General features: G+C 38.6%; 3 protein-coding genes and 1 pseudogene across 8 annotated transcripts; 1 reads left to right on the top strand and 3 right to left on the bottom strand.

Moving 5' to 3' along the window:
- The first annotated feature begins 18,140 nt into the window (after nucleotides 1–18,140).
- On the top strand, nucleotides 18,141–28,191 carry ANKRD34B (ankyrin repeat domain 34B). 5 transcript variants are annotated; one of them, XR_008549394.1, is made up of 5 exons: nucleotides 18,141–18,209; nucleotides 20,012–20,094; nucleotides 22,429–22,516; nucleotides 24,874–26,904; nucleotides 28,177–28,191. XR_008549394.1 is itself a non-coding variant. In XM_037529800.2 (4 exons), the coding sequence occupies exon 4, from the start codon at nucleotides 24,910–24,912 to the stop codon at nucleotides 26,452–26,454; it is 1,545 nt and encodes a 514-aa protein (XP_037385697.1). In that variant the 5' UTR covers nucleotides 18,141–18,209; nucleotides 20,012–20,094; nucleotides 22,429–22,516; nucleotides 24,874–24,909; the 3' UTR covers nucleotides 26,455–27,994. The 5 variants fall into 5 exon arrangements, 2 of the variants coding, with proteins under 2 accessions (XP_037385697.1, XP_054544473.1); XR_008549395.1 differs by lacking the exon at nucleotides 28,177–28,191 and adding an exon at nucleotides 28,088–28,097; XR_008549396.1 differs by lacking the exon at nucleotides 28,177–28,191 and having other exon boundaries at nucleotides 26,777–27,994.
- A 3,616-nt stretch (nucleotides 28,192–31,807) lies between these two features.
- On the bottom strand, nucleotides 31,808–59,619 carry FAM151B (family with sequence similarity 151 member B). Its single transcript, XM_037530125.2, has 6 exons — nucleotides 59,454–59,619; nucleotides 55,626–55,751; nucleotides 52,888–53,053; nucleotides 47,111–47,328; nucleotides 46,324–46,459; nucleotides 31,808–36,591 (listed from the first exon to the last, which is right to left on the bottom strand). Exons 1-6 carry the CDS (start codon nucleotides 59,476–59,478, stop codon nucleotides 36,432–36,434), a joined length of 831 nt encoding a protein of 276 aa, XP_037386022.1. The 5' UTR covers nucleotides 59,479–59,619; the 3' UTR covers nucleotides 31,808–36,431.
- Nucleotides 59,620–62,323: 2,704 nt separating this feature from the next.
- Nucleotides 62,324–63,189, bottom strand: LOC119260819 (nucleophosmin-like; annotated as a pseudogene).
- A 4,082-nt stretch (nucleotides 63,190–67,271) lies between these two features.
- On the bottom strand, nucleotides 67,272–112,274 carry ZFYVE16 (zinc finger FYVE-type containing 16). Of its 2 annotated transcripts, XM_037530814.2 has the most exons (19): nucleotides 112,119–112,274; nucleotides 108,145–108,272; nucleotides 102,088–102,196; nucleotides 99,159–101,404; nucleotides 97,826–97,922; nucleotides 95,140–95,301; nucleotides 92,559–92,707; nucleotides 91,611–91,989; nucleotides 88,748–88,870; nucleotides 87,861–88,016; nucleotides 87,064–87,288; nucleotides 83,117–83,199; nucleotides 81,101–81,205; nucleotides 80,604–80,751; nucleotides 78,922–79,002; nucleotides 75,699–75,861; nucleotides 74,758–74,863; nucleotides 73,691–73,858; nucleotides 67,272–69,934 (listed from the first exon to the last, which is right to left on the bottom strand). In XM_037530814.2, exons 3-19 carry the CDS (start codon nucleotides 102,155–102,157, stop codon nucleotides 69,773–69,775), a joined length of 4,623 nt encoding a protein of 1,540 aa, XP_037386711.1. In that variant the 5' UTR covers nucleotides 102,158–102,196; nucleotides 108,145–108,272; nucleotides 112,119–112,274; the 3' UTR covers nucleotides 67,272–69,772. The 2 variants fall into 2 exon arrangements, with proteins under 2 accessions (XP_037386711.1, XP_037386710.1); XM_037530813.2 differs by lacking the exon at nucleotides 108,145–108,272.
- Between the last annotated feature and the right edge of the window lie 19,676 nt (nucleotides 112,275–131,950).

Below are 131,950 nucleotides of genomic sequence, written 5' to 3'. Positions count from 1 at the left end.
TAGCCCTCAGGGAAAAACTATGATCCACTCTTAACCAACTGGAAAACTGCGGTCTCCTACACAGTGACTGGTTCAAAAATGAGCAAATAATTTGAGTTGAGTCAATCAGAGCCCATGAGATTAAACTCTGGGATTTTGCTTACATTTTAAATTGTGAGAACATGGCATGGAAAATATGAATTCAGAGATAATGAAAAGAAGAGAAGAAAATGTCAAAGTGATCTTTAATCAGAGAAATTAAAGAAGGTAAATGTAACTATGAAACCAGAGAACGATGCTTTAGAAAAAAGAATATTTAAATACCAGAAAGAGTTTTGGAAATTAAAAAAAATAGCATAGCTCTCACCACCCCCCAAAAAAATCAGTGATCAATATATATCATACAACACAGCCACATGTCTAAGTATTCTCAGCAACCTAGTCCATTTAATAGACTACTTGAGAAATCACCTTTTATTACACTTCTGAGCTGCCTAGTAGATGCTGCTGACAATTGTGTATTCGAAATACTTTTAATGCAGCCAATTATAAAATTCCATAAAGTGAAAATAACACATTTTGATGGTATGTTTCTATTGGTGTTTTTCCTCACTAAAAATTTTCTTTATATTATTATATTAACTTTGCAATTAAAAAATTAAGTTTCTTTTCTTTTTTTTTCTTGAAATAATTGGCCCCAAGTACAAAATGATAACTTTAATTCATTTTGTTTACTCTGAAGAAATGTTCCAAGATAATTTTGTGAAGACCTAACTGTTCCATTTAGTATTAGGAGAAGCAAAATGTTAAGGGATGTTTAAGCTCTGTGAGGTTGAATAGAAAAGCATTTGAATGACAGGATATAATTACAGATCACTAAGGATATGGTACAAAATGTACCCAATCCCACCTCTTCATACTTAGCTGAGAACAGAGTGCTTCAGTGAGATATGAGATTAATAAAATATCGAAAGAAAAAATTCTGGAAGAACCAAATCTTTCTAGTTAGAGTTATCAGAGCTGGAAGAATTAGCACTAAAATTTAATAAAGTCTATACTAACCAATAGACTAGAATCTGTACTACTCTGTATTATTCAATTTAAATTTCACTTTTGTTTTCATTTCACTGTTGTCCATGAATTTATGTCCAAATGCTCCATGAAGTTTAAAACACCCCAATAAGCAAAGATCATATCTTATATATCTCTTGGTTTTACCTCAAGTTCCCTTTTGAACAGAACCTAGAAAGGTCAGTGAACCAATAGTTTATATGGGATATTATCCTATGAGGGAGTAAAGTAGAAAAGGAGGAAAGTTTTTAGAGGGTATATTCTCAAGTTTATTATTAGGTAATGTGGGCCCAGCTAAATTAAAGGTGTCCAAGGGAATATTACATGAGGCACCAAAAGTAGCTGCTATCCTCACAAACCTAGAATTTTTTCCTATGCTCAAAAGACTCTCAGTAAAAGTTCTCAGAGTTATTAAATGCATTTCAGTGGTCCCCACAGTTCACTGCCTCAGTCATATCATAAAGGCTCATCTGAGACATTGCACATTTCCTTACACAACTACATTCCAGCTCACTTCATTTTGTCAGGTCCACATGTCTTTGTAACAAGTCACAGAAACCTGCTCATGTTAGCTTAACCTGGGATATCTCTAGAATCCCATCATGAGCCTTAAGCTGAATCTGGACATGGAAATCTGGAAGCAGTCCTCTTCTCTGCATTCTGATTTCCTCTCTCTACAGAGTTTTAAAATGAGTCACCACACTGTGTGGGGCTGTCAATCAGTAATTCAGTGCCTTAACTGGTACTGAGGTGTTGCTGTCATCAATTCAAAGATGGGTGTCACAACCCTGGACCTCAAAGAACTGCTAATTTTGCCAAGAGGGCAAAATATAAAGAATAATCTACAGGGCCTCCCTGGTGGCATAGGGGTTAAGTCTCAGCACTATCACATTATCACCGCTGCGGCCTGAGTTCGATCCCCAACCAGGAAGCTAACCCAAATAGCTCTCATAAAGGACTGCACAGCAGCCCTCTCCTGTTTTGCCCACTGCTCTCCTTAGTAGTGTATTTCAGTTGATCTGCCTGTTCTGCTCCCGACTTTGTCTCTGGTGAATCCTCTCATCCCCCGCACCTCTGAGTAAATAAATAAATAAATAAATTAATAAATAAATAAATAAATAAATTTTTAAAAAGAATAATCTACATATATATTAAGACAAAATGGCTTCTACCAATATACATTATAGGAGCTCACAAAAGATCAACATGTCGTAGTAGTGAACAAAGGCTAGCTTTCTTGGGGAGATGTAAGATTTAGAAAAGCAGAGAGGAGAAAGGGCTGCAAAGTATAAAGTGTACAAAAAAAGGATCAGAAGAAGTAATGAGCCTGGCTCAATTGCAAGAAATTACTTGACCAGAGGGTCACACAGTGACTTCAGCTACATCGATTAACTCCAAACAGCATGCTAGTCAGGATGCTCTGCCAGGATCTATTAGGAAGCTGGAAATGTCTTCCTGTTTTTTTGTTTTAAGCTACAATTCAGTCAGATAAGGACCTTGTATAAGATCTTGAAAACTCTCTGCCCAGAATACCCTGAATAAACTCTCTTACCCTATTGCAAGCACGGTCAATCATAATCATTCACTCTTAAACAATCAAGGAACACTTAAAATTTGACCACTAAAAATGTGACCCTCCCAAAAGTCAGTTTTTCTTTTCCAAGAAGCCTTGACACGCAGGAATTTTTCCATAGGCATTTAAAAGATACAGATTACATTATATCTGTATGAACATCTAATAAACCATTTTAATATTCATCCTTAAAATGATTTCTTTTGAGTTGGAAGCAAAACTGAAAGTGTTATTGTTAGGGGGAAAGGATGTCTTGAGTGAATTCCATAGAGGCTTTGTGGTTGCCACGCCCTCTCCATCAAGACAGCTGGGAACTACAAATACCATGATCCCTAAAGGGAAGTTGCAAGACCCTAAGGGCGGAGTTAAGCAGCCATTTTCTCAGTTTGTAAATAAAAACCAGCCATGCTGGTAGGGTCGGGGCTCACTTGGCTCTTACTCTTGGCCAGGCAGGTTTGGTCTCGGCAGGCCACTTGGGATTCCAGGTTGGTGGAACGGGTAGGATGCATTTAAGAATTTATCTCCCACCTTACTCCCTGAGTTGTACATTTCCTCATTCCCCTTCCCTTGTAAATAAAACTTTGTTAACCTTTTGTGTGTGCCTGCAGTGTATGTCCCTGTTAAGCATGTGGGTGAGGACCCATAGGCAACCCGTTTTAGAATGGGGTTGCCCTGTAACATTATTGCTTGTTAATTTTTTTTTTTATATCTTAAGCTCCCTGTTCTCTAAGAAATAATGTAAGGTTGACATAAATCCACAAGTGATCAAGTCATCCTATTTTACAATGATTAGTTGTCATCACCTAACTATTACTTTAACACAAAATATAACAATTAGTTACATCATGGTGTTTGTAAAAACAATCACTGCACATTTTCAAAACTTTAAATATACATTATTTAAAATTGTTTCTTAACCTTGTGATGGTTTCTTAGTTTTTTTTTCTTTCTTCTATATATTGGTTAAGTAGGAGCTACAACTTCAGTCTTGAAGTAGTGGTTCTTGTTTGAACACTCCTTTTTCATAGAAATAAGTTCATATTCTGGACTTTTTTTTCCACAAAGGGTGGTCCCAGTTTTTCCTGGATTGACCAGTCTTTTCTTTCCTGGGACATCCCCATTCCCTACATTGTCACCAACTGGGACCGGAAACAGTTTTCTTCCCCAGTAGTTCCTGTACTCATCCAGCAATGATATTTTAAAAAATAGTATGAAGATCTATATTGGGCACAAACCAAATGATAAACAAAAAGCAACTCTAAGTGGCAGTAATAATGCAGAAGAGATGAGTTATCCTGAAGCACATCAGCGCTTTCAACAAATCCCATCTGTCAATAATATTAAAACATAGTGCGTGGTAGGGATGCCTGAGAAAGCAGTATTATTTTAACTATCTATTTTTAAGCCTAATGAGTCAATTTTCATTCTTTCAAATGACTTATTGGGAGGATCCAGGTAGTGCCAGGAAGGGCACAGAGCAGGATATCTATGATTGGCGCAGACCAGACAAGTAAAGGAGGAGTCCTGGAGACCTTGGTGGCTTTCTCAGGCTTTTATTGAGCTTTTACATGTAGTGCAGCAACCAGGTACACAGCAGGCAGGGGGTCCTGGGGGCCAGCAGGCCAGTAGGCCTCCAAGCCTCTGGCTAGTCTTCACTCTGGGTTTCTCTGGCCTTCTTTCTCCCCTTCTCTCTCCTGCCTCTCTCCTGCTTCTCTCTTGCCTCTTTCTCTCTTGCTTCTCTTCCAGAATAGCTCAACACTGCAGTCATGGCCCACAGAAGTAAACAATACAACTTATAACAATGTAACAAATGTAGGTACCCTATCAGGCATACAATCCTAATGGCAGAGGGCAGAAAAGCCTGAAAACCAGTTACCCTACAGTCCATTTAACTGATATCTGCCCAACATATAAATCAAATACCTCAAAATCAAGGAATAGTTCTACCTAATGACCAGAAAGTGTCACTGACCTGCAGCAGCAAATCTAATTCCACTAAGTATGTCAATATCCAGACCAAAAGAGGGAACCTAAGTTTCAGAAGTTCAGAAGTTATAGTCAGATTCATAGGAGTTTTAAAAAGGTGACAAGTTCCTGCAGGGGAGAAGTACTGAGATAGTCACCAAGAGAAGCAGAAGCAGAAGAGGCAGGAGAGAGAGAAGGGGAGAAAGAAACCCAGAGTGAAGACTTGCCAGAAGCTTGGAGGCTGCTGCTGGCCTCCTGGCCCCCCGGAACCCCTTCCTACTATGTACCTGGTTGCTGCACTACATGTAAAAGCTCAATAAAAGCCTGAGAAAGCCACCGAGGGCTCCAGGACTCTCCTTCACCCCCGTCTGCTCAGATCATAGAAAACCTGCTCAATGGCCCATCCTGGCATTACATAGATACTTGTCTTTGACAATCCCCTCCTCACACTGTCTGTCTTTCCTGCCAATTGACACAATTCTCCATTAGTTGTGTGTGACTATAAACCCTCCTCTTCCACTAATGCAATTTGGGGTAAATCACTTAGTCTGCCTGAGACTTGATCTTCTTATTCGTAAGATGAGGGGTTTGTAGGAGATGGTTTCAAAGATCTGTGGCCTGTCCCTGATTAGACTTTGAGCCATTCAAAAGATGAGTAGCAAGTAAGCACACTGAGCAAGCAAGTTATAGCACAACATTCTTTGCAAAAGATATACTTTCCTGTCAGTTGGATCCTTAATGTAATAGTAGTTTTAAAATTAATTCTTCCTGGTCTAGAATTGGACCAGGTACAGAATAATACCATGCGACTTATTCTCACATAGAATATGAAACAGCTAATGCTTTTGTGATTAGTAAAGCAACACTAGCTAAGTTGTACAGAAAAAAAACAACCTATTGGAAAAACATTGATTATCTCAAAAAAAGTTCAGAAAATTGGAAAATTAGCCTCGGAATAGGAACACAGGACACATGGCATAGGGGTCAGTCAGCACAGGATGCGCCATCAGTCCAATATGCTTGTCGCCATCTACTGAACTTTCAATTCAATCCAATCACTGAATGATCTCTGACTGTCTTTGACCTTGTTCTCACTCCATGAAAATCAACACTCCTTGCAAATGCAAAGTCTCAGGAAAGAGCCTCTAATTGTCTGAGCCCTGGTTAAAAGTCCACACAGAGGCCCAAGGTGTTACAGGACAAACCCTGATATAAAACGGGTTGCCTGACTGTGGGTCTTCACCCGCGTGCTTTAAGGGGACTTATTAATGCTAAACTGAAGACATACACAAAAGGTTGATAAAAGGTTTATTTACAAAGGAAGGGGAAATGGGGAAATGAATAACTCAGGGAGAAAAAGAGGGAGATAAGTTCATAAATGCGTCCTACCCATTCCACTGACCTGGAATCCCAATGAATCTTCAGATTTCTTTCATCAAAAACAAGTACTAATGTAGGTACTAAGTGGCATAACAAAGATTTTTGAAAAGCAGGGAATGTCTGGTATTCATCCTGATCTAAAGTTCTTCATAGACCGGGTATTAATTCCCCCAAGACATTGTGTTGTCCTGGTTTTATAGATAGGCAGGGACGTCTGAGGTACCTGTAATTAGGTAATGGATGTCAGAAGAGAAACTAAAGCTAAATCCTCTCAGCCTCTTTCTAGAAGAAAACCAAGAGTCAAGGGCCTCCCTGGTGGCACAGGCGGTTGAGCGCCATGCTGTGAAACTGTCTGCAGCCTCTACAGAGCCGGTTTGATCCCGGCCAGCTGGCGAGGGTCCCACATGCTGCGGCAGACCTCTCCTGTCTCGCCCGCTGCTCCCCTCAGCAGTGTATTTCATCAGTGTATTTCCCCTGCTCTGTCTCTGGTGAATCCTCTCACCCTCCTGCGCATCTGGCCTGCACCCCAGTTCTTGTATAAATAAATAAAAATAAATCTTTAAAAAAAAAAAAGAAAACCAAGACTCAAACAATTCTTCCCCTCAGAAAGCAAAAGTACAAGAAGGCTCCCATGGGATTGCTGCCAGTAGGTGCTTCCCAAGATGAAGGTAGTAGATAGAAGAGTGAAAAGAAGTCAAGAACTGAGACAGACTTCCAGAATAAACAGCCCACGAGAGGAACTTGTCTGAGGAACTGCAGGGATATCATCAGCAAGAGAGACTTTTCGGTTTTTGTTGTTTTTAAGATATTCAGGGCCCAATCACAGAAAACCTCCAAGAGAAATTAGCAGCAGCAACCCAGAGTCCTCTGCCCTGGAACACAAAGCTCCTCTCCACACAGGTACCAGTCTGCCAGAGAAGCATGTCCTGCCATCTGCTTAAGGAAGTGTCAGTTCTGACACAGTGAATATAGTCATGATGATATAGGTTTGGACACATGTAGCAGAGATCTTCATAGACAATGACTTAAATAAGACGAAGCCTGATTGTCTCTGAGCAAAAGTCCCCTGATTCTTCATTGACATGACACCTATTGTCCTTCAGGTCTAACTGGAAATGACACCTCGTTTTATTACTTTTTTTTTTTAAATCTACAGGTTTAGAAAGTTTTGTTTTTTTTTTTTAAGCTTTATTTATTTATTTATTTATACAAGCACTGGGTACAGTCAGAAGCGTGGGAGGGTGAGAGAATTCACCAGAGCCAGAGCGGGGAACAGAGCAGGCAGAAAGACGGAAGTACACTGCTGAGGGGAGCAGCGGGCGGCAGGAGAGATCTGCGCGCCATGTGGGACCTTCCTCCAGTGGCAGGGGAGCAGCCGGGGATCGAACCAGCGCTGCAGAGGCTGCTGGCAGCTTTGCAACCCAGTGCTCAACTGCTGCGCCACCGGGGAGGCCCTGACACCTCATTTTAGAAGCTTTCCCTGATGCCACCTAGACAAGTTAATGTACTCTTACTCTATCCTCTGCACACCTTCTAACTTCTAATCTAAATAATTATCATACCTTGTGTTATGGATTGTTTAATTTCCCCCCAATAGAATAAGCAACACAAGGGTAGGGACTGTGTTGTTCTAAGTCATCATGGTATCTCTAAAAAACCTCCTCCCATCTGCACATCACAGGTACTTTTTGATATACAAACTTAAATTTGCATGTTCTTGAGTGTGGCAATAAATGGAATTCTTCTGGTTGATAGCATAAAGGGATGTTGCAGAAGATTTCAAAACAATAAATAGTATAAAATACCTGCACAGTGACAAAGGAGCCATTTATGTCCCTACAAAAACGCAAATTTGGAAGTGTATCAGAACAAACATTTCCATTTGAAAAAAACCTTAGCTTATAGAGCAGGGGTTGGCAAACTTTTTCTGAAAAGTGACGGTAAATATTTTAGGCTCTGTGGGCCATATGATCACTGTTGTAACTACTCAACTCTGCCGTGGGAGTGGAAGAGCAGCAACAGACAATATGTAAACTAATGGGTATGGCTGGGTTCCACTAAAACTTTACTTATGAATACTGAAATTTGAATTTCATATCCATTTTATGTGTCTTGAAATAGTCTTCTTTTGATTGTTTTCAACCATTTAAAAATGCGAAAGCATTTGTAGCTCATAAGTTTTGCAAAAGAAGGCAGTAGCCGAACTTAGCCAATAGTCTGTAGTTGGCCAATCTGTCGGAAGAGCAAATTTTTGACAGAAAGGAATCTCCAGATTTGGTTTGTTTCTTTAGCCCCTCTACACATGCGCTGCAATTCACATTCACTATGTGCCCAGCACTCAGAGAGGCAATGACATGGACCCAAAAAATGTGACATAAGGCTGGTAACATTAAGTGCCCCCAGAGAATCACAAACTGAATTTGCTGCCTTTGAGGGGGGCAGTACCTCATGACAAGGTGGCATCTGAAAGGTGAATCAGGGGCCACCAGGGCACAGCAGCATTCAGTCTGACTGTGGTCCCAGATGAATCTCACAAGGAATCCTGCATCAAGATGTGCGAGGAACCCTCTGGGCCAGCATAAAGTGCAGGCTGGGAAGCAACAAGGAACCAGTGGGGAGGATGACACTGAAATCGCTAAGCTGGTACCAACAATGCAGCGATGTTTTTTAATATTCTAACTCTCAAACTATTGAAAAGTGATTTTTTTCTGAGGCCCTTTGAATTGTTTTCTATTACTATTTTACCAAATATTTCACTGACAAGCTCTTCTGGGAAAATACAAGAAGTTCAAAGAAGTCTAGAAGAGGAAAATGCCACCAGCGCACCCCAGCAAAGAGAGTCAGGGCCAGGGGCCAGGGTTTGTCCAAGAAACCATTGGATGGCAAAAGAAAATGTGAAGCAAGAATAAAATGATAATTTTCAATACCCATTAGATTTTAGGAAGACTCTGGCCAATCAGTAACACAATGTCCTCTCTTTCTCCATATTAGATAAGAAACCCCTATGTTGTCTTTGAGGAGAAAATTACTCAACATCACCCTCTGCCTTTCCTTTTGACTTTGAAATGTGAGTGTTGCTGGTAATCAAGAATAGGGAAATAACAAATTATTCTTTCATAAGGATATAAAATACAGGAAGCAGGAAAAATCAACTTAAGTTGCAAAGATGGAAATGGAATTCTCCTTCAATTGGTTATAAAATGCCACGTTGCTCACCCAGCCAAAAATTCAGGTGAGTCTTCTGGAGTGCCTGCTATTAAAAGATACCATCTCAGGACCCAGAATGCTCAGGAAATGGAACTGACATTAATCTGCATGCAGTGATCTCCTCCTTCATGCTGACTGCACAATCTGACGAGAGATGAGGCCATTGCTGGTGCCCAAATAATTTGTCTTGGGCAGATACTTCCATTCAGGAACTCACCCTTCTGCTCCTTTTTGCCAGCTTGAGCCGTCACCTTTTCCCTCCTTTCCCTGGACATGGGATTAGTGGATTCAAGCGCGGGCTGAGTGCCAATCAGTAATGAATTTGTCCAAACTACAGTGGTGTAACGTCAACATTTCTAACGTTGATTTTTATTTTAATATTTTGAGAATTACATTTTTAATTTCAAAAATTATAAAAAGATATGGATAAAAACAAAACAAAGCTCTGTCACCTCTACCACTATTCCTCAACCTTTCAGTTCCCCTCTCTCCAGGTAGCCTACAAGTTATAAATTCCTAAGTATCCTTCCAGACAGAATTGGACTTACAGTGATGAATGTAAATTGGTATATACAGATGTTGATTCATAATGATGCCCACATGAAACTAAATGTTCCAATGTTATGTTACATCAATAAAAATAAACAAATCTGATCAACAAACTCTTTGAATATTCTAAAAAATAAAAAAATTCTTTCCTTTCCATCTGGCAAGCAGCCAGTTCCTAAAGATACCTCTGGCATCATAGTGTTGGCCAGCTCAAGTTTGCACTAAATCTTGCTGGGAAGTGAGCTGGAAACCACCTGAGGCTGTGAGAGTCCTGAATTCTTACTGGGTCAGTGAAGAATCCTCAAACAATTCTTTAAGGTTATCCTCATTGACCCATGCCATTAAGCTATCAGAAGAAACCCTGATACCCAATCCAGTCCACAAGTACAGGGAAAAGGAGGCTGACAGCTACAGGCCAAAACCCAAGATCTTGGAAAGGGCCACAAACTCTACCACACTAGCAGGGTTCTCAAAGCACGGGAGAGAGAAAGCACAAGTATCTTCATCTCCACTGTTATTCCTAATAATGTTTGTAAAATTCTTACTTAACAAACAATTTAGGACAATCAAAAAATTAAAAAATTAAATAAATATCCTTCCAGAAATACTTTTATAAGCAAATGTTTTTAAATGATAGTGGTTTAAATTATACAAGTGGTTGTATTGATTAAGATAAAAGGCTGGAATGTGTTAAGTTCCAAAATGGAGTGACTCAAACAAATGGAAATTTCTTTCTTTGTCATATAATGCAGTACAGGGGCAAGAGTCTTATGTCAGTGGATGGCTCTGTACCATACAGTCATTCAGGGATCCAGGCTTCCTGGGAGCTCTGTCTTCTTTACAGATGTCAGATGACTCTAGTCATTGCCATTTTTGCCATCAGATGGGATAGGTGCAAAAGGCTGGGGATTTTCTCTTAAGTATACTTCACTTCTGCGCTCTCTATAGGCAAAAGTTTGGCCATGTGTTTAGATTAGGTGCAGGGAAACTGGGAAATATAGCTGTATGTTAACTTCAGCTGTGCTACCACTCTTGTTCTTGTGCTTGTGCCTTGTGTTTTTAAGGAGCTAGCCCCTGGCCCTCTAGAGATAACTTTACAACACTTTTGGGGGCTGCTGCCAGTGCCCCTGCCATGTGAGGGCAGCAGACATTCCATTAGCACCCTGAAGAAAGCTAAAATCTGTTCATAATGTTTAATAGATTGTTACTGCAGAAAAGAATTACCCTGCAAAATTGCCAGACTTAGTGGTAGCATCTAACTGCCCAGCCAGTGAATACTTTCCCTTTTATTAATCTATTTAACAAACACTGTTATAGTATTATGTTGTGAGTTTCATAAAAAATTAACTAATTTAAATATCATAATTACCCTTTGAGATAAGCATGGTTATGATCCAGTGCCCTGTTTACAGAGGAGGAAACAAGGCACAAAGAAATTAAGTAATTGCCCAGGGTCACAGCTACTACGATCTTTTTTTTTTTTTTTTAAATCAGCAAGAACCCTGATTTTATTTTAATTTCCATGAACTCGGTAAAAAAAAATTTAGAAAAACATTCTTGGTCTCCTTACAGATAGGGGTAGCCATGTGGCCCAAATCAGATCAAGAATTTAAGTGGAAATCATTAGGTTAGGCACCAAGGAAAATAAGTTTTACTTAAAATAAAAACATGAGAGGCACAGATGACCTCTTTTGCTCTTTGATCTTTACCCTTCTTCTGGTCTAGAATGTGGACATGAAGCCTGGAAGCTACGTAGCCATTTTGTGACCATGAGATGAAAGTTAAGGATGGATGAACAGGAAGAGAGAATGAACCAGCCCTAGACTTCTTTGGAAAAAAATATGCACATCGTCCCTTTTGGTTAAGACACTAGAATGGAACCCAAAGCTCTTCACTGATATTTAAATCTAGATCCTGGTCCTGACTGCCCCAAAGTTCATAGGCCTATTAGCCTATTTTAGGGCTACTGTTATTGATTCTGAAGGGTCCTTTTTTTGGTTTTCACCAATTAATCTCACACATATTTTGAAAGAGTCAATAACTGGTTTCAAGCAAGGACATTTATTTTAGATCACACAATAGGGGAGGGGTGGCAACTGCCATGAGCCACACTCCCTGGATGAGAGCAAGGGAGGTCCTGGTTTTATGGGGTTGATCTCCAGGGCTGGGTATCCAGGGAACAGGGTATTGTCTGGCCAGGGATTTTTAAGCAGGGTACTGGCTGGACTTAAAGGTTTTCTAGCTTGTGTTTCAGAACCTTTAAGCACCCACAGGTGCTTTACCTGGTTTCACATTCACCACCCTCCCACCAGCTCCTCACTGTGAAGGAAAGCATATCCCAGTCGATTAGCTTTTTAACAAGAAGGTAACAAACAAACATCAGGTTGACCCAATAATAAAAACAAGGACCAGTTCCAGGGGCCCTGTAACAGTACCACGATGGGCCTCTCCTTCGTTGGGCCTGTGCCTTCTTTTGAGTCCAATTCTCATTCTCTCTGCATCAGGCCCCAGGGCCAACTCTAGCCCTAATGAAGTCTACCTTTCCTGCCATTAATGCAGAGCAGCCTAATGCCTCCTGGTCTTGAACTACTGAATTCCAGAACAGGATTTTGGATCTACCCATTTATTTTCTGAGAAAGGAGACCTGAAATTGGCTAACCCGATTTCATCGCTACCCTTGCAATTAGATTTGTTAAGCCATTCACAAAGACCAAGAGAAGAATCACAGAAATCTTAAGTTTCGTTAAAATATCAGCCTTTTCATAATGTCACAGAAGTTAAACAAGCAGAGGTTCCTCTTAGCTATGAAAGACTCAGTTTTCAACCTAAAGAGCTTTATTAAATATTCATCTGCTCTGATAGGGAGCATATACAGAAGCCCAGCTCCTACCTCCAGGGAAGGCATGTTGGCTTAAGGACCATTGGTTGGAAATAAAGTATATTTTATTGTCCTGTGATAATCTTCAAAGGCTATCATGAAGCTTCTTTCATGGCAACTTTTCTTGCTTCCTTTCAGGAAGGGCATGGTGTGTGGGGACCTGTGTGTGGACAGCTGGGGTTTTGAAGAGACTGAGTGTACCTATGTCTAAGGCTCAATGATTTCAAGCATGGACTCTAGAGGTGTTAGCCCTCACTTTCCATCTTCCTAGCACATTAAAAACATTTGTTTTCCTTCCCAGAACGGAAAAGCAATCTTTCTCCTAAAGCTGAATCAGAAAACTGCTGGCAACTTGAAACCAGCAGCTGATCACCACTCCATGCTGTTAAGGGGTCAGAAAATACGGGAGAACAGCTCAGCCTTTCCTTACACTGGGACGTGGAGAATGAGAGACATGAAGTGAGTGGAAAGAATGGAACCAGGAGGAAGAAATTTACCCATACAGGAAGCAAAACACACTGTTTTGCTGAACATGCAAGATGCTTACCATCGAATGTTTTCCTATAGCCTTTCCTGTCCTAAAAATAACCCTCCCACCCAAAAAAGATAATACTATCCTCTAAAGCCTTAAAATACCTATTTGCATCCCAAGAGCTGAAAGCAGTATTGTCCTATTTTTGAAAGATAACAAAGAACTAAGGACAGTGAGGCCTGCAGGCAAGGGCCCCTGCAGCCCACCAGGAATAGAGAGCCCCGTAGCTCAGTGGTCCCAGGCTGGGAGGGGTCAGAGCTGCCAAGCCAGAGGTCCCTGGATCCCAGGCTTTCAGAACCTACCTCATCATGTCACCTGTGCACCATAGCTGCTCTGGGATAAATCGTTGTAATTTTGAAGAGAACTGGAGAGGTACCATCAGCAGACCAGCTTTCAGCTTATTTCTAAAAGGCATAAAGTAGATGGAGGGATTGCTCATCAAGATGCTTATAAACACATGCATTTACTTTTACTTGTTCCTTAAACTCCTCTAAAATGTATTTTTAATGGCATAAAATCATGAAGACAGGAAGTTTCATGTTCTAGATAAGCTCACTTTATCACCCAAAAGGTGTGATGTGTCCATTTGATTTGCCCCTTTGGGATAGTTCTGCCTCTTCAGTCCCATAACCTCAGGAATCAGTGAATTCTACCCACGGGGAGGGGAGCAGCACAAAGACAGCAGGAGGAGCTGGGAGGTTCATTCTGTTCCTGGTTCCATTCCTGAGGTCATGTGAGTAAATTACAGAGCCTCTTAGAGCCCTGACCTCACAGGTAAATGGGGGCAATTACCATATATCCTTTCCCCTATAAGGGTGTGGTTGCTGCACTAAAATGAGACCAAAGGGAGTAGAAACTCGACGTCCTCATACACAAGCCTTGAATTATCCTTTAACCTTCAAGTTACAATGAAGGCCTGGGCATGCCTGCCTAGATTAGCCTGTCATATCCTCTCCTACCCTCATTGCATCTCATCATCTTCACCATACCTTTGCTACTGTAGGGAGTCAGTCCCCACAATTCTACTACCAACCCTGAAACAGGTCAGTGCTCAAAGCCTGGGGAATGGACAGAGTCTTGGCATGGGGCAGAGGCACTGTCCACTGACCACCACACCTTGCTCCCAGTACAAAATGTGAGCTGTTACCTTGTTTCCTTGCTGTCCCCAAGCTCCACAAAGGGTGGTGCACCTTCACTGACCTTTAACTCAGCAGGCCCAAATCAGCTCATTTGCTACACAAAACCCTTGGCCCTAGACATGATGATGTTGCTAGGAAAGTGAAGGCCAGAGGAGATGCCCCAGCCCTAGCCTCCCTCTCTTGCCTACTGGCCCTGGCATAACACTCAGGTCAACAGTCTCCAGGGGAACTGAAACTGTCACCCACGCCCAATTATTTTTGTTTGCTTTTAACTCCAGCCTCTATGTCAAGTAGGTTAAATAAAGTCTCCCGGAAGAGGTTTATGCCCCAATCTCTGAAATCTTTGAACATTTTACATGGCAAAAGGAACTTTGCAGATGTGATTAAAGGATCTGCAAAATCTCAAGATCTTGAGATGGGAGATTATTTTGGGTTATCTGAGTGGATCCACTATAATCACAAAGGTCTAAGTGTGAGGCAGAAAAGTCAGTAGGAGAAAGGAAGCAGAGGAAGAGAAAGCCAAGTGACAAAAGAAGTAAGGGAGAGGAGGAGAAGAGAGGGAATGTAATGGGAGAGGAGAGGAGGGAAGAGGAAAGAGATTTATTGAGATTTAATGATGGAGTGAGGGACCACACCAGGTAAGGAATGCAGTACAGTCTCCAGAATCTGGAAAATTCAAGGAAATTGATTCTCCCCTAGAGCTTCTGAAAGTAATGTAGTCCTAATAGCACTTTGATTTTAGTCATGTAAAACCCAATGTGGTTTTCTGACCTCCAGAGCTGTAAGAGAATAAATCTGTGCTGTTTTAAGCCACTTAATTTGTGGTAATTTGTTATAATCAGCAATAGAAAACTATTTCTAAAATAGAGGAAATGTAAAATAGGGGTGAAATTAGATCATCTACTATAAAAAACTCTGGCAAAATCCACAGGAGTTGAACATTACCTGATTCATGACTTACAGTTACACTTTTAGGTATGTCCCTGGTGGAAAAGTGTACACATGTTCACCAAAGCACTAACTAATATGTTCACAGGAGCATTATTTGTAATGCCCCAAATGTGAGAATTACCCAAAATGTCTGAGATACAATCACATGAAAAATATTTCACAGCTAGAGCATAAATGACACAGACAGTACACATGTCTTAAATATAAGGTCAAGTGAAAGGGGTCAGACAAAAGCATATTCTGTATGATCCAATAGTAAAGTGCAAAAACAAGCAAAATCAATCCATGATCTTTGAAGCCACTCCCTCCCACCCAAAGGGCAGATATAAGGAAGTCTTCTGGGGGAGCTAGTATTGTTCTGTCTTTTAATAAGTTTGTACGAAAATCATTAAACTTCTATATACTATACAGCAATAAATCTTTTTTATTAAATGGGGGAAAGATCTGCGCTTTCATTCAAATTTGATAAATCTCTCCCTGGGAACCTCCAAACTCCCTCAAACAAGTGTGTGGACAACCCAGATCCAGGAAGCCAGTTGCCTGGAGCCTCATTCTGGGTTAAAGTGTCCTGTGATCTTACTTTCTATCTGTTTACTAAAAAGACCAATAAAAAAAAGTTTATCCAGAGATAAGTCTATTTTCTGAACCCTCCCAGGACTCAAAACTACAAACTAGTTTTGATTGACATCTGAAAAACTGGTCACTCTTTTCTCCCCCAGATGGTCCCGATAATTAGTAGACCAAGAGTTAAAACCACTGCGTCTGCTTAATTCATCTCTGTCCATCCCTCGGTGGAATTTAACTCATGACATATATTTTGTGAGATTTTTGTGAAAGAATATTAACAATACACTATTTAATATTAGTATAATAGGGGCTCTCTGGTGGCGCAAGGGGTTAAGCACCGCACTATGAAGCAATCCGAAGCCACTGCAGCACCAGTTCGATCCCCAGCCCGCCAGGGAGCAACCCACACGGCGCAGCAGACCTCTCCTGTCTCGCCCGCTGCTCCCCTCAGCAGTGTATTTCAGTCAATCTGTCATTTTTGTTTCCCCCCCTGTCTGTGGTGAATCCTCTCAGCCCTCACACCTCTGGCCTGTACCCCAGCTCTTGTATGCATAAAAAAATAAATATTTGGAAAAAAATAGTGTAATAAAGTTATTAACTTTTAAAGAACAGCGGTTACTCCCACTAACACCCCTAAAGGGAGTACAGGGGCGGGAAGTGGGAAGGGGACCCTTGAGGGACACTTGCGCGAGGCGATGGGTGTGAGCTGGGGGAGAAGGCGCGCAGACAAGCGCAGGGGGACCCGGGGCTGTGAAGCAGGGGCGGCCCTCTCCCTGCTAGAGGAAGACCCTGCCCCCCTCGCTGTGGGCCAAGTCGCCGCGGGGGGCGGGGGCGCGGGGCGGGGGGCGGGGGGTTGCACTTACGGGGGCCGAAGGCAGAGCGTCGAGGACCGGACCGTGGCCCCCCGCCCCGCCCCCACCCGCAGCGCCGCGGGGAGCCGGCGCGTCACTCCTAACGGAAACGCCGCGCCGCCGGGCGTCTGGCGAGGTGCGCGCCTCTCGGCCCCCGCGCCCGCGCTCGAGGCTGGGAGCCGCCGCCGCCTCTCTGACGAGCAGGGGCGGGGACCGGGTGGCACCTACCGGCTTCGGCTACTGGAGCCACGGAGCGGCGGCCGAAGATCACCACCCCGCCCGGACGGCGCCCCTGCTCCGGCGCCGCGGAGGGTCGGATCCGAGCCGGGGAGGCGAGGGGCGCCGCCTTCGCCTCGACAGCGCGTCCCAGGTCAGTGTGCGCGCCGCCCGGCCCGTGCACTTTGGGAAACTTTGGTTTGCTCTGCCAGCTGCCGCGAGGAGGGCACCGGGGGCGCAGCGCGGGGCCCCGCGGCCTCCCGCGCGCCCTGCCAGGTGCACGCAGCCCCGGGGAGCCCGCGCCGCCGGCGCACCCTGACACCGCAGTGCCCCGACGAGCGGGCCGGCGCCCGCGGGGAACGGCGGGCAGTAGGGGCCTGACGGAGACTCTGCCCCGCTCCGCCGGGCCGCGCCGCCCGCGCCCGCTGTCGCGCCGCCCGCAGTCCCTCAGCGCTCGTTCGGGCTTTGCGGCCGCTGAGGCGTGGACCCCGCGGGGATGTGGGGCTCGCCCCTCTCCGGGCCCCGCCGAGCCGAGGGACCGCGAGGGCCGCCGGCGACGTGGGGTCTGCGAGGCTCGGGGCAGGGGCCTCGCGGGCGCGGGTCGGCGCCGCAGCGGAGCGGCGCGCGCACGGCCGCAGGGCGCGCGGGTCGGGGGTCCGGCTCCCGCGCGTCTCCGCAGGCGCCTGGGCTGGGAAGCGGCGGGCGGTGCGGGCTGGGGGCTGCCGAGCCATTGCAGACCCTGACTGGGCACGGCAGTCACGCCAGGCGGATAGCCGGGTCCGGAGCCTCTTCGGCGCGCCAGCCCGGGCACCAGGACCCCCGGCCCCTTCTCGGAGACCCGGGGTCCAGAAGTGCACCTGCCCCAGGAAGGGGCGATGGTTGCCCCCCTCTGGCGCGCCATTTCCCAAGGAAGGGCCGCGTCCTCCCAGCGCGGGGACCGCTCCGCAGCTGCTTTGGGCAGAACCCTTTTTCGTGGATGGCGATGGCCTCAGCCCTCCAGCCGCCAGCCTGGTCTCAGAGACGTGGCGACAAAACATGCACCCCGCCCCCATCGGTGCCCCGGCGCCGTCGCCCCAGTCACCTTCCTTTGCCCTTCTCCGACAGCACCTCGGGCTCTCTCCCTCCCGCTCTCGGAAAAGACGGAGGAAACAGCAGATTCCCGGAGCCGGAGCGGACTGCCAGAATCCTCAAGAGCCTGGAAATCCCATCACCTTGGTTCCCTGACACTTGGAGGTAGAGGTGTGTGTGTGTGTGTGTGTGTGTGTAAATCCCATCACCTTGGTTCCCTGACACTTGGAGGTAGAGGGGTGTGTGTGTAAATCCCATCACCTTGGTTCCCTGACACTTGGAGGTAGAGGGGTGTGTGTGTGTGTGTGTGTGTGTGTGTGTGTGTGTGTGTTGGAGAGAGGATGGGCGTCTGAGAGAGGTGGGGGTGTAACTGCCCCAGTGCCCATCGCTGGAGGCCTGGGGGACCGCTGAAATAACTAGAAGACACCAACCGTTTTGGGGTATGGATGGGGAAATGCAACAAACCTTATCAGCACCCTTCCCCTTGGGCAGCTTCTAAATATTTCTTACAAGTCAGTGCCTGAGAGCAACACTTTTCTGGGACAATCGCATATACATCTTTTGTTCTGACTGCCCCTTCCCTTACTGGGGAGGGGGCAGGCAGACTGGCTTCATTCCATCTACAGCTGCTTCCACATCCTCACCTTGGGCTGTTCCCTATCACTGTTTTTTCAGACCTTTCTGGAAAGGGCAGGGCAAGAAACGTCCAGTCCCTGGCCCATTCTGACTCAAGTCTATGGGGTCCCCCCCTTTCCTCTCTCTAAGCCTGGCAGCCATCTCTAGCCTTTCAGGCAGGGGAGTTGAGCATCAGCCCACCTGAAGGTGATGACGGAGACAGCCTGGTAGGAGTCTAGACAGGGCTTCCTCGCATACAGAAAGTGCAACTATAAGGAGGAATGAAGAGTTTGCTGCAAATTTTCTTCAACTATACAGAGGATAACACCTCCTGGGAGTGTTCTGGAAGTAGAACCTAGAATCTTATTTTTAACAAGGTCTGCATATGATTCTTTTGCCCATGGAAGGTGGAGAATCCATTGATAATAGGGAACTTGGCTACCCATTGTCAGACTCCAGCAGCCCAGACCTGGACAATACCTCGTTTGGTGATGCATGTTTAGAAAATGACATTTGTTGAATTCCTAAATGGCAAATGTATTAGGATCTTCTTAAATCCTCACAATTATCTACTATAAAGTAGCTATTATCTCCATTTTAGGGATGGAGAAACAGGCTCTGGGGAACAGGTTCCCAGAGGGTTGGTAAGTCTGGAGGAGACAGAACACAGGTCTCTGATACTGACGCTGCTGCCTCCTATGAACCACTCTGATCCCATTGTGGGCTGCACAAGGGCAAGGACTAGGGTAAGGTGGAGAGACTGAATTTCAAGTTGAAACTCATTTGTCAATTTCTAGTTCCCCTAGCTGCCCTTCCCCACCATGGCCATACAATTAATTTTAAGGGATGATGCATGGACCCTATTAAGAAGTAGTAAAAGCAGCTCAAAGGAAAGTAACATTTATCTCCAAGAGAAAAGAGAGCTACTGGGGTAGGCACAGGGAGAAGTCACAGAAAAGGCCAAGCCTGTCTTCTCTAGATGGCTTTTAAAGCATCTCAGCCTGCTGTGCTAGACACCACATGAGTTTGGTACTCAAAAGAGAACCCTATTCTGCAGGTACCTCTATCTAAGTAGCAAGGCAATATTAAAACAAAGGACACAGGAATAGCTAATTAAGTTCTAGCGAACAGGCTGGTAAGAGTTCTCCCAACGTCCCTGCTTCCTCAGCCTTCTGGTCTGCACAGTATGGGAGCCAGAGCAGGGAGTGCTGCACCTTTCCCCCGCCCCCAGCATTATTTACAGGGCAGGCTGTGCCCTGCACACACACACACACACACACACACAGGTTTACATAGGTTCCTCTCCAGACACTTTTACAGACTCATAATCAGTGAAATATAATTAACTGAACAAAAACTGTAGGAATGTCTTAACAGGGAATTAAAAATCTAGACTCCAAATCAGAGCAATGTGTAGAGCAAATTATTGATATTTATGTAAGTTTGAATAGCTTTGATTTTCTTCACTAGGAACTGACAGCTGGCTGACAGAAAACTCATCCAGGGAGAGAAAAGACTTAAGTGAAGTATGAAATTTGGAATAGTGTTTTCAGGTAACTTTCTATTTCCACTTAGAGTGGGTGTCTGGAAGGGTGAATATAGTTATGGCTTGAAATGCTGCATTTATCAACATGTATTTTGAATAGGGCTTGTAATTCTAACATTTAGCGTTTTTTACTTCTTTTCCCTGGCTTCCAGTCCTGTGGAAGCAGGGCAGAGAGTTAGGGATTCCACCACTCATTCTGTAGATTCTCATTTTATCCCTGTTTTCAGCACACTGCCTACCAGTTTGGAGACTGTCTGATCAATTTGTCAGAGAATAAATCTTCGTTTTCCTGCCTAGGAATGTGGCTGTCTGCTGCTTGGGGTGGGGTAAAGTACCTGGGGCTCCAGGTGTTCTGTCCAGACTTTCTGCCATCCTCTCCTTGTCAGACCTGTGCTTCACTGCTGTTTTCTGTGTCCCTTGGGTCCTCCAAGTCCTAATAACCCTTATGGGTCTTTCGGGTAAGTCATCTCCCTTGGCGCCCAGTCCCCTGTCTGGGGCGCTCTGTGTTCCGGCCTCTGCTGTGCTGAAGCAGTTTGCCACACCACCATTCCCATTTCCAGTGCCTGATGGAAATTACTCATCTGCTATCTCTCCTCCACTTTTTGTTCTTCAGTATAGGTATCTTTTACAAATATCTTAATAACTAAACTGTAATTTTAGTGAGGCCTTGGGAATAAAGAGACACACTAATAGAGTATATAGTAAATATGCCCTAGGATGTTAAAGACATTCTAAAGATAAAATAATTTTTTAATTCTTGAAAAAAATTTAAAAATTTATCCCATTATTTAACAATTAATATCTTATAATAATGTTGAAATTATTATATTTGGAAATTATAAGGAAATGCACTTAAAGGACATCTTCTTACCATATTTCACTTATTAGATTCCATTTATGTTTACAAAACATTGTTACAGATCTTAAAAAAAATTTTCAAATATTTGACGTTATTTAAATAGACTGTGGATTAAAGGCATGATTAAAATTAAAGCAGATTGAATTCTGAGATAAAATTATTGAAAAAAAGAATGCAGTGAGTGAGTGTCTGATTTCATTACCTCACCTTCAGGGCATGAATGTCCTGTGATTCTTCTTCCACAGACAAGGAGACTGAGACTAAGAGATTTGACCAGGGCATTCAACTAGTAAGTAGGGAGTCAGGATGAATAAATCTGGGTCTGTCTGATCCCCAACCTTCTTCACTGTTAGCTATTTGGGAGGTGCACTGAACTTTGGGATCGTTTATGAACTAAACTATAACCAAGGGCCTGACTAATGTTAATTTGGGGTCAGCCCTGGATCCTCAGGGGGAAGTTTCACGGGAGAAAACTGGAGGAAAGAATATTTGGGGATTAGGATACCTGTAGGCAGGTGAAGTGTCTTCATCACAGGTAGGGCTCACGACTGTGAAGTCCAACTTCAACATCAACATTGTTGTAGTGCAACAGGATGAGGCAAGGTAAAAGAACCAATTAAAAGAGGAGCAAGGTACAAAGACAAGAGGATTATTCTGTTAAGGTACAGATTGCAAGACGAGATCCTTGGAAAGCAAAACATGTATACATGTAGAGAATAAAGTAACTGACATTTTTCTCTAGAAAAGTTATTTACACAATTCAAAATTACTCTAATAAATGTGACCAGTTTGAAAATTGAGCAATACCATGGTCTTGCATGGCTTTACAATGAAAAGAGTAAACTTCATGGAGTTGTCTTTGTTAGACCATCCTCTAGTACTGGGACTGAGGGCTCTGCTACATCCACAACGCAGATGGATTTGCTAGTTACCACAACCTAGTGGGGCCACCCAGCTTCTCAGAGACTCTGGAGCACACAACTTCCCTTTCCCCAGCCCCTCTTCAGATATCCTGAAGTACACTGTCATTGTTCCTTCTTATAGAACATTCTGATACCAACCACGATGAGAGAAGGTTATCACAGGAAGTGGTCAGGTTTAGTGTTGTGGAAAAAGGCCTTTATGTGAAGGTAGATAAAAAGGTTTAAAAGTCTTTCCAGACAATTCTTACAAGATTACAAAAAACAAAAAAACAAGATGACCTCAATACTAGAAACTATCTAAGAATATAATATTGAAATCTGGTATCTGGCATTTTGTTCTCATCTGCCTCTTTCTCAGATGCTTCTTTTGCTCAAAAGTGTTTTTACATGATGGACATTGTATCTCTTCTGGAATTGCAGTTACTAAGTGGTTTCTATATTTGATATTGTATTCCAGCTTATTTCTCAAAACCTCTTTGCATTATTAAATCTATTTATATATGAAAAATGCTAATAGAAAATTCATTTATAATCACTGTCTCGCATGATCTCTTTTCAGATGCTCTGTTTTCACAATAGACCTCTGAGTTAGGACCCAACTGTCACCCATTTCTTAATTCCTAAATTTCTGAGTTGCTGAGTTGCAGGTATGTATGCTGACTCTGAAATGAATAGCTTTTGTAGAATGTTGCTTGAGTGGAGGGATGGAGAGAGGGGAACAGAAAGCATGGCATTCACTTCTGTTGTATTCATATATGTATATTTGGAGATAGATCTAGTTAGAATGTTGGCTCTAATTCATCTGGGGTGGAGCCTGAAATTCTACATTTCTAACAAGCTTCAGGTAATGCTGTTACTCCTGGTGCAATGAAGGATCACACTTGGAGTAGCAAGGTCTTAGGGATCTAACTACCCTCTAAAAGCCTTTTACCTAGTCCTCTTTCTTTTAGCTGTACTACACACACACACACACACACACACACACACACATCTTTCTTTCTCTCTCTCCCGCTCTCTCTCCCTCTCTCTCTTTTCCTCTTGCTGCCATGTTCAAGGATTCTGAAGTGTAGATGACTGGGTTGAGGTCTCAGCTCTACCACCAGCTTTTCCAGTTTGGCTAAATCAGCTACCATTGCACCCTCTGCTTTCTAGCTTCTATAGTATGTTGCTATAGCCTTCTCTCCTCTTCCAGCTATCTTTGAGAGTTTGTCTTTAAAAAAAAATTCTTTAGTAATAAGAAGTTTTTACCTGCTAAAATATTTTCCTGAGGTTTGATTATATCAGCCTAGGTAGGGCCTGATTTGTGATAAATAACGGCTATTTTAAGCTCTAGGTCTTTGCACAAGAGGTGTTCTGTCTTCTCTCTTCCTTCTTTGACTGCTTACCGAGTGCATGCAGTCTTCAAGACTCAGTTCAATGGCTCGCCTCTATGAAACCCCCTTGAGTCCCTAGGCCATTAAAGCCTGTGGAGTCTCATGACTTTAACTTATAATCAGCCACTTATACAGTATCTCTTCCAAACAACTGCGTGAGTGTCCCAGAGCTGATGCTTATACCTTTGTAGCCAGTGTCCCAGCACATATTAGGGACTTATAGTTGTTTAACGATTGGATTTATTTCATGTGCATATCTGTCTTTCCTTTTTTCATATAATTTCTTTGTACTCTCTTCTTTCTGTTAAGAGGTCATTATATTTGTTATTGATTCTATTTCCAGTAGAAATTCATGTACCATCTTCTTAATTTTAAAAGTGAGTAGAATAAATAATAATTCTTGCTTTCTAAAAACTACCCAATAAAATGTACTAAATTTAAACATTATATAAACTTCCATTTGATTCTTCTACCCAGCATAACTACTGTTAAAAGAGATCCACTTCCTCAGCTCTGGATAAAGATACAATTTTTATCACCTAATGGTACTGACTGTAGGAAGAGATTGAATCAAACTATTTTAAAAATTACATAGATAATTTTCAGCTTATATAATAAAAAATAAAATGCTTATAAAGGTTACATGTCTTCATTCAAGTTTCAAGCCTGGAAAACTCCTTTTTCAGAGCAAATGTACGGCTGTCAAAATTAACCTAACATTATCTGTTAACCCCATAATCTAGTTGTTGTATGATCTAAGCAATGGAATCAAGAAAAATGCATAATCACATGCTCACCATTTCCTATCTCAGTGTGAATTCCAGGAACTGTGTTAGTTATTTTAATATCTTGTGGTCCAATAATTTTTCATCCTTTAAAATGAACAGAATGCCCCTCAAATTGAGAATCTAAATATTATTGTATTATTAATTGAAAAGCACATTAAGAATTTTTTACATCAAGTTACCATAAACATGTTCTATTTTAATTGATTTAATTGCATTAACACAGAATTTTGGCTTTTGGACTTAAATTTGTATTTCAGCATTTATTTATTTTTTTAAAGATTTATTTATTTGTGAATACAAGAACTGGGGTACAGGCCAGAGATTCAGGGAATGAGAGGATTCACCAGAGGCAGAGTGGGGAACTGACTGAAATACACTGCCGAGGGGAGCAGCGGGCAAGACAGGAGAGGTCTGCTGCGCCATGTGTGTTTCTCCCTGGCCGGCTAGGGATTGAACTCATGCTGCAGAGGCTGTGGATCGCCTCATAGTGCGGTGCTTACCTCTTGCACCACCAGGGAGGCCCTGTATTTTAGCATTTAAACGTATTTTCACAAGTAGAAAACAAGCAGGTTATTCTTTAATTAATGTAAGATTTAGGGAAATGCTATGTTGTTATTATATCATAAATATTCCATGAAGATTTTGATAGTAAATTTTAGTTTGTAATTCTCTAAAGGTTGTTGATATTCTAAAATTTCTTTGATTTTAATGCACTTGTTTGCTCTGTTGTTATTAATACTATAATCTCATTTAGATCTTTACATATTTCAGAAATTAATTGTGACTAACAAAATGTATGTAAATTAGTATATTGATTCTGGCTAATCAGTTGGTCTTCATTAGCTTTGATAACCAGGTATTGATTTCTGACTTTTGAAGATGGATGAAGGTCTAGAAATTTCAAGTGATGGAAACTCCCTGATCAAAGCAGTCCATCAGAGCCGGCTGCGCCTCACAAGACTCTTGCTAGAAGGGGGCGCCTACATTAACGAGAGCAATGACCGTGGGGAAACACCTTTAATGATTGCTTGTAAGACCAAACACGTCGATCACCAGAGTGTCAGTAAGGCCAAAATGGTTAAATACCTGTTGGAGAACAATGCTGATCCCAACATACAGGACAAATCTGGGAAAACCGCTCTGATGCATGCTTGCTTAGAAAAAGCTGGTCCTGAAGTTGTTTCTTTGCTCCTACAGAGTGGAGCTGACCTCAGCTTGCAAGACCATTCTAGTTACTCAGCCCTCGTTTATGCTATAAATTCAGAAGATAGCGAGACCTTGAAAGTTCTACTTAGTGCTTGCAAGGCCAAAGGGAAAGAAGTCATTATCATAACCACAGCAAAATCACCCTCTGGCAGGCACACTACCAAACAGTATTTAAATATGCCTCCTGTGGATCCAGATGGGTGTCGCTCCCCAGCCACCTGTGCTACTCCTTCAGAAATAGACATAAAAACAGCCACATCGCCCCTTTCACATTCTTCTGAAACGGATATGACACTTTTTAGCTTTAAAGATCTGGAACCTTCAGGAAGCAGTGATGATACATGGGACCCAGATTCCCCTGTGAGGAAACCGTCTATGGCTCCTACTGGACCCAAGCTACCCCAGGCTGCATCCTGGATCAAGAGTCCCCCCTTATTAATGCACCAGAACAGAGTGGCCTCCTTGCAAGAGGAGCTCCAGGATATTACTCCAGAGGAAGAATTATCCTATAAAACCAATGGGCTGGCACTTTCCAAGCGATTCATCACTAGACACCAAAGCATTGATGTAAAAGACACTGCACATTTGCTAAGAGCCTTTGATCAGGCCAGCTCAAGAAAGATGTCATATGATGAAATAAATTTTCAATCTCTTTTTTCAGAAGGAAGTCAGCAATGTATTGATATCCCTGTTGACCAGGACCCAGACTCTAATCAGACCATATTTGTTTCCACCTTAAAAAGTATCATTCAAAAAAGAAACTCAGGAGCAAATCACTACAGCTCTGATTCCCAGCTCTCAGCTGGCCTTACCCCCACAACTTTAGAAGATGGCAAAGCAGTTATAGGAAAGAAAAAGATCCTCTCACCAGCATCTTCTTTGTTGTCAGGGTCCAAAGACGTGTTGGAGAATATTCCCCCAGGTCCCCTGAGCAGGAGAAATCATGCAATTTTAGAAAGACGTGGTTCTGGAGCTTTCTCTTTAGATCACAATATCATGCAAACCAGACCAGGATTTCTGCCACCCTTAAATGTGAATCCTCACCCTCCCTTCTCAGATATCAATGCCAACAACAAGATTTCCAACCTTCTTTCTTGTGGTCAAAAAGTGCTTATGCCAACAGTTCCTATTTTCCCTAAAGAATTCAAAAGTAAAAAAATGTTGTTAAGGAGACAGTCATTGCAAACAGAACAAATTAAGCAATTAGTCAATTTTTAAGACATGGTAGAAAATACATTTTGTTCAAATCTCTATATCAGAGAAATCTAGAACTAGAGAAGAAATCACAAATGTTGTACTGTGTATTGTACTAAATACTGTGGACATAAAAATAATATATAGTTTCTGCTAAGGAATTCTGTCAAAATTAAGGCAGCTTTTCTCAAAACCTCCAATATTTAACCATCTGTTTTTAATTTAAGTAAAATCCAAGAAAGAATCTCACATAAGCAGAGATAAATTTCAATTTTTTTTCAGATTTGCCATATATTTTATTAAGAAACATTGAGTACAAGTCATTAAATTTATTTTGGCATTCCAGGTCAATAAATAATTGTAATTTTCCATGATGTCAAAACATAAGACACCGACAGCTATAAAATATTCTATGATCAATAAACCTAAGCTTCAAGAAAGAATGGACTAATTCTTAAAAAATGTTGACTGCAGGTATGTGAAAATCTAATTAAAATTTCAAAAAGACAACCATTATAGTTGGCTGAGCAGCTAATATTAGTAGTTTAATCAGTGTCTAAATGGCAGATCAGAATTTTACAAGTAATAATCTATGGCCAAGTGTTTGTATGCTATTTTTTGTCTTGATTGTTTATTTTAAACAAACTTTATAATGTCATATGTAATTCTTTTTTTTCCATATCTTTTAATTCCTGATTTTTGAACCCTATAGGTTCCCTGTACGAAGATAATGAAAAAGTTATAAAGCATTCCTCTTTACTTATATCAAATTATTCTTGCCTTTGTAAGGACATTTAAAAAAAGTTTGAGATTTATCACAAATAGAATCTAAGTGCTTGCTTCATTTTAAAAAAGAAAAAGTATCATTAGATTATTTTAGGTTAGCTAAAATTAAGAAAACCAGTAGAAACTTAATTATAAAATATACTAAATATTTGGTCAATATGAAATGTCTTTTTATTTCTGATATAATTATTAGACACTGATATAATATATAAAAGGATAAGTTCCTTAGGTGACATTCAAATCATCTAGTATTTTAGGACCTGTGAATAAATCCTAGCAAAATAAATGAATACCACACTACTATCATAAGAGATTATAAAATGACTATATTATCTACATGATTTCAAAATATGGTGTTTATACAATGAATCCTTATTTCAATCTAGCAGTTTAAAACAAAGAATAAATTAAACTATACAAAACCTGAGTGAGCTGATGATTGTCACATGAAAACTGCCTTTGCTTTCTGTCATAAAAGAGATCCTAGTAATTGGCATGATGCTTTTCTTGGTAATTTGATATAAGCAAATTGTAATGTACATAGTAATTATTTAACTTCTTGTGACTTTGATTTGAAAAAATAATTGGAGGTTTTTCATTTAATGTTTTGAATAACAATAATATTAACTACATTAGAAATATTCTTTGACTCAAATTAGAATTGTATGTGATGCTAATAGGTAATTAAACCCCTTTTGCAAGATTTAATTTTGAGAAAAGTGTTTGGCTTTAAGTTGTAAGGATTCAGTTTGAAGAATATGTAAATACATATATGTAAATAGACATCAATAAAGATTTTAAATGTCATTTTGATTTTCACTGATTTTTATTTATCTCAAATACTAATGATAATATTTCATATAATTTCAAGAGAAATCGTGCAACGTGGAAAAAAAGTTAATGGGATTAAAATTTTGTTGACCATATTTGGATGAATTTTAATCCTCTTTCAATCCTAAGGACACTAGAGAGCAGAAGCTGTCTGAGCCTGGTTGAATGCCATCCAGTGCAGCTTTTCACTTCATGAAGTAGAATATATCACTGGGATTCCAATGGTAAGTCAGAGATATTTGTAACAGGAATCTAATATGTGCATCTATGTTATATTTTAACTGTATAAAAATATTATTCAACTTAAAGGTCTGATGACACTTAATTCATTACTTTCACAGATGACGTTCTTAGTTATTATGGCCAGGAATTCCAAAGAGCTAATACTGAGTCATGGCAAGGATGATTTTGTGGAGGACATAGAACAAGTCCATTTAGGCAAATGTAAACAGGGCTCATCCAAGCAGTGTTGGAAAGGTGAACACCTACTTGGCACGTACTTCCTCACTGAAAATGCACCCATTAGGCATCTACTACCTGAACATTTTTAAATCTCAGATGATAACTACCCTTATTAACTACTCACTGCATCACTTTCTGCTAATTTGATTCCCAAAAAGAAAAAAACAAACTTGTCAGGATGATGATAATTGTATTGATGATGTTTTTTATCTTTTTATATTTTCTGATGCTTTCATATCTTGGGGACTTACATTAGAGGGACCGAACCTCCCAGAGTTTGCTAGTTCCTAGAGATAGAAAACAGCTTCCATATGCAAATCAACCACTCCTGGTCCATTTTCCATCTACTTCCTTTATCAGACACTCCCAGGACTTTTCATTTAGGGCCACTTCACCCTAGCCCTAATCACTCCAGGGTGGGGTACCGGAAAACTAGAGACAGCTCCTACACCCGAGTCCACTGAAATTCAAACTAGTCAATCTTAAACCTCTTTACCCCACCTTCCTATTTTGGGATTTCAATCATCTGAATGACTTCTAAGCTTTATTTTCACATTCATTAAATGGTGGTCATAGTGGCACGAAATTGTCAGAACATTTCAAAACCTATCTTCTCATCAATTAAAAAAATTGTTATTGTATGCCTGCAACTTTGGGTCCTTTAATGTGAAGAATTTGACATCTAAGTGAAGAAAACTTCCACCACAGGATACAAAAGTAATTCCATAGGAGTGGAAACAGCCATCTGGTCATTCCAGGCTCCTTCATAGGAGAAAAGGGTGTCATGACATTGGTTGAAGTGATTCTCAGAACTACAAAAAGAAACTAGAAGGAACATGGGTGGATTCTGAGGAACTCATCAGAGTACCCTATTGTTTTATCATAGCCAGTGGTAAATGTAGGCTATCACAATACCACACGGACAGGACCATTGAGAGTCCTGAAACCCTACAAATAAAGGATTAGGGCACACCACCAGATACTTCCTTGACTATTTCTGCCCATTGCTATTGGAAGGGGAAGCCTAAGGTATCAACAGTGATTCGACCCAAAATGGACAACTGACTTGGGGAGATAAGGCACAAACTGGGATGAGTCGACAGGACTTGCTGTCAATAATCTGAATTTGTTCAGTGGAGCTCTGGTGTGCATGACCTTCCTTCCTGATGCTTAGATGTTCATCTTTTCCCTAACTTTGCTGGATATGTCTCCTTATGATAACATCTTCCCTAATCTCCTATGAGACATTTGAGTAGGAGTCTATCATAGCATCAGAAAAGTTTCTGACAAAGACTACCTAAAGGAGTGTCAGTTGGATCAAAACGAAAAATATGGTACAGAAATAATTATTACCAGAACAAGGACAGCATGGCCCACACACAGAGTTCCAACTCATAAGGGTAGCTTTGGCACCTGGGAATTCAGCTTTGAAGAGTATGAGGAGACAATGTCTTCATCAGTAACAATGGTATAGTCACAGAGGTCCTTTATTCTTTATTTTTGTTAATTTATTTTACATAGAAGAACTGGGGTATAGGCCAGAGGTGTGTGTGTGTGAGAGGATTCACTAGAGACAGAGTGGGGAATAGAATAGGCAGACTGACTAAATGAAATAAACTGCTGAGGGGAGCAGCAGGTGAAATGGGAGAGATCTGATGTGCCATGTGGGTTGGCTCCTTGGCCTGGGATCGAACTCAGGCCATTGTGGTGGCCCTTCAAGGTGGTAGCACCGAGACTTAACCCTTAGGCCACCAGGGAGACCCCACAGAGGTTCTTTAGAACAGTGCCTGGCATAGAGTGTGTACTGTAATATTTTATTGCTTGTTATCATCAGCATAAATATAGGATAAGGAATTTGGGGAACTAGAAAATATTCATTTGATTAGTTAAAAAAAGGGTTATAATTATATTCTTTGCCCTACAAAGTTCTAAATGGGCCATTCATATTTTTTTTTAAGATAAAGTTTCTTTTTCTTAAAGATTTATTTATTTATTTATTTATTTATTTATTTATTTATTTATTTATTTATTTATTTATTTATTTATACAAGCACTGGGTACAGTCAGAAGCACGGGAGGGTGAGAGAATTCACCAGAGCCAGAGCAGGGAGCAGAGCAGGCAGAAGGACTGAAGTACACTGCTGAGGGGAGCAGCGGGTGGCAGGAGAGGTCTGTGCGCCATGTGGGACCCTCCTCCGGTGGCCGGGGAGCAGCCAGGGATCGACCCGGCGCTGCAGAGGCTGTGGGCAGCTTCGCAACCCAGTGCTCAACCGTTGCGCCACCGAGGAGGCCCTCTACCTGAATTTATTATACTTAAAGCATTTTTTTTTTCCTTATTGAGTTAACATCGATTTATAACACTGTACATGGTTTAAGGGACTAGGCTTACACCTCACCAGGTGCCACCACACCACCCCCCATACCTACCCCCATACCCCAGACCTTTACTCTAGGCCATTCTCCCCCTCCCTCTGTTTACAGGGAACAAAGGTTAAGAACCATTCTTAACCTTTCTTCTTCCCTCTAGAAGCCTTAATTCTGCACTCATATTTCCAGGGTTTGTTTTAGTTTTGTTAATTCCTTTGTGGTTGTTGCTTTTTCCTTTCTATTCCACATATGATTTTTATACTTTTTAAAATACACTTTTGTACTGTTTGAATTTTTTAAACCACTGGCATAGATTTTTTTCAGTTTAAGAACTAATAAAACTATTTTTTCAAGACTTGACTATATTTAGATACAAATGCATTTTAATGTGTTACCATTCTTTTTATACCTTTGAGTTTAGAATAAGTAAAGCAGAAATGGCATTAACCTTAAAATTAAAACTGAGAAATGTAAACTTTTTTTTGAAAAGCCCATTACATGTTAGCACAACTAATTTATGAAAAATAGCTACATTTCCAAAATATATTTAGTGAAAAGAGTGGCATTGTTTTATAGTTTTGCAAGTATCTTTAATGTTTGGCTTAATAGAAAACAGCTGGATTCTGCTGTTTCTGCAATCTGCTGTAAAATGTTTTAGTTGAAGTATATGAAGATAAGATGGCTTCACACAGATATGTAATTAGAAAAGGAAAAAATTCTTCAGTAGACTTTCCAGATAATTGTGGATAGTTTTCTTTGATACTACACCCAAACTTGGTAAATGATAGTCTCTTAAAAGGTTATCATATGAGGGCCACCCCGATGGCGCAGCGGTTGAGCGCTGGGTTGAGAAGCTGCCCGTGGCCTCTGTGGCGCCGGTTTGCTCCAGGGTTTGCTCCCCAGCCACCGGAGGAGGGTCCCACATGGCGCGCAGACCTCTCCTGCCGCCCACTGCTCCCCTCAGCAGTCCCGTGCTTCTGACTGTACCCAGTGCATGTATAAACAAACAAATAAAAATGCCTCTATAAAAAAAAAAGTTATCATATGAAAGCTGAAACCACATTAATGAATTTTCATAGTTACACTAAATCTCATCATTCTGTCTTGCACTTTCCAGGGATTCCTTACCCATGCAAGTTTTTATAGTAGTATGCACTAGTCATTTAGAAGAATTTTGATTACTTGAGTGAAGCAGATCTTCCAAATGTTGACAAATTTCATCATATAATATAAAAAAATTATTAATATTACCACTGATATCGAAGAGAAATCTCTTATTGGAAACTGTTAAGCTCACAATGATGGATACAAGTTTATTCGAATTCCAATTTTTCAAGTAAAAGCTCAGGTTTTATTCTTGGCAACAGATACTGTCAGCTGTTTTCTTTGAAGAGACAAGCTTGCTTTGTTCATTTATGAGAAAATATCTGCCAAATATCCAAGACTAAGTGCCTAGTCTGTCTGTCAGTTTTTCTTTCAAGTAAATATTTTTTCATGGAAAAAAAAATGGCTAATTCCATTTGCAACAAGTGCTTTTCTTTCAGACAACTGCTGAAATTTCAGAATTCAGGAGAACTACTCTATCTCTACCTCCCATTTTGTCACAAAGAATATTTAAAAGTGTGCTCAGGGTCAAGACTTACTAAAATTAGTATTACTTGCTCAATAATTAATGACATTCTTAAGTCTTTTTTTTTCCTTTTTAATCTGTGGCATTGAAGAATATGACTGCTAGTTGATGTCACGAACATGATTCATCAACAGTTTAACCCATTAATATTTTTGAATTCTTATTATATTCTTTCACCAAAAGCAAGGGCTAAAGATCGGAACAAGCACCCACCTGAATGAAGCTTCTACAGCAGTCACCACACCCACAACAGCTCAGTGGCCAGATTTAGTCAGAGTGGTCCCTTTTGTGAACAGAAACCACAAGAGCCTCCCTAGAAGAGTTCCTTTGGAGGTCTGCCTGCTTTCTCTTTAATGGTATGACTTTGGGACCAGTTTTATTGTTTAAAGTTATGACAATTTAAAATATGTAGTGAAGTAGCCATTACTTGGGAGGGGTATTAAGAAACTGGTAGAATTAAATTTAAAAAACAGCATCTTTTCTAAAATTAAGAGAAGTGGGTGAGTTTAGGGGGCAGGCAGATATAGTTTTCATTTTTCTTTCTAACTAGTGTAAAGTAGCAATGTCAACAAATCAACTACACCTGACCTGTCTCATCCTGTGTTAGGCCCTTCTCTCTTCTCCATTCTCCCCATTCAACTAGTTAAAAAACCTTACAAGTTCAGGGCCTCCCCTGGTGGCGCAGTGGTTGAGCGCTGGGTTGCGAGGCTGCAGCGCCAGTTTGATTCCTGGCCACCAGTGAGGGTCCCACAAAAAAAAAAACAAAACTCTTACAAGTTCATCCTTCTTAACCTTTGGTCTACTTCTTGAGCCTCTCATCCCCTTTGGCTACACTGTAATTCAGGACTTTATCTCATTTCACTTTGAGAATTTCAAATCTTTTAACAGATTTCCTTCTTTTCATGTCATTGTAATCACCTTTCTAATATTCAAAACTGATGCTTACCTGTTTAGCCTGACTCCCACAGTCTATGAGAAAAGGAGCAAACTCCTTGGTGCAGAAAATGTACCAGGCCCATAAATGGCCCTCTCTCATTACACAGTGTGCTTACTGATTTTTTTGAACAGGTCATATCAGGCTCCTTCCCTGAGTTCTTTTGCTCTTATCTCTGCCTATGTCTGAAAGACCCTTCCCTCTTTAAGTCTACCTGGTAAATCTTACTCGTTATTCAAGACAAAACTTAAGTGTTTTTTCTCAATTAGAACACAAGGCTGTCTCTCACTATAACCTGTGTACAGTTCCATCACAGGACTTACAGCAAATATCCAACTTACTGTTTACAAGCCTCTCTCACCATACTAGACCATAAGACCCTGGGGGTAGGAATCCTGTGTGAATTCTTTGCACAGCTTTAGAACATCAGACATGGATTGGCTGTATGTCCCCATCACTCCCTTCCAAGTTTCTACTGAGAAGAATTTTGCCCTAAAAGTACTATTTTTAAAATTTTACCAATGGAGAGGTATCAAGTAGTAAAATAAATTTCTGGATAAATGAATTTTATTTAAAATGTCATCAAAATGCAGTTCATTATAAATTCTGCTATATAGGGGCCTCCCTGGTGGCACAAGGGGTTAAGTCTCAGCACTATGAAGCTATCCACAGCCACTGCAGCTGGAGTTCCATCCCATCCTAGGGAGTTGACCCACATGGCACAGCAGACCTCTCCTGTCTAGCCAGCTCCTCCCCTCAGCAGTGTATTTCAGTAGATCTGCGTGTTCTGCTCCCCACTCTGTCTTTGGTGAATCCTCTCACCCCCTGCACCTCTGGTCTATACCCCAGTTCTTGTATGCATAAATAATCTTTTAAGAAATAAAATAAATTCAGCTATATAGAGTAATATATGATCATTTTAGAAAATTTATAAATTAAATATTAATTTTTCTATATGTTAAGTTATTCTTTGTTGCAACTGTAAAACTTTATAATGATGAAATTGTACCTTTAACTTTTGGCAAGCCATAAAAAGTTGTTTTATTTGACAAATAACATTGCATTCCATTAGAATTAAAATTTTAAATAGAAATACAATTATTTCAAGTATATATCTCTACAGTGTTTCATGTTATATGCCTTAGTGTTTGTCTGCCTACCTACCTACCTACCTTTCTACATATCTATGGATATCATGGATAGGATCGGATGATAAATCGGATGATAAATCTAAAACTTCAGCTGTTGAGCCCTTACTATGCACTAGATGTTGAGCTAGAAGTGTCCATTACATGAATCTGCCTTAATCTTCACAACTCTACAAGAAAATCTTCATTTTCTCCCTTCTTACAGATGAGAAAACCAATACTCAACAAGGTTAAATATTTCTATTTCCCAAAATTTATGGCCAGTAAGGGACAGACAGGACTGTAAAGGAAATCTTTCTGGTTTCAAATCCCCAAGCTCTTTTCTCTATATAAAACTACTTTATCCTGAGAAAATGCCTGATAAACAAAAGGCAAATTATATATTGCAGAACATTCACTAGTAAATTGCTTTTCAATAAATCAAAGTAGCAACACATTTTTCTGAATGATTTGCTCATGACTGTACCAGGCATTGTAAAAGATAATTAAGTATGGGGCCTCCCTGGTGGCACAGGGGGTTGGGACGCAAACTATGAGGTTGTCTGCAGCTGCTGCAGCACAAGTTCAATCCCCCACCAGGGAGCTACCCACATAGCGCAGCAAACCTCTCCTGACTTGCCCGCTGCTCTCCTCAGCAGTGTATTTCAGTTAATCTGCCTGTTCTGTTCCCTGCTCTGTCTCTGCTGAATTCTCTCACCCCCCATACCTCTGGCCTGTACCCCAGTTCTTGTGTGCATAAATAAATAAATCATTTAAAAAAAAAAGTATGCTCCCTTACCATGAAGGACTGTATAATTTAGCTGAGACATAACTAACATGTATGACACAATCAGTGAACTGTATAAAATTAACTGTTAAAGAAAAATTTAGAGAACACTGAGGTTGTAGGCACTCTGAAATGAAGACTCTGTTGGAGGACTTTTAGAGTTGGATTACATTATGAAGGTTCTTGAAAGAGTGAAATTCAATAAAGCTGAATTTAAGAAGCCCCTAGAGGTTTTTGATTTGGCATTAAGAAAAGGATATTTAAAAAGTTTTCTTAAAAAAAAAAAAAGTTTTCTTTAGGGCCTCCCTGGTGGCGCAAGTGGTTAAGCACAGCCCTGTGAAGCTATCCACAGCTTCTGCAGAATGAGTTCGATCCCGCCGGCCAAGGAGCTACCCACATGGTGCAGCAGACCTCTCCTGCCTCACCCACTGCTCCCCTCAGCAGTGTATTTCAGTCAGTCTGTCTATTTTGTTCCCCACTCTGTCTCTGGTGAACACTCTTACCCTGTGCATCTCTGGCCTCTACCCCAGTTCTTGTATGCATAAATAAATAAATCTTAAAAAAAAAAAAAAAGTTGATAGTTCCTTATTTAAAAAAAAAGTTTTCTTTAGTAGAAATTCTCAGAGTATCTCTGAGTAGAATAAAAGGAAGTCATGAAGAACCAATTTCAAAATTCTAGTAGTAGAACAAGGGCCTGAACTAAGGAGGTACTTGATAAGAAACTTGAAAATCAAATGGCATATTGCCAGGATAAAATTCTATCTCCCAACAGTATTTTTCTCACTAGAGATAAGATATGATGATAGAAACAATATCAAAATTATTTTTAAAAGGGCTATAAAGCATAATCTTCCTAAATTACTAGACTAGGTTTACTAAAATCTCCTTTCCACATCTCTTAGGTAAATACAGGATTATAATGACATATGTCTAATAAAGTAAGTATGCAATATGTATTTTCTGATTGCCAGAGTTGGAGTATTAATCAATCATCACCATTTATATGGCAATTAATTCAAATCAAAGCAGAGAAGGACTATAAAACCAAAATATATGAAATAATTCAGAAGAATCCTCTTAATGATTAACTTTGATTCCAATGGCTTGTTTAAATTCGTGGTTTTGTGGTTCCAAGATGTCATAGAAAACTTGTTTTTTATCAAAATGGTCTCTAATATAAAGTAAATCTTCAACAGAGTAGTTATCATTTTTTCCAGTCCAAATAGTCAGGCTGTACCTGCATTAAAATAAAATAGAATTATATTGTCAGAAGTGAAAAATAAGAAACAGTGCTAAGGAATTCCAATGAGCCTAAAAATACTCTCATTTGTCTTTAACCCAAATTAATACAAATGGAAAAAATAATTACAATAGCAGAACTATACTTTCCTGTTTCATGCCTTCATTAATATTAACAGGATTAGAGAAAAAAAATCACTCTGCTATTGCCTAAATTAGGTAGCTGCTATATCTGAATTACAGGAATGAGAAGTGATTTTAGATATTCAGACAGATAACACTGACCAAGGAATCTGTTCTCAACACAAAACCAGTTTCTAGCATGAGTTTCTTCAGCAGCCTGGTCAAAGCATGACGAAGGGACGGTGAAGAGACACAAATGTCATTGACATTCCCAACATTCATACTCACAAGTGGCCCTGCGATCCCTTTCAGGAGTTTTTTTATGAGGTACAAGAATGTAATGAGATATCACTAAGAATGCAAACAGAATAAATTTAAATCCATTTCTAGAGTTGAAGCACAATAAATAAATAACATGTGTGTATCTATTATGGATGTACAAATATGCTCAGGCTTTAAATGTTATTTAAATTGTACATTTTCATTCCTCCCATGACATTCCTCCCAATACATTATTCCCATTGCATTAGAGTCTAGAGAAATGCAAAGCTGCTAAGTAGTTTCCTATTTATTTTCCCCCACAAACATGTCAAACCCAGGGAAAAAACTTCAAAGCATTTCTTCAACTAATGATAAGAAATAACTGCGTAACCAAGATATATATTCTTGTTATATTGACACATCTCTGCCTTAAGGAAGTATAAGAAATTACTTTGTATTTTATCTACAGCAATATTATGTGACAAGCCAAAAAGAATTCTTAAACTACAACTAAGAAGAGAAAACAGAAGAAATGAGAATTTTAAAACCTGTATTTTTTGCTAAAATGGCACCTTTATCACTTCATCAGGGCACCATGGTGACAGCCTTATAAAAAGATACAGATGTGAGCTTTTAGGTTAAAAGAAGTAGTTTTCTTGGTCTCCCTGGTGGCACAAGGGGTTGGGGCTCAACTTATGAAGCTATCCACAGCCACTGCAGCACGAGTTCGATCCCCACCAGCCAGGGAGCTACCCACATGGTGCAGACCTCTCTTGACTCGTCTCCTGCTCCCCTCAGCAGTGTATTTCAGTCGATCTGCCTGTTCTGTTCCCCACTCTGTTTCTGGTGAATCCTCTCACCCCCCACACCTCTGGCCTGTACCCCAGTTCTTGTATGCATAAATAAATAAAATCTTTTAAAAAAAAAGGAGTTTTCCATAAAAATGAATTTACCTTATATCCAGCAATTCCATTACTAGGAATCTACCCAAAGGACACGAAAACACTAATTCAAAAGGAAACCTGCGCCTCTATGTTTATTACAATATTTGCAATAGCTAAGATATGGAAACAAGATAAATGCCTCATGTGATTTGCAGCAACATGGATGGAGCTAAAAGGGACTGTGCTAAGCAAAATAAGTTAGAAGGAAAAAGAAAAATATGGAATGGAACATAGGAACATAGGTGGAACACAGGAAAACCCAACAAAGAGTTAGGAAAAAGACACAACTTGAAAGCTGACCATAGATTTGAGGCAAACAGCATGGGAGGGAGAGGAAGAAAGGTCAGAAGAGGAGAGGGAAGGGGCTATGGTGATGGCTCATGGGTGCTGTGATGGCGGGAGAACTACAGGGACTACACGTGATGGGAGAACAATGATGTAAGAAAATAAAATTTAAAAAATAAATTAAAAATTCTCACACACACAGAAAGGAACTTCCCAGTGTTATTTTGCCTCTTTTAATTCCTCTATTGCATTGAAACTAAAATAGGAAAATAAAATTGCCTAAGGGTATCTTAAATTGTACTTAAATTAATTCTCAAGTCTTTTTTATTGTGAAATACCATATACAGGAAAAAGGCATAAAAGATAAATGGACGTATAACAAATCATTATAAAATGAACCCCCATGTAACCAAAACACAAATCAAGAAATAGAACATTGCCTGCCCCCAGACAACCTCTCCCTTCACCTTGAGTCCTCATCAAACTGCCTTTTATAGTAGCTAGCTTTTTTTATTATTATTATTGATTACTTATAATCTACCCTAAACAAGTTTGATTTTTATCTATTAATGAACTTTATATAAATGGAAACATAGGGTACACAACATTTTTGTTCTACCTCTTTTAATCAATATTTTTTGTGAAATTTATTCAGTTAAAAGATGAAGTTGCAGGGCCTCCCCTGGTGGCTCAGTGGTTGAGTGCTGGGTTGCGAGGCTGCCCGCAGCCTCTGCAGTGCCGGTTTGTTCCCTGGCCGCTGGCGAGGGTCCCAAAAAAAAAAAAAAAAAAAAAAAAGATGAAGTTGCAGTCTATTCATTGTCTTTAGAAAATAGCTTAGCACTGTCTGTTAAAGTTGAAAATGTGAATAGCCTATGTATGGCCTAGAAATTCTCTCCCTAGCAATTCCCTTTCTATATAACCTTTATAAATGCAGGCCCATGTGCGCAAGGATGCTTGTATGAAGGTTCACAGCAGCAATTTTTAAGAGGCAAAACCATGAAACAATCCAAATGCAATTCACTATTAAAGTAGATAAATTGTGGGCCTCTCTGGTGGCGCAAGGGGTTAAGTCTCAGCACTATGAAGCTATCACCAGCCACTACAGCATGAGTTCAATCTCCAGCCTGGGAGCTAACCCAAAGTAGGTACCAGACCTCTCCTGTCTCACCGGCTGCTCCCCTCAGCAGTGTATTTTAGTCAGTCTGCCTGTTCTGCTCCCCACTCTGTCTCTGGTGAATCCTCTCACCCCCTGCATCTCTGGCATGTATCTCAGTTCTTACATGCATAAATAAATAAATCTTTAAAAAAAAAAAAAAGGTTTCAAATAGCTATCAATAGAGATTAAGGTGAGATGGGTATGTAAGGAGGTAGAGAGAGTTTGCCCAGGTCTGCAGATTATAGAGAAAGTCTACGAAAGACATTTTTAGATCAGGGGCCTATTCCACATAAATACTTCACAACAGTGGTTGTAGTGTCCCCCAAGCTACAAGTGGAAGCATTCCTAAATTCAGTTTGGTTCCAAGAAGCAGGGAAACAAGGAGACAGTTAACATTGGAAAGGCATAGTTGTAGGAATTAGACTGTTCCAATGGATATTAAAAACTCAAAATTCAATAGATAGGCCAAATTTTTTAAGGGCTTTCATCATAAATGGATGTTGAACTTTATTAAATGCTTTCTTGGCACCTATTGATATGGCTTTTATTTTTCTTTTTGTTGATGTGGTCAATTTCATTGAATGATATTGAACCACACTTGTGTACCTGGAATAAATCCCACTTGGTCATGGTGTATAATCCTTTTGATGCATTATTGCATTCAGTTTGTTAAGATTTTTATTGAGGATTTTAGCATCCTGCTCATTTGGGAGATTTGCCTGCAGTTTTTTTTGTGTGTGTTGTCTTTGTTTGGTTTTGGAATTAGTGTGCTATTAGCCTCATGAAATGTATTTGAAAGTATTCCTTCTTTCTCAATTTTTTGAAAGACTTTGAGTAGGTATTTTTTGAAAGAGTTTGTTCAATGTACCTTTGAACATTAGGTAGGACTTACTTATGAAACCATCTGGTCTGGTCCTGGGCTTTTGTTTTTTAGAAGAGTTTAAATTACTGTTTCAGAAGAGTTAAAGAGACACTTTTCCAAAGAAGAAATGCAAATGGCCAACACGCATGTGAAAAAATGTTCATCATTTATTATTATCAGGGAAAGGCAAATCAAAACCACAATGAGCTACCACTTCACAACTGTAAGAATGGCCCATAATTAAAAAAAAAAAAAAAAACAAACAGAAGCAACAAACACTGACAAGGATATGGTGAATAAGGAACCCTCTTACACTGCCGGTAGGGCTCTAAAATGGTCCAGCTACTAAAGAAAGCTGTGTGGAGGTTCCTCAAAAGATTAAAAATGGATCTACTACAAGACCCAACTATTACACTCCTAGGAATCTACCAAAAGAATACAAAAACACTAACTCAAAAGAAATCTGCATTCCTATGTTTACTGCAGCACTATTTACAAGAGCCAAGATAAGGAAACAACCTAAATGCCCTAAAACAGAAGATTGGATCAAGAAGATGTGGTATAGGGCCTCCCCTGGTGGCACAGGCAGTTGAGCGCCACACTGTGAAGCTGTCCGCAGCCTCTGCAGCACCAGTTTGATCCTGGCCGGCTGGCGAGGGTCTCACATGGCGCAACAGACCTCTCCTGTCTCGTCCGCTGCTCCCGTCAGCAGTGTATTTTGTCAGTCTGCCTGTTCTGCTCCCTGCTCTGTCTCTGGTGAATCCTCTCACCCTCCCGTGCTTCTGGCCTATACCCTGGTTCTTGTATAAATAAATAAATAAATCTTTTAAAAAAAAAAGATTTCTAAAAAGAAAAAAAATGTGGTATATATATACAATGGACTACTATTCAGCAAAAAGATAAACTTATGCCATCTGCAGCAACATGGATAGAGATGGAAAGGATCATGCTAAGTGAAATAAGTCAGAAGGAAAAAGGTAAATATGGGATGGTTTCACTTATATGTGGAATACAGTGAAACCAAACAAAGGGTCAGAAAAAACAAAACTTGCAAGTTGACCATAGATCTGAGGCATCCAGGAGGGAAGGCAGGGTCAAGTCAAAACAGGGGAGGGAAGAGCACAATGGACTATAGTGATAGACTATGGGGTGCTGTGGTGGGGGGAGAACTTTGGGGACTCTTCCTAAGGGGAGACATCAAAAACTTTCCAAAATTAACCACAATGTAATGAAAAAAATTACTTTATCTAAAAATAAACTTTAAGAAACAAAATTTAACAGATAGAGGAAAGAGTTTATTTAGTGATATCACAACTGCCTACCTCCATTGACTAGGAGATGTTAAAGGCTAAACAAACACATCTAAGATTCTTTAGGTCCAGAAGCAACATAGTTCCTTTTTAAAAGGAAATAGCTGGTAAATAGCTGGTCCAGGAAAACCCACTTTTTAAAAGTAGGGTATTCAAAATAAATATGGCAAATGTTTTATATGAGAGTAAAAGCAAATATGAGGAAAACACATAGTAAATGCAGAAAAACTACCAACTGAGACAGAAAACTTAAAAAAAAAAAAATGCCACAAAGCAGATGAAAGGCATGACCAAATATTTTTTAAATGATGCATTTGCGTCTTTGAAGAAAGTGCACAAAGCAGAGATATGAGCTCATGGATGAGGTTGGGGAAAAAAATGGAAAAGACAAAATGAAACAGTAATTGGCAGATCTTAAGGAGTGGAAAATTAATAGTATTACAGAATAAGATGAAAACTGAAGGCATATAGAGGAAAACAGACACTGGGGGGGGAAATTGTGAGACAGAGAAAACAAGATCTAAAATTGAGTAAAAGAAAATGCAAATAAATAAAAGGGAAAGAAAGACTCAAGATAAAATAACAGACACCAAAGATAGGCAAAGATCTACATATTCATAACTGGAGTCTCCAAAAGAGAAAGCAGAGTGTTACAAATGGAAGAGAACAAGTATTTAAAAATATAATTCACAGAAATATTACAGAACATTTGAATCTATATATTGAAAAGAACACTATATCCCTGACAAAACTGGTATAAAAAAGTTCATATCAAGATACAATCTAGTAAAATTACTTTGCCTCAAAGGTAAAGAATCCTTTCCATATTCATTTCATCTCTTGCCCCCCCGCCCAACACCCCACACACAGAGTAAAATCAAGTCATGTATAAGGGCAAAAAATTATCAGGATGGCTTCCACTTTTCCATATCTGTGCTTACACTAGAAAGCAGAGGAGCAATGCTTTCAGAATCCTCAAGGAAATGAAATGCACTATGAGCCAAGAATTTTACAGCCAGCCAGTCTATTATTGAATATAAAGTTCAGAGTAAGATATTAAGAGAATGCAGTCAAGTAAAATCATGTGAGAGGAGAAGAATCCACTAATTTTATTATTTCTCATAGAAATTAATGGATACTTATAAAGAAGTAAATTAATATATTATATGAAGTTAGAGTAAGCAGAGTAATAAATAACCACCAGGGAATAAAGCTAACTCCCCCAATATCAGACTTAAAAGTACAAAACCTCGGGCCTCCCCGGTGGCGCAGCGGTTGAGCGCTGGGTTGCGAAGGCCTCAGCGTCGCCGGTTCAATCCCCAGCTGCTCCCTGGCCACCGGGGGAGGGTCCTACATGGCCCGCAGACCACTCCTGCCACCCGCTGCTCCCCTCAGCAGTGTACTTCGGTCCTTCTGCCTGCTCTGCTCCCCGCTCTGGCTCTGATGGATTCTCTCACCCTCCCGCACTTCTGACTGTACCCAGTGCATGTATAAACCAACCAACCAAACAAACAAACAAACAAACAAATAAATAAAACATGCCTCTCTAAAAAAAAAAGTAAAAAAAAAAAAAAAAAAAGTACAAAACCTCTATTGAGGATGTGGTAAGACAAAGTCAGTACAACTTCCAAGTAAAAAACTCAACTTTTTTATTCTGGTCCTGCCACGCATAGCTCTGGTTTTCATAAAATATAACAGCTACAGTGAAATGGTTTTTAAACTTATAAAATAACTTTTTAAAATACAATATTTTTTAAAAAATGATAAACAGCACCTAACATATCTGTGTTATAAACAAATGTAAATAAACTCTTCTTTGAATAGAGGCAATTGTTAAATTAATTGAAGCCAGTTATTGAACATGAGAAATTTACATGGAAAGGGACAGGCTAAAAGAACCCTGAAGAAAATCAGTTGAAATTGGAAGTGTCCGTATGAACTCATGGGTTATTTAGAAAAAATATATATGTTTTATACATACACACACACACACACACAGAGAGAGAGAGAGAGAGAGAGAGAGAGAGAGAGAGAGACTGATAAATGGCTGTATGCATAGGTGAATGTGTTTATACACACATTTCCCAGCTTTGTCTATTGAAAGGTGTTAGAAGCAATGACATCCTCGGAGCTATACTCCCTGATTTTGCTTTCTAAATACCATCCACTACTATAATCAAGGAGGGGTCCTTGTAGAAGGGGCTAATTTGAGAAGTGAGGAGGAGAGAAAAGTACACGATAAGAACACCAAGAACGCAAGAACTGAGATTTGTCATGAGGAAACAGCAAACTGACCCAGATTGAGGACATTAATAAAAAAACTACATTCTTAAGGATTATCAAATATATGAGAGATTAGAAAAGATTGAAGGATTACACCAGACGGACAAAGACTAATGAGACTTAACAACTAATGAAATGTATGTTCCTGACAAGAAAGAAACAGCACTGTTGGAATGGTTGGTGAAATGTGAATGGGGTCTGCAGGCTGCACGACGGTGTTACATCAGTGTTTGAGGCTGCAGAGTAGTAATACAGAAGAGTGCCCTTGTTTTAGGGACCACACATTGAAGTACTTAAGGATAATGTGGCATTTTGCCAGAAAAAATATTGCAGACAGTGCCAGAAAAAAATACATATGTAGAGAGAGATAATGGATAAAGGCAGGAAAATGTTAACAATTTGGGAATCTGGGCAAAGGAAATATAGTCATTTTTTGCAACTTCTCTGCAGGTTTAAAAGATATAAGGGAGACATTAATGACTCATAAACTAGAAAATAAATCACTCCCAAGAGCTGGTACTTTAAAAAAAATAGAAAGAAAAATCAGGGGCCTCCCTGGTGGCTCAGGCAGTTGAGCACCGCACTATGGAGCTGTCCGCAGCCTCTGCAGTGCCGATTCGATCTCCCCCTGGCTGCGAAGCAACCCACACGGCAAGGCAGACCTCTCCTGTCTCACTGGCTGCTCCCCTCATCAGTGTGTTTCATCAGTCTGCCTGTTCTGTTCCCCGCTCTGTCTCTGGTGAATCCTCTCACCCTCCCGCACATCTGGCCTGTACCCTGGTTCTTGTATAAATAAATAAACCTTTTAAAAAAAAAGAAAATCATAATCTAGTTCAATGAAGAAATATGACAAAAGCTCAGATAAACAAAAAAAAAAAAGTTATTTTAAAGACCTAGAAAAAAAAACTAAAAAAATGAGAAACTAATCATCTATATATAAATAAATTTATATATAAAGTACACTGCTGAGGGGAGCAGCGGGTAAGGCAGGAGAGGTCTGCTGCACCATGTGGGCAGCTCCCTGGCTGGCGGGGATCGAACTCGTGCTGCAGTGGCTGTGGATAGCTTCATAGGTTGCATCTTAACCCCTTGCGCCACCAGGGAGGCCCTATCAGAACCTTTCTATTTTAATGGTATTCAAATGTATCAATCTTTACTTTTATAGCTTCTAGATTCTGTGCTTACTAAGGAAGGTTTTCTCCATTCTGAAATTTTTTTTTTTTTAACGATTTATTTATTTATACAAGCACTGGGTACAGTCAGAAGCACAGTGGGTGAGAGAATTCACCAGAGCCAGAGCAGGGAACAGAACAGACAGACTGACGAAGTACACTGCTGAGGGAAGCAGCAGGCGGCAGGAGAGGTCTGCGCACCATGTGGGACCCTCGCCCGGTGGCCAGGGATCGAACCAGCACTGCAGAGGCTGCGGGCTGCTTCGCAACCCAGCGCTCAACCACTGCGCCACCGGGGAGGTCCCTGACATTATATTTTTAAACTCTACTGTTTTTTCTTTATGCATTTAACATTTGATGTTCTAATCTTTAATTCATCTGGAACTTATTTTGGAGGAAGAATGAGGGAAAGGTGCCAGTTTTATTCTTCTTACATAGTTGACATGTCCTAACCCCCATTATTGAACTTTTGCTCCAATGATTTAAAATGTCAACTTTTTTCTATATGAAGTTTTGTGATAGATTTGCATTTATTTCTACACTTTTTCCCCTGTTCTATTGACTCATCATTAAAAAGAAAGTATTCAAGCTATTTTAATATCTGCATCTTTATATTTTAATATTTAATAGGTGATCCAACTAATTTTTATTACATATTAAAATTTTTATATGGAAGATACTTCTGAAATTATGATAGAATTCAAAGAAACTTTTATCAACTTAACAACTTTTTGGAAATGTGTAAGAATAATGAAAAGTAGAATAAACATTTACTGGCCAGTTACTAAGGGCATAAGCTTTTCTGGGGAATATAAATGAAAGCTGTATATTAAATAAATTAAGGTTCATCAAGAAGCTTCATTCCAGTGAAGGCGTCTGTGTGCTTACAAAATCATTGTTTATTCTCTTTTTCTCACACTGTCTTTTTTTTTTTTTTTTTTTATAGAGGCATGTTTTATTTATTTGTTTGTTGGTTTGTTTGTTTGTTTTGTTTATACATGCACTGGGTACAGTCAGAAGCGCGGGAGGGTGGGAGAATTCACCAGAGCCAGAGAGGGGAGCAGAGCAGGCAGAAGGACCGAAGTACACTGCTGAGGGAAGCAGCGGGCGGCAGGAGAGGTCTGCACGCCATGTGGGACCCTCCTCCGGTGGCCGGGGAGCAGCCGGGGATCGAACCGGCGCCGCAGAGGCCGCGGGCAGCTTCACAACCCAGTGCTCAACCGCTGCGCCACCGGGGAGGCCCCTTCTCACACTGTCTTTACAGTTTTCATCCTCTTTTTATCTCTTTCACACACACACTCACATGTATATACTAAATTGTTAAAATTACATACCTGTCTGATTTCTTTAGCAGCCAGAGTAACTGAGAACTAGACTGCCTGACTAATGCCGCTCTGACAGGAAATGTTACAGGCTGATTTAGTTCATTACATATATTTTCCATCTCTTTCACCATTGTCCAATTGTAACCTGAAGTAAAGGAAATTTGAATTATATAACTGGAATCCTGAAAGTCAATCAAACAAAAACTATATTATATATGAATTAGTAAATGCAAAAGTAATTCATAAAACTATCCCTTTGGATTTATACTTAATGCAAGATATTTTTGGAGTGGTAAATGTGGATAAAAACTTAAATCTAAAACTATGCCACAAGTGAGCTAGGGCAAATTTCACAAAAATTAAGACATTAAAAAGGTTTCACTGATCTCTCAAGTGTAATAAAAGTACATTTTGACACTTTGTTTACTCTATGTCCCAAGATTCCCAGTGGTTGCCTAAAACCTCAGTTAGCATCAGTTCCTATATATATTTCCCCATGCATATATACATATTATACATATGTATGCATACTTTTGAAAAAGTTTAATTTACAAATTAGGTAGAGTAAGAGATTAACAACAGTAACCAATAATAACATAGAACAATAATAATAACTTTGTAGTATAAGTTATATGAATATCGTCTCTCAAAATATCTTATTGCACATGTTATTTTTGGACCATAGTTGACTATGGGCATCTGAAACTATGGGAAAAAAATTAAAAATAAGGGGGGGAATATATTATTGAGTATATTTTAATTTGACCAATAACAAATACATTTAAAAAGTGATTACCTTCATTGACTTTCTCTGGATGCCATCCTGTTGTCCAACCCAGGGAAAATGTCACATCTGGAAAGAAGGATTTCACAGTGTCTATAAAAGGCTTTGCATCCACTACTCTGCTATTTCCATTTGGACCAGGAAGAATATCAGCATTAATCCACACAGGACGCTTCAGATGCTGCTTCACATTTTCCAAGAGCATCATGGATGGTTCTACAGCTGTCAAACTGAAAATGTAGTTGCTGTCAATGAAACATGTTCCTAAAGTAAAACTTCTTTTACACTAGTGGTTTAAATTTTCTCAAATTCATTGACTAAAAAACAATAATGCCTAAGTTAAATCAAATCAAGTCTCATATTGCACAGGAGGGGAAAACTGACATATGCCATATCTCAAAATGTTGACTTATATTTATTATTCATGAAGGTGCTTGAAAATTTGATAAAAATATGAATAATGACAGAGGTTTCAAAATCCTGTTTTATTAGGATCACTCAGTATGAAAACAACTTAAGGAGGGCTGCCCGCCAGTGGCCTAGTGGTTAAGTTTCAGTGCTATCACCACCACAGCCTTAGTTCCCTCCCCAGACAGGAAGCCAACATAAGGCGCAGCAGACCTCTCCTGTCTCGCCCGCTGCTCCCCTCAGAAGTGTATTTCAGTAAATCTGCCTGTTCTGCTCCCCACTCTGTCTCTGGTGAATCCTCTCATCTCCATCGCCCCCATACCTCTGGCCTACACTCCAGTTCTTCTGTGAAAAAAAAAAAAAAAAAAACTTAAGACACAAATATCCACTCATCAGAGAAGGTATAAACATGATTTGAAAACCAGATGTCCTCATAAACTACAAATTCACATTTATGAAAATATCTAAAGTGCACCCACATAGCATTTCTCTAATATTGGTTCATGACCTTGGAAAATAAAGTCTTTTCTTTCATGTATTTTTGTTGAGTTTGGACGCATGAATACATTTAAAAGTGTAACATTTTCTTAAAGCATTTATAAATTTCATCTTTTTTCTTTACTGTAAACTTCTGGAAACTAGACACAACTATATTTTAGTTGCTAAAATAAAAAAGCAGCTTCATTCTTTTTTGCTTACCTATATCTATCCAGACACCTATAGATTTTGAAACAATAAGGTTTTAATCAGTCTACATAATTTTTACATTTTAAAAATGTACACACACAAATTTCACTGGAAAAGTAAGACTACTTATAATTCTGGATCTCTTCTGAAACTTTTAAGTCTTATGTTCATTTATAAGAAAATTGACAGTACTTATTACATGTCAGGAGGGAGCTTCTTAGGCTTTCTCAATTTAGTGAGCTGAGATAGGATTGTTTAACAATGATTCTCCATCTGATAATAACAAGTCTCAGATAGCATATTCTCCCCAAAATTGAAATTTCATCAGCATATATTAAGTGTCTACTACATGAAGTTGTGTAGTTGAACAGAATGAGCTACAATACAGAACAGAACAAAGCAAGAGCTGAATACACATATTTTGTTTTAATATTTTAATTACCACTAATAAACACTACAATTATGCTACTTTCCTATACCAGAAAAACAAACCTATTTTAAGAAAATCATCCAACCAGGGCCTCCCCTTGTGGTGCAGAGGGTTGAACGCTGGGCTGCGAAGCTGCCCACAGCCTCTGCAGTGCCAGTTTGATCCCCGGCCACCGGCGAGGGTCCCACATGGTGTGCAGACCTCTCCTGCCATCCGCTGCTCCCCTCAGCAGTGTACTTCATCACTCTGCCTGTTCTGCTCCCCTCTCTGGCTCTGGTGAATTCTCTTACCCTGCTGCACTTCTGATTGTACCCAGTGCTTGTATAAATAAATAGATGAATCTTTAAAAAAAAAAAAGAAAGAAAATCATCCAACCTTAAACTAAAGAAAATAAAGCACTTTGTTGTAGTTTTTATTTTCTGAAACTTAATAATATAATTATGATTCTTTTGGAAAAGTCAATGTGGAGAAAAATCTATAATATGTTTGGTGGGGGAAGAAACAAAACACAATAGAGTGTGAACTTAGCCCAACAGCAAAATACAATATATATTATTAAAGAATAATATATCACGTTCCTAGTCTGGAAAACTAAATACTGTAAATATTACAAAATAACACATCCCTCCCAATGAACCTATAAATTCCATGTAATTCTAATTAAAAATACCAGAGTCCAATATTTTCAATTCTCAAGTTTCCCATAAAGAACCAAGAAAAGGTTTGCCAAGATGATCATTTGAAGAGGAAAGCTCTGATCAGTATGCTACCTACAATTTCTCTTTGATAGTACTTATTCAAATTCCTGGGAAAGAATATAAACTTAGTTCTGATAGAATAGACTTTTTTTCCTAAAAACGTTACTTGCACTTCAAACTTCTGAGTATCATACCACTTTTCTACTAATTTCATTTAGAAATTGGGAATTACAAAATAAAAATCATTCTTAAAATGAATGCTCAGCCATTTAAAATTATTCTAAGGGAAAACTTCGATAAAATTTTAAAACAACCACATATTATCTAGTTACTATTTATATACTAAAGTAAGTACCTTATAGAGGTACAAACTAATAAAATCTGACTAATAGGTCATTCAGCTACTTACATAGGGTGGTGCAAAGTCCTATGCAAATGTGCACACTCAAGCCTGGCTGGCAGCTCGCCTAACAATTACGTAACCATGAACAGCCATTTACCCACTCTGCCTCTGTTCCCTCAGCTGAAAAAAATGAGGATAATAGCAATAACCTACCTCTTGGGATTGCTATAAGGAGTAAATGAAATAACACTTTCAATGTTTTTAGAACAGCGTCTGACACACAATAAGTGTTTATGTAACTGTTAGTCGAATTCATTCCCCTTCAAATATGCTATGACCAAAAAACCTGCAAAATGTTTTTTTAGTAACTCGGTCCTTTTGTGGTAGCTGCTAGCATTTAGGAATGAATAAGCTGATCTGACTGGTGAGGAGCCAAAGAATATATCACAGGGATTAATTCAACTGGCAATAGTAAACATATGAAAAACTGAGCACATGAAAAGGCAGAGGTATCTAAAACTTTGAGTCACCACGCATTATAGAGCAAATGCTTTCTTTCATGGTACAGAGAACACTGAACTGGCTCCAGGAAACCTGTAATCTGGTCCTAGTTCAGCTGTCAAGCTTTTCTGTTTACTTCGGTAAATCACTTAACAGCTCTAGACTAAGTTTCTTTTTCAATAAAATGGAATTGAGCCATTCAACACCTTAAAAGCTTTAAAATCTCAAAATAGCTTTTTCATTCACCTGAGAATCACCTTAACCCTATGAGTAAGTTTTCCAAACCCTTATTAATCTTGAAATAATTCAATTTAAAAAGAAAGCTCACTTTGCAAAGAATATGCAATGGAACATTGGGCAGTTTGTTCAATAAATGGTGCTGGGAAAACTGGACCACCACATGCAAAAAAAAAAAAAAGAAAAGAAACTAGACCACCACCTCTTACCAGGCACAAAAATCAACTCAAAATGGATAAAAGACCTGGACATAAGACCTGAAACCATAAAATATATAGAAGAAAATACAGGTAAAACACTACAAAGCATACATCTCAGTAACATCTTTAAAGACTCATCACCCAAAGCAAAGAAAGTCAAGATAAAAATAAACACCTGGGATTACATCAAACTGAAAAGCTTCTGTACAGCAAAAGAGACATTAACCAAAACAGAGAGACACCCCACTGATTGGGAAAAAATTTTTGCACTCCATACAAATGATAAGGGACTGACCACAAAGATATACAAAGAACTCACACAACTCAACAAAAGCAAAGTAAACAATCCAGCCAAGAAATGGGCAAAAGAACTTAAAAGGTAGTTCTCCAAAGAGGAAATGTAAATAGCCAACAGGCATATGAAAAAATGTTCAACATTCCTTATCATCAGGGAAATGCAAATCAAAAAAACGACATTGAGATACCACCTTACACCAGTAAGAATGGCACATATTAAAAAATCTAGCAACAACAAATGTTGGTGAGGATGTGGTGAAAAAGGAGCTCTCCTACATTGCTGGTGGGAGTGCAAACTGGTCCAATCACTATGGAAAGCTGTCTGGAGGTTCCTCAGTCTACTAAAAATGGAGCTACCATAAGAACCAGCAATTCCACTCCTAGGGATCTACCCAAAGGACACAAAAACATTAATTCAAAAGAACACCTGCACCCCTATGTTTATTGCAGCACTATTTACAATAGGTAAAGCCTGGAAACAACCCAAATGCCCAAAAATAGATGACTGGATCGAGAAGATGTGGCATATATACACAATGAAATATTATTCAGCAATCAAAAAGATAAAATCATGCCATTCGCAGCAATGTGGATGGAGCTAGAAGGAATTATGCTCAGTGAAATAAACCAGAAGGAAAAAGAAAAATATCGGATGGTTTCACTTATAGCAGGAATATAGGGAACCAAAAAAGACATTAGTGTAAAAAAATATAATAACAGTACAAAACACAACAAAGCAAAACCAGATAATTATAAATCAGAGACATACTGCAGGGGAGGAGGGAGAGGGATCAGAGGGAGGGAGGGAGGGGCACAGGGGACTGAGGTGATGGTGCACAGGTGCACTGGTGAAGGAAATTCCATGCGCACCACACCTGAGGGAGAGGGGGGAAGCAAATATTGTTTAAAAATGAACAACGATAAAAAAAAAAAAAAGAAAGAAATAGTAATTATACTTGCTCACTTTCCTATTCCCCTGTGACTATGCAGGTGTCTCTCTTTATCTTTCTCCCTTTCCTAATAACCTGTCCTTTTAAAATATTTAAAAAAAATAAAAAATAAAAATGACCTAAGTTCACTACAAATATCTCAGATCTTCCTCACAGTTGCCTTCATGGGGTTTGTCCTGGTTTTAGCTATAATTTTTACACTGCCAAAATAACACAGAAGTAAAATTTCCATGACAGCCTTAGTGAAGCAAATGACAATCTTGCTCCTCATTATCAATGCTTCCAATGTATTATTTTTATTATTAAGGAACACTGACGTTACTGAAGAATTCTAGCTAATTCCCTGTACAAAAATGTGATAACATAAATCAAGCAGGCTATGCATGAACTATCCAACTATTGCCAACTATCTCTCTTCCCAGGTTACTTTTTAACAAGAGCAGTTTTAAATTTACCATTCTTATTATTACAACAGTCACTTATGTCACTTTATAAAAATTAGCTTAATTTGGGCCTCCCCGGTGGCGCAGCGGTTGAGCGCTGGGTTGCAAAGCTGTCCGCAGCCTCTGCGGCGCCGGTTCGATCCCCGGCTGCTCCCCGGCCACCAGAGGAGGGTCCCACATGGCACGCAGACCTCTCCTGCCGCCCGCTGCTCCCCTCAGCAGTGTACTTCGGTCCTTCTGCCTGCTCTGCTCCCAGCTCTGGCTCTTGTGAATTCTCTCACCCTCCCGAGCTTCTGACTGTACCCAGTGCATGTATAAACAAAAACAAACAAACAAACAAACAAATAAATAAATAAAACATGCCTCTATTAAAAAAAAAAATAGCTTAATTTTAGCCTCAAGGGCTTCCCAAAAAACAGTCTTTGCAAACTACTTGGTGGGCCTTAGGTCCATTTTGAAACGTATTAGCTTGGACTTTCATCTTCAGTTTAGAAAAAGTATAAAGTTAGACACAGATATTATGTAAAGCTATCAACTGTTTTTCCCATTGGTATTCTACATCCACTAGAAGATTGAACATGTTTATACAAAATACCTCTTGAAATCCAGCTTGATGCCTTTACTGCTTGTCATAACTTCAGTCAGCCATTCCTGTAAAGTATTATCGCTGGTTGTTTCAGGAGGATGGGCCATGATAGGCTGTCCATATTCTGACTCATCACTAGGAAGGAGGACATCAGCCTCTATCATATGAGCAGTACCTGTCCAAACAAAATAAGTTAAAGCTAATTTAACAAGGAGATTCCATATCCAGTATCCTTTCGAGGAAGATAAGAGAAGGAAAGAAAAGTAACATTTATGGCATAGTTACTTCCTGCTAGGCCTTTACATGTTGTCCTTATATTTTACAGATGAACAGAAAGGTGATAGGAATTAAATGCCTTTTCCTAGGTCACACAGCTCTTAAACTGTTCTCATGTTAACTAATTTCTTCCCAGTACAGAGCAAAGTGAGTATACAAAGAATTTGCTGAAGTAAGAATAAAAGTATATAAAGAATTTGTTATAGTAAGAATTTGTTAAAGTTTTTAAGAATAAAAATAGCACTTTTATCTTTTCACTCTTCAAATTTGAAACTATAAATATATATTACTTATGCTTGCAATCCTGCGTTACAGATTTGTTACTTCAAGTTACAGCTTAGCTACTGTTTAAAAGCACACATCCCAGGAATGGGTAATAAGCTTCAGCAGTCACTTAGTGTGAATGTGTTTAGCAAGCTGTGGCAGACTGACTCCAAAAATAGTTGACAGCAATTCCTCCCATACACATATAATTCTTTTCTCATTTCTTTCTCTTCCCCTGAGTCTGGGCTGGTCTTGTGATTTGCTATGACCAACAGAAGGTAGTAGAAGTAAAACAGTCAGTTCTAGGCATAGCCTTAGCAGCTTCTGCTTTCATCCTCTTGAAAGCCAGTGACCCTATAAAGAAGTTCAGGCAAAACTACTGAAGACTCAGAGACTGCATGGAGAGAGAGAAGTCATATGAAGGAGAACTAAGACTTCCTGCCTGACTGACAGTATTAAGGTCTCTGACATGTGAGGACATTTTAGAATTTCTAGGTAAGCTGAGCTCCCAACTGAATGCAGCAACTTGAGTATGCCCAATCTTTAGCACACAGAAGGAAGAACCACCAGCTGACCCACAAAATGAAGAAAAATAATCACATGTTGTTATTTTAAGTCACTGAGTTCTAGGGGTAATATATTACAGAGCAACAGAAAACAAAAAGAATTAGTTCCCTGAAAGTGGGTCACTGCCTTAACAATAGCCTGAAACATGGGAAGCTGGGTTTGTGGTATGGAGGATTCTAGAAAGATAGAGAGTGCATACTAATGGAAGTTGGAAAACAGTAAGGAATTTCTAATTGGAGGCTTGAGAACAGTCAATATAGTGGTGAAACTTTTTGGCAACATTGCCACTTGTAGCAATTGGTAGAAGATAGAAGAGTACCTGATGAATTTGGGATTTGGCTAAGGAGGTTTCCAGGCAGAATGCTGAAAGTGCCAACTAGCTGCTTTCAGTTGCTTATAATAAAAAATGGGAAGAGAGAACTGGGTAAAATAATTAACTATTCATAGTTTAAGTAGCACAAAGAGGATATATTTCCACTTCAGAACTTGTCCTGAGTTAAAAAAATAAAACCTACCCTTCAGTTGGTAAAGGATTCTGAAAATAAGACACAGCCTCAAGCCAGAAGTCAAATCCCGGATACTGCCAGTAAACTCAGGGTCAAGATGAAATCAAAGATGGAACTACAAAACTCTGCTAAAAAAGCAAAATGATCTTGCCTGTTGTGCCCACACTATGAGACAAAAGAACTTCTAGAAACGTAAGAGTATTGTCCCACAGGACCCTCCCTAGCAGATCAAAGTAAAGAAAAACCTATCTCAAAGAGATTGGGGTGAGCCTTTTGATTCAAGGAACACTTTCTAATTTGATAAGTAGAAAGTCCACTACGTTTTTAATAGAAATGTAGCTCAAAGAAAGAGAGAAATTCAAAATGAAAAGAGGTATGTGGACTCTGAAATTTCTACATGCAGGAAACAGGCTAAAAAAGCTACTCAGCTGCAAAGATGGATCATTTTTCAATAAACACATGAAGAGATGTTCAACGTAATTAATCTTTAGGGAAATGAAAATTTAAACCACAATGAGATAACAATCCATATCCCAGTGAAGCACTATACTAGAAAAGACAGACAATAATAAGTGTTGGCAAAGACAGGGAGAAATTGCGTGCCTCGTTCACTCTATTCCTGGGAATATAAAAATGTGCAGGTGCTCTAGAAAAGCTTGGCAACTCCTCAAGAAGTACTCATCTAGATAATGAAGGGTTATACATACATGATTATAGACTGAATCTATAAACCAAAAGGCATAGATACACTGCCTAAGGCAATTAATTAAAAGCCAGTATACAATGGCTTCAGAAATCCATTCAATAAATATTTATTGAGTCATGCCTTAGTAGCAATGAAAGAAACAAAAATATGCTGATAGATGATCCTGATATTTAAAATTTTATTCAAATACAATATATGAGCAAGTGTAATAATAATACGACAGTTTCAAATAAGATATAGAAAAGGAAAAATTAATGGAAATGTGTTCATTTTGTAAACAATGAGATCATTTATAAAAATGTTTATGTCAGCCTAGAATTTATACTTGGATCATCTAACTCTTCGATACTTGCAGATAAGCCAAGATAAAAAAAAGAGTTGAATTCATCTACTATTCAATGTACACACAAGTAACTGTACTGACTTACTTTTCAGTGCCTCGTTCATTTGTGCCTTGTGGTTAGCTGCATGATACCAGGTGATCTGGGCTCCATCTTCTGTTGTGATCTGCTTATTCCTCAGAAAATATTCCAAAATATTTTCACTCCAAGATCCTAAAATAACAGCATTTGCACTGAAAAGAATAGACTGGTTCTTATGGGGAAAATTTTTTTTAAAGATTTATTTATTTACGCATACAAGAACTGAGGGGTAAGCCAGAGGTGCTGGGGGTGAAAGGATTCACTAGAGATATTGGGGAGCAGAACAGGCAGATCTACTGAAATACACTGCTGAGGGGAGCAGCAGGTGCAGGTGAGACAGGAAAGGTCTGCTGTGCCATGTGGGTCAGCTCCCTTGCCGACTGGGGACTGAACCTGTGCTGCAGTGGCTGGGGATAGGTTGTTAGCTCTGTCTTTAACCCCTGCACCCCCAAGGAGGCCCCTTATGGGGTAAATTTCATTGATGGAGAATAATAAACTGGGAAAACACTGAAAATTTTAAAAATTAAGAGCAAATATTATATGGCAGATATACATAAACATGCTACTGTGTAAGTCGTGGCTAGCAAACATATAGGATAGTATGAACCTCCACAGAATGGGGAAATAAATAACAAAAAACTTCTCTTCCCTGTCTATACACACTAATTCTATTTATTTTTTTTGAATGCTTAATGATATACAAATGTAAATTTTTTTTTTTTGATCTTTTTTTTTTTTTTTATAAATTTTATTGTTATATTCCCCATACAATTGCAGCCCCCCATTCTGACCCCAATCCCTCCCCTCCCGCCCCCGCCCCCCTAAAAGTGTCTCTGGTTCATAGTTTTTTGTTGATTTTGATTTTCACTTTCTTATAGTTTTTCATTTTCCTGGTCCATTATTTAAGTTTTCTAGATTCCTGCTATGAGTGAGACCATCCGGTATTTTTCTTTTTCTTTTTGGCTTATTTCGCTGAGCATGATCCCTTCCAGCGTCATCCATGTTGCAGCAAATTGCATGTGTTTATCTTTTTTGAATGCTGAGTAATATTCCATGGTATATATGTACCACATCTTCTTGATCCAGTCATCTATTTTTGGGCATTTGGGTTGTTTCCAAAGCTTAGCTATTGTAAACAGTGCTGCTATAAACATAGGGGTGCAGGTATACACACTAATTCTAATAGAGATCTAGGACACTAAGAGTCTGCCTTTGTTTTTATGTGGCAGATGGGCTAGACCCTGCTTTAGAGCATACGCCACCTGTTTGTTTAGGGTTCCTGGGTGACCTCAGATAGCGCTAACATGATAATTGAAATCAAAGAACCAAATAATGTACAGACATTCCATGTTATGGATAGAAAAACTCAATATTGTCAAGATGTTAGTTCTTCCTAACTTGATCTGCAGACTCAAGTAATCCCAATCAAAATTCTTACCAAATTATTTTGTGGTTATCAACCAACTGATTTTAAAATCTAAATGGTGGGCAAAAACCTAGGATAATAGACACAATAATGAAGAAGAACAAAGTGAAGACACAACCCAAGACCAAGACTTACTATAAAGCTACAGTGATCAACAGAACAGTATTGCTGAAAGAACAGATAAATAGATCAATGGAACAGAAGAGCGAGCTTAGAAATAGACCCCTCTAAATAGAATCAACTGATCTTTGACAAAGAAACAAAAGCAATACAATGGGGTAAAGATAGCATTTGGAAAAAATAGTGCTGGAGCAATTGAACATTCATGTGAAAAAATGAATTCACATGAATCTAGACACAGACCTTACAACTTTCACAAAAATTAATCAAAATGGATCATAGACCTAAATGTAAAATGCAAAACTATAAAATGCCCCCAAATGGGCATTTTGACTGGATCAAGATGTGGTATCCATTCCACAATGGAATATCATTCAGCAGTCAAAAAAGATAAACTCATGCCATTCACAGCAATATGGATGGAGCTAGAAGAGATTATGCTCAGTGAAATCAGCCAGGAGGAATAAGAAAATATCGGATGGTTTCACTTATAGGAGGAATATAGGGGAACCAAATAAGGGATCAGGAAAAAAAAATAATAAAAAAATACAAAATTAGCAGGCATTTATAAATCAAAGACATTCTGTAAGGGAGGGGGAGGCAGAGGGATCAAAACAGGGGAGGGAAGAGCACAGGGACTATGGTGACAGTTCACAGGTGAATTGGTGGTTGGGATTTTATGGGGACTACATCTGAGAGAAAAAAGCAAACATTATACAAAATGAACAAAGATGTATTAAAAAAGAAAAGGCTAGAATATAGGGTGGGAAACTAGATATCTTTGGGTATGGATATAACTTCTTAGATTCAACACAAAATACACTATTCATGAAAGAAATAATGAACAAGCTGAATTTCATTAAGTGGAAAACTTCTTTTCTGCTAAAGACAGTGTCAAGAAAATGAAAAGAAAAAAAAAAGAAAATGAAAAGACAAGACACAGATTGGAAGAAAACAGTTGCAAAAATACACTCTGATAAGAGGTTGTGGTTCAAAGTATACAAAGAATTCTTAAGGCTCAACAATGAGAAAACGATCTAATTGAAAAATGGGCCAAACACCTGAACAGACACCTCACCAAAAGAAATATACAAGTGGAAAATAAGCATATGAAAAGCATAGGAAAATGCAAATTAAAACAATCAGGTACCACTTCACATCTATTAGATGACCAAAATCTGGAATTCTGGTAACACCAAATGCTGCTTGCTGAGTATGTGGGACAACAGGTATTCTCAATTCATGCAAGTGGGATTGCTAATGATCACCACTTCTGGATACATTTGACAATTTCCTACTAACTTATACATACTCTCATGCAATCCAGAAATAATGCTCACTGGTATTTAACCAAAGGAATTAAAAACATGTCCATACAAAAATCTGCACACAGATGCTCATAGCAGCTTCATTTATAATTGCCAAAACTTGGACACAACCAAAATATCTGTCTTCAGCAGGTGAATGGATAAACTGTGATACCACCAATGGAATATTATTCAACACTAAAAAGAAATGAGCCATCAAATCATGAAAGACAGAGAAGAAACTTAAATACATATTACCAAGTGAAAGAAGCTAATCTAAAAAGACTACATACTATATGATCTCAAGTATATGACATTAGCAAAAGGCAAAACTGTGTAGACAGCAATAACACTGTTGGTCTGGAATGGGAACAAGGGAAGTGATGAGTAAGTAATGGACCACATAATTTTGAATTTTTATGCTAGCAAAACCATTCGGATACCACAGTAATGGATATGTCATTCTCCATTTGTCTAAGTCCATAGAATGTACACCACCAAAAGTGGACCCTAAGGAAAACTGTGGTCTTTAGATTATTATGATATGTCGATATAGGCTCATCATTCTAACAATTGCGCCACTTTGGTGGGGAATTTTGACAAGGGGAAATTGAGTGGGGGTTTGGGGAATATGGAGATTCTCTGTGTCTTTCCCTCAATTTACCCATGAACCTAAAACAGCTCCTAAAAACTAGGTCCTTTTTTATTTAAAAAAAAAAAAAAAAAGTACAATATTCTTGCCCTTTTTGGCCACCCCAAACGCTTTTCCCTTAACACTCATGCCAGGAACCAAGGTTTTAGGTCAGCAGATAATGAGTGCGCGGTGAGAATGCGGACTCAACCATCCAAACAAGAGAGGGGTGCTGCCAGAGTCTCTCTAAGCGGCCCCCAACTATCCGCACCGCCATAGAAAAGTAGCGGGCTGTGAACCAATCGTGGGGAGATAGGCTCCAGACCCAGAGCCTCAGGACCAAGACTTACCAGGGTCCCCAGCGGCTGCTGTCATGGTAACGGACGCCAGCGGTTCGCGCAGGCGCCAAACCACGGGCGCCGCCTCTGACGGGTCACAGATGGCGTGAAAGTCCCACTCACAAACCACTGCAGACCAGGGCCACTGCAGACGCCTTCGAGGGCCGCCAGGAAGGGAGCTCCGAAGCGGAAGTGGAAGCGGAAGTGGAAGCGGAAGCGGAAGCCGCCTGCGCGCAGGAGCGGACGAACATAACTCGCTCGCTCGCCGTCTGCGGGGCTGTTACCCTCGGGCCGGAGGGAGCACGGTGCTGTTTTGAAAGATACCTCAGAAAACAGTCCTGAAGGCTACGTTAGAGGCAGAGGATGAAACCCCAGAATTGAAAGCAGTTGTTGGTATGGGGTGCGAATTTCTAAAGTTTGATATAGTTCATTACCTCCAATAATAATCACGGGCCTCCCTGGTGGCGCAAGGGGTTAAGCACCGCGCTATGAAGCAATCCGCAGCCACTCTAGCACACGTTCGATTCCTGGCCGGCCAGGGAGCAACCCACAAGATGCAGCAGACCTCTCCTGTCTCGCCCGCTGCTCCCCTCAGCAGTGTATTTCATTCAGTCTGCCTGTTCTGTTCCCCACTCTGTCTCTGGTGAATCCTCTCACACACACCTCACCTCTGGCCTGTACCCCGGTTCTTGTATGCATAAATTTAAAAACAATGATTGTGTATTTTGATCATCCTTAACATCTTTATCAAAATGAATGTTTCCGCACGAGGATTCTGCCTTTTGCTTTCTACCGGTGTTTGCTAACAAAATACTCTTAGTAGCGGGACTTGAACCCACTGTGGTCTTTGTCCTCCTTGAATATTCGCCCACTTTCCGCAGCTCAACTGGGGCAGGAAAAAGAGTGCTGGTGGAGTGAGATTGATCTGAATTAACAACACAGCAGTACCATTTTCTGGTTCTCAGATTAACACAGCTCGACTTGCCAGTTGCAAAATTAGGATGACAGTACATCACCTGACTTTATACAAATGGCAACTCTCCTCACCCAACATGTCAGATGTTAATATTATTTTACTCTTTCCAGACTTGAGTTGTAATTATTTCAATCAACCCTCTGCCAGGCTTTTGTGTTCTCTGGTACAATCAAGAATAATCCTTGATCTTGAGTTTCAGAAAGCAATGACCTCAATGGGTTTTTTTTAAAGGCGTTATTGATGTATGATTGATTTATATTTGATTTGCAATTACCTGATGATAAACATTTACAGTATTCATAAATTTGTGAAAACAGTACTACCCTCAATTTTAAAACATTTTCATCAAAACAGTCATTCACCATTTTCTCAACATCTGCAGCCACTAATCTGTTTCTATGGATTTGCCTGTTCTGGACATTTCATACAAGTGAATCACACAATATATCGGCTTTTGTGACTGCCTTTTTTCACTTAGTAAAATGTTTTTAAGGTTATCCATATTGTAGTATCAGTGCCCAATGTAAGATTCCATTGTTTGCATATACATTTTATCTGTTCATTAATGTGAGGACATTTGGGTTGTTTCCACTTTTTTGGCTAGTGGGGAAAAAACATGACAGATCTAAAATAAAACAACAGCATTTATTTGGGGAACCGTATCAGATTTGTATTATCAGGGAGCACAAATTCAGCCAGCACCCAACTATGTTCTGCTGCAGTCTTGGTGCAAGAAGATTTTAAACGCAGAAAGATGAGGGAAGGATAGGACTGCATAAATAGTTTACAAAAAATTGTGATTGACTATATTCATCCTTGTTTGTTGGTGTTTAGTCAAATTGGCCTTAGTTGCTAGGGAGAGAAAGAAAAAAATTCCTTTTCCAGGCCTCCCTGGTGGCGCAGGCGGTTGAGCACAGTGCTGTGAAGGCATCTGCACCCTCTGCAGCGCAGGTTCTATCCCAGGTGGCCAGGGAGATGCCCACATGGCGCGGCAGATCTCTCCTGTCTAACCTGCTGCTCCCCTCGGCAGTTTATTTGACAGTCTGCCTGTTCTGTTCCCTGCTCTGTCTCTGGTGAATCCTCTTACCCTCCCGCACATCTGGCCTGTATCCCAGTTCTTGTATGCATAAATAAAATAAACCTTTAAAAAAAAAATTGCTGTTCTATAGTTCATGGAGAAGTCTATGCTAATCAGAGAACCAGTCAGCAAATACTTTTCAAAAGCTAAAAATTCAGCAAGGTGGAGTCTGTATTGAACATTCATTTTTCACAGCACTGTCAACATTCATGGGTAAGTTATGTCTGGAGTATGTGGATGAATTCCTCCTGGGCATATACACATAGGAATGGAGTTGTTTCGTATGTCAACTTTTTTAAGGAACCACCTTAAAACCACCGTTTTTTGAGGAACCACCAATTTTGCAAAGCAGCCACACCATTTTACGTTCTCACCAGCAATGAGGGTTTCACTTTCTCTGTACCCTCACCAACACTTATTATGCTATTTATTTTTAATTATGCCATCCTAATGGATATGAAGTATCTCATGATTTTAATTTACATTTCCCTAGTGACTAATAAAGTTGATCATATTTTCAAGTGTTTATTGGCTATCTGCATATTTTCTTTGGAAAAAATGCAAATCATTTGCTCATGTTTAAACTGGGTTATTTGTGGACTTTTTTAAATTATAAGAATTGTATGTTTTCACTTTATTAAAATACTGAGTTTAATTCACACAGATATTTTTGTCTTCCCTTTTCCATTTGTCTGACCATCACTACTACTATGCCCTAGTGTAACATTCCATACATACTTAAAGCCCAGTAAAGGGTGGAGTTCCATCTTTAAAAACTAAACAGGCATTTTGGACAACACATTCCTGGCAATGAAACCTGGACATTTATAAGACATGGGAAAGCTGTCACCCTACATCATAAAAAGAACAACCGATACCAACTGTTAGACAAATGAAGTAAGACAGATAATTTTAACAAACTGCACTATTTTCTTAAAGAGACTTCCTCCACTACCAGATATCTTGACTAGTTTCCTGATCAGTGATCTGGAAGTTTTGTGAAGACAAAACTGATGAACTCAGCTTTCACTTTGGAAAGAAAACTACCTTTTTTCTATGCTTGCTTGAATTTTTTCTTTAGTATCTTCTACAGAACTGGGTTCTTTTGGTGTTTTTGGAGTTTTTTGTTTTTTTTTTTTTTGAAAGATTATTAACCTTTTTATCTAGGTGTTGATGGTTTTGAGTCATTTCCATTCTGGTTTGACTTCTGGAGTTTTTCATATAGATTTCTGGTGCTTTTTCTTCAGCTTTCTCATCATCATCATCTTCAGCAGCAGCAAGTTTTACTCTTTTTCTGTGGAACTTTGCTACCACTTCCAGGTGCAGAATGTTTCCCGGGTATACTTAGGAGTTTCACATACTCCTCTTCATCTTCTGACTTCGCATCTTCCTCCATAGCTACTAAGTACTGTCCACTAATATGCACAGGCCCTGAATCACACTTCAACCTTAAGACTACAGGTGGTATGATTTCAAAGGCCCCAAGGGCTGCTGGCTGTACGGCATTTTCAAAGTTGTCAGTGTTAACTTTAATACTAATAATTTCATAAGTCATTGCTTCAGCTTGAAAATGTGCAGTTCATCCTTTCCATCAGTCCCTAAACTAACTTGAAGCCAACTGGTGGTCATCTGTGGAAATGTGACCTTTGATTCAATATACATAACTTTTTTTTTTTTTTAAACCTGTGCCTGGGTCTCAGGCATTCTTTTTTTTTTTTTTTAAGATTTATTTATTTTGGGGCCTCCCTGGTGGCTCAAGAGGTTAAGAGAAACCTATGAAGCTATCCGCAGCCACTGTAGCATGAGTTCAATCCCTGGCCAGGGAGTTACCCACAGGGCGTAGCAGACCTCTCCTGACTCACCCGCTGCTCCCCTCAGCAGTGTATTTCAGTCAATCTGGCTGTCTGTTCCCTGCTCTGTCTCTGGTGAGTCCTCTCACCCTCCACACCTCTGGCCTGTATCCCAGTTCTTGTATGCTTGAATAAATAAATCTTAAAAAAAAAATTTAAAAAAAAAGATTTATTTATTTATACAAGAACCAGGGTCAGGACAGATGTGCAGGAGGGTGAGAGGGTTCACCAGAGACAGAGCGGGGAACAGAACAGGCAGACTGACAAAATACACTGCTGAGGGGAGCAGCAGCGAGACGGGAAAGGTCTGCTGGCCATCTGGGTTTCTTCCCAGCTGGCTAGGATCAAACCTGCGCTGCAGAGGCTGTGAACAGCTTCACAGTGGGACGCTCAACCGCCTGCGCCACCAGGGAGGCCCATAACTCACTCTTGAATAAGTGTAGTTGACCTTACAGTTTATTCCAAGCCGCATATATTAAGCCTCCTGGCCTTTATTTTGTTATGGAAAGTTTTCTGCAAGCCCAATAACTATCACCTAACTAAAAAGTTATCTACTTGTACAATCTGGTTGTCTCCAACTTCTTTTTAAATATGCCTACATTGATGGCTTCAACTTATTTTAATTCTTATCTCAAATTTGTTCTGCAATTCAGTGTATTTTTAAAACAAGGCATCCAAAACAAGGATCCAAATCCTCGAATCCTTGAATCCAAATCCTTGCATCACTTGCAAGTTCCTGTTTTCTAATTAGTGTCTTGTTTCTGAATATGTGGCATCATGTCTATCAATTAGTTTTGAAACTTCTACATTGTATCTACTTCTTAGATATCCTATCTCCTGATCTTTCCATCCACTCCAGCTTTTTGTCTTTCTATACCGTCCTCTGGATATTTTCTCCTGATTTATATTTCAGTATATAATTCCCACTGCAGGCTATATCCTATTCTGTCATAAAAATCATTTACTAAGTTTTAAACTGCTTCTTATATTCTTGCAATGTTTGTATTCAGTTCTTTCCCAAATTAGCTCCCATCACTTCTTATGGTTTCCCATTGTCTAGAAGTACCTTCGAGCCTTTCTTTAGGCACAGAAAACACAAATTGGATGCCTAAGTCTTTATTCATTTTCATTTTTTCTACTCTTGCTTATGGATGAGTTTCCTTAAGTACTCATTTTTTACTGTTACTAGACGTTGAATTTTAAAAGTAATTTGATGTCTAAAATTAAGTTTTTTCTATGGAAAGGATTTTACATTTTATTTTTCTCAGCACCTAGAGGTATCAGTAGGGGCGCACTTTAAAGCAAGTTAAGTGGTTTCTTTGGATTATGTAGGCAATTCAAACTGTACCTATAATTTTACATAACTTTATATTTTTAGTTCATACTCATCCTAAAGGTTAAATACTTGGAGGGGTGGGAGAGAGTCATCATCCTATTCTGGGGAAGTTCTGTTAAACAGACATTGCCTGGTAGATTCACCACCTTGTGTGGAGCTTGACCTTGATTTGTCCTCTTCATCTTGTCAGGTTGTCACAGTAGGGCTCCATGTTCTCTTAACTTCTCTTTATATTTAAGTTGGACATTCCATATTTCTCGAATTCCATTTGTTTTAAAATGTTTTTTTAATCAGCTATTGTTTTCAGCAGGAACATGTATTTAAATATCCCAACATGCAATTCCTAGAAACAGGAAGTTTCCCACAATTGCATAGTTGTTCCTACATGGCCAAATCCTACTCTTTCTCTTGTATTCCTACACTTAGCACATAATACTTGTGGCACAAAATCTTTAAATGTTAATCTATAAATGTTAAGAAATATGCTTAATTCTGTCCAATTATTATTTTGTGTGTGTGGGACCCTCGCCTGAGGCTGGGGAATGAACTGGCGCCGCAGAGGCTGCGGGAAGCCTCGCAGCCCAGCACTCAACCACTGCGCCACCAGGGGAGGCCCTGTCCAATTATTTTTAGCAATTTTTAAAAAAGATTTATTTATTTATTTATACAAGCACTGGGTACAGTCAGAAGCGCGGGAGGGTGAGAGAATTCACCAGAGCCAGAGCGGGGAGCAGAACAGGCAGAAGAACCGAAACACTGCTGAGGGGAGCAGCAGGTGCGGCAGGAGAGGTCTGTGCGCCATGTGGGCCCTTCACCGGTGGCCGGGGATCGAACCAGCACTGCAGAGGCTGCGGGCAGCTTTGCAGCCCAGCGCCTAACCGCTGCACCACCAGGGAGGCCCTTTAGCAATTTTCACTTAAACTGCTCAAAGGTATAGGTACCTTGGATTAGTTATCTAGTACATATTGTTGCATTTTACAAATCACCAGAAAACTGAACAGCTTAAAATAACAAGTACTTATTATCTTATACATTTTCTGAGATTTAGAATCTGAGAGTAGCTTAGTTGAGTGGTTCTTGTGAAACTGCAGTCAAACTCTTGGCTTAGACTACAATTGGAAAGCTTAACTGGGGTTAAAAAGAATCCACTTCCACACCTATGGCTTTTGGCAAGAGATTTAAGTTTGTCACCAAATGGACTTCTTTGTGGGATTGCCTACTTGTGGCTGCTGGCTCCTCTGAAAGAGGGGAAGTAGGAGGGGAGAAAGAGAAGGGCAGAGAGAGAGAGAACAGTAGAGGGGGAAGGAGGACATGGGAGGGACGAAGGCACCAAAGATGGATGCCTGCCTTTTATAATATCATCTTTGAAATGACATTCCATCCCTTTTGCTGTATTATATTGATCAAAAAGACCAACAATGGTACAATGTGGAAGGAGATCTACAATGGTGTGAATACCAAGATACGGAGATCATTGTGGACTGTCTTGGAGGCTGGCTAGCAACTTACCCTCCAAAAAGGAAAAATAAACATTTATTTATTATAAGTTCATAATAAAGCACTTGAATGAAACCTAGCTCTTCACTTGTAAAAAGCATAAAAATATGGTTGTAATTTTACCAATGCAAATGCAGAAAATATTTCCCCCAAAATGTTAAATTTTAAAATTTGCCTATCATTCCATACTAAATACAAATCATAGAAAATAAAATATTTCAAATTCCTAAGAATCTGATGTGAAAAAAAAAAAATCAATGTATCAAGTGAGAAAAAGATAAATTTAGATAGCAAGATTTCATGTCTGGAAGGAAAAAAATAAAGGCATTAAATAAAGCCCAAATTGAAAAAGAAATCCTTCAAGTGTTTTTAGTAATAATGTTGTTATGGGAAAAACAGTCCTACTAAAACATATGGTCATAATTCTTGTAATGGATTTTCTTCTTGCCTTTCTGGAATTAAGATGCTTTTATCAAACACTGATAAAAGAACTTTGACAGAAACAAGGAAACCTTTAAGATTCTATAATAAGTATAAAGAACAAAAAGTAATTGAGGAGGTACCATTGTGTTCTTTTATATAAAAACATGAGGGGAGAAAATAAAATTATGTATTAGTAATTACTGCTATTTTGCACCTAAATCTTGGGAAGATGCACAAAAAGAAATATAAATGATTACCTCTTGAGATCGTAGAGTGGGAAGACAGGTAGATGCATATAAGATGGGAGGTTGGACCTCCCCAGTGGCGTGGCACAAGGGGTTAAGTCTCAGCACTATCAAGCTCTTGCAGGCCACTACTGCCTAAGTTTGATCCCAGGCCGGGAGCTAACCCACATGGCACAGCCGAACTCTCCTTTCTTGCCCCACTGCTCCCCTCAGCAATGTATTTCAGCAGATCCACCTGTTCTGCTCCCTACTCTGTCTCTGGTGAATCTTCTCACCCCCCCACCCTCCCCTGCACCTCTGGCCTATACCCCAGTTCTTACATGCATAAATAAATAAAAATAAACCTTTTTTAAAAAGGATCAGGAGATAAATAATTTCTGATTTTTTAATTATGTGTATATCATATATATCAAATCACTAAATCACGAAGAAATAAAAACCCAAGGATGGTTAGGAAGTTTGTGGTTTATTTCAAGATAGTCTCTTTAAATTTTAAGTCAAGTTATCAAAGTTATGCTTGTTATTAAAAAAGTTCAGTTTGATAGAAACAACTTTCTGGTCTTCACTTGAGAAACAGTATCTAAATCTAGGCTATTATAAACTTAAGCAGTTCACAGTCTACTACTTTTCTGATTAAATTATAAAGTGAGCTATTCATACGACACAGAAGATTCTTTAAAATAAACCTCCTTAAAAAGCAAAGTTCAGTCTTTCCATGTATTATCTACTTGTCAGATTTTCAACTCTTGCCTAGACAAGTTTAATGCTTACTTCCTATAGCAGGATTTTAGGTTTCCCTCTCATTCTTGGCATGACTATCCTGTGTTGGTTTTCAACGACCTAGTCATGATTCATAGCTCTATTACAGCAAACACTTTTACTTTGTTAACCATCCACTTCACACATTCAGCTGCAAGAGGGAAAGAGCTATTTCATTCCTCTTCCAAGCAATGAAGCCTAGTAAAGTGCTCTGCACAGAGCAGGTATAAAGACAAAACTTGCTGGATGGCTGCATAATACAAATGGGCTAGATTTTACTACCTATTTCAAAAATTCAGAGAAAGAAAATAGTATTAAAAGACCTAAGACCAAAAGTAGATCAATACAGACTGAGTACAAAGAACTGTTCTTTTTCTTCACCTTTAAAACAATTTAAAATTTAAATAATTACCAACAAGAACATGACCGTACAGTAACAAATGTTTTCAGAAATGTATCTATAAATAATACTTTAAAATGTGCCTCTAAATTTTAGGCACATAATAATTTACATTTTTATTAAATGCAAACAAATCCAAATGTATCCAATAAAGAGCTCTCCACTGTTTGGTTATCTGAAGGTGAGTTCAATATTCACAGGTTATACTGTTACTTATAGTGCAAAATAAGCACACTACATAAAGAACAGTGAGTTTGATATGCAAGTCTTCTTTATCTTATACCACTTCAATAAATTTCACAAGTTATTACATGTTGTCACTTAAAGTATTTAATATCTGTGACATTTTACACTACTTATGAAATACCTACTTCCAAAAAGTTGATATTCTTGTCCATACTATCTCTGGCTATACTATAGATGTAACTCAGAAGGAACTATATGCCCAAATGGTGAAATTTGTCAGTCTCTCCTAGCCTTAGACAGAACTCTCACATGATCTTCAAATTGAGATGTTTATAAATATTTTTCTTGAAACAGGACTATTTAGTGTAGTTTATTTTTCTTGAGATACGTGTTTGTGATACAAAAACATGTAATCCACAGAGTAAAAAAGCCATCAAAATAATGACTACATTTTATATAATTTAAATGACAGGACTAACGAAAATATGTCCTTTACTTTTTTTTCCTACATAACACACCTTTTTGTATTTTGCTGAAGAGGAAAGCTCTCTAAGTTTCAAATACACAGAATATAACTTATGTTAATACCCTGTTATAAAAAATATCTGCCATATAAAGAATCTTAAATATGCAAAAGTCACCCATTAAAATTTATACTGAATACATAGATGTCAATGAAAATATGCAGTTGCGAGACACTTCTAAGGGAAAATTAAAAAAAAAAAAAAAACAACTGTTGTAGGCTTTATTTATTGCTACATAATGACTACTTCAAAGGTCATCTGGCCTGTCATCAATCACTCTTAAAAGTGATAAATACAGTGGTATACATTAGAAGGAAGAAAAATAATGCACTGTGATACAAAAATATTACCTATTTATAAATTATTAAACATTTATAAAACACATACTGAATCACATGGTCTCACTATAAAAACAATATACTTAAATATAGAAGCACAAAATCTTGAAGCACCACCAATTATTTTAAGAATACCCATTTAATCAAGAAAATCATATAATAATAATTTGAGGAGAAAAAGGCAAAATTCTGATTTTAATTCAAACAATCAGTGTTTATCTAATCATGGAGGTAGATCTCCACTCCAATTATACAAGTAAGTTATCTGCCTTATTCAAAAAATCATGTAAGTTCAAGATTTGGAAACAGGTCTGTGCCACTAAAAAACAATTTAACATAAAGCAAATATTTCCTGCATAAGATTACATCTGAAAAGAGCCTTCATTAAAATCATTCTTGGAATAAAGAGGTATACCTAAAATGCAGATACTTTGGCTTAGCATTTAAATAACACAGTAAATGCTACAAGTTTCTTACTGAGGAATTTATCTTTTTAGAATTTTTGAAGTATAAAGCTTCAAAAACTGTAAATATCTTAAATTTTTAGAGATTTGAATATTGTTAGTAACTAAAATAAAAAAACATTCTTACCTAAAAAGCAAAGCTTAAGGTGTTTTGGACATTAAACATACTTACTTTTAGTGTTTGTGGCATTTCAGCTTTAGTGCTGGGGTTAGTTTTAACAAATTAGTTTGCAATATATAACTCATGTCCTTTCACTAAAAAAGATTTTCTATAATGAAAAATACTAATTCTATTTCTAGTGGTAAATTAGTAGAGTTGGAGGTCCCACCATGGATCACAGGAATTAGAGCATTATCAAGATCATTTAGATAATGCTGAGGCAGAAGTTGGCCTTCAGATCCTGCCTGAAATTCAACCTGCCAAAAAAAAAAAAAAAAAAAAAAAATCTTGTTAAGCCAATCTTAAAAGTGAGTAATCTCGTTTAGTTCAGCAGATAAATATAAACTATTAAAAAACATTCAGTTTAGGCATATTAAGAAAATCTTGATTTTTTTTAATAAAACATTTTCCATTCTATATTTCTTCTATCCATCTACTATAAAATAATTCTCTCTCTTACAAATATAAAAATTGAAAATTGCCACTAATTCCTAGCTTAGGTTCCTCTCAATGAACATGGAAACCACTGGAGGGGAGAAGTTTTGAATAATTACCAATATGACTTAAATAAAAACCCTTTGTCCGGGTACAATTTAATAAGGTTAAAAACTAAGTCCCCCCTCCTGGCCCAGCAGGCAGTTTTTTTTTTTGGGGGGGGCAGGTGGAGAGCTTGACTAGATAAGAGAATTTAAGGTTGCCTTGGGGACAAAACCGTAAGACAGACCACCATGACCAGAAAAACCAGCTCAGCTTTAGAAATGCAGTAGCAGAGGCAAGGACATGTTTCTGTGTCAAAGGGTGGGGCCCCAAGACCAGACATCCCAGCAGATAACTGATACACACTGGCACCTCAAATAAGAAAGCCCATAAAAACAAAGTATGAAAGAAAGCCTCAAGTTTTCCTTTGTAAGCAGACTTTGCCTCACCTACTGTTTCTCTTAGCACTTTATTTCAATAAATCCACCTTTTCTTTGACGCATTCCATCTCTGGTGAATTCTTTCACCCCTGCACCTCTGGCCTCACCCTGATATTTCTCCCAAGTACACACATGGTACTAAGACAAATCTATTTAAAAAGTTTGAAATAGTTTTTGTAATACTTAATATTTAAAGTTAATGTTGCTGGTGAAAATTCTATTTTTAACACATTTGACTGAAAGATATTAACAGTGTTTTCTTAAATAACAAATGATAGATGGTTCCTTGGAAAAGAAGTTTTTTTAAATGAGATGAAAATGTAAGTTCTTCTATCCAACAAGAACTGTGTTATCCAAAACACATGCAATTTGCAGCAACATGGATGGCGCTGGAAGGGATCATGCTCAGCGAAATAAGCCAGAAAGAAAAAGAAAAATACCGGATAGTCTCACTCATAGCAGGAATCTAGAAAATTTAAATAAGGGACCAGGAAAATGAATAACTATAAGAAAGTGAAAATCAAAATCAACAAAAAACTATGAACCAGAGACATTTTTTGGGGGGTGGGGGGGTGGGAGGGGAGGGATTGGGGTCAGAATGGGGGGGTTGCAATATAACACGTACTGGCTGGAGAAAAACAAACTTCCAGCACATGCACTCACTTACATTTAACCATTCTTTTTTTTTTTTTTAAGATTTATTTATTTTTATTTTATACAAGCATTGGGTACAGTCAGAAGCACAGGAGGGTGAGAGAATTCACCAGAGTCAGAGCGGAGAGTAGAGCAGGCAGACTGACGAAGTACACTGCTGAGGGGAGGAGCGGGCGGCACGAGAGGTCTGCGCGCCATGCGGGACCCTCCTCCGGTGGCCGGGGAGCAGCCGGGGATTGAACCAGCGCTGCAGAGGCTGCGGGCAGCTTCGCAACCCAGCGCTCAACCGCTGCGCCACCGGGGAGGCCCCATTTAACCATTCTTACGAAGAATTGCTTTGAAGTCTATTATACTGGATGTATAAACAATTACAAAATATATAAAACTATCAGCTATGAATTGAAAGTTCAAAGAAAAACAAATGGTTCTTAGATGTAAAATGATCATCACTTGCTATAAGAAAAGTACACATTAAAATAATGTTGGAGTACCATTTTCACCAGTCAAATTGGCAAAGTTCCAAGTTAAGACGAAACCTTATGAAGCTCGCTGCAGCCACTGCAGCACAAGTTCAATTCCAGGCCAGGGAGCTGCCCACATAGAGCAGCAGACCTCTCCCTGACTCACCCACTGCTCCCCTCAGCAGTGTATTTCAGTCAGTCTGCCTGTTCTGTTCCCCACTCTGTCTCTGATGAATCCTCTCACCCCTCACAACTCTGGTCTGTACCCCAGTTCATGTATGTATAAATAAATAAATCTTTTTTAAAAAGTTTGATCACATACCATTCTGATGGAATGTGGGGGAAAACTCTTTCACAAAATGTGATAAAAATAAATCTCTGAGACAATAGAATATCTATTGAATACATATGTGGACCTGGCAATTCTCTCCCAGGACATACTTTTTGTAAACTCATATTTAGGCAAAAGCAAAACACTTTGGAGGTTCTAGCAGGGAGCGCAGCTACTCATATACCCTGAACTGAAGACCGGTCCGTCTCTATTCGGGGAAGGCAGCCCTCTTCGACCCAGCGCGCAGCTTCGGGAGGGACGCACATGGAGCGGTGAGGGAGGAAGGGGACACCCGCCTAGCCAGCCAGATCAGCCGAATCAACCCTGGCGATCAATGGGGTGACAGATGTCGCAGCCAGATCGCCCTCACATCCAAAAGCAAAACACTTTGGACAACCTAAACAGCTGGATGCCAATCAATACATACCAAATACACATAAGACTAGTTAAATAAATTATGGTATATTTATGTACACAATTATTCCTATGCAACAGTAAAAAAGAATACAAATGTATACTATCTTAATAAGGTATCTTTAAAAAACATGGCAAAATGTAAAGGAAGGGGAAAACGACATACACATTATTTGTTTTACACATGCCTAAAGCCACAAAGAATATATAAAAACATGACTGCCTGACCAGGAAAGGAAGATGAGGGGTGAGTATGGAGATAGACTGTAGAATTGGAAATCAAGGGTAAAAAGGAGATCTTTCTAGGGCTGTTACTTTATACACAGTGCAGCACTACAAGCCATGGCTAGTCTATGGGGAACCATTTACATTCTAGCCTGGAGTTAGTATCTCCAGGGCCACCAATTATACAGATGAAAATGAAAACTGCTCTCTGAATATGTCCAGAGAACAAGTCTTGTCTTTTATATATATATATGATCTTTGGTACTTTTAAATCACACGAATATAGAATCTAATCAAGAGTAAATAAATTTTAAAACCTACTTATCGAACAGATTGTTGTGGGGCAAGGGTCAGAACACTATGGCCTGTGGGCCTATGTGGCCCACCAATTATTTCTGTAAACAAAGATTCACTGGAACTCAGATGAGTTTATTAATTTACAGTTTATGTTATCGATGGCTGCTTTTGAGTTGAACAGTTTTTAAAAAAATAAAAAAAATCATTTAGGGCCTCCCTGGTGACATAAGGGATTAAGATGCAACCTATGAAGCTGTCTGCAGCCAGTGCAGCACGAGTTTGATCCTCTGGCCCGCCAGGAGCAACCCACATGGGGCAGCAGACATCTCCTGACTCACCCGTTGTTCCCCTCAGCAGTGTACTTCGGACAATCTGCCTGTTCTGTTCCCCACTCTGTCTCTGGTGAATCCTCTCACCCCTCTGCATCTCTGGCCTGTACCCTAGCTCTTGTATGCATAAATAAATAAATCTTAAAAAAATATCATTTAGCCCACAAAGCTTAATATAGTTTCTGTCTAGCCTTTTACCACAAAAGTTTGCTGACCCCTATTGAGGAAATTAAATGAAATAATATATATGTAGTGTGTAGTACACATTAATAGGCAACAAATTTCTGTTCTCTTCATTCATCTGAAAATAAAAGGTTAGAGAAAACATTTTCAGTATTTTAACATAATATTCATTTCAAAAACAAACCACAAAAATATGGCTCACCATATCAGTATCAATGGAAACTCTGAGGCCAATTTTATTCATTCCATTATTCTTTAGAGTTTTCAGGTGAGGGCACAGTGCAGCACTACAAGCCATGGCTATTTCTTTTGCGAACTGATAAGGAGTTGCTGAAACAGATAAATCTTGGTCCTTTAGAAAGTAGAACACCTGAAATGTATTTAATTAGGAAACAAGGCAAAATTTAAATTTAAAGTAGCTTTAAAAATATGGTAACAGCTTTCAACTTTATCAATAAAATTCAGTGTTTCTGCCATGAAATTCACTAGTTAAGAGCATATATAGCTTGCTTTATGCTATAAGTTAAAAATTTTAAACCAAAGGCTACGGAACATGGCAGACAGCCAATTTTTTGCCTAAAATTAACCTAACCTATATCAATGAAAGTCTAGTTAGCTCAGTTTAGAAGATAACAATTTGTCCACCCTATAAGATCACCATCCTTTAAAAAGTTAAGCTCGAGCAAAGAAATAATGTTCTACAATTTCTATATCCTATACGGTTTCTATCTTATATGCAAAAAAATCATAAAAAATACATTAAAAACAGATAATATTTACTGCTGTCCAGGAGGAACAATGAGAGGGAGTATGGAGGTGAACCAGGAGGTCGGGAATCTACCAATCTATAGTTACATATCAACTTATATATATATGTGTTAAAAAAAAGGAACTTGTAGAAGTAACTTTCTCACCTCAGATTATAAACTGATGTCAATATTTTATTTTTTTTAAATAGGAGACAAATGAAAATAATATAGTCAAACAGCCTACTAGTGTACAAAGATGGCAGCTGCCAAAACTTAACTATCGGCTATCAGGCAGGACCACAACACAGTGGCTTGAAATCAGCCTATGGAAATCCAAATCCAGTGTATGAAAGGCAGATTGGTACAGAAATGTGTTGAAGGTACAGTGGAAAAAGTGTAAAAAACATCTGTGTATTAAACATTCTGAGGTTGAATACTATGAAATCTCCAAATTAAAAAAAAAAAAAAAACACCCATATCCAGACATAGCATGTAAAGGGAAGAAATCTTTCTCAATTACCTCAGTACATTTTACAATCTTTTCATCATTTTCAAAATCTGCTTCCAGTTTCATTTTTTCACTTGGAAATCCTTGCAATGATATTCCATCCACCGAACTAATAACACTATAGAATAAAACACAATACAGTAGAATTATTAGTACCAAATCTATGAAGTGAATTATTAAATGAATAAATTGAGTAAGGAGAAAAATTATGAAGTTATAAATTAAAAGCAGCAGTAAGAGAACTCAATTACATTCAAAACAATTAAAACTATATTCATTTGCCAAGATTTCTTGATTGTGTAGCAAATTATATCTATTTTTCTCATATGCCCAATTTAGACCTGAGGTTTAAAATACCTTAAATAGTCTCCTAACAGAAAAGCTGTCTCATGAATTTCAAAAATTCTATTTTGGAATCCTTCAGCATTAGCCCTCTTCTTCCTTCTCTGCTCCAGACCCCTTAGCCAATCTCCAAAAAAGAAAAAAAAAAAAATGGGTAACTGAAAAGAGGAAGGAGTGGCAGTAATATTCTGTAAGTCCTCTAATGTATGTAATATTAAATCGGTTGCTTGTATTTCTAGTGAATCAATACAATACAGAATAAACACCCAACGGAAATCTTACCTGACAAAAATAGGTACCAAATGACAGAAAGTGTCTTGCCTTTCTCAGCTTTACATCCAGCCCATACTTCTACACAAAGGATATTTTATCATTGGCCCCCTCCCCAAATGACCACCATTTAATAATTTAGGATCCTGGCCGGAAAAATACACATGAAGCTATATAGGAAAATGTCTGAAAAAACAGACTGTATTCATTAACTGGAATATAGACATTTAAGTTAATGGTGTAGTTCTACATTTATTCATAAATATTAATTTTATTAACAGGATATTTTTACCCCCTCCCATAGCCATCCCAATTATATTTCAGTAACAAAAAATTCCTACCCTTTGTTTCCTTTTTCTTCAGAATCTACCCAGCATATATCCACATATTCTCTGAGGTCTACAGCATCCACTTTTCCACATGTAATTTTAAAGTCTTTTTGTTCTCGCAGAGCTAGCCGCAAGCCATCCATGGTCTCAGGAGTTATTTGTACCATTAAGCCATCTGAAAAGAAGAGTTTTTCACGTTTATTTTACTAAGTATCAATTTGTATCTCTAAGCCATAAAATCTGTTATCAAAATGAACCTATATATCCATTATGAAAAGCACCTCATGTTACAAACATTCATGTTTTGAGGCCTCCCTGGTGGCGCAAGGGGTTAAGACACAGCCTGTGAAGCTGTCCGCAGCCTCTGCAGCAGGAGTTCGATCCCAGGCCAGCCAGGGAGCAACCCACATGGCACAGCAGACCTCTCCTGACTCACCTGCTACTCCCCTCAGCAGCGTACTTCGGTCGAGCTGCCTGTTCTGTTCCCCACTCTGTCTCTGATGAATCCTCTCACCGCCCCCCGCCCCCCACTTCTGGCCTGTACCCCAGCTCTTGTGTGCATAAATAAATCTTAAAAAAAAACAACAAAACAAGATACATGTTTTAAATCATCTGTTAAATCATCCCAATGGTTGTTTACTACTAGAAAATAAGAAAAAATTCACAAGGTTAAGAACTTAATTTCTTTAACAGATTTTAACTGTTTAAGAAAATAAAGGTGAAAACTTCTACTTCTGACTATGATGAGGTAATTAATTCCAAACTAGCCCTGTTATACCAACCAACCATAAAGCTATTCAAAATATATAAGATAGTTGCTTTGGACACTACCAAGAACTGCAATACCAGGATCCCTAAAGGAAAACTCAACAGCTGAGCCCACAATTGTCTATGCTTTCTAGTTTAGATAACTGATACTGACCCATTAAGCCTATACAAGCTCTTCTGGACTGAGGGGTCAATGACAATAGTTTGGGCAAACCTGGAATCTAGTGTCAAGATTAATGGGACACCAGAAGATTGTATGTATTAATGTCCTTTTGAATTCTTGGACTAGAACTGGGTTCACATTAATAGGGTGAGAGTAAGGCCTAACAGAGAAGTCTGAACTTCCATCCCCTTACCCTTCACACCTCCCAACTTGGACACCTGGCAAGGGGAAAGAAACTAGAAGTTAAGGTCAACCAACAATGGCCAATGATTTAATTAATCATGCCTATGTAATCAAACTCCCAATCACTGAAGTTCAGGAAGCATCCTCATTGGTGCTAGAAGAGTGGTAGGCCCAGAGACGGCACGTAATCTGCATGATTCTCTCCTATGCCTTGACATATACAGTGGTTCCTTTATAATAAAAGTTTAAAAAAAAAAAAAAAAGTAAAATGTTTTCTGAGTTCTGTGAGCCATTCTAGCACATTATTATACTTGAAGAAGAGGTGGTGGAAACCCCTGATTTATAGCCAGTTGATCAGAATGAGAGGTCCCAGACTTGACTGTCACCTGACATGAAGGGCAATCTTATGGGACTGAGCCCTTAACCTGTGGGGTATGTGTAAAATATGGGAAATTAATGTCAACACTGTATTGAATTTTTGGACACCCAGTTGGTGTCAGAGCACTGGAGAACTGTTTGGTAAATAGGAAAAAATCCATACATCTGATGTCCAAAGTGATGTGAGTAAAAAAAAATCTCTCCTATTGGCCTGGATTAATTCCTATTCAAATACAGAAAAATGTCACTGGACCCTTACTGTACACAATACCTAAAAATATTTCCAGGTAAGTCAAGGACTTCAGTGCTAAAGGCTAAGTTCTAAAATTTTAGGGACAACCGGAGAATAGCTATTGAGCCACAGGAAAGGTTTTTAAATAAAATATCAATAAATTACATTAAAATAAAGACCTTCCATTAGAAAGACATGATAAGGGGACTTTCTGGTGGCGCAGGGGTTAAAGTCTCAGGACTATCAAGCTATCACCAGCCACTGCAGCATGAGTTTGATACTGGGCCAGGAAGCTCACCCACATGGCGCAGCAGACCTCTCTTGTCTTGCCTGCTGCTCCCCTCAGCAATGTATTTCAGCAGATCCAACTGTTCTACTCCCCACTCTGTCTCTGGTGAAACCTCTTACCCCCCACACCTCTGGCCTATACCCCAGTTCTTATATGCATAAATAAATAAAAATAAATCTTTAAAAAAAAAGACATGATAAAATGGGGAAAATCTACAGTATGTAAAGCTAACTATAAACAAGAAAAAGATAAAACAACAGAAAAATGGGCAAAAGATGTGTAAATATGCATTTCATAGAAAAGGCAATATATTTGTCCAAGATATATGTCACAAAAAATGCTCTACTTATCATGGCATGATAATACTGACATATTCAGAGTTACCTACCAAACTGATACAATTTAAGCAATCTAATACTACATTTGGAGAAGATGTAGATTAATGGGAAATTTTATATATTCTGATGGTAATGTTAATAAATGGGTACAAACCAAACAACTTGGCAATATCTTGTAAAGTTGTACATTTACTAATCTACTGACCAAGAAATTCCACTCCATGTACATACTCTAGAGAAAATCTCAGACATATGCTCAGGGTCCACACATACCAGTAAGTAAATTATTAGCACCACTTTTCCCAAGAGCAAAAAATAGGAAACAATCTAGCTGGCCATAACCAAAAGATGGATAAATTATACATTCACAAAAGAAAATACTTAATAGCAATGAAAATGACTACAGTTGCTGGCAATAACAGCATATATAGACCCAAATATTAGTCATGTTCTACATCCTGGGCTGGGTGGTGATGTCACTTAAGTTTACAGTTCTAGACTTTATAACTTACATATACTCTTTTATGAGTTTCAAATACATTTTTTTAAAGATTTATTTATTTATGCATACAAGAGGTGGAGTACAGGCCAGAGATGCAGGGGGTGAGAGGATTCACCAGAGACAGAGTAGGGAACAGAACAGGCAGACAGACCGAAGTACACTGCTGAAGGAAGCAGCGGGCCAGTCAGGAGAGGTCCGCTGCGCCATGTGGGTTGCTCCCTGGCCAGTCAGGGATCGAACTCATGCTGCAGAGGCTGCGGATTGCTTCTCAGTGCGGTGCTTAACCCCTTGCGCCACCAGGGAGGCCCAGTATCAAATACTTTTTTAAAAGGAAGTGAAAAACATCTTAACATTAAAATAATCTTATAGATGCAACTCTTACCTTCAACTATGCTAGACTTAGCAAGAAATCCTGAAGAAGTCTTTAGAGCACCATTGAATACTACAAAACTTGCACCTGTCACTGATTTAAAAAAACACAACAATTATTTATGTTTTAACCTGATTTCTATTTGTTATATAATATTTATTAAATGTATAAGGTAAATGATGGCACATTTTAAAGTCCTGGATAACTGCTACACCCACACCACTTACAGTAGAGAACTTATTCAAAAACAAATCAAAGAATTGCAAAAATGTATCTCAAATGTTTATATTAATAATCAATGGGCTATTGTACTACTTTAAATACCTGTGTCTGTGTTAGTAAGGGTGTGGGAAATCAAATATCCACTACTGGTGAAAGCTTAAATCAGAACACTCTCTAAGGAGAACTTGATAATTATACATTAAAATTACAAATACATATATATTTTGATGCACCACACCACTTACTGGAACTGATGGCATGTGTTCAAAGTTATTTTTTATCAATAGCCACAGTTTGTTAGCAACAATGTCCATTAATAAGGAAAAATTAAACAATGTACACATGTAAAGTACAAAGTTATATGGAATGTAAAACTTTTTAAATAAACTAACATAGAATAATCTATAAGGTATGTTAACAAAAGAAAAGGCAAGGTATAGAATGAAACAAATGTTATGATTGGTTTTAAAAAACTAAAGAAAGAAGATGGATGTTTATGTGTTTACTTAATTGTACACACACACACACACAAATGTCTCTGAAAGGATATGCAGGAAAGTGGTAACAATGGTTTGGTTGTCTGTGAAGAGGGAGAGAGAAGCTTGGGAGTGAAGGGAGGAAGAGATTTTGCACTACATCTTGAATTTTACACTACATAAATATATATTCAAAAATAAATACTAAATAGTTAAATTTTAATGACAAAAATGTCAATGACATTAATAAGTAAAAAGCAACACAAATGCATAAAGATCTAGTATAAACCCATCTAGTTAACATATTAATATAAGATGTCAACAGCGGCCACATCTTGGCACTTTTCTCTTTTCACTACTTTTGAAAACCTATTTTCCAAGTTTATTAAAAATGAATATATATGAATATATATTACTTTTATAATCAGAGGGAAAAAAGTTAGTGGCCAGAATGTCAGACTATTTAAAATAGATTATATTTTATAATGATGTGTTAATTTTATTAACTCTCCCACTTAACTTTAAATTTATTAGGCCTTCTATTGCAAAGATTTGTAATCACAGTAGTCATTCAGGTAATTTAGCAAAAACTTAGAGTATTATCATTTATATGTGCTACTCACTCCACCCCTAGTCACAGTTTTATAAATCATTCTTCATCCTTACCCATCCTGTGGCCCCCTATGAGGAACTGAAGCAAAGGTAAAAAAACACCTCATCCCAGAGGGAAATTAGTGAAAATAAGACTCCCATTACATGGGATAAAGTAGGCCTGAAAATATCAAATTGCATACAGTGTTCTAGGTCTTAAAACCTAAGGTAGTCCAAGAGAAAAACAAATTAAGAAGCAATTTTTTAATGTTTATATAGCTGTAAATCTAAAGCATTGTTTTTTATCACCATCAATTTAGCAAATGAGGTGAGTGTGTGTGTGTGTTTCCCTTTTGAGAATTCTATTTAGTGAGTCAGCTTTATGGATCAACACCAAAAACTCACCTTTTCTAGGATGGCCAGTGGCGCTGTTGGCCTGTGTTTGATAACCTCCATCATTCTGTACACAGACTAGATGAGAATCTGCTTCTGTGCTAAAACTAGCCCCAATGCTAATGACATGTTCATTAGAAGAATTTATTACTTTCATTACCTGGGAAAAAAACAACAGTCATTTAGAAACACTTCTAACATTTTATGCTTTTATTAGTTACAATAATTCAGTCATATTTCTGAACAGCTTCATAATTATCCCCGAGAATGTGACAGAAACCAATTATTTTAAGACAAAATTATCTCAGTTAATAGAAAAGATAGTAAAGAAAAAAGAATAGGATTAAATTAATCACTTGCTAGGAAACATTTAAAATTTCAAAAATAGTGTATTTTGCTATCTAGATGTCTGATTCAAAATAAATGAAACAGATTTAATCTGACATCTGCTAAGGAAATCTAATGTTTAATAAACATCTTAAAAAGTTGAATAAAGCAATTAGACTTACATCATTGTATTTTTTCCGAGGTATTTTTATGCAGCTTTTCCCCATTTCCATATGAATCAACAGTTGATCTATATTATGCAAGGTATACTGGTAATTTCTAAGGTCCTACATAAAAATGACATTTCCAAAAACCTTATATTACTATCCATGAACATTTGTTATATCTTTAAGAATATTCAACATTTTAAGACTTCTGATATATAACTATCAAAATGCCATTGAGAAAGTAGAACGAACTTAATAAACTAACTAATCCTTCCAGCTATTTCACGTTGAGAGGAAAATCATTCTTAGGAAGAACGCTGCAGTATTTGGGGGCATTCTCTTTTTAGCTATAGCTTGTCCAAAACAGACAAGGTCTTGAAACAAACATGAGTAAAATTAATAGTGAGTCCATTGAAGTAAGTTTCTGTGGTAACAGGTAAAGACAAAAATACAGAAATTGGAGGTGAAAGGGAACCTGATAAATCATCTAATCTAATCATTCCTATTATAAATGAGGAAATTTAGGTTCAATTTGTCAAAAATTACCATCTGAATGACTTTGGGGTGCTTCTACTAAAATTTCCAAAGCTCCACCAATTGTGCAGATCTCATATTAACTAAAAGTATAAGAACTGCAGAATTAAAAACAATTAAAATCAAGAACACATAAAGTATGATACGATGTTCTAAAAAGAAATTCAGCAAAACAGCTCATTAATATGAATTACTAAATTAAAACAAAAATACAAATGCATAAAATTTGCTATAAAAAATTTAAAAAATAACTGTAATACTGTGATTTAGATAAAATAATGTAGTTTGGTAATTTAGATGGCCAAAGTATCTATTTCTCATACATATTTGGCTTTCATCCACAGTACCAGGCTCAAAGTTCCCAAAGTGTTAGAATTTCTTAAGTGCTGTGGTTGATAAAAAGGTACTTATTGTTATGCTAATGAAGGTAACTTTTGGGAAACTCCCGAAGTCAAGGGTTGGTTACCAGGGAAAGTAACTTGAAAATAACTTGAATAAAGATTGGAACTTCCAATCCTCCCCTGACCCATACCAGCTCTAAGGGGAGGGGCTGGAGATTGAGTTCAATTGCCAATAGCCAATGAGTTAATCAATCATGCCTACCTAATGAAGTATTCCTAAAGCCCAAAAAGAGGGACTATGGGGCCTCCCTGGTGGCTCAAGGGGTTAAGCACCGCACTATGAAGCAATCCACAGCCTCTGCAGCACGAGTTCAATCCCCAGCCGGCCAGGGAGAAACCCACATGGCGCAGCAGACCTCTCCTCTCTCGCCTGTTGCTCCCCTCAGCAGTGTATTTCGGTCAATCTGCCTGTTCTGTTCCCCACTCTGTCTCTGATGAATCCTCTCTCACACACTCCTCCACCCCCCCCCCCGCCAATCTCTGGCCTGTATCCCAGCTCTTATATGCATAAAAAAATAAATCTTTAAAAAAAAAAAAAAAAAGAGGGACTATGGAGAGCTACCCAGTTCGCCAACAAATGGAGATTTGGGAAGAATGTTATGCCTGGAGAAGGTATGGGAGCTCCCAGCTTCTTCTCCATACCTTGCCCTATTCCATCTGGCTGTTGATTTGTAGTATCCTTTGTAATAAATCAATGACCTGGTCAGTAAATGGGCTTCCTGAATGTTGTTTATGATTCTAGTAAATTAATGCAACTTGAGACGAGTGTCCTGGGAATCTCTGATTTATAGCCAGTCAGAAAAGCACAAATAATAATCTGTGCTTGCAACTGGCACCTGAAGTGTGAGGAGGAGATTACTGGAACATTAGGTCTCTAGCTACCTGGACAGAAGCACAGGCAAACACCTGGGGCTTAAAGTGAAGGGCAGTATTGGGAGACTGAGCCCATAACCTGCAGAATCTGGTTAGATGTCAAAATTGAGGTGAATTTTCAGAGACCCCTACCTCAATAAACCCTGGTTGAAACTGGTCCTTGCAAAACACTAAAAAGCAGTAACAATATAAGAACACGCAATAAAATAATCCAATTACTCACAACAAGTAAGTTCATAATAGTGTGTCCTATTTCTCCAAAAAGGGGTTTTCGGCCTCTGACACTTGTTAAAGGAGCAGGATATGCTATATATATAAGAAAAGAAAATGGATTACTGTCAACAACAACAAAAAATATATATATTTTAATTAATTATCTTTAATTCTCAGTTTTCAAACATTATGGATATATACCACCCAGCCAGTACTTTGGAGAAACTGAGAAATGAGAATAATATAGTGCATCTACTAGATGCTACACTAAACTGCAAACTTTACATACACTATTTTATTTAAACCCCATTTTTAAGTCTATGCCTACTTTTATGTCTATGCCTACTTTACAAATGGGAAAGTAGAAACACAATAAACTTGCTTGTAGTGATTAAGTTAATCCTAGTGAAACAGATTTGAAACTGGACTTCTCTGATTCTAAAGCATTTAATCTCTTCATTATATGTATTTCCACAAAATTCTGACAGCAGGAAAATAACAGTGATTAGCTAAACCCCTTTATAAAATTATGTCAGTTAAAAGAAAAGCATGGGGCCTCCCCAGTGGCACAGCGGGTTGAGCACAGCACTGTGAAGCTGTCCACAGCTTCCCCACCATGGGTTTGATCCCCTGCCAGCCAGGGAGATTCCCAAATGGGCGGCAGACCTCTCCTGTCTCACCTGTTGCTCCCTTCAGCAGTGCACTTCCGTCCTTCTGCCTGTTCTGCTCCCTGCTCTGTCTCTGATGAATTCTCTCACCCTCCCACGCCTCTGGCCTGTACCCCAGTGCTTGTATAAATAAATAAATCTTTTTTTTTAAAAAAAAGAGAAGCATGAAGACTTAGATTTCTAAGGCATTAGTAATGAATGTTCAATTGTGCTAGTTTATGAGTAGTAGAAAACTTACAGTGTTTAAGTTAATATGATTAAAAGAAGTATTGGGAGTCAAAGACATCAAAGCAGAGAAACAACATAGAATCAACCTGTCACCAAACTACTCTTTATTTTTTAAAAAATTATTTTATTTTATATAATTCTTATATCATTTTTGCACAATGTATGCATTTTCATTTTTGTTATATTCCCCATACAATTGCACCCTCCCTTATTATGACCCTAATCCTTCCTCTCCCTGCTCCCTCCCCCTGCCATAGTGTGTCTCTAGTTTACAGCTGCTTGTTGATTCTGATTTTTACTTTGTATTAAAATACAAAGTATTTTGTATTTTGGTCCCTTATTTAGGTTTTCTAAATTCCTGCTCAGTGAGACCATCCGGTACTTTTCTTTTTCTTTCTGACTTATTTCCCTGAGCATGATCCCTTCTAGCTCCATCCATGTTGCTGCAAATTGCATGTGTTTATCTTTTTTGATTGCTGAGTAATATTCCATTGTGTATATGTACCACATCTTCTTGATCCAGTCATCTATTTTTGGGCATTTGGGTTGTTTCCATAACTTAGCTATTGTAAATAGTGCTGCTATAAACATAGGGGCACAGGTGCCCTTTGGAATTAATATTTCTGTGTCATTTGGCAAACTACTCTTTTTCTAGGGTACTATAAATATTGTGTACAAACAGGGAAAAGATACCCTACTGACAATGCAGCAGAGTCTCTGAAAGAAAAAGGAGGTAAGACCATTCCTATGATAAGATTACATTTTTAAACGTTCAGTTATCATTTTAGATCACATGCAAACAAAACTCTCTAATACCTGTTATACAACTATACTTCCTAAAAATTCTAAGAAAACACTTGAAGTTATCTATTTTAAGAACTTAAGTGAAAGTAACTCACATCTTTGTTATTACACACATATTTTGCAGTTTAAAAAAAAAGGAAACTAAGTTATTTGGAGAAGAGAGGGCACAGAATGGGAATACTTTATTAAGACACTAGTGTTAAAAGATATTAAAATGATGAAGGATATGATTAAGGTAAATGCTAATGTTTTTTACTTCATCAATTTATGAATGAGGGAGCATCATTTGCAACCTGATAATTTTATTTAAAAACACTTTTTAAAGGTAATGGGTTAGGGGCCTCCCCGGTGGCGCAGCGGTTGAGCGCTGGGTTGCGAAGCTGCCCGCAGCCTCTGCAGCGCTGGTTCGATCCCCGGCTGCTCCCCGGCCACCGGAGGAGGGTCCCACATGGTGTGCAGACCTCTCCTGCCGCCCGCTGCTCCCCTCAGCAGTGTACTTCGGTCCTTCTGCCTGCTCTGCTCCCCACTCTGGCTCTGGTGAACTCTCTCATCCTCCCGCGCTTCTGACTGTACCCAGTGCTTGTATAAATAAATAAATAAATAAATAAATAAATAAATATTAAAAAAAAAAAAAAGGTAATGGGTTAGAATGACATTCTGTCAGAATTACAAAGGGACCTCACAAACCAACATTCAGTGATATTCTAATATAATGATGTGTTGTTTCTAATGAGACAAATGATAAAAACATAAAAGGGTAGATAATCCCCATTTAAAGTTACTAATTTCAGACAGTTATTTCAGGATTTAACCGTGGGATTCTACTTTTGCCCAGTGTAAATTATCTCTGTAACAAAGTATACACACATATTACATTTTCAAGTTTATGTATAAAGAGGCATGAGCACCTGTAACATCAAACTGCTAGTCTAAAATCCATTAAACATAAAGAACTTAGAAAACAGCTCAAACTAGTTAATTTCTAACTATCACAGGTGATTTGCCCTCATTACCACTAAATAATTAGGATAGCTGTGTAGTTCCAACCCCTGTGATCTTGAGAGAAAAACAGCCTTGGTCTCCACAGTGCTACTGGCCAAATTTACAGACCACATGCTCTATGATAACTTAAGATTAGCTAGTATATTCACCTAAACTACCATACAAATAGCATTTGAATATTAAGCTGAAGGGATGAAATACTGACTCAAAATGAAATTTCTTAGGTTACCTTTTGCAAAATTTAATAGCATTGCATAGTTAGGTCCCAATGGTGAGTACCCACCAACCTCACCAGGGTTTAATAATAAAAGTTGCCAAATAGAGATATTTAAATGAAATTATCTCTTTCACTTAATTTGTTCACAATAACAGTCACTTCTATAACTTCCCTACATTTAATTTTCCTCTAAGAAACTATTATATTAAAATCAAATGAATCAAATTTTATTAGATGTGCTGTACCTCAATAAATGCAATAAATTACTTCCTGAAAAAAGTCAGGAATAAAGTGTGAGAATTCAAAAAAGGTTAATAATACAAATGACTTCAACTTAGAAAGAATAACAAACATTAACCTGGGTCATGTCACAACTTTAGTATATCTAGCTGTGTCACTATGACTATGTAAATAGTCATAGTAAATATACACTATGTAAATATACACAAACAAAAACACATATATACAAATACACAAATGATAGCATACATCACTTTTGGATGATGAACTAAATGTCAGGAACAGAAAACTAGGAAAAAAAACTTCAAGCTTATCAAAGATGCTATCAAATTATTTCTCTTCCTAAAAATACTAAAATCTTGATGATTATAGTTAGTAAATGAAAGCAATTTCACGTGATAATCCAAAAATCCTCATGTTTGCTTCTATAACATACATAGATTGAGAAGAGACAATAATTTGCCTAATTTGCCTTTCTAATAATAGGCAATATAACAAAATGAACCCCCTATAGTACACAATTATATGAAAACTTTTCAGGATTTTCTGTATTTTGTTCTAAAATTTAAAAAAAAATTTATGATAAGTTAATATAATTATGAGCATCTAGACCCTTCTTGCTATTCCAAAGTTGTCTAGACTAATTTGGTAGTAGAGGGAAGTTGTTTTGGAATTTTTAAGTACAATGAAATAAAAGTAGTGCCATTAATCCATCAAAAACTGATTCTAATGATCCCTGAAAATCTTACTTTACATTCAACAAATTTAGCCTACATACCTTATTATTATAAAACTTACCTTTATATTCTGCACCCAGTCTTAACATTAAACGCATAGGAAAAACCTTTGCCCAAGGAATCTCTAGCTTCTGGATAAGAATTCCACAAAGAAAAGGATTACTTGGTAATGGCAGATCATCAAGTTTCTGAAAAGTAGGTGTAATAAACAGGAATCCTCCATGATCCTTGCTGTTGAGAAAACTCTCAGTAAAGGTAATATTGTTCAAATTTTCTATGTATTTTCCTGGAAATAAAATCATTAATAAAAAAGGCCTTAAGTTGTTTTGAAGAGAAATACTGAGTTTAAATGTCCCATTATAAACTTTCCTAAGAAAAAAGCAATGTGGTATATTATGTTTCTTATTTCTACTCTTGATAAAGCACCTATTAAATACCTTCTGTGCACACAGCTCAGTTATTCTTAAGAATGAGGACAGTGAACAAAAATTTAAAAATGTTTCCAACCACAGGTGTTTTTAAATTTTTCTTCTTACTGCACAGTTAAGTGAAAAATTGTCATATCCCTCCAATCTTTTATAGATGGTAAGAAAAGAATGTAGACATGTTAGGAAAAAAGTCAAGAAGAAAATATATTCACTTTTTTTAATTAAAAAAAAAAAAAAAAACCCTGAGTAAAGACACAAATTACATGAAATACTAGCTTTAAAGAGACTAAAAACGATGACTACATCTTTTAAGAAATCAATAATCTCATCACAAAATAAATCTTTAGTATGATACTTAGAGCTGAAAGTATAAACACCTTAATTAATATAGCTGTCCCCTAGCTGAAAAATTCAAAATAAAATGCTGTACCTTTTACAGCATCCTTATATATGGTGATAAACAGTCTGAAGATGTCCTTAGGAATAGTATCTTCATTTGGCAAACATAACAACAGAATAATAATTTCTGCCTGTCCCAAGCCATGCAATCCGTTGGTTGAGAAGTACCAATATCTGTCTGAGGAATCTTAAATGATAAAAGCATACAACTATAATGTGGACTAACCAAAAAAACTAAATATAATTGTCTTTTGCATGAGGCAGAGCTTTTCAAATTCCTATTTTCCCAAGAACTTTAACTTGACTTGTATACAATTAAAGAAAAAAAGGGAAACAATGAAAGACCCTTATGGTGTCAATTAATAAATAACTTTAAAGTAAAAGATACACCAATATGCTGAAATGTAGTGGAGTAAGAATCAGGTCAGTTTCAAAGAGAATGAAAAGTTGGTATAGATTCATTGTTGAGTACTGATGTTTGTTTATTATTAAGGATTATTCTCTACTTCCAATTTAGGTAGGTCCTATGTCATTTACTTTAAAACTGTCTTATTGTAACTAAATCAGGATTCTTGCTTTTAAAAATTATCTAAAAGCTGTATGAAACACAATCAACTATATCATTAGCATCAAAATTCAGATTAGCTATTAGTTAATAACCTTAAGCAAGGATTCACTAGGGACACTAGTTTAAATCTGTAAGCTTACCAAAAAAAAAAAAAAATCTGTTAAGCTTATATTTCAAATCCCAGTGAATATAAATTTGCAAAACTTATTTACAGTTATACCTGGCTTAAAAACAACCAATATCCAACACTGTTTATTTCTCATAGGTGTCAGTCAAAACCTAACCTGAAGATGTAAATAATTCAGAAATCCTGCTCACCAATTAGGTAAAGTAAGGTGAATCATACTTACAAAATACTAACTTGACATTCACAAGCAGATTAGCATTTAGGACAAATGTAACAGGACCAAAACCTTCATCTTCAAAAAGGGAAAGGATTTGCTCATGAGATGGGTGTTCTTCAACTACAGGCACTAAACCATGAAAACAATGTATTAGAATATATGTGACTTCCTGCTATGTTAATATTCTAATATTAATTAAATAAATGTGATTTCCTTTCTCTTTCAATAAAAAAGATTTATAAATCCACTACATTGATCAAATCTTTTTTAAAAGCATATTTTATAAACTCGATACCCTAAACCACCACTACTCATTTAACTTTACTATTTACATAAAGATATTAATATGTAATACATATAAATCATTATAGTAGACATGCAAGCATGTTGATTAAATAGCACACTTACACCATTTTAGCAACTTTAAAATGTTAAAACAAGCAATCTTTTTTTTTTTTAAAGAGGCATGTATTTTTATTTTTTTATTTATTTGTTTGTTTGTTTGTACATACACTGGGTAGAGTCAGAAGCGTGGGAGGGTGAGAGAATTCACCAGAGCAAGAGAGGGGAGCAGAGCAGGCAGAAGGACCGAAGTACACTGCTGAGGGGAGCAGCGGGCGGCAGAAGTCTGCGAGCCATGTGGGACCCTCCTCCAGTGGCCGGGGAGCAGCCGGAGATCGAACCGGTGCCGCAGAGGCCGCGGGCAGCTTCGCAACCCAGCGCTCAACTGCTGCGCCACCGGGGAGGCCCCAAAACAAGCAATCTTTAAAGTGGAGTCTAACATCTGAAGAGGTATGAACCTATACCCCCCAAGTTATATACAAATACTGTAAACCAAGATAACCTCAATGCAAGTAATACAATTAAAAAAAAGGAAGTGGATCTAGTTTGCCAGCTGCTCCTATTACAAATTCTAAAATGTACCATTCTGACTCTGAAAGTAATCTAGACCCATGCTGTACATGCTGTTTGCTATCATACATCCTCTATCAGTGACATGTAGAGGAAAAAAAAAATAATAATCAAATTATGACTGACATGCAAAGAACTGGGCTTAAGGTATTTTTGTCACTGCTAGGTTCATGAACTAGCTCCCACTAACAAAACAGATCCTATGCATTTTTTTTTAAGATTTATTTATTTAGGGCCTCCATGGTGGCGCAGGCGGTTGAGCGCAGTGCTGTGAAGCTGTCTGCAGCCTCTGCAGTGCCGGTTCAATCCCCTCTGGCCTCAGAGCAACCCACATGGCAAGCAGACCTCTCATGTCTCGTCCACTGCTCCCCTCAGCAGTGTATTTTGTCAGTTTGCCTGTTCTGTTCCCCGCTCTGTCTCTGGTGAATTCTCTCACCCTCCCGCGCATCTGGCCTGTACCCCAGCTCGTGTATAAATAAATCTTTCTTTAAAAAAAAAAGATTTATTTATTTATGCATACAAGAACTGGGGTACAGGCCAGAGATGTTCAGGGGGGAAGGGGGAGAGAATTCACCAGGGACAGAGTGGGGAGCAGAACAGGCAGACTGACTGAAATACACTGCTGAGGGGAGCAGCGGGCAAGTCAGGAGAGGGCTTATGCGCCATGTGGGTAGCTCCCTGGCTGGGGATCAAACTCATGCTGCAGTGGCTGGGGATAGCTTCATAGGTTGCGTCTTAACCCCTTGTGCCACCAGGGAGGCCCAACAGATCCTATACTTTATTCCCCTACATCATCATGAAGAGAAATGATGATTTCATGTTACAGAATACAGCATAGTGCCTGGAGTGGCAGAATGTATCCTAGGAAACCACTCTCAGGTATGAGCTAGCCACAGAATCTCTAGCTTGAAAAGGACCTTAGAGGGCCTCCCCAGTGGCGCAGCGGTTGAGCGCTGGGTTGCAAAGCTGCCCGCAGCCTCCGCGGCGCCGGTTCGATCCCCGGCTGCTCCCCGGCCACTGGAGGAGGGTCCCACATGGCGCGCAGACCTCCCCTGCCGCACGCTGCTCCCCTCAGCAGTGTACTTTGGTCCTTCTGCCTGCTCTGCTCCCCGCTCTGGCTCTGGTGAATTCTCTCACCCTCCTGCGCTTCTGACTGTACCCAGTGCTTGTACAAATAAATAAATAAATCTTTAAAAAAAAAAAAGAAAGAAAAGGACCTTAGAGATTTTCTGTTCTTTTATAAAGTAAACAGGCTCAAAGAGATTAAATAGCATGATTCAAGCCACCCATGTTATAAGTAGAATGAAGAGGAACTAAATATCTAGTTTTCTCAGCAATCCAAGAGTAATTTCTTCAGGCACTATGCTCCTTTAAAAAAAAATGACATGGAGTCAAAACTCTAATATAATGGAAATACTTCTCAGGAATAAAAGTTTATGAGTTTCAATAGTATTAAAGACTTTCTAAATTAGGGACCTATGTGTAATAAATGTGTCAATTCAATTCACATGTTCAAATTGTTTTAGATTTTTTTTTTAAAGATTTATTTATTTATGCATACAAGAGCTGAGGTACAGGCCAGAGGCATAGGGGGGTGAGAGGATTCATCAGAGACAGAGTGGGGAATAGAACAGGCAGACTGACCAAAGTACACTCCTAAGGGGAGCAGCAGGCAAGTCAGGAGAGGTCTGCTGTGCCATGTTGCTCCCTGGCCGGCCGGGGATCGAACTTGTGCTGCAGAGGCTGCGAACAGCTTCATAGGTTGTGTCTTAACCCCTTGAGCCACCAGGGAGGCCCAGATTGTTTTTAAATACTAAGATTTTTTTTATAAACTAAAGTTACAAGCCATGGTACATATTTCAACCAAACTGCGTAATTTTTTTAAAATGCATTTCATACATCATAAACAAAATTCATCAGAATATTCTTTTTTAAATTTAAGTAACTACAATCCTACCTGATCCCTTTTCTCCAGATGCAACCAGAAGAGGGGGCAAGCCGTCTTCATCATTAGGTAGAAGACTAATCTTCTTACAAACATGCTGGTCAACACCACACAATAATCTATAATCTGAAGCACTAACAACAGGTAACTTGTTAACTAAAACACTAGGAGAACTAGATGATTCTTCAATTTCTGCAAATACATTATCATCTAGTGTTGTTAAAGAAGCAGAAGTAGGTAATTCCTCAGTTCCTGTGTTTATAGGCAGTTTTTCCACAGATGTAACCTGAGAAACAGGACTCTGAATTATCTCTTTTCCTGTAATATCTCCTATCTCATTGTCTGGTTTTTCCACTGGAGCAGGATGGGTATGATCCAGTGTGTTTACCTTCTGCAAAATACAGAATAAAAAAAGGTCAGTTCATATTCTCTGTTGAATTATGAACTGCTGATCTCTGTAGGCAAACAAACCTTTTTAATAAGAATAAATAAAGCGAAATGGGCTCAGAAATTCTTATGAAGCCTAATTTGTCAAGAAATGGTACCCTTTTGCTTCTTTAAATTCAGAAGCATAAGTTTCAGCTTTACCATAAGCTAAATGTTTGTTTTAAAATTTTTTGTCAGAAAAATATGGCTTGTATTAGGACAATGAGTTAATTTTTAATTAAAATATTTTCTAAAGTTTAATTTTAATATAGTAAGCAGAACCCAAAAATCTACAGTTCATTGGGATTCTAAACTTTTAATAATACAAGGGGGTTCTGAAACCAAGAAATTTGAGAACTATTGCCTTAAAGACATTAAAAACATTAAAATCTAAAAGACACTCACTGCATTAATACATTTCCTATCCTAGGAAGCTCAGAACATTAAAAAAAATGTACTCTTAATAATCACACAAGGAATTATCTACAAAATCAAATTTCACTAAATTAGCAAGTCGTTTTATATATTCCTTACCAAGGGCACATCAGGTAAAAGAGGACTAGAGTCTTCTGTACATCTTTTAGTTCCAGATGATAATTTCGTTGTATCTGCAACTTCACCATTGGGCAATATACCATCTGCAAACCATACTCTCTTCTGTTCTTTGGAGCATAATCCTAGAACTGGCATAAAAATAAAACTATTTTAATGTGGCAATATTGCAATGATTTTAATACTAAATAAATCAGAAAACAGTTCAAAAGCTTTTTGTTATTCACTGGCAAGCGTGCATTGCCAATGTGTTGCAAAATCTTTAGTGATACATCTAAATGTATCTAACTGTAGATACATTTAACTCATGAGAAGGCAGGAGTAGCTCTAGGAATCACATACCAAAATGAACTGATAGAAATTATCCATTAAGGAAATGGGGAGGATGGAACAGACCAGAGTTTGGCACATAAGGAAAAACATGTAAACAGAAAGAGGCATAAAAAATCTTTAAAAAAGGGGCCTCCCCAGTGGCACATTGGTTGAGCACAGCGGTTGCGAGGCTGCCCACAGCCTCTGCAGCGCCGGTTTGATCCCCGGCCACTGGGTGAGGGTCCCACATGGCGCGCAGACCTCTCCTGCTGCCCGCTGCTCCCCTCAGCAGTGTATTTTGTCAGTCTGCCTGTTCTGCTCTCCGCTCTGTCTCTCTGTCTCTGGTGAATTCTCTCACCCTCCCGCACTTCTGACTGTACCCAGTGCTTGTATAAATAAATAAATAAATAAATCTTTAAAAAAAAAAAAAAAAAAGGAAACAAAATCATATATACATTGGACATCATTTCTTTTAATTTCTTTAACAAGAGAAGCATAACATTGCTCTTACGTAGACACTAAACTTCATTGCTCTCTAGTATACTTCCCAAATTTGGAGGAAATAACTAAAAATTTGTTCCCCTGTACTACAAAGATTCAGAGGAAGGTTATGAAAATTGCTGCCAGATATCTGAGAACATAATACAGATAACAATGAAAAAATTGTAATCATATGTAATTTTTACAATATGGATAGACATTAAATAAGCTGCTTTTCTTGGATTTGTAATACTTTTATAAAATAATAATTTAGGATGTTAATAAGAGATTATGTAAATGATTTTTAAAACAAATTTATTCAGGCCTCCCTGGTGGTGCAAGGCATTAAGCATCACACTATGAAGCAATCCTCAGCCTCTGCAGCACAAGTTCGATCCCCAGTCCGCCAGGGAGAAACCCACATGGCGAGGCAGACCTTTCCTGTCTTGCCCGCTGCTCCCCTCGGCAGTGTATTTCAGTCAGTCTGACTGTTCTGTTCCCCACTCTGTCTCTGGTGAATCCTCTCGCGCCCCCCCCCCAGCATCTCTGGCCTGTACCCCTGCTTTTGTATGCATAAATAAATAAATCTTTAAAAAATAAAACAAAACAAAATCTTTAAAAAAAAAAACAAATTTATTCATATGTAGAGCTTTAGTATACAACCATATATGCTGAATCTCCTTATTTAAGTTACAATAAATGGAAAATAGCTATTAAGTGAAAGATAAACTGTAGTCCAAAATGTGTCCAAATGTGCCTTCAACTGGCATTGATAGTTATTTCTAATCTGTTCCAGACTACAGGTTTCTCCTGCTATCCAAAAGTATAACATCCCTTCTTGGTATAATTTGGTAGGTTCTTTTCAGGGTCTGCAATGCTCAAAAAATTATATATGAATTAATGGTATTCCCAGACCCCAAAAATAATATAGTACATCATACCAAATAGTAATGTTCTACTTTCAGAGAGTAGGGGAAATCTTTTAAAAATGTACTTGGGCTTTACTCAAGATCCTAAACTACAAGATATGAAAAAGAAAAGGGAGCCCTAAAATTTTTAAAAAGTACTTTTTATTATGGTAAAATATACATTTAAGGAGAGGGAGATAATCAATTGTTTGCCTATTGTCCCTCAAATCCAAGTCCATCCTTTTACATGGTGGTGCCCTTTGATGTCAGGCTGGCTGTTTGGAAAGTACAACTCCCAAACCCCCAGGTTTTTGATAATGTTCAGCCAGTGGTAAGCCTGGTTGGAGACTGGAAGGTGGGAAGAGGATGAATTCATTCTGTTTCTAGTTCCTCCCAGGATCTTTGCAGTAGCAGCAGCACCAGATAAAGCTCCATGCCCATGATTTTCAACACTCCTAATAACCAACCCACCCTGAACACTCCCTTCAGTGATCTGAACACAAACCCTAAGAAGCCCTTTGATGGTTTTAGTATGTGCCACATAGTGTTCCCCCAGAAGTCACAGCACCAGTCATCTTCCACCTAACTCCTGAATTCCAGATCTGGGAACCAAGTACCTCCTGGTGTTCCTGTGCTGAGCCCTAATAACAATGTCTATCCTCTAGGGGTAGTGGTTGCTTCTTGCACTTACTAATCTGAGGCACTTGAGCATGCCAATGCCCTTTTTGTTCTTCCCTGTTTACATTCCTTCTGCTATCTAGTCTGGTTTCTCATTCCTCACTAGATCTTGTCTACACTAGAAAATACTTATCTTATTTAATAAGTTATCTTTAGTCTAAGACAAAGCAATTCCTTCTAGTTACCTTCAACACTTGGTTGTTTAAGTGCTGAGATCGGTAAAGTTGTAGGTGAAGGTGTACCGGATGTTTGAGTCTCCTGAAGAGGCTGATTAGTGGCACAGTCATCAGAATGAGTGGATTTAAGATTAGAACCAGTTGGACTCATCATCCGTTCAAATGCCTGAGCTATAAAGGGGAAAAAAATATTAAAATCTCACATTTTTGAACTTTAATGTAAACTGTAGTATCAATGACTAAGAAAGAAAAAGGAGTAACACTTGGCAAAGATAAAATCTTTACTTTAGCTGGCAGCCCTCCACTTCAGTATAAGTTACCAATTAGCTATTTCAGTATTATATTTGGCATATGTTTGATATCTACCCTAAGTCTATTTACAACACAATTCAGAGTGAATCTTTGAAGACATGTATCTTATCACACCATTTCTGTTTAATAATCCTTTAAAGGCTTCCCAACTGGAGTGAAAATTTAAGGTGTTTCAATGCCACATAACCTTATCTAGTCTATATCCTCTGCCTTCCCAGTTAGCTGTCTGACCTCATCTCTCATTGCAAACCCACTCACAAATTATGAGCCAGCTACCAGGCCTCCTTGTTCTTTAAGTCAGGCAAGTACTCCTCTAGTTTAGAATCTTTGCTCTTAATTCTTTTCTCTGTATAGAATGTTCTTTCCATAGGTACACATATAATTTTATTCTCTCATTTCAAGTCTCTGCTCACATGCCATATAAAGCCTTACTCTCTTACCATCATTAATACTACCTTTTGCCAACAATCTGTTACTATCTATTCCTCTTACATTCTTTTTAGAATATTATTGCCATCTGATAGTCTCCTTGTTTGCTCTTCTAATCTCCCCACATTCATTAAATCGTAAGTTCCAAGAGAACAAGGACTCTATTTTGTTCTCAGCTAGAGCTCCAAACTGCAGAAGCATGCCTGAATACTGCTGAATGATTTTTCATTCAAATGACATGGAACAGCACTGGCAGTTCTTCTTTTGGCATTTCTCCTATAAATGCTGCCACTGCTAAAATAAACTTCCTCAAGTACCACTGAATAACAGCACTCTCATGAAATGGTTTCCACTAACCAAATGAAATCCAAACATCCTACTCTGGATTTCAAAGTAATTTACAACTTGCTCCAAATCTCCTAACGGTACTCACACACATGCTTCCTTCAAAACTTACACATCCTTAGCACACCTGCCTTATTATCCAAATTCTCTAATCAATCTGTCTTCTAGTCCTTCAAGGACTTTGTCTTACAGCCCTTTAGTTATCTTTCTCTTCTTTAACAACACTGTTTAAATGATCACCTATCATTTTCAACCTGAAAGTTAATGTTAAAATAACTTTATGCTTTCTTGTGGTGTATCAACTAATGATACAGCCAAAATAAAACTTACAGAATAAAACAGGTAAATGAACAAATTCATTCAAAAAATACTTTGATAAACCAAAGCTTGATCTCAATATGCCAAGTAAGTCTCTTCAGTATGACCCCTCCTGAATGCTTACAGTCAGAATGTTTTAATGCTTACTTGAAATGATGACCTATCAACTCAATACTATTCAAAATCCTCATAACTGTTTCATTTACTTTCGAATTGGGGAGAGACACTTATGTGGAAGCTTGCTCTAACAACACCAGAGTTATCTTCTAGGCTACTGAGAAAGCAAAAGGAAAAAACAAAACTACAAGCATTAAAACTGACCTTTTTATAAAAAAAAAAAGGTACAGTTTGCAAAGATGTATACTACCTTCCAGAGCAGAGAGCAACAGCAGAGAGTAAAGCAGCTTACCTGAGGCTAACAGACTCACATCAGAGCTTTGTGAAGAATTGTTGAAAAAATTTATCTTCACTCAAAAGAGAAAAACAAATTATTATCAGGTATTGTCCTGGCTAACAGGAAGCAGTGCTTGAGTTAGTGCACAGGCCTGGTTTTAAAAAGTCCCAAGTAATGATTGCTGGGAATTAAACGGTCAACAAAACTTTGAAAATGCCAAGTAATCAAAAGAACAAACATGTATTTGAGGAAAAAAAGGTAACATACACACAACTGTAAGAACTCAAGTAAGACTCTCAAGATTATTGCTGATAAGGATAGCTAGCTAGGGATCCAGAGAAACAATGGGAAACACATACAAACAGAATTTTAAAATTAGGAAGGGAAAGAAATGAGACAAAAACATGCAAATAGCATGGCAGTCCTATGAATTTGTCTATAAACTCATAAACATTACTACCTTTTATTCCCACTTTAGACTGTAATTAATTAAAGGGTGGGAACTATTACCTTCCCTTATGCTGGCAATATATAAGGCTGAATGCTACTTCCTGGTAGGTATTCTACAAGTGTTTACATTAAGATGATGAGGATGACAATAATGACGACAAAAACAAATAGGCAGGAAAAATGCAGCATTTAGGGACTTTGGTACCTGTTCAAAGTTAATGAACTGCCACTCCAGAAACTGAATGCTTCCTTTCCACACTGGTAGTATTAATTGTGAGAGTGGAACAAAAAGAAGAGAAACCAAGCCTTGGGATGTCCCACCTAAGCCAGATAAGTCAACACTAGGTCCTCGCCTTAAGAAAATAAAGAAGTTTATCTTTGTCACAATCCAATTGTTTTTAAGATATATTCAATTACTGGAAGAAAATATGTCAGGTTAATACTCACCTTTATTAATAGTCTCATAGCAGACTACACATACTCTTGCTTCCTTTTCTAGATACTGTAATTTACACTTCCTATTACAACAGACACCACAAAATACCTATAAGGAATAAAACAGAAAATTAATTTTATTTTTTAAGCATATTTAAACTTACTAGAGGCAGGGAAAGGACAGTCCTAAAATCTAATTAACTAAAAACACTTTTCTTATTATACAAATAACTTGTCTAATCACCATAATTATAGGTAGTTATTAAAATGATTTTTTTTAACTAGGTCAGCAATTTAAAGTCATATCTTTGACAAGGAGAATTTCTTGACATCAATCCTGTCCATGGAAAGGAATAAAAATTTTCTTTTGTGAGGGTCTCCCTGGTAGTGCAAGAGGTTAAGACGCAGCCTATGAAGCTATATGCAGCCTCTACAGCACGAGTTTGATCCCTGGCCACCCAGGGAGCTACCCACACAGCACAGCAGACCTCTCCCACCTCACCCACTGTTCCCCTCAGCAGTGTGTTTCAGTCAGTCTGCCTGTTCTGTTCCCCACTTAGTCTCTGCTGAATCCTCTGACCCCCCCACACCTCTGGCCTGTGCCCCAGTGCTTGTATGTATACATAAATCTTCAAAAAAAAAGTTTTCTTTAGTGAATAAGTTTATAATTTAAAAAGTTTTCTATGGCTCTTTATATAAAACTTATAAAAAGCAGGCAGCTCTTTCTGCCTGCATGCTTCTATGCAAGCATCTTCTTCTCCCTTCCTTTCTTTTAATAACCTTTTTTGGATATTAAAAAGAACCTTTAAAAGTAGAATGTTACTATTTTTCAGAGAGAGAGGTTGACTTGAAACCAACCTATACCTGAAAAATACTGGATAAAAAATGCAGTGCTATTTCTAAAAGCAACTCTTCATAAATAAGTTCATAAACAACTAAGAATCAGAATGCAAAGAAGGTCAGCTTCCTTATGCAAGTCAATATTTTTCCTCGAGTGTTTCCCTTATCTAAGTATTAGCTGCAGAATGTCTTGCTATTATTTAAAGATAAAGGGGCATCCATTTGAATTTGGAACATCTGTGACATATTAGTGAGACAAGAACAAGTATTATTAGATTTCCCAAAAATTTGTAGTTAATGTGCCTCATTTCCCAGTGTAGAATACCCATGTCAACCCTCAATCAACCCGTAAAATGACAATGCATTATACATATCCATGTAGGTAAAAAACAATGATTTTAAAATAGTTAAATCCTTTAATCATCTATTCATCAGGGTTTTTTGTGGCTACATTAAATTTTATTTAAAACATTTCAAAATAAAAAACTCAGAGACTATAACTTACTTTCCCACAGGCTCGGCAATGGTGTCGCCGTTTTGTAAAAGTAAATCTGACTTGGCAGTTCATACAGTTTGGAGCTTCTGAATCAGGAACCCAAGGAGGTTGTTTCTGGCCCAAAACCAGGCCTTCTTTACAAGTGATTGCAGGTCGGGATTCTTCAGTTGCAAAACTGGATCCACCTTCAAAATTACTTTCTATATCAATGTAATTAGAGTTGAAACCAACCTGATGATCAGTTGTAGAATTTGCAGTACAAGTGGTTGAAGCAACAGTATTTGCTATGCTGGGCTCACTTTCTGGCATATTTGGAACATCTGGTTTATTTGGTTCCTTTGAACTTCTTGTTCTTGATGGAATACTAAACAATTGCTTAGGTCTAGCCCCTCCAACATTAACAGATTGGCTGTTAATATCAGAGACTGATAATTCATTTGTAATTTCAGACTTACTGCTAGATAACTGTTCAATTGGAACTGAGCTTTTTTCCTCTAAAGAAAGGTCACCATTTTCTGTTGTTTTTTGTTTATCAACTGCCTCATAAATCATATTAACACCAGGACTTTCCCCAGTAGCTCCTGCTTTGGCATTGAAATACGTATTATTGATGTTCCCATCATCTAAGCCTTTCATATCTATCTGATTCATCTGAGTTTTTGAGACATTCACATCTTGTTCAAAAGACTTCATGTTACCAGTCTGAAGATACTGTTCTGTCAAAAAAGCATCAAGTTCAGCATCACTAATTAATGCACCACTCTTAATGCCTTCATCAATATTAAAGTAATCTAAGTCTTGCCCATCAATACTGTTTGAAAAAGTGAGATCTTCACAATGATCAGGAGATTCTGGGTCATTTGCACCAGAAAGTTCCATTTGAGCTTCTGCAGCAGTAGAAAAATTGATACGATCTGGGTAATCCAAAGATTCAACTGTGCCTACTGTCTCGTCAGGATCTAACTTTCTGTCCCCTGTCTTCTCACTTAGTGGCTCGTGAATCTTTTCACATTTTTCCTGTCTCAAAAAATCAGCCTCCTTCAATTGCTCCCCACCTAGAATAATACTTTTCGGTATTTCTTCATCCTCAGTTACTGTATTTTGTATATTATCTTTAGAGTCATTTTGAGTTAAACAATCACCATGAGCTTTACTTTCAATTAATGATCCACACAAAGACCCAGGCACTGGAAGACAAGACAATGATGAATAAATATTTTCGCTTAGAACATGTAAAGTTGAAGAGGAATCTTGGGCTATATCTTTATTATCTTTAAGATCGGTACTTCTTGAGTCTTCTTTTGCAGACTGTTTTATAAATATAGCAGTCCTATCTTCCTGAAAGGAAAAATCATATAATTTGGTATATTCATCTCCTGAATTTGATTCATTAAAGCACAAACCTTCATTTTGTGGAAGACTGTAAGGCAAACCACTTGTGCTGTCTTCTTTTAGGTATTCTGTGGCAGCTGTGACTGCCATATCTACTTCTTCTTTTACCAAAAAACCATCAGCTTTTATTTCACAAGGCTGGTTCTTGGGCCGTAGGTGGTCTTTGGCATCAAATGTTTTGGAACTTTGTTGACTCAAAGCAGATGGCATGTTGAAATCAACAACTGGTTCTAACTGATTAGAAAACTTATCTTTTAAATTTTCTTTTCCATCATAATTATATGAATCTGAAAGTGTTGTATCTACTTTTATATCCAATTTTTTAGTTCCTTTGATTTCTCTACTTTGCAACTCAGAGTTGGTATCATTCTGTTCCTCTCTGACAGTATTATCGCCATGGCCTAATGAAGAATCACAAAGAGTTTCTGACACTGAAGATAAATCCAATCCAATCAAAGAATCTGCACTAGACTTAAAATCATCTGGCAATAGTTTTTTAATATCTTCTTCACTATTAGTTACATGAACTAAGTTACCCATGTCGCTTATCAGATCACAGACAGGTTTACTACATCGTCCCATATATGAAGGTTGGATTTTATCTGAAGTGCCACCATCCACAGAAGAAAGAAGATCAAGTCCTGTAACATTTTTTTCATTTTGTACAGAAGTTAATCCCTCGAGAGTTTTTTCATTTAGGGAAATCTTATTTGTTTCATAGCAAGTATCAGATGAGGCACAATTAATGCATTGCTGATCCTTTGATAGCAACGTAGTTAGTTGTGAGGAAGCCAATTCTGAAGAGACTGAACAATGATTAGAATCATATGCATATTGTGCCTCTTGAAGATAATCTTGTTCATCTAATTAAAACAGAGATATATGTTAAAGAGACCCAAATCAATATTATTACAAAGATGCTAAGATTTCCAAACTAAATTAAGAGCAGAGATAAATTCATCTCTTACAAAATGGTAATACGCTATGAAATCATCTTTATTTGTATTTAAAGTACATGGGACTTTTGTTTCTAAATACAGATGTCATGCAGTGATAGAAAGTCCATTCAAAATAATTCAGTTTGCACTACAAAAACCTGACTAAGGAAGAGTTAAAAAAACAATCTATTTTATTCTGTACTCCAGTTTCCTAGTCATCATTCTAAGATGAGAAAAATACCCTTTTTTATAGTAATAAAATGCCCATTTACCTAAAGCTTTCAAGTTCCTTTTAGTCAGCTCACGTATTTATTTCAAAGGTTTTTCTTTTAGCTAAAATTGTAACTGGAGAGAAAATTCTAGTTTCCTCTAGTTTTCTGGCTATTGGTTCATTCAGTATAAGAATAAACTAATATACTAAAATGAAATTAAAAAGTTATATGTAAGATAACATGTGACCAGAATTGAAGGCAAATTTTGTTGAGTACATTGTACTGGAGATAAGTGAATTACAAACATATTAAAATTTCATTATTTCAATAGCAAATAAGTCATTCATTAAAAATAAACAAAATTCCATTAGCGATAAAAATGAAAAATCAACAAACCTGGATTCTGTTCAAAATCATCAAGAAGTCTGTCCAAATCACTGACCGCTGCTTTAAAATAACTGTCCATTCTACTTCTAGGTCTATTCAGAATTTAATTCCTGTATGTCTAGAAAATAGAAAGTATAATTCATTTAACTGTCTAATATATAATTATGCCATCTACTGCATGCCAAGAAATTTAGAAAGTAGATACAAATAAAATTTAAAAGTACTGCATTGAGGGGTCTACAATTTAGATGGGGAAATTGACTATATATACAAAAATGACATGAAAAACACACTCAACAATAATTACATAGATAACCCATTGTAAATTTTAAATCATTTATCTGAATAGCTCATGGGTAAAGAAGAATTCATAAAGCTAAAAATGGTTATAGGTACCATCAGTTAAAATTTTGTAAAAACTAGTGGGATTCAGCAAAATGTTAGTTCAACAGCTACTTAGAGCCTTAAGATGCTTAAACTAGAAAAAAGACTGAAAACTCATAAGCTAAGAACAGAAGTTACAGGAAAATTGATTCTAATGTACACATAAAGTATTCTAGAGTTTCCCTAGAACAACCACTACCTAAGTGAAAAAGAACAAGGTTGGAGGACTCATCCTCTAATTTGAAGACTTACAACAAAGTTACAGTAGTCAACAGAAAGTAGTACTGGCAGGGCCTCCCCTGTGGCGCAGCTGTTGAGCGCTGGGTTGCAAAGCTGCCCGCGGCCTCTGTGGTGCCAGTTCGATCCCCATCTGCTCCCCGGCCACTGGAGGAGGGTCCCACATGGCGCGCAGACCTCTCCTGCCGCCCGCTGCTCCCCTCAGCAGTGTACTTCGGTCCTTCTGCCTGCTCTGCTCCCCGCTCTGGCTCTGGTGAATTCTCTCACCCTCCCGCGCTTCTGACTGTACCCAGTGCTTGTATAAATAAATAAATAAATCTTTAAAAAAAAAAAAAAAAAAAAAGAAAGTAGTACTGGCACAAGAAGAAACAAGCAGATCAATGGAACAGAAGAGACAGCCCAGAATCAGGTCCACTCAAGCACAGTCGACTTGTATTTGACAAAGGGGCAAAGGCAATTTGAAGAGAAAGGACAGTCTTCTCAGCAAGTGGTGCCAAAAATACTGAACACTTCCATACAAAAATATGAACCTAGATACAGATCTTATTGCTTACATAAAAATGCATTTAAAACTGTTAATGGATCTAAATGTAAAGTATAATTTCATAAAACGTCCAGAAGAAAACATAAGAGAGATTCCACAAACTTTAGATATGATGACTTTACTGATTCCTCAAACAAAAAAATCAGTAAGTTCGACTTTATTAAAATTAAAATTATCTGCTCTGAAAAAGTCCCTTTTAAGAGACTGAGAAGACAAAAATTGAGAGGTAGTATTTGCAAAACACATATGTACAAAACAAAATCTACAAGAAACTCTTAACATTCAATAATTAAAAAATAAGCAATGCTGGGGCCCCCCTGGTGGCACAGGTGGTTGAGCGCAGCGCTATGAAGCTGTCCTCAGCCTCTACTGCATGGGTTCAATCCCTGCCAGCTGGGGAGATACCCACATGGCGCAGCAGACCTCTCCTGTCTCGCTCGCTGCTCCCCTCAGCAGTGTATTTTGGTTGGTCTGCTTGTTCTGTTCCCCGCTCTGTCTCTGGTGGATCCTCTCACCCTCCCGCACATCTGGCCTGTATCTCAGTTCTTGTATGGATGAATAAATAAATCTTTAAAAAAGAAATTTTTTTTAAAAATTTTAAAAAAGCATGCAATTTTAAAAGGGCAAAAGCTCTGAACAAAAGAAGCTCTTCACCAAAGACGACATAAACATAGCAAATAAGCACATAAAAATAAAATCAACATCATCTGTGTTTAGGGAATTGCAGATTAAAACAATGAAGTATCACTTCACATCTATTACAATGACTAAAATCCAAAATATTGACAATAACATACACTATGAAGATGCTGAACAGCAAGAACTCCCATTTATTGCTGGTGGGAATGCAAAATGATAGTCACTTTGTAATGAGTTTGACAATTTCTTACAAAACTAGTCTAACCATATGATCCAATGATCACACTGCTAGCCCTTTATCCCATTGATTTAAAGATTTAAATCCACTAAGAACTTATATTGAAAATTTATAGCAACCACATTCAAAACTGGCAAAATTTGGAAGCACTCAAATTTTGTCCTTCAGTCAGTGAATGAGTAAGTAAACTGTGATATATCCAAACAATGGAGTATTACCCAGTGATATAAAAAAATAAATTATCAAGTTACAAAAAGACATGAGCAAATCATAAATGCATAGTGCTAAGTGAAAAAAAAAAACAGTCTTAAAAAAAAATCTACCAACTGAAAAAAACAATCTACCATCTAATTCTATAACATTCTGCAAATGGTAAAACTATAGAGACAGTAAACACATAAGTGGTTGCCCATGGTTTGAGTGCAAAGGGTTGAAAAGATAAAGCCCAGTGGATAGTTTAGTGTGGTGAAACTATTTTGTATGATACCATAACAGTGATATAAGACATTAAGCATTTGTCAATACCAACAGAACTTTACAAAACAAAAAATAAACCTCAACATACGCAAATTAAAAAAAAATTTTAGAAGGTCTAAAAATTTAGAGAATCTCAGAATGAAATGCGGAATGTGGCCAGAGTCTAAATAAATTACAAATGTATAAACCAACCTTACTGAAGTACGTGGAGGAACAAAGTACTACCTCTGGAAAAGAGTAGAGTCTGTAAGACTCAAGGCAAAAGGACCATGTGCATTGTATTCTAGTTGATACAGCTGTTTCCTGTGGGGGTACCAGTTAACAATTCTGAAACCACCTGACATTGAAATGGATGGCTGGTAACTGAAATCAGGTTTCTCACTGTTGGAAGGGAAAGTTATATGTAAGGAAGGAAAGAAAGCTAAAATAATTCATGTGGTAATGCATGTACTCAATGGAGATATCAGAATAAATATGTAATGTTTAGCTTAGTCAGATGGCTACATAATGCTAATTTTTTATTTTAAGTATCTATAGATATCAAGAATAAATACACTATTTCAAACCTCTCTGGTGGCGCAAGGGGTTAAGATGCAACCTATGAAGCTACCCACAGCCACTGCAGCACGAATTCAATCCCCGGCCAGGGAGCTACCACATGGTACAGCAGACCTGTCCTGGCTTGCCTGCTGCTCCCCTGAGCAGTGTGTTTCAGTCCATCTGCCTGTACTGTTCCCTACTCTGTCTCTGGTGAATCCTCTCACACCCCACAACTCTGGCCTGTACCCCAGCTCTTGTATGAATAAATAAATCAATCTTTAAAATATATATTATTTCTCTTGTACTATCAGCTGAAAGGGTACATAAGCAAGACATCCCAACAGCAATAAGCACACTTAGATATTGTTTTCTCCATCAAAAGGAACCAAGACTCCTTGGATAAACAGCTGATTCTAAGTTTGGGATAGAAAATATACAAGATGAGCATGGAGCATTTTATGCCTCAAAGACACTCCCCTCCACAACCTTCTCTACACACACACACAGAAGGATGTCAAAGGGATACAGGAACCAACTGGAAAATCTCTCAAAGGCCAAAGCTGGAACAATTTGAACAACAAAGCAGTACTGATTATAATCCAAAGCATAAAAATATCTAAGTTCATGATGAGATAAGTGATTAAATAATAAAATGGGAGCAAGACAAATCCCCCATCCAGAAAAATTCCAAGTAATTTCTGTGAATACTTTGCTTTCAAGTAAGTAGAACTCAACTCCTCACTTAAGAGTATGCCATATATTGTGGCTTTCCTCTGAAGGGTACTGTATGGAAAGAGAGAAGGAAAAAAAAAAAATCACCCCATAGTAACAGACACTACCTCAAGCCAGTGGATCAGAGTTATACCATCAATAGTGATTAAGTAATATGGTTAGTATGTACCCTTGATATTATAAGAGAAGAATGATACCTTGTCTCTGTTGTCAGATACTACCCCAATCTAATTATGAGGAAGACATCAGACAAATTCCAACTGACATTCTACAAAACATCTAACTAATAATCTTCAAAACTGTCAAAAAAGGCTCAAAAACAAAGAAGGAGAAATTGTTACAGCCAAGAGGAGTCTAAGAAACAAAATTACTTAGTGTACTGTGTTATTTGGATGAGATTCTGGAATAGAAAAAGGACATTAGGGGAAAAGTGAGGAAATGTGACTGAAGTACAAACCTTTAGTTACTAACAGTGTATCAATATTGGTTGTTAATCAGGACAAATGTACCATACTAAGGTAAAACGTATCAATAGGGAAAATGGGTGTGGGGTCTATCTGGATTCTCTGTATTATCTTTGTAATAATACAAGAAATCTGAAACTGTTCTAAAATATATTTTAAAATAATGAAATCTAGTTGAGAAAGCATCCTAGGAAAAAAAAGGGAAGGAAAACAGGGGAAAAGATTAGAAAATTAAAGAATGACTCTAATGAGTAATGAAGTACACTATCCAAAGCAGCAGCCCAGAATGAAAGTGTAAGGGAAAAGGGAATTAAGCTGTCAAATAAAATACCCCAGAACTGAAGAAAATGGTCACCAAGTGGAAAGGGAACATTTAGGGTCCAACACAATGAATGAGAAACCCTTACCAAATTATATCATTGTGAAATTCCAGAATACCTAAGCGGTTTAAGGGACGATAACTCCATTTCATGCCACAATCTGTAACCCCACCTTTTTTTTACCCAACACTGCTGTCCTCCCATCCTGCTCTTTTCTAAAGCACTTATTATTGATGACCTCCTAACACTGTGTATAATGTATTTATTCATTGTTTATCATTTTGAACAACTCCTCCATAAGTGTAAGCATCATGAGGGCAGAAGTCTTGTATATTTGTTCACCCATATATTCCAAGTATCTTGCCCAGTGCCTGCCACATAAAATGTGCTTAATACATACCTAGTGAATAGATATAAATGCTTCCAGAGAGAAATAATAGATCAGCTGGTTATCAATACCAGTAGCTAGAAAATACTGGAACCATGTCTCTGAAATTCCAAAAGTAAATTATTTGTGGGTCTCCCTGGTGGCATAGGAGTTAAGTTTCAGTGCTATCACGCTATCACCACTGTGGCCTGAGTTCCATCCCCGGCCAGGGAGCTAACCCACATATGGTGCAGCACACTGTCCTGTCTCACCCACTGTATTTCAGTAAATCTGCCTGTTCTGTTCCCCACTTTGTCTCTGGTGAATCCTCTCATCCTCTGCCCCTCTGGACTGCAGCCCAGTTCTTGTATACATAAATAAATATTAAAAAAAGAAATAAATATCTATTTACAGAGACTATGAAAATAGCAATGTACTAAGAAGCATTATGTGAGGTGTCTAAGAGATATCAAAAATGGTAAGATAATTTAAAAATCAATCCAACAATTTATAAAAGGTATGACAATGCAAATACTGTACACTGGAATCTTCTACCATTAAATCTTATTAAGCTGCACATACTTCCCACTTCAATCAACTAAGATATACTTACTGTGCCAATAAACTACAATGTCAGGCAGATACAAAAGAAATAAAAGAGATACTTCCCAATCTAAAGTTTGTGTGTTCATAAATTCTGTTTTAGGTAATATTTTTATTTATTTGGCCATTTATGTACTATGAGATTTATAGACAAATATATTTTCTTACTAAATATAGTTTCTGAAAAATCTCTTCATGATTAAAAGAAAACTGGCAGCCACATGATTAATCAAAAAATCAGTAACACCACAGTAAGGAGGGTCCTAACTTGGTTATGGTGAGAGATGACAAGGGCCTGAGCTGAGACAGTGCAGTACAGATAGAAAGGAGGTAACTGTAAAAGTGGCTAAAGAATGCCAACTTCTGGAGAGTGAAAGCAAAGAAGAAAATGAGGATTACTGCCAGGCTTCCATCACGGGTGACTGGGCAGCGTGGTTACCACTAACCATGACAGGCAATACAAAAGAGGAACAGGACAGAGGGCAAACATGAGTTCGGGTTTGAACTGCTGTTTGAAGTACCTTAAGAACATCCTGGGGGAGCTGTCCAATAGGCAGTTGAATATAAGAATCTGGAATGCAGGAGAGAAGTCTGAGATAGATAAAGATTTGGGAACTGGCAGCACACAGCTGTTAATGGATGAGATCACCTAGGAAGAAAATACAGAAGAGGGCAAGAACTTGACATCAGATGACTAAAGATCACAATTAGTATTACCCAAGCCACTCTGGATAAAACTTTAGCCAGAGTTATGTGCACCTCTATAGAAAAATATCTAATACGTAATTTTAAATACAAAAAAATCAAACCACAAAATTTCACAAATAATACAAACCATTTTTACAAACAAATTGCAAAAATAAATTATAGCACAGGCACAGGAAAATATAAGAGAGGAACAAACATAATAATGGGGCTTTAGACTGGGTAAAAGAGATAAAGGGGTTCAAATATATGGGTGATGGAAACTAGACTTTTGGTAGTGATTGTATTATTTACAGATAGAGAATTATAATGATGTATCTGAAACATAATGATGCAAAGCAGTGTAAGCTCAGTGAATATTCAGTTTAAAAAATGATATCTGAGATTATAGAAGCCATTCACATCTACATGATATGTCTCAATAGTATCTCTCTTTTTTACAAAAATGTACTGCTTTTTAACAGGGAAAGAAAGAAATTTTGGTAACTTTCCTTAAAAAATTATAGCATGAATCCTTACAACATAAAAAGATAAAAAATCTGCTAGGAAACACCTGGACACTGTTATAAATAGGTAAATAATATGAAAACAGGGAACTAGTAAGTTTATTAAAAAAATGTTCAACACAGTATCAACGTAAGAGAATTAGAACACATACCATTTGTTGCCTATTAAATCAGAACACAGTTTTTTAAATAATAAAAGCACTCAATATTGGTAAGGTTAAAGGTTAAAAAAGCATCTCAGATACTGCTGACATAAATTGTCAGAAGTAAGTTGATACACCCCATCTGGGAAACAATATGACAGTATGTACCAACATCCTCAAAAAGATTCCTAACCCTTGATCTAACAATTCTTTTTTTAGAAATATTCAAATATTTTTCACTAATCATGAGCTGAAGTCGTCTAACAACATCAGGACACAATATATAAGTGTGCAATCATGAAAAGTATTTTTTTAGGTCTATGAAAACTACAAAAGTACATACACTATGACTGAGCAATTCTACTTGTACACTACAGAAACAATAGCACTCCTGCACAAGCACACAGCACTAAGAACTTTTAATGTTGTAATGTCTGTAATAGTGTAAAACTGTAAAGAACCTAACAGTTTATAGATACTTGGTTAAATCATTTTTCCCAAACTATGGTCTGAGAACCCTGGGAGTCACTGAGAGAGCCTTTCAGTGGGTCTGTGAGGTCTTTCTTTTCTAAATAAATGCTTCTTTAATTTTTATTTTAAAATAAAAATTTATTTTTTTTATTTTTAAATGATTAACATTTTCTTAACATGGTTCACCAGATTGAACACAGAAACAAACAGGAATACAGCTTTCTCCTATAAAGTTATATATTAAAGTAATTTCAAAAATAGAAAACAATGCCACCCTTCTAAGTTTTTTTAATAGTTATTTTTCAGTCAAAATATTTTTAAAATTTAATATATAATGGATTTGTTATTTTTAAATAATTAAAATTTTTCTGAGTTTTAATTTCTAAAATGGTCAATATACTGAATTAGAAAACAAAGGCTTTATTAGTCTTGAGTCTCAGTGGGTTAAATAAACCGTGATACCATTTTTTTATGTGACATTTTGGGGATGATAAATGGGAATTTAGCTTTATCTGTAATGCAACTGTTTCAAAAGATATTTGCTCATGTATTATTTGAGCAATCAAAAAATCACAAAGTTATGTTCATGGAGTTTATTTTTAAACATAAGAAAAAATCTAAAATACAGTGTTTGGCAAAAAACAGGCAGCCCAACTATATATAAAATTTCATCTCAAGTAAACAACATGATGGCAGGTTCTGGGGGGAAGGGGCAGCAGACCCAAAGGTAGCAAGAAGCATCGAAAGCAGCCCAAGAAACAGGCCAAGGAGATGCACCAGGAAGATAAGGTAATCTAGCAGAAACAGAATGAGGAGCAGAAGAAAATGGAGGAGCTGAAAGCAAAGGCTGTAGGGAAAGATCCCCTGGCCACAGATGGAACTAAGAAATTTGGCAAAAAGTGAAATAGTCCTTGCACCTAAGGCAATGGTGCTTAATTCCATTTCTGTTGAAACATACGGATTCCCTGTCATAATATCTTTTGCCAATAATAGCTAGAATGAAGTGTCATGGAGCCTACTATACATTTAAGAATAAACTTTTGTTAAGAAAAAAAATCAGGGCCTCCCTGGTGGAGCAAGGGGTTAAGTCTCAGCACTATGGTCAGCCACTGCAGGACGAGTTAGATCCCCAGCCAGGGAGCTACCCACATGGCACAGGAGACCTCTCCTGTCTCACCTGCTGCTCCCCTCAGCAATGTATTTCAGTCAGTCTGCCTGTTCTGCTTGCCACTCTGTCTCGGTGAATCCTCTCACCCCCTCCACCTCTGGCCTGCAGTCGGGCTCTTATATGAATAAATAAATAAACCTTAAAAAAAAAATCTATTGGGGGACTTTACAAAATAAGCATGCCTCACCTCCAATCTACGGTGTATTTCAACCAATCCGCCTGTTCTGCTCCCCATTCTGTCTATGGTGAATCCTCCCACTCTCCCCCATCCCCACCTCTGGCCTACACCCCAGTTCTTGTATGCATAAATAAAATTAATCTTTAAAAAAAAAAAATCACAAAGTGGCTCATCTTCTCTTTAGTTCTTCTCACTCAGCCACTTCTACCTCAGCTATGAGGTGAGAGTAAGCCCAGTACAGAATTCTGCCAAACCATGCTTGGTTTCAATCTTTGTTCTATTCTGAATTCTGTACTACCTGGAATTAAACCAACGCATTTGAAAAGGCATATAAAAGAAAGAAAACGTCATGAAAACATTGAAAGTAAAAATTTTAAATATTAACTATGACTGACTGCCTTCAAATAGTGGAATTAAAGTTGATTATTTCTCATTCTTTAGTTTTTAAAATTTTGATACTATTATCAGATCAATATTAAAGGAGAAAAACAGTAGAAAGAAGGTGAAAATTACATGGAGTTGCATTAAATCAAACCATTAAACTTCTAACAGTGCAGAAGACAGCAAACTCAAAAAATATAAAGAACCTGATTCGACCAACAAATTGTCTATTTTGTTAAATAAACACGATGATCAAGTTTATGAGCTGATTTCCCCATGACTCAAGCAAACAAGAACACCCTTAGTCCGGAATACAGTATTTTGCGATGTTAGTACAAATAAGTTAAGCGTATAAAGTTATGTCATCTTTCAGAATTTCTCCAAGGTACCAAAGACAGGGTGGTGGAAAGCAACACCACCGCATCCTTCGGGTCCACAATGAGAAGCGTCGGTGCGGGAGCGGGTCTGCGAGAGCAGGAGCGGGACGGCAGATGTGTCTGGGGGACCGAGACCTTTCAGCGCAGAGGCCACCACTCCGCGGGGACGACAGCCCCCCCCACCCCGCGGCGGGTCAGGGGGCCCTGGAGGCGCTTCTCCCTCCGCCCCCCGCCGCCACCAGGGTCGCTCCCCCGGCGGGGTCGAGCCCTCCCGGCAACCCGGGTGGGTGGGACCCGGTAAACAGCCGCCGAGATTGCCCGGCCGGCCCGGCCCGGCCCGGCCCTGCAGGCTCCGCCCAGGGGACGCGAGGTTCGAGGGTGGTGGTTCCCCGGCCGTCTTCGGGGGCTCGGCGGGGGCACGGGTGGGGGGCGCCGGCTCAGCGCCGGTAGGAAGCAGAGGGCCAAACCCCCTGCCCAGGTCGGCAGCGCCGGGGGCCGTCCCGCCCCCTCCGTGAGGGCAGCGGGGGTGTGGAGAGGCCAAGATGTCTGCTCTGGGGTGTTCTTACCTCCCCACACCCCCGCGGAGCTTTCGGGGGGACTCGACCCGCAGCCGCACTGGAAGAGGGAAGAGCGACCCGGCCCGGAGTCCCCGGAGTGCGCGACGTCGGCTCCGGGTTTGTTTTCCCCCCGGGACTGGGGAAGGCAGACGGCGCAGGCGCAGAGGAAGCCGTCTCGACTCTCACGCCCCCTTCCTCCGCGGCCGCGGCCGCCGCCAGCCCCGAGGCGCCTGCGCGCTGCTGCGGGGTCTAAGCCGGGGGCTCTGGGTTCCTACCGGAAGTACCTGAGGAGGTTCTGGGGTGACGGGTGCGCCTGAAGATCCGGCCTTGCAGCTGGATACGGTGTCCCACTGGACGCCCTGGAGCGGGGCGAGGGAGGCGTCCGCGTCGGTGTCCGGCTTCCTTTGCCCTTCGCTGACCTAGACGCAGCTTCCCCCCGCCCCCCGCCACTGGCCACCGCGCCGCCCCGGCCTGTGCCGGACACATCCGCCTGCCCGGCGGCTGCCTGAGCCCGCTCCCGGCGCCGCTGCCTCCTCCAAAACCTCGCTTTTTGCGTCAAACTGGTCTTGCAACCTCTTTCTCCCCCAACCCGCTGCGCTCCCTGACACTTTCCAAGGGCTGACCATTTGCAAGGGTTCTGCCGTCAGCACATTAGAAACTAGGGAGAAAGAATCCATTTGCCAAAGAATTTATCAGATTGATACTGATCTTTAAAAAATCACAACATTATATAGCTCAGGGCTATTTAAGGCAGTTGTGATTTGTGGTGAAAAATTTGAGAGTCAGCGTTCAACTCCTAAATCTGCAGTTACAACTATATTGGTGATAGCAATATAGCGATATTTCATCTCTAATCATCATTTTCCTAAACTCTGAAATGAAATGGTGTGGTTTTAGTTCAACACTGGAATTCGTTGCGTGCCTAAAATAATTTGTTGAGCGTCTGCTGTGTGACAGACACGGCATTAGAGGGTTTACTTACAGTAACTCATTTAATCCTAAGAATTATTCTGCAAAGTACATTATGCATTTTCTCTAATATAGGCTAGACATTGTTCACAGATAACTAAAATGTGAATTAACCCCACTGGTAAGAGTAGAGTGAAGTGGGCACTGGTATAGCCTGGTGGGGTATAAATTAAGACAAAGAGTTTGGAAAATTTATTTGTCATTATATTTTAAAATGTTTACATGACTGAATTTTCTCCCTCATGGAAAGTACAAGGAAATATTCCAGAATACAAAGATTTATATGGAAAGTACCATGATGACTGTTATGTTTTAAAAATTGACAGCAATCTTAAAATCCAGCATTAAGAGATGGTTTAAAAAAATATATTGTGTACATGATTAAAGCCACTATGTATATGAAGTTTGTGACTACTTAAAAGTAGCGTGCATGTCAAAGTGCATATATGGAATATGGATTCATCAATAAAAATTATTACATGTATAGAAAGACAAAGTATATTTAAAAAAAGCAAGACAAAGTATAAAAGGCACAATAGTATCAACCAGTATCACTGGTTTTGCATTGTTGTCATGGATGCTGGCATCCTAAACCTTACTCCCTACCAGTCTTAAATCCTGCCTAAATAGTGGTGATATGTATGGTGAACTTTGATTTCTGGGGTCACCTCTAATCTAAACTATATTCCTAAATGATTTTCCCATGCAGTCTTCTTAGGTTGTCAAAAACACAAATGTGCCCTGGGATAGTGCTCAATAGTCCCCTCCTGCTACTCCACCTTGAACAAGACCACTGCCATGAGCGCAGTCTGAATGCTGTTCATGTGCAGAGTGTCTGCTAAACAGCACTGACAACCTGATTTTTATTTCAGGAGGAAGGGTTTCTTCACAAATAATTTAAATGACTTAAGGAAATTACTGTTTCCTCTTGAAAAACATTCTAAATAGTTTGAAATAACATTTTAAGTATTTTTAAACAGTTTACTTATGTAGTATGAGGTCAATGATACTATGCATTAAAATTGTGTAGAAAGTACACCAAACGTTAACAGTGGTCAAGTTCAGCTGATTAGAATATAGATTTTTTTTAAAGATTTATTTATTTATACAAGAACTGGGGTACAGGCCACATGCGTGGGAGAGTGAGAGAATTCACCAGAGACAGAGTGGGGAACAGAACAGGCAGACTGATGAAATACACTGCTGGGGGGAGCAGCAGGCATGACAAGAGAGGTCTGCAGCACCAAGTGGGACCCTCCCCGGCCAGCCAGGATCGAACTGCTGCTGCAGAGGCTATGGACAGCTTCACAGTGCGGTGCTCAACCACCTGCGCCACCACGGGAACCCCTACAGATATTATTTTTAAATTCTTCCTTTGGTTCGTTGCTCATTCTAACTTATCTGTAATTCATATACATTACTTTAATACCAATAAGATATTTTCCTAAACTAACAGATAGGATAAATTAATCAGTGAATCTAAGAATAGTCCCTCTTTCTTAAAAATTACAATTTGTCCCATTAGACTACCTAAATTCAAATTCTAGTTCTATCACTTATTAGCAATATGACCCAAATTTGCTAAACTTAGATGCTCCTTGAGTTAAATGGCAATAAATCATCAATAATACATTGCATGACCTAATCCATGTAAAGTGTTTAGTGATAATATAAATTATTGTTATCGATGATTAAATTTATTGTTATTATTGATGAGTAATTAATAAACTATATTCATGTTGCTATATCAGTACCCTATGAATCTGACTAAGGCACATCAATTCTCTGGAGCACAATTATTTTTGGATATATCTTAAAATTGAATTTCTTATTGAACTGAAAAAAAGGACGTCCCTGGTGACGCAGGGGTTAAAGACAGCGCTATCAAGATATCACCAGCCACTACAACATGAGTTCTATGCCCAGTCGGACAGGGAGCAACCCACATGGCACAGCAGACCTCCTTCCGCGCCCCCTGCTTCCCTCAGCAGTGTATTTCAGTGGCTCTGCCTGTTCTGCTCCCCACTCTCTCTGGTGAATCCTCTCAATCCTCTCACCCCCTGCACCTCTGGCTGACACCCCAGTTCTTGTATGCATAAATAAATGAATCTTTCAAAAAAAAAAAAATAAACTGAAAACAAGACATGGAGACTTGGTGACCAGTATTCATCATTGCTACCTTACAAAGCACCTGTGTATTTTTTTGCCCGTATAAAACTTGTAATCTGATTATCTTTTTATGCCAAATATTTGATAAGAATTTAATTCTGAAGTCATAAATAAATCTTGAAAAAAAAAATTCCAGGGATCATCTTTAACCTCTAAAGATCTCAATTTATAACTAAATGGTGTTTGAAGTTGAAGAAATCATCCCAATTGGAACATATTTGGCAAATTATTCCTTACACTAACGTCTTTGCTAGGATCAACAGCAGTTTTTATTTTTTGTAAGGTAATCAGAACCTTGATGACTTAAAGAGGCTTAAGTACCACAGTAACATGAACTCCCAAAGCTGTTCCCTTTTCATAAGTAATCTGGGTGGAGAAAATGCCAGAAGCAAATGAAAATAACAATTACAATTACCCATTTGTTTCTTGCTGACCTTATACTAACAACATTAGAAGTAAGGATTTGTTGCTCCAAAACCCAGAATGTGACCTGGAACTGCTAGTTAACTACTAGTGGTTAAGTGCTATATAACTATTACATTTAAAAAAATCATGTTGGAAAGGGCAAGGGCTAAAACATCTTTTTTTTTTTTTTTAAATGATCTGCTGGGCCAGAGCCAGTTACCTTATCTGTATGGGGCAATGTCACTACTGAAAAGATTATAGTTTTGACCGGAAGAACTCATTTTAAATGCATAAAAAGTTCGGAAGGTAATCCACTAATGTGATAACTGCCATTATTTTTGTGAAAACTGGGATTATGAGTGATTTTAACCCTTTTTTCTAGTTTTCCAGTTTTTAAGTGTTTTTTAATGAGAACATATTACTTTAACAATGCCAAGAGTAAAATGGAGCACTGCTAAATTTTAACTGAGTCAACAAATTACCATATATTCATTATGCAATCTGCATACAATATATTGCATGACTCTGAGTCAGAAGAGTGAAATAACCCAAAAGGGTGGATGAGCACTTGTGTTGACTGCTATCTTAGAGATGTTAACAAATGACTGTCATTCCCATAAGTATGATGCACAGACTCTCTTAGAAGAAATCATTAGAGGGTTTTTTCAAATATTTCTAGCCTCTCTTCTGGGAATAAGTTTGGCAATATACTTCTCTGGGTCCCTACTAGCTGAATAGGGTCATTTGACTGATTCAGACTAATGACTTGTGAGAAGTGACACATGTCCTTTATAGACTGCATTCTTTACTCACTAATGTGAGATCCTCCAAAGCTTTTTTCCCCTCCAGCACAGCAATAGGCAAAGGTTAATATTATGGTTGCTCCACCGATTGGAGTCACTAAGGGATTCTAATGAACAGAACACATCTAGAACAAGAAATAGAACTTGCTTTATACACCACTGAGATTTCTGGCATGATGGATTATTAACAGCCTTAAACTTAGTTTTATGCCTCTGAAATTGGGGGTGGCTATTCTGCATGATACACTGAGACCATGTCTCAATAAGGTTATCTGTGGTAGCACAGTTTCCTAATGTGCTCTTCCTTTACAAAGTGAATTACTCTCTATTTGTAATAATTATGATTTTCCAGGTAAATACATTTCACTGTGAATATATACTTATCTATTTCTCTACTTCTTCCCATAGCAATGGTGAATTTTTAACATTTAATTTTTTAGTTATAAAAATTTTCACTTGCATAGAAAAGTAAATATTCTAGTGCAATAAACCACATGACAACCTCTCAGCTTCAACAGCAACATCTTATCTATAAATTCACTCACTCTACCTCTCCCCTCACAATTGGGTTATTTTGAAGCAAATCTTATTTATTATATCTGTTCATCTTTGGAATTTTCTACATAAATATATAAAAGATAAGCACTTGACCAAATATAAATATTAATATAATTATTCATATTTTGATAACATTAATGTTATTAACATAAAATAATTGATACTAATATTAATGAACTCCCTTGTTTTCAAAACCATCATCCAGCTTAAATATGTATAACCATGTTTTTTCTATACTCTCACCAACCATATTTTGAAGCAAAACCTGTACATCATATTATTTTATGCATAAATATTTCAATGTATTTCTAAAAAAACCCAGCCTTTATAAAAGCTTAACAATACCACTATCACACCTGAAAAATTTAACACTTCTTCAATAATGCCAAATACTTAGTCACTGGCAACAATATTTCCAATTATTTCATAAATGTCATAATTTGCAAATAGTTTATATGATTCAGTACCCAAATAGGAGACACATATTGAGATTGGTTGATGTCTAATTATAGTCCCTCTTTCTTTTTTGTTTTTGCTATTTATTTTGAAAAAGCCATGTCTTTTGGTCTCTAGTATCTGGATTTTTCTGTATCTTCCTCCCCAGAGTATTTTTTTTAAGATTTATTTTATTTATGCATACAAGAACTGGGGTGTAGGCCAGAGGTGGGGCAGAGGGTGGTGAGAGGATTCACCAGAGAGAGTGGGAAACAGAATAGATGGATCTACTGAAATACATTGCTGAGGGAAGCAGCAAGCAAGACAGGAGAGGTCTGCTGTGCCATGTGGGTTAGCTCCGCCATGTGGGTTAGCTCCCTGGTCTGGATCGAACTCATTGCACTAGCTGGAGATAGCCTGATAGCAATGAGACTTTATCCCCTGCGCTACCAGGGAGGCCCTCCCATGATATCTTTTAGCTTATTTCTCTTGTCTTTACATTTCCTGTAAACTTGTAGCTAGATCTACAGAGTTAGTTTGATACAGTTTCAGGCTACTTCATAAGTGCTGTTGTATACTTTCCTCAGGAAGACACATAATATTTTGTTGGTCTTTGACTTTCAGGGATAGAGAAATCATGGAGAGACTTCCTGCTTGGGTCCATCCTTTCAGATTTGGGATCTGCAAAATGGTGACATCTAATTACTTATTCATTATTGGGATCCTTCAGGAGAAAAAAAATATTCCCTCATGTATATGTATGCATGGTAATAAACTAGTTCTCTCTTGATTTTTTTAATAAACAAATTTAAGTATATTCATATTGTCCATTCCAGTTTTAATACTACAATAAGCACAAGTCATCACCATTGCCATCCATCCTAATACTCAAAATACTAACCACCTAGTTAGGGTCAAAATCTTGATAGGAAATGGGATTAAACACAATAATAAAATCATTTACAATGTAAATGATTACATTTAAATACTATTTAAATAGTTAAAGTAATCACAGTTTAATTTAAATCAGTTTAGGACTTACTAATAATCCCACTATTAAATTTCTACTTTTTCTATCAAGTCATAAAACAAGTCAATAAGGCATTCAAGAGCCTCCCTGGTGGTGCAAGGGGGTTAAGACGCAGCACTATGAAGCTATCCATGGCCTCTACAGCACGAGCTCCATCCCTAGCAGGGGAGCAGACCCACATGGCACAGCAGACCTCTCCTGTCTCACAGGCTGCTCCCCTCAACAGTGTATTTCAGTAGATCTGCCTGTTCTGCTCCCCACTCGGTCTCTGGTGAATCCTCTCACGCCCGCACCACTGGCCTGTTCCCCAGTCCCTGTATGCATAAACAAAGAATAATAAATCTTTAAAAAAAAATAAGGCTTTCAAAATTACTAGTTACATTTATATATCTAAGGATAGTCATTATTGTATTTATCTACAAAAATTTTGAAGATATAAGCATATCATATTAGTACATAGTTATGCTAATTTTATGATTAGAAACTGGCATCAAGAAACTCAGCAGAATTCAAAAGTTTTAAGATGAAATTGACAATATCAAGCAACTTATAAAGAGAAGAAACAACTGTGAGTTATCTGATTCTTCCACCAGTTAGCAAGTAAACTGAAGCCAAAAAAAGAACAGAAAACAGTGAAAATATTCAGATTAGTGAAAATACTCTACTTGTTAGCTGCCTGAATAGTACTTGAGCCTGTGATATTTGAGAGTAAACTCAAAACTGAGTCAACATTCTTTGTGAGTCACATATGTTTGAAATTGTGCATAGTTAAAAGTAGATGAAGCAGGGTTCATTCCTTATATCTATTCAAGAAGAGAAAGTGTGTTTCAAAGCATTGGGAGAAAGTTTTAGCTTTTCATTACTAGGTAGATCAAGGATTCCCTTCTCAAACCGCCCCCCCAATACACACCCCACTGGGTGGCAGAGAGAGCAAGCCCTGCAGGCATAAAGGGACCCTGTCAGGAACCTGTCACAGGAATCACAGTCTGAAGTCAGTGAAAAGTACCTGTGAGAAGGGATCATGCTCAGCTAAATAAGTCAGAAAGAAAAAGAAAAATACCTCATGTTCTCACTCATAGCAGGAATTCAGAAAACCTAAATAAGGGACCAGGAAAAAGACTAATTAATACAAAGTAAAAATCAAAATCAGCAAGCAACTATAAACCAGAGACACACTGCTGGGGGAGTGGGGGGGAGAGGAAGGACTAGAGTCAAAATAAGGGGGGGTGCAATTGTATGGGGAATATAACCAAAATGAAAATGCGTATATTGTGCAAAAATGAAAAATGATGTAAGAATTATATAAAATAAAATATTAATAAAAAAGTACCTGTGAGCTGCATCTCTGAGCCTGTGTGATCTTCAGAGCATAAGAGGCAGGTGCCTCTACAACAATATCCTGAGGTCACCAGGGCAATGGCAAAAACAGTAGCCACAGAGAACAAAGTACATCCCAATCTACTGTAACAGAAAAGGCGAGTCATAATTGAAATTGAAATAGACTAAAAGTCAATGAAGAAAATTCTGTTTAGAAAAATATTAGTGTTAATTTAAGACCAAGGATCCTGTTCTGTGGTGCCTGATAGAAGGAAATGGGCAGTAAAATTACCATAGTAGGGAGAAAATGCCACATGAGGAAATTTAGCCCCATTATTATTCATTCTCCTTGTTTATCACTGAGAGCTATGCCAGACACTCTTGCTGTGTCTTAATTCAAGAGGAAAAATTAGGTAGGGAGTGATTCCTTTTTCCTATTTACTGAATATTTTCATGCTTCCTTTTAACCTGTTTAACTGTATATAGATATTAACCTGCTTAACTGGACACATATATGTATAGTTAAATTTGAATTGTAAGTCTGAGAGTTCATTTGGTTCTATTGACTTTTTTTGATATAAAGGCAAATTATAAATTGCATAGAAGATTTTCTGGTTATCACTATTTGTCTTTCTTGCTCTGAAGGAATGTCAAAGAAGTTTTATATAGCAAACAGAACTTTTGAACTGAATGCAAATATGTTACCCAAGAAGCTGATAAAAAATAATCATCATCTCTCATAATAAAGGACAAGATTTTCATTCCATTTGTATGCTTTTTTATTGAGAGTAAAATTGTGAAACTACATAGAACGGACATGAATTTTACTGCACAATATCAAGAAACAAGGACTATATTCCTGTATTTCCTAACATTAAACATATTTTTTTCTGAGGTTGAAGGGAAAATTCAACCAATCATATTCGAGACATCCTACTTTTTGTCTGTGAAGTCCTGCAACAATCCTTGGCTTCTATAGTATTAAAATCAGGTGCTTGAATTAATTGCAGGTGACTAATAATTTAAGCAATCATACCTACATAATGAATTTTCCATAAAAACCCAGAAGGACAGATTTCAGAGATATTCCAGGTTAGCAGACACATGAAAGTGCTGCAAACCTTCTCTATGCATGTCTTCCATCTGGCTGACTCTGAGCTATAGTCTTTTTAATAAATGGTAATTCAGGGCCTCCCTGGAGGTGCAGGGATTAAAGACAGCTCTGTTGAGCTATCTGCAGCCTCTGCAGCTCCAGTTCAATGCTGGCCAGCCTGCCAGGGAGCAACCCTCATGGTGCAGCAGACCTCTCCTGGCGTGCCCACTGCACCCCTCAGCAGTGTATTTCAGTGCATCTGCCTGTTCTGTTCCCCACTCTGTCTCTGGTGAATCCTCTCACCCCTCCTGCAACTCTGGCCTGTACCCCAGTTCTTGTATGCATAAATAAATAAAAAATCTTTTAAAAAATGGTAATCCAGTAAATGTTCAAGTTCTGTGAGTCATGTTAGCAAAAATTAATCAGACCCACAGAGTAGGGCTTCTGGGAATCTCTAATATTCTGTAGCTGGTAATTCAGAAGCACAGGACATGCCTGGACATGCAGTTGGAGTCTGAAAGGGCAGAGGAATGGTAATGATATCTTTTTTTGGATGTGACCTGTGCCATGCCTGGGATACTCTTTACTGACCTCCCACAACAGAGGCAGCTCTCCTCAAGGCCACCCCCCTGCAACCATGCAGGCCTCTCTCTTAGCAAACCTGACCTTTTCGGGGTCTTTCTGCCCATTTGTGTCTATGCGAGTGTCCTTTATTCTTCTGTCCCCTTTCCCTAATAAGCATGTTCTTTAAATATAACTAACGTCTCTGTCTCACGGAGAACTTGCCTGGGAAGCTCGTCCTGTGCCGCTAAAAGGGGAGCTCTGGTAAAACCTTTCCCAGAGTGAACTCAAGGACCCCACTCTCAAAACCCATTAACTCCAAAAACTACTCATCAGTGGACAGTTTCTTGTAGAACTGAGTCCTTAACCCCTGAGATGTGACAATGTCTCAGGTGGATGGTGTCAGAATTGAGTTAAGCTGCTGTTGTGGAATTGGTTGGTGTGGGGAAAAAAATCCACATATCTGCTGTCAGAAGTGTTTTTGTTATAGAGCAACCCCGATATTAAACGGGTTCCTGGCTGTGGGTCCTCACCCGCGCGCTTTAAAGGGACTTATGAATACTCTACTACAGACACACACAAAAGGTTAATAAAAGGTTTATTTACAAGAGAAAAGGAAATAAGGAAAATGTACAACTCAGGGAGAAAATAGGGAAATAAAGTCTTTAATGCGTCCTACCCGATCCGACGACCTGGAAACCCAAAGTCACTCCCAGAGCTGGCCGGACGGACGCTGCGAGCTGGCGGAGAGCCAAAAATGGGGGATCCCCAAAGCCCACGTGTCTGCCTTTTATATCCACCTGGCTGCTTAACCCCACCCTCAGGTCCCAGCCACCTTCCCTTTGGTGATGGGATTTGCAGTTCCCAGTGTCTTTGGCTTTGACCTGGGGTGGGGGTGGAGTCCACAAAGCCTATATGGAATTAGCTTTGGGACATCCTTTTCCCCCTAACATTTTGAGTGTGGCAGTCCTCTGGGAGCATAGCAGAAACACAGGAGAAAGTACAGATTTTCAATATAATACTGTAGTGGCAGGATTGGCAGTTTCTCTAATCTGAGCAGACTGGGTAAAGGAGAGTCCTGGAGCCCTCTGTGGGTTTCTCAGGCTTTATTGAGCTTTTACATGTAGTGCAGCAACCAGGTACACAGCAGGCAGGGGAGCTGGGAGGTCAGGAGGCAGCAGGGTCCCAAGCTCCCCAGTACCCCCAGCAAGTCTTCACTCTGGGCTTCTCTGGCATTCTTTCTCCCCTTGTCTCTCTCCTGCCTCAACTCCTGCTGCTTCTTCTCTTGGCAGATAGCTCAATACTGAGCCATGGCCCACAGAAATAAACAACACAGCTTACAACAATGTAACAGATGCAGGTGCCTATGAGGCAGGGCAATCCTAATGGTGGGAGGGCAGAAAAGCGTGAGAATCATTTACCCTACAAAGACCCAAAGAAACAGAGGCTTATAGAGCATCTTAACACACAGCATTAAGTTTGTGGAGAAGTTGTTACAGGGCAACCCCACTCTAAAACGGGTTGCCTGACTGTGGGTCCTCACCCAGGAGCTCAAAAAGGTAAGAAAAGGTTTATTTACAAGGGAAAGGGAAATAAGGAAATGTACAACTCAGGGAGAAAGTGAGGAACACAAATTCTTAAATGTGTCCTACCCATTCCACTGACCTGTAATCCCAAAAGACCCACAGAGACCAAACCTGCCTGGCCAAGAGCACAAGACAAATAAGTCCCAACCCCACTAACATGGCTAGTTTTTATTTACAAACAGAGAAAATGGCTGCTTAACTCCGCCCTTAGGTCCTTGCAACTTCCCTTTGGGGATCCTGGGATTTGTAGTTCTCAGTGTCTTGATGGAGTGTGGGTGGCATCCACAAAGCCTGTATGGAATTAGCTCAGGACATCCTTTCCCTTTAACAAAGTGACAAGATGAAGCCAAAGGGATTATCTTTTTAGGGATGGAAAATTGTGAGAAAATAAACATATAGAGGAACCTAACGGAAATAAGGATAATTTTAATAATGTTTCTATAGGTTCATCTGGATGATATTCTCCACTTGTGATGAAGGTTGTTTTCCAATTCCTGGTATAGAAGTGGGGAGGTAGAATGTCAGGTAAAAAGAAATTTATGCACTGCCATTAAATATGTAGGGGAAGAGTATCTACTGTTTCTCAATTGCCTTCAGCTTAAAAATACTCCTCATGTCAAAGAGACATGTTTTGGGTGGCATATTCTAATTACCTCCAGGAAACAATTGGGAGAAATAAGTGAGCATCTTGGACCAGGGAAGGACTATGAGACAGTCACCAAGTTTGGCAAAGAGCTTTGTGATCCTTACCAAAGGAGCAATTTTAGTAGAAGAGGAAAAGAAGTGGAACAAGATTATAGAAAGAAAACAATGGGCTGTGCAGCCTCTGAATTGCTGTGTTGATGGGAGATACTTAACTGAGGCAAGTGGGTTAAAATATGCTAATGAAACATTTAGCAAAGTGAGTAATCCCCCTAAACCAAATGTCTAACACAATAATAAAATGAAATGGAGGCAGGGAAAGTTTTGTTTCTCTGACAATCATATCCCAATTTGAAACTGAAGGTGGCAAAACCCTTGGCATCTCTAAGCTAATGAGGAAAAAAGTAATTGTGGATATAATATGTAAATGGCAAAAACACACACTATGGAGTCAATCTGGTTTGCTTTTATTTCACTGTGGTATCTGAACTTGACACTTGACTTCTCAAAGCCTTAGTTCTGATCTGTTCCCATAAATTGTTCTTATGTAAAGCACATAACAGCACCAAGTAGGTGAATAATAAATCTTAGATATTATTATTATTACTGATTAAGTCACTGGTATCCAACAAATGATCTCACTTTCTAAAGCATAAACCCAGGAACTAAGTGTTTTAATTTCAAACTAAGAAGGTAAAGTAGTCTGAGTAGACTAAAGGAGGCTATTGCTAAGAGGTATCAATGACCGGCATGGTCATTGAATTATGCTTTTTAAACACCTGAAAGTTATATAAGTGAAAGTTAAAATTCAAGATCAGAATAATTATGGTAATGATATTCCTACTTACATCTCCTAAAAGCTTCTCAAATTTAACATGTCCAAGAATAAATTTTTTAGATCCTTGTGTTCCCCTTCGTTCAGTTATCTCAAGTTGCTGGAAGTAGACTGACACTGACAGTTTAGTCAGTGAGTGATGCTGTGAACTCCATCCCCAGTTCACACCATCAACATCTGAGTGGGACTCCCAGCATGCTGTGAACCTGACTTCCTGAACTAGGGGCCCAGCGAGTTGCTGAGAAAATGCAGTGCAGTCATTGGTGAGGTGGGTGAAAGAACAGAAGACACATGGGCAGGCTACTCCTTGCTCTTTGCCACCTTAGCACTGTGGTCTTCAGAGACCATGGCAGCTGCCATCTTGATCCCTTGGTGGATTCAGGTGGGTGGTGATGTCTTTTTTTTTTTTTTTTTTTTGGAGTTGATGGGTTTTGAGAGCGGGTTCCGTGGGTTCACTCTGGGAAAGATTTCACCAGAGCTTCCCTTTCAGCAGCCCACGGTGAGTTTCCCAGGTGAGTTTCTCCAAGAGACAAAGACGTTAGTTATATTTAAAAGAGCAGGTTTATTAAGGAAAGGGACAGAAAAATACAGGACACTTGCATAGACACAAACGGGCAGAAAGAGCTGCCCTGAAAGGGACAGGTTTGCTGAGAGGCCTGCATGGTTGCAGGCGGGCGACCTTGGGGAAAGATGCCTCTGCTGAGGGAGGTTAGTGAAGAATAGCCTGGGCATGGTACAGGTGACAGGCAGGTAGAGGCTGCTGCCCTGCAGAGGGAGAGAATTGGTGAAAAGAAGCATCTGCATAGACACAGGTGGGCAGAAGGACTACTGCCCCTTTGTGGGGGCAGCATTGGCTTTTATCTTCTTTCGGTAGGGAGGGGCTCATCTTTGTGGATGGATGGTTTGTTCCTTAATCTCCATATCTTTACCTTCAGGTATGTGCTCCTGACACTCCCTACTGCAGTCTGATGCCTGCCTGGGTCTTGTGCCTGGTGATCTAGGCATTGGTGCCTAAGGATCTTATTTTCTGTAGCTGGGGTTTATTGGCTATGTTAGCCCCTTCTATCACCACGTCCTTGTGTGAGACAGGTTCCTGACCTTGTGGCATCTCCTTTTCTATTCTTTCCTCTATCAGGTGGTACATTTTGATTCTTCTTTTCTAGTCTTCTGGACCCTGGCTGACTCCTTCCTTGCATTTCCTGCTGGGAGAGGGCTTGGGTTTGTTCTAGCAGCTTTGCTTTTGAACCTCTTGTTACGGAGCAGCCCCAATATAAAACGGGTTGCCTGGCTGTGGGTCCTCACCTGGGTGCTTAAAAAAGGACTTATTAATACTCCATTGTAGGCACACACAAAAGGTTAATAAAAGGTTTATTTACAAGGGAAGGGGAAATGAGGAAATGTACAACTCAGGGAGAAAATAGGGAAATAAAGTCTTAAATGCGTCCTACCCGATCCGCCGACCTGGAAACCCAATGGCACTCAGAGCTGGCCAAGAGCCAAGAGCTGGCAGAGAGCCTAAAGGGCCCCCCCAAGGCCCATGTGTCTGGTTTTATACCAAACCTGGCTGCTTAACCCCACCCTCAGATTCCAGCAACCTTCCCTTTGGTGGTGATGGGATTTGGAGTTCCCAGTGTCTTTGGCTTTGGCCTGGGGTGGGGGCGGAGTTTACAAAGCCTGTATGGAATTAGCTTTAGGACATCCTTTTCCCCCTAACACTCTCACCCACTAAAGATCTTTGAGCACACTAGAGTCTGCTTTGCCTTGATGTATGTGGGAGGCATGAAAGGGCAACAATGGTTTTTCCCATTAACAACTTGGGGTCCCTGGGCACCCCTTGGTTTTGTGCGGTATCAATGTTCAAACCAGAAACTTGGAAATCATCCTGATTACCCTCTTTGCTTCATTCCTCACATCCAATCCAAGGCTAAGTCCCATACACGTCTTTCTTTTTTTTTTTTAAAGATTTATTTTATTCATGCATACAAGAACCAGGGTACAGGCCATATGTGTGGGAGGGTGAGAGGATTCACCAGAGACAGAGTGGGGAACAGAACAGGCAGACTGACTGAAATACACTGCTGAGGGGAGTAGCGGGTGAGACAGGAGAGGTCTGCCACACCATGTGGGTATCTTACCCACCAGCTAGGATCGAACCTGCACTGCAGAGGCTGCAGCCAGCTTCACAGCGCTGTGTTCAACTGCCTGCGCACCAGGGAGGCCCCAATATACACTTATTTCTATCGCTGCTGCTATTACCAAATCCAGACCATCTCCCTGTCCTTCTGTAACAGTCTCTCAATGACTACACTGCTTCCACTCTTACCCTCCTCTTAGCCATTCTCCCTGTAGAACCCAAAGTAGTTGTTTAAGATTATGAACTGTGAAAGTTTTTTAAAGGTTGTAGGCCTTTTCCAGAGTCAGAGACTCAGAGCAGCAGAGGCTCTATCTCTCTTCATTACTGACTTTGAAGAAGCAAGTTGCAATAAACTCTACAGCTGCCAGGAAATGAATACTAAATTGTTACTTAGTTAATCCTTCAGATTAGGCTGAAACCCAGCTAACAACTTGATTTCAATTTTGGAGATTCTGAACAGAGAACCTTGCTAAACCATTCCTGGATCCCTTACACACAGGGACTAACAAATAAGGGTTTCTTTAAGCCAATACATTTGTGATAAATTGTTTTACAGCAGTAGGAAAGTAATTCATCAATTATTTAACATTGCCATGCCATATCCCTGACATTTCTTGCTTTATTTCTCCCCTTCACACTTAACTACCACCTGATACTCAGTATTTTGTACTTATTTATTCTTATCATTGTTCTCATTAAAATGTAAGTTCTATGCAAACACACACACACACACACACACACACACACACGATTATCTTACTTCCCTTCTGGAAACTTGACAATTTGTAAATGTCAAACTGTCATTTTCCAAAGAGATACCAATTGCCCTACCTCACCATGTGTGATGATGCACACACATTTATTATACACTTTAGTGTATGCCTGTAGGTTATCGTTTTTATCCACTGATTTACCTGTATCATGATTCAAAAAATTAATAAGGATTTATAGTACATTTTAAACATCTACTGTTTTTATTTTTCATAATTCAATATAATATTTTTATAAAGTAATTTTATTTGTTAAGCTTTCAATTTTTATTAATGCCAATTAAATAGCCATTAAGCACAATCACAAAATAAGTGGTTTATATAAATTATTGTAATACCAAATGCAATCTCACTATGAAATTTGTAGTATAATTGCAAAAAAATTTAATATAACACTATGGATATAGATAGTCCACAATATGTCAAAATAAATATAGCACAGAATTAAAATGATATGTCCAATATTTAGCATCAAAATACTGAAGTTGAGGGGCCTCCCTGGTGGCTCAAAGGGTTAAGACACAACCTATGAAGCTATCTGCAACCACTGCAACAAGAGTTCAATCCCTGACCAGGGAGCTACCCATATGGCGTAGCAGACCTCTCCTGACTCAACCAATGCTCCCCTCAGCAGTGTATTTCAGTCAATCTGCCTGTTCTGTTCCCCACTCTGTCTCTGGTGAATCCTCTCACCCCCTGCACCTCTGGCCTGTACCCCAGCTCTTGTATGCATAAATAAATAAATCTTAAAAAACAATCCTGAAGATGACCCAGGAGTGTCTGATTGCTAGTATTCTCCATTAGTTCTAGGTTTTATGATATTATCACTTTGAGAAGAAAATTTTAATAAATTATATACTTGTTATATAATATGCCAAGATGTAAACCCCTGGCAAAATTCCACTATTATGTTTCCAAAAGGCTTGATTATGTAAGTTAATTCCTAAAAAATAGAAATACCAAAAAAACAGGCTATTAAAACTATGATCTTTTATTTTAAGGGTTCTTGATATAAACACTTCTAATTCTGATATGAACTGATTTTTTTTTTTTGTCAAAATATCCAACACATGATGGCAAGGAATGGCGTTTTAAAGAGCATCCTAGTGTAGTTTAGCATGATTAAGGATTCTGGACTGAACCAATGCAGCCCATGAGTTAAAATTTTGGAAATGTGAAGAAACAGGATCACGTAAAACAGCATTTTGAAACATAACATGACATTCATGAATGTGCATATTAAATAGGAGAAAGGAATCACCAGCTGCTTCATTTTTTCCTCTTGAATTAAGACACAGCAAGAGTGTCTGCCATAGTTTCCCAGTGATAAACAAGGGGAATGGATAAAACAGGTCCAAATTTCCCCATATGGCATTTTCTCCATATTTTAGTCATTTCCCTGCCCATTTCCTTCCTAACATCACGAACCACAGGACAGGATCCTTGGTCTTAACACTATTATTTTCCTAAATTGAATTTTCTTCATTGACTTTTAGTCTATTTTCATTTTGATGATGATTTGACATTTCTGTTACAATAAGTTATCCTGAACTTTATTTCCTCCAGAATCACATACATTCAATATTGACTAAATAAATTAGATAGATAAATTCAACTCTGTGTTTCATCACTGTTATCAATATATTTGTTGCTGGAGAGTTCTTTTTAAATTATCTATATCTTTTGTTATATTTTTCCATTAAATTTCATATTGTTTACATGAAACAGTAGCATATAAAGCAGTCTGCAGTTAATTTGAAAAGATGACTTCATTATTACAATAGGACTTTAGTAGCTGTAACTTCCAATGCTTTCTATGTTACTCTATTCACAGATGCTACATAGTCAAATGGTTCACAATTATAAGTGAAACATAACAATAGCATTGCTTAAAATAATCAGAAATGAAATAAATACACTATTCTTTAATGATAAAAATGTAAAGTTGTATTTGTGTATATGTTGGTATATTCTAAAATATATTTGTAATTTTTTAAAAAGATTTATTTATTTATTTATTTATACAAGCACTGGATACAGTCAGAAGCACTGGAGGGTGAGAGAATTCACCAGAGCCAGAGCAGGGAACAGAACAGGCGACTGATGAAATACACTGCTGAGGGGAGCAGTGGGTGTGGCAGGAGAGGTCTGTGTGCCATGTGGGACCCTCACTGGTGCACGGGGATCGAACCAGTGTCTCAGAGGCTATGGTTCCATTTTTTGGGTTTTTTTCCTTATATCATTAATTTTTAAACAGTATTGATTTCTTCCCTCAGGTGTAGTCCTCACAGTTCTCCCACCACCAGAGCCCCCATGATCCATCACCAGAGTCCCTTGTGCAGAGAATACTTTAAAACTCCCTTTAATGTACCTCTAATTTATCTGCACTGATTATCTTTCTATGTTTTTCATCCATTTGTGTCTATTTTAGTGTCTGGTTCTTCACCCTGATCAATTGTTGCTGAAAGGCAATGTGGAAGGCATCTACCATTGTATTAAATTCTCTTTACAGTTCTTCAGAAGTTCCAAGGAGTTTTTGTTCCCAAATAATTTTTTTCATCATCTTCAACATTCAGTGTAATTAAATATTGATGCTGTTATGCAACAATCACCTCCACTCAATCCCAGGAACTATTCATTTTGTAAAACTGAAATTATATTCATTAAAGACATTCTCCACCTTCCTTGTCCCCAAGCTCCTGGAAACCACCACTATACTTTGTATGATTTTGACAATTCTTTTATTTTTTTAAAGATTTATTTATTTATACATTCAAGAACTGGGGTACAGGCCAGAGGTGTGGGACGTGAAAGAATTCACCTGAGACAGAGTGGGGAGCAGAACAAGCAGATTGACTGAAATACACTGCTGAGAGGAGCAGCGGGCATGACAGGAGAGGTCTGCTGCACCATGTGGGTAACTCCCTGGCTGGGGATCGAACTCGTGCTGCAGTGGCTGTGGCAAGCTTTGTAGGTTATGTATTAGCCACTTGTAACACCAGGGAGGCCCTGATTTCGACAATTCTAAGTACCTACTATAAGTGGAATCAGAGTATTTGCCTTTTTGTGGCTTTTTTCACTTTGCCACATTTGAAGACATAATGTCTTCAAGGTTGCATCATAAATCTGCATTTCCTCCCATTTTAAGGCTGAATAATGTCCCATTGTATATATACCATACTTTGCTTATCCATACATCTGTTGATAGGCACTTGGGTTGCTTCCATGTTTTCGCTATTGTGAATACTACGAAGATGGGGTATACTCCAAGTATTTTTGAAAGAATGTTCAAGAGGTATGAGAGATGAATCCAGAATTATTAGCAGGTGTGGTGTCCTAGCTTCCAATCTCTCCTTGCACTTAACACAGTGCTTAGGGCAAGTCTGTGATCTTTGTCCATTCACATATACGTGTGGAATTAAAAATAGGAATGAAAAGCACATTGTCAGACCTGGGGGAGTTATGAAGAATTACTTCATAATTTTCAGACTGAACTCTGGGATCTTCCTGGTGGCGCAGGGGGTTAAGTTGCAGTACTATAAAGCAATCTGAAGCCACAATCTGCAGCCACTGCAGCACTCGTTCAATCCCCAGCCAGGGAGGTGACCCACGTGGTGCAGCAGACCTCTCCTGACTTGCCTGCTGCTCCCCTCAGCAGTGTATTTCAGGCAGTCTGCCTATTATGTTCTCCACTCTGTCTCTGGTGAATCCTCTCTCACCCCCCACCTGACCCGTACCTCTGGCCTGTACCCTAGTTCTTGCACGCATAAATAAATCTTAAAAAAAAAAAAAAGACTGTGAAATCTGATAATCCTGAGAGAAATTCCTAATGATTGGCATCTGCAGGAATTTTCTTTTGAGTTAAACTATTTCCCAAGAGGAAATATACCCATCCGAAGGTAAGGGGAGAGGCAAAGATTGAGTAAATATTAACTGCCCTCTTTCTTAGCCTCAAAGGAGGAAAGAATGGATTACATTATTAGACATACCAGCTTCCAGATAATAATTTCCCTGGTTTCAATACTGAGCTTCCTGCATTATTTACAAAATAAATTAAAATGGCATTTTGAAAAAGGATGTTTTGAAAACAGGAGGTTGTAAAATTCAGCATATTAAAAACCAAACTTTTGCTATGCTCCCAAACCCCTTCTCACACTTTGTTCATCTTTATAAATGGCAACTTGATCCTTGTGGTTGCTCAGAATAAACTTGAGCATTATCTTTCATTCCTATTTCTTACCCTGTCTCTCAAATTTACATTTATCAATCAGCAAACCTCAGAGCTCCACCTCAAACCATCATGTTCTCTAGTCTCTTGCTGATTGTTTTTTTTTTATTTTTGCATACTGGGGTGTAGGCCAGAGGTGTGAGGGGTGAGAGGATTCACCAAAGACAGAATGGGGAGCAGAACAGGCAGATCTACCGAGATGCACTGCTGAGAGGAGCAGCGGGCAAGACAGGAGAGGTCTGCTGCACCATGTGGGTAGCTTTCTGGCTGGCTGGGGCTCGAAGTCAAATCCATGCTGCAGAAGCT

The sequence above is a fragment of the Talpa occidentalis genome, unplaced genomic scaffold (assembly GCF_014898055.3).
Source record: "Talpa occidentalis isolate TD23 unplaced genomic scaffold, MPIMG_talOcc4v2.1 talOcc4.6, whole genome shotgun sequence".
Lineage (NCBI taxonomy): Eukaryota > Metazoa > Chordata > Mammalia > Eulipotyphla > Talpidae > Talpa > Talpa occidentalis.
This window is presented reverse-complemented; position numbering and strand designations above follow the sequence as displayed.

Excerpts from the sequence above, each read along its gene's own strand:
- FAM151B (XM_037530125.2), bottom strand. The coding sequence starts at position 59,478 with ATGACAGCAGCCGCTGGGGACCCTG. Across the intron at positions 53,054-55,625 it reads AATGAACGAGGCACTGAAAA|GTACTGCTCATATGATAGAG; the intron begins GTAAGTCAGTAC and ends TTGTTTGGACAG. Across the intron at positions 36,592-46,323 it reads CTGCTAAAGAAATCAGACAG|GTACAGCCTGACTATTTGGA; the intron begins GTATGTAATTTT and ends ATTTTAATGCAG.
- ZFYVE16 (XM_037530814.2), bottom strand. The coding sequence starts at position 102,157 with ATGGACAGTTATTTTAAAGCAGCGGTCAGTGATTTGGACAGACTTCTT. Across the intron at positions 91,990-92,558 it reads TTTTACCTGATGTGCCCTTG|AAGGTAAACACACTGGATCA; the intron begins GTAAGGAATATA and ends TGTATTTTGCAG. Across the intron at positions 83,200-87,063 it reads ACTGGGTGCAGAATATAAAG|CATATCCTGCTCCTTTAACA; the intron begins GTAAGTTTTATA and ends TTATATATATAG.
- ANKRD34B (XM_054688498.1), top strand. The coding sequence starts at position 24,910 with ATGGATGAAGGTCTAGAAATTTCAAGTGATGGAAACTCCCTGATCAAA.